General features: G+C 37.9%; 2 protein-coding genes across 3 annotated transcripts; both read right to left on the bottom strand.

Annotated features, from left to right (window-relative positions):
• Positions 1-12,137: 12,137 nt before the first annotated feature.
• Positions 12,138-29,816, bottom strand: LOC127806807 (rhomboid-like protein 19). The gene is made up of 8 exons (XM_052344330.1): positions 29,642-29,816; positions 29,335-29,459; positions 14,994-15,054; positions 14,661-14,827; positions 14,115-14,220; positions 13,784-13,986; positions 13,545-13,682; positions 12,138-12,500 (listed from the first exon to the last, which is right to left on the bottom strand). Exons 1-8 carry the CDS (start codon positions 29,663-29,665, stop codon positions 12,398-12,400), a joined length of 927 nt encoding a protein of 308 aa, XP_052200290.1. The 5' UTR covers positions 29,666-29,816; the 3' UTR covers positions 12,138-12,397.
• Positions 29,817-32,788: 2,972 nt separating this feature from the next.
• On the bottom strand, positions 32,789-121,432 carry LOC127806070 (uncharacterized). 2 transcript variants are annotated; one of them, XM_052343063.1, is made up of 16 exons: positions 120,959-121,432; positions 104,879-105,054; positions 104,577-104,748; positions 104,396-104,448; positions 103,639-103,782; positions 103,436-103,540; positions 103,226-103,351; positions 102,544-102,744; positions 92,578-92,660; positions 92,234-92,396; positions 91,975-92,040; positions 84,451-84,544; positions 57,020-57,132; positions 55,780-55,850; positions 34,837-34,987; positions 32,789-33,694 (listed from the first exon to the last, which is right to left on the bottom strand). In XM_052343063.1, exons 1-16 carry the CDS (start codon positions 121,287-121,289, stop codon positions 33,254-33,256), a joined length of 2,490 nt encoding a protein of 829 aa, XP_052199023.1. In that variant the 5' UTR covers positions 121,290-121,432; the 3' UTR covers positions 32,789-33,253. The 2 variants fall into 2 exon arrangements, with proteins under 2 accessions (XP_052199023.1, XP_052199022.1); XM_052343062.1 differs by having other exon boundaries at positions 92,554-92,660; positions 120,959-121,431.
• Between the last annotated feature and the right edge of the window lie 22,747 nt (positions 121,433-144,179).

The following is a 144,179-nucleotide window of genomic DNA, read 5'->3' as shown; positions in this document are numbered from 1 at the left end:
AAACATTTTCTTCTTTATTATTTGACTTATTTTTCTTTATTATTTGATTCAACAGAAAACTTGATTGGGATTCTTGTTCTTTATAATTGGAAGTTTCAAGTGGAAGAAAATATGCTCAAAATTCAGGTTTTATTGTTCTTTGTTAATTAGTTTTATTTTTTTTATTGTGTTGTGTTTATTATAAAAATTAAAAAATATTTCCTAAGAAACAACTTTCTGGAAATTTCAAGAGACAAAGAAAGAAAAAAGAAGAAGAAATTGCTCAAAGTTATCTTTGAATAAATATTTTGTTAAACAAACCAATACTTCACTTGAAAATTTAGATGAAGATTTACCAAATAAATGCGAACAACCAATTCAATTGGAAGAATTAGTAGAAAATGAGAATGAAAAGAATGAAGAAATTGGTAATCAAGATGAAAATGAAAATATTGATGAACATTTTCTTAAGGAAAATGAAAATATTGATGAACCTTGCCATGAAAATGAATGTCCCGAAACAAGATTTGATTTGAACATTTATGATCCACGAGTTTGGGATAATCTTGATGCAAAAATGAGAGATTTACTTGTAGAGAAAGGTCTCATAAGAGAAACTAATCTCAAATTCCCCATAGACGAACACAATAGACATTTTTCTTCAAACTATTATCTTCGTATGTTACCAAATGGGGAAACTAATGATCGAAAATGGCTAGTGTACTCAAAGGAGTTGGATAAAGTGTTTTGTTTCTGTTGTAAGTTGTTTAAAACAATGAATTCTATAAGTCAGTTAACTAGTAAATGAACTAGAGATTGGAAACATCTTGGTGAGAAGCTTAAACAATATGAAAGTAGTATTGAACACCTCACTAACTTGAGGTCTTGTATTGAATTGCAAATCAGATTGAAAACAAATCAAACAATTGATACAGAATTACAAAAGTTAATCAAGTAAGATACACTACACTGGAAAAATGTTATTGTCAGAATCATTGCTGTTGTAAAATGTCTTGCTATACATAATTTGGCTTTTCGTGGAACAAATGAAAAAATTTATGAAGATGGTAATGGTAACTTTTTATGCATACTTGAAATGATTGCAGAGTTTGATCTAGTAATGCAACACCATTTTCGACTCATTCAAGATAAGAAAATTCATTATCATTATCTTAGTCATAAAATTCAAAATGAGTTGATAGCTATTTTAGCATCAAATGTTAAACATGCAATCATTGAAAAAAATAAAAATGGCTAAATATTTTTCAGTCATTCTTGATTATACTCCTGATGCAAGTCACAAAGAACAAATGACTTTAATATTGAGGTGTGTCGATGTTTCAAGTACTCCAATAAATATAGAAGAGTACTTTCTAGAGTTTTTAAATGTGGAAGATACATCTGGATTAGGAATTTTTAATGAATTACAAAATGTAATTGAGTCTCTTACACTTAATATTGATGATGTGAGGGGACAATGTTATGATAATGGCTCTAATATGAAAGAAAAAAATTTAGGTGTACAAAAAAGATTACTTGATATAAATCCTAGAGCATTTTACATGCCATGTGGTTCTCATTGTCTCAACTTAATAGTTTGTAATATGACAAACTCATGTGTTAAAGCAAAATCTTTTTTTGGAGCATGTCAATGCATATATACGGTATTCTCTAATTCAACAAAGCGATGAAATGTGTTACTTGATTACATAGATGGTTTGACTTTGAAATCATTGTCAACTACACGTTGGGAAAGTCACATTGAAAGTGTCAAAACAATAAAATCTCAACTTTCCCAAATCAGAGAAGCTTTATTTAAATTAACAGAAATGAGTGAAGATGCCAAATTGAGTAGGGATGCTCAAAGTTTAGCATAAGGAGAGCTTTCAAGTTTTGAATTTATATTAAGTTTGGTTATTTGGCATGACATTTTACATAAGATTAACTCAGTTAGTAAAAAGTTACAATCTAAAGACATGCGTCTTGATGCTGTTGCAAGACAATTAGAAGGATTTGTTTTATTTTTTGAAAACTATAGAATAAATGGATTTATTTCTGCCATGATTAATGCTAAAGAAATTTCTCTTGATATGGGAATTGAGCCTGTATTTCCAAAGAAATGTCAAGTTTGTAGAAAAAGGCATTTTGATGAGGTTTCCAATAGTAATAGGGAACAACAATCAGCTGAAGAATCATTTAGAACTGATTATTTTCTTGTTATAGTGGATATTGCTTTTGGTGAATTGAAGAGTAGGTTTAAACAATTGCATTGTTTTGAATCTATTTTTGGGTTCTTATTTGATGCTGTAAAGTTGACTTTGTTTCATGATGGTGAATTGAAAAGTTTTTGTGTGAATCTTGAAAATGCTTTAAAACATGGTGATGTTTCTGATGTTGATGCAAGAGACTTATTTTCAGAATTACAGGTGTTGCAAGTGATGTTATCAAAAGAAGCATATAAAACAGATAAACCATGGACATCTATTAAAATTCTTGAGTTTGTAAAGAGTGTGGATATGTTTCCTAATGTAATGGTTGCTTATAGGGTATTATTAACTATACTTGTGACTGTGGTATCTGTTAAAAGAAGTTTTTCTAAATTAAAATTATTAAAATCTTACTTGCTGACCACCATGACTTAAGATAGACTAAATGGATTAGCGATATTATGCATTGAAAATGATATGTTAGAAAACATTAAATATGATAGTATAATTGATGATTTTGCATATAAAAGTGCAACAAGAAGACATTTTAAATAATGTTTTGTGGTTGAGATTCATTGTTATTTTTATTTTGTAGGTACATTTGATGATTGGTTTTGCTTCGTTTAATTGTGGAGGATGAAAGGAAGATTGATCAAATCAAGAAATGTTTATGGAGATTCAGGAGGAAGCATGTAGACTCAAATATGTAGTTTTCATTTTTTAATGCAATGTTTACAATGCAGGGTATTCTTTTTCCTTCGTTTGAGGTTTTGTTCGATTGAATTTTTCCCAAACAAAGTTTTAATGAAGCCCCAAAGTATTATTTCTTATCTTTTATAATTTTTTATAATTTTAATAAAATTAATTAATCAATAATTTTTATTTTTTTATTTAATTTATATAAAGGGGCACATTTGAGAAAATTTGCCTTGACCCTTAAAAAACCCAGGACTGGCTCTGCCCAGAAGAAGAATAGAAAAGAAAATTGTCCATTGAAGCTGAGACAAACAAAACACCTCCACTATTGCCCAAAAAAAAGAAAATACATTCACTGGTCAATATAAGTTGCGATGGGAATATATGAGTGTAACGACCCGCTCCCACTTACGGGCACCACCGATAAATAATCGACCGGATTACTCACCCGACAAACCACAACTGAAGGGTTGGACTATGTTTCAACAGGAAACGCCCTAGGTGGGAACTAGGCTTCGTCCTTCCCTTCGCTCCACTCAGGAATCGGTCCCAACTCAAATAAGAAAAATCCAGCGGACCAAGACCCGAAACCCGAGTGAGCTTCACCTCTCTTCAGCTCGCCCCATAGCAAGCCAAATGTGACCCAGGCATAAAGCTAGCATATAAACATTTCGCTGAATATTGGGGATTTATGAGAACATACCTCGCTGATCTTTACTCGATCCGAAACTTGGCTTTACCAAATACGCCGCGTACAACAAGCAATCTTACAATCATCTATCACACTATGATGATTACAACAATTTAAATACATTAAACGCTCAACAACACATACATTTACTCACAATGGTATACATACATGACACCACATGGCTACGTACAAGAGATAATAAAATACACAACTCAAGCAACACAGCTAGTTGCCACAACAGCCTCCCGGCGCCTTCCCTGCTTACATCTGGACTTGCATCATCTACACATGAGGTAAAACCTCATGAGTCATAAAGATTCAGTAAGGGTGTAATGCATGTAAATATGAATATAATCATGTTTATGTGTGCCAAATGCATGCAAATGAGGCTAGGCTCACACATCCTCACAACCCACTAAGGTTTGAGGCATCAACCTATCAGCCTCCACCACTAGTCCTCCTTATGGCCATAGGTCCACTAGAGCTTGCATCACACAAGATATAATCACTACATGCCAATGCAACATAAAAACATTATCAACACATTTACCAACTTGCAAAGCCACCTCCACATGGGGCCATCCCTTATCTGGCTCGAAGCCTCATCTCTGTCTCGGCGAGAACGCCAGCCTGAACTCCGAGCTCTTCTAGGGTTACCACCTTCCCGATCGAACCTAGAGGCAAACACACAAAAACCCAACCCATTAACATCCGGCATTAACCCAATACCCTCAATTTCGCCACACATAGCAAAATCACCATCAACACTATCTCCAAACAACCGACCACGGCATACATCAACCGTTTAATAATTTCCAAACAACCCCCACCCAGGGTTTAATCCAACAAATAACTATTTTACATTAACTCGCTTAATGCAAATAACTGGGGAAGAAAATATTAATTTACCTCGACTCATTTGGAGAGAGATTCGAAAAATGCCCATACCGACATTGCCTCCTGAGCTGCCATTTGCACCTAAAATCGCATTTTCAAGCTCCCGACAAGCACCTCAAGCCCCAAATTAATTTCCAAACTTTTCCCCCATTTTTCTGGAATTTTTTTTGGGATTTTCTCCTATTTTCCAGAATTTTCCATATTTCTTTTCTTTTCTTTTTTTTTTCTTTTTCTTTTCTCTTTATTTTCTTTCCTTCCCGCGCGCGCTACAGTCCTTCTTCTTCTTCACTGCGCGTGCGCAGGGCTGCCGCGCATGGACGCTGCCCACCGCCGCCTGGTCCGCCAGCAGTCGCTGCCGATCGTGTTGCTGCTGCCGGCTCCGCTTCCCCCGCCGTCGGCCGCCATAACCACGGCCAGCTTCATCGCGCGCCACCACCTGCACGCGGCCAGCCTCCACTGTAACCAGTGGCCATTGTTGGCCGCTGAAGCTTCCAATGTCGCGGTTGAAGCCTCTCGAAGTTGCTGGCACCGCCGATCCATGCTGCTGCTGCAACGCTGGCCTTCATCACGGCCATCGGCCTCTATCGCAAGGCCTTGACGCGAGCCTCCTGATTGCTGCTACCTCCCTCACGCGTCGGCCATGGTTGCACTCGATCGGCCATCTTCCAGCCGCTGGTCATCACTGCATCTCTCTCTCGCGATCACTCTCTTCCTCGCTCAGCCTCCCCTACTTTTAGCTCCTCCCTCTCAAGCTCTCTCTTCCTCTGGTTTGCTTCCTCTCGGCCATTTCAAAAATGGCAGAGGCGTACACAAGAAAGCTTCCTCACGCCTATATATATATACATATATATATAAACTAATTACATAATTAACCCACTAATTTCTCATAATTTCACTTAAAGAAACATTAATTGCACTTGAAAATTCTAATAATTACACTTCGAACCTCCAAGTTTTAATTATTTATCATCAAAGCCACAAAATAACTTGATTTTTCAAAAATTAATTGATGACATTTACTCGGGAATATCGATCTCATCCCTGCGCCTGCACAGGACCTTTATTCGACCTGAAAACGCTTAAGGGTTGCCTCATTCTCAAAATTGGACCACCCCTAGGGTCCCCTCAGCTTCACGGAGGTCCCCTGCAACCATTCGATACTGACACCCATTTGGGCTTATACCGAAATTATTTCGAAAATTATTCCCGGTTGGACCGCTTCCAGCATCATTAATCTCATCTCGAGACGCTCATCAATCTCTTGCCCTCTTTCCTAGACATCCAAGTCCCGAGGCACTCCCAGCCGCCAATTCGACAATTTTATTAATTAATTTCTCGATATTGACCCTTGGGCTTCTCGGACCACCCTAGGTCCTTTCAAAATAATCAAAAATTATTTATTTTCAACTCCATGTAATACCGGGTATTACAATGAGAAAGAGGGTTAAACACCACTACTTCTTTCAACCCACCTACAGTTTGTCCACAATTTCTCAACTAAATTCTATTCTTATGATTTTTTCATAGACATAACAACCCGCCCTCCCCTCTCCCCCTTCCGAATTAATATAAACCCCAACTTATCCCATGGAAGAGGGAAAAATGATACAACTATATATTACTTTAGCATTTAGAATCCCCTTTTTAACCAAATTCATCTTGGTGCCAATTTTATTATGGCCAGCCAATCATGTAAAATTTTTTGCTTTAAACAAAGCTCTTGGAGTGAGCCTAATACTTCAAACCAACCCTAGTCCTCGTTAAAAACAATATCCACTTCCAATTGAAGCATAAAAAGTGAATCTAAAAATCACAATTGTGTTGAGACTTGACACTTATTAGTACTACTATTTGTCATTATTATACCAATAACACTTTTATCATTTTGATGGTAATTCACATGTGGCACCAAATTTTAATAACACTTTCATGTCTAGTGATTAAAGGGTTAATTACACCAATAATAACTCAACTTTGTATTTTATTACTATTTGGTCACTGAACTTTGAAATATTACCTGTTAGTCACTGATATTTCAAAACGGTTACTATTTAGTCACTGAACTTTAAAATATTATTTGTTAGTCACTAATATTTCAAAACTGTTACTGCTTAATTACTGAACTTTAAAATGTTATCTATTAGTCACTGATATTTCAAAACTGTTATACTGAACTTTAAAATATTATCTGTTAGTCACTAATATTTCAAAACTGTTCCTCATTCATCGCTTGTGAACTTAAAGTTCAGTGACTATTGAGTGACGGGTGAAAAACGATTTTGAAATATCAATGACTAGCAGATAATATTTTAAAGTTCAATGACTAAGCAGTAACAGTTTTAAAATATTAGTGATTAATAGGTAACATTCTAAAGTTCAGTGACTAAGTAGTAACAATTTTGAAATATCAATGACTAATAAGTAACATTTCAAAATTCAGTTACTGAGCAGTAATCGTTTTGAAACATCAGTGACTAACAGGTAACATTTCTGTAACACCCCGCCTCGCACGGGCGCGTCACTATAAGGCAATTCCCAAGATTTTTTTTTTTTTCAAGTTCAACATATGCGGTGTGACAAGAACAATCTTCACATACAGATACAAACCCCGAGAACCCCAGTCCTGCCCGTTTAACTAACAAGATCAGTAATCTTAAACTAAACGAGACATAATACAACGCAACGGATACATTAACATCAAACACCGTGGTTCTTACATAGTATTTTCATAACAAAATACGTAATACAGATAACCAAATGATAACAATGTTATCATACAACTATTCATACACAAGCTGAAATACATACTAAAACCTCCAAAAAGTTACAAGGACTATCAATCTAAGCACCATTGACCTTCAACTGACCATGTCTTTGCCCTCGCCGCAATCCCTAGCTGGAACATTGAACGTTCCAGGGGCATAACCAAGGTTAGATGATAAAACATCTAAGTGATGACATGAAACAGTTTACATAATGCATGAAAGACATACAAGCATATCATATACAGACAAAACGACAACATGCAAACACGTCTAATTTGAGAAATCTCCATAACATACTCAACCTCCTGTGGAAACACCATTCCACACACCATTGGGGTTGACCTTGCCGCGACATACTTAATCCTCGAGTGCCTTACCGTGTCACTCGTTCACCTAGATTAACCTTGTCCCATTCTCAAGAAGACCCCATCTCGTCCCCTAAGGACATAACCACGACACGAAAAACCAATGCCCCGATGATATGAAAATCACACGCCATGCACCGACTCTTTTGCAAGTAAAAACAGTTGATGCAATATACCACATGTTCAATATGCATTCGATGCCAAAATTACATAAGTAAAACACATAAGCATAACATCCTGAGTTCTGGATGGTACAACCCCTACTCGAATTGGATCAATCACGTGTATCCTAAGCTCGAGAGGGTAAAACCGCTCACCTGAACCCATTACACACGTCTAACATACTTTCAAAATAAGGTAAGACTAGGATCAAACTACTCACCTCGAACGTGTTTGGATCGCCTCGATCTTCCCGCACTGCCTCGATTTGCGTGCCAAATCCCAAATACTTGAACTTATATTCAACCTCGAGCCAACATATTCCCTAAACACCATAATTAATTAAGGAAGCATTAAAGTCTATTTTCCTCAATTTTTTCATAATTTCCTCTATTTTCTCCCAATTTTCACCTCGATAATTCCAAAATAATTATTTCCTCAACCATTTTCCAAAATATTTCAACACAAGAAATCTTAAAATAATTAAAGGAAAATTCTGGAATCAAAATTACCAAAAAGCCCCTGCTCACGCGCCTTCACGTGTGGGTGAGAGTGGTGTGTGGTGCATGTAGCTCACGTGCCACCGTCTTCTCCAAAAATCCGGCTGACGACGGGTGCTTTGATGACCAAAATGAAGACACCCTCTTGAAGCCCACTTGAAGTCGATCACAACCCCACCGATTTCAGGCTAAAAGGCTACCAGAAAGTGCCTCGAAAGGTGAGTTGCAGGTCGGCGGTGGCGGTTTGCCTCCAACTCTTGGCCGAGCTTCAAATGGCCTTCAAACTTACACCAAAATGCTTCAAAACACTCTCAATCTCTTCTCCTTGATGCAAGGATCAAAAGCCCTTTATCAAAGCTCCCAAAATCGTACCAAAACACGACCAATTTCTATACTAAGTCTCGACCGAAAGCCTCGCTATTTATAAGCGATTTCCGGCCAATTTGCAACCAATCAGAGGCCATGGCTTGGCCCCCAAGCTTCCTAGCGCCGGATACCACCTCCCCAAAGCCACCCTTGGCCGTCCCATCGCCGGAGATGGCGGCCACGTGCTGTGGAAGGCGGCGACCGTTTTCTCCCTTGCGCGTTCACACCACCAAATTTCCTTATTTGCACTTTCACCTCTTGACTTCTTCAATTGCCACTTCTGCCCTTTTCAATGCACCCCTGAACTATCTAATACCACCATTAAGTCCTACAAGATTTTTACTTCTCATTTGATCCTCGAAACTCTCAAAAAATTACAGTTTTGACCTTCCTCGAGTAAATTTTGAAAATTGCACTTAGGCCCGACTGGTCAATTTGACCTTAAATCCATTTGTTTTAACCTGAAATCACTTAAGGGTTGTTCTATACATAAAATATTGGTCCTTAACATGCTCCGTTGACTTTCTAGACGTCTCCTACGTTGATTCGATTTTCTCAGCCCGGTCGACAGCTATATCGAAAACTGTTCCCGATTCAATTTCTTTCATCATTAAAAATCATAACTTGTATTACTCATCCTTACTATACCATTTTCCTTAATCATCTAGGGTCCGGGGTACTCCCTCCGACTGATTCGGTATCTTAAAGCTGCGTTAGTATACCCTATAGTCTCATTTTTTCGCAAATTCCATTTATGCCTTTCATTAAGTACTATTTATAACCTTAAACAATTCTTAGGTATTACAATTTTAAAGTTCAGTGACCAAACAGTAATAGAATGTAAAGTTGAGTTATTATTGATGTAATTAACCCAGTGATTGAACGCATTTTTAAAATGAGATTATATTAGATTTTATTGATAAACTTAAAAATAAAAATAAAACCTATTCCGATCTAAAGTTATTTACTTAAAATTTGTGAACTATATTCTTAAATTTTAGTAAATATGTCATTTGATTATTTTGACTCTACACTCATTAAAAAAGAAATATTAACATTTGACATTGTATTATTTTTGTGGGTTATTATTGTCTTAATTGTATAAATTGAGAGTTCCTCGTCAAAAGACAATTAAGACTCGACTTGAATCTTGTGTAGATAAACATATAGGCACACTCTCGTAAATAACTAATATACCAATTATATTGAATAATAATTGAAAAATCTCACTAAATTTTCATATAACTAAACTTTATTTGAATTTGAAAAGACCATCATTATGAGGTAATATTTATTGTAATGTGAGGTTAAGGTTAAACCTCAGGGGCAAAGGTAGTTTTTTATTTTATGAAATCAAGTAATTTAAGATTTCTTAGAAAAACGAGTCTCCAAACCAGTTTACTAAATTTATTTAATTTTAAAACTAAAAGTGAATTTTTAAAATCACAATGGAAGAGGCTCCATCTTGACAGAAAGCAACAACTATGGGCTTCCTTTAAAAAGAGGTTTTTATTTGTTACGTTGATTAGCCCAAAAAACTTACCTTTTATTATATTTTTAATCATGTTTAGATTTTTTAATTTATAATAAATATGTATTATTATAAGTCGACTGTTAAAAGAAATTATTAATTTGTTGACGTATTATTTTCAATTAAATTACGATTTATTTAAAAAAATAAAGAATATATTTTACTTATCACCCTTGGGATTTGCTTAAAGTATACCGAACACTCTTGTGTTTTTAAAAAATGACACAAACCTCTCTTAAGTTTTGTAGCTATAGATCACTCTTCTCCTGCCGTTAACTAATCTTCATTATTTTTTTTTTAAATTCACAAAATACATTTTCTCTCTTCATTATTAATAAAAAATAAATAAATAAAATTAAAGATGATGGTTAATGACCAACTACCATCATAGTTGGCAATTACGTTAGAGGAAGAAAAAGAATCATGTCTCACTTCAATTTATCATATCGTGTTTTTTTTTATTGTTTTTTTTTCTAATTTTGGGACTTTCTTTCATTTGTTATTTCTTTTCGACTAGCGTTGTGAAGCGATTATATAAAAAACACATAAAAAAAATAATAATCTTCAGAACCTAAACTAGTAAAGTTCAATTTATCATATCGTATTTTTTTTATTGTTTCTTTCTAATTTTGGCACTTTCTTTCATTTGTTATTTCTTTTCGACGGTTGTTGTGAAGCGATTGTATAAAAAACACATAAAAAAAAAATTTATCTTTAGAACCTAAACTAGTAAAGGGAGAGAGAGAGAGATTGTTCACCAAATTTAAGGGGTTTTGCCAGTTTTTGAAGAGAATGAACAAAAGAGATGATACAATTTACGAAAAAATTTATCAAAGAATATAAAGAAAAATATATGTCCGACAAAAAATAAGAAAAGAAAAAGAAAGAAGAAATTGTTTAAATATAAAAGAAAAATGCTCAATTTACATATTAGAAAACAGAAGGTCTATGTCATATTAAGAGACGCATATGCCATATTAGAAAACAGAAGGGTGGTTTTGTGCAATTTCAATAAACTTAAGGGTAGTTTGTGAAATTTATCCAAAAATAAATTAGTCAAAATAAGGTGGCATGAAATGCTGCATCTCTTCTTTCCAAATCTCCTATTTGTTAAACATAGTAGGTTGAATTAGATATTTTGGTGATTTTAATCAAGAGTTTGATATCTTCTGCAAAGTGAATATAAATATATATATATATATATATATATCATTCACAATTGTTATCTTTATTTTGAACCATATTATTAGTATCTTTTAGACTACACTTTGAACTACACAATGCATCACAAATGACAAAAATATCCCTCAAATCTCACTGCTTCGTGCTGCCTCACTACTTTGGGTAAGGAATATTTTAATCATGCGCTTCACCGCCTCATGCCGTCACACCTCACCACCTTGAGTTAGATATTTTAAATATTTTAACTACATTAACTATCCCAAAGCGTAGGCCATATGTACCAATAGTATTTTTTTGTTCTTTTTTATAAATTTCTTGTGTAATGTTGATGCTACGTAATCCAGTCTAAGATTGTTATAATTTTAACCAAATATTTTAATAAAAGATAAATGACAATATAAATTTAAAATAAATTAAAAATCTAGTCCTAATATTGAAAAAAAAAATTAATGCATAATTTAAATCACGGTAAAAGTGGGAATTTTCAAATAATTAACCACCCATTGACTATACCTATGGCTATGGTTTTATTTTTGAGACTTCAAACTTATATCACTTATTTTAACTTTTCATAATTCAAACCTAACACGAACAATTCATTGAGGCTAATGGGTCAACAGAGGTGGTCTTTTTAGAAAAAAGAAAACACATAAATCTTCTTAAACATTAAAAGTAAACTATTTATAAAGTCCACGTGAAAATTGTCCAAAACGCCAAAGGGATCAAAATGAAATTTACCCTAAAACATTTATCTTGCTTCCAAAAATCCCAATTCCCAAATGCAGATTCACCACATGAAGAAAACACGTTCAACATTACCTTCCATTTCTGTTGAGATTATATATATTATGATGGACAAAGGCATATGTGAAGAATTTCACCGTTGAAGTAACCACAAGAAAAGAAAGCTATATTCTGTACCAAGTGAATGATAGATGATCTAAGTTCTAAGGCAAACACATGACAAAACTTTCCACCAGAATCCAGAGAGCCTTCATCCCACAAACAGTGCACGAGAGATCTGTTTCAGATATTGAAAGTTAAAAGAGTTTTCAGGACCTAAACATTTTCTGGGCCGTCATGCGACAATTCTTCTGCATTCTTTGCAGCAGTCAAACTCTCTCCAGCTAATCTTTCTTCCAGTGCTCGAGCACCCCTTTCCCTGCAGTCATTAGTATATTCAACAACATATCAAACCTTAATCCAGTATGAGAGATCGGTTATTTGAATTTTAGCTCGCCAATCTTTTTTTCTATGCATGTCCCTTATTTTCAATAAAACTTTTATAGCTTATATCATAGGTAAGAGTTTCCCACCAAACTCAAGACTCATTACATATAGTCAAACAACATAATTTACCGCCTTTGAAAATTCAGATAAAGGTACAAGGGCATTCAAGACATCCTTCAGATTATTGTTATTACTTCTTTTAAGATCATCCTAGCACTTTCAGCAGATGAATCTGGCTCCTCTTTAGGTTAGAAAGAGAAAGAATGCAATATTTACCTTTCAATACCTGACATACTAAAATAACATTATTAATACCTTCATCATCATCTTGCTAAAATCACCTGGAGCAAGGCATAATAACACTACATCTTGCCATGAACTCTAGCTGATCAATCCCAACATGGCACGATGATGCATCTTGCCACGGACTGCGAACAATAATTGCAACCTGCTTCATAATTCTTCCAAGACAACCCTATCTTGTTTTGATTATGTGACTTTTTTTACTTATTTTTTGGGAAAGGCAAGTCTTTTCACAACATGTGGGGGCTGGCCATCTTTACTAGAATCTTTTTGCTCCTGTCCACTCTATCAAAGGCCATAATTTTGGTTAATATGTCATTTTTCTTTATTATCTTAACTGCAATATTGAACTTGTTATATTTCTCAAATAAGAGAATATTTGACATTAGAACCATAAGCTAACAGGTCAAATGTGGTGCACCTATTTGTCAAGGAAAAAATAAACCAAGAGAGGATGTTTATTCAGGAAAAAAGAAAACAAAAAAAAAAAAAAAAACAATGCAAAAAAAAAAAAAAAAAAAAGAGGTACGTAACGATTGTGTTTCAGCAAAACAACTAGTTGTCTGAGTAATTTTTTTTAAACACAATGACACAACAGCAACTAAAATTCTGCACTACTGCCACAAGCAAGACAAGATGTTTAGTATTACCAGATAACAATACTGAACATTACCTCCTCCTAGAAGCCTCAATGGAGTCAGAACCAGGCAATGGGGCACCACCCAAAGTATAACCCCTGGCCTCATTCGAAGTTTCAGATCTTCCACATAGCATCCGGTGAAATATTGAAGCCACAGGGTCAATTACTGGTCTGGCAAAATCCATCAAAACATATAGAGAATGAGAGAGTAATACGACAGAAGCTGCAAGGTGTCATTTTGCGAACAGATATAGCAGAATACACCAAAGTACCTTAAAAATTCAGGGAAGAATGTGGAAAATGCAAATTCATCGCTTGGATCACCCTTAAGTTTTGTTTCTGGTTTCCTCTGCAGATATCTTAGGTAAATCCAACTCATATATGTGCCAAATATTAGTGTTGGAAGATATGTAGATGAATCTCCCAAAGAGACACTTATAATAGCAGACACCAACAGTGTTAGAGAAGGTAGCCACTGCATAGACCCAGATATGAAGCCACAAGAGAAAGGGAAAGGGAGTTAGGGAATGTTCTCAACTGACCTTTCAATTTTATATCCTGAAGGTGCAAACCTTAACCAATAATTTATTAAATATATCATACCTTGGCTTTTAATCTCAATATGGACAACTCCTGATCAGGTATGATTTGCTTAATGCCAACTAAGAATCCTGCAAGGATCCCATGGAAGCCGGAAAGGGGCATGTAACTACCAAAAGAGCAACAAGAAGAGAATAAGAATTTACCTGTTAGGACCCAAAATACTCAAAATATTCACAAGAATCAATATGCCCTATATGCATTTCACGCCGGGAGGAAAAGACAGTGGCAGGGGATTACAGATTCAGAATAATAGGTGGTGATATTGTAGTATGCAAGTGTACTTCTGACTTTGTGGGTTAATTTTTCTTTCCAATTACTTCATCTTTTTTTTCTCACATATTATGTGTGTGCGCACGAGCGTATGTTCGTGCCTGTGCTCATGAAAGAGAATGTGTAAACATTTTCCTTTTTCAGGATGTTTCCACTTTACAATTGGAAAGCTAGTTGATTTTAGAAACAGGTATCAGAAAAGCAATAGTTCACAACAAAAAGGAAAAAGAATTCTAGAACCATCTTTCTGGAAAATCAAGGAATGATATAACTTACAGGTAACTTTCCTGTCTTGTTGTATAGTACAAGGAAATAACTGTAACAAAGACACATAGGGAAGTCAAGAAGTTAACTATAAAGATAAACTTCAGGAACTCCCTAGAACCCCAAATGGGTTCAAGCAGCTTTCCGATGAAAAGGAGACCGAGTGTGCTGATGATCACCTGGAAAACAATGCAACTTCCAAAACTGCTTTAGGAATAATATTTTTCTTATTTTTAACAAATACTAAGGAAATAAGATCATCTATAAGGATAAAAGAAAGGAAAAATTAGGCAATTGCATTTCTACAGGGACAAAAAAGTAATACAGCACACCAACAACACATACCCCATGTACAGATGGTTCAATGTACCCTGCTGTTATGAGGTTCCAAGCAAAGGGAATTGTCCTGCAAATAAAGATATGGAGGAGATTCTAAGTCATTCAGCAAATGGAATGTTTTGCTTGTAAGCATCATCTGTCTCTTCAATTGGCTGCAGCTATTTGGAGCTAGACAAGCTAATTTATGGCTTACGAAAAACTAAAAGACAAATCTATGTTTTCAAGTCATGCAGGAATTTGCAGTTCAAAGCCCACCAATTTACTTTATTAGAATGGCTGCCACATATTCAAGACAGCTTGGAAACTCAGGGCAGAAAATAGCCACAAAAGGTTTGAAACACCATGAGTTTCATCTTGGCAATGACTATTTCTTGCAGAAAATAAGAAAAATCATATAACTTCAACAATATGTGAAAGCTTGGAGAATTCCAAAGAGCAGGAGGTTTCTCTGGTTTTCTTGTTTATATACTAGCTCATTCCTTAACAAGGGTACTGAATTTTTTAAGAGCAGTTACTGGAAGAATATGAATCCATATAGATGATATTAACTCGTTTGTTATCCTCTATAAGGACCTCAAGAAACATAGGCTAACTAAAGAGGTTCCAAATAACAGGGAAGGCGTCATAGATTTTTAAAAGCAAAATGATTATGCTGAGAATGAAATAGGGCAAAAGAGTTATGGGAAATGTTTTCCGATTTTCTATAAAATTTCTAGTTTTCATTTTCAATAGAAAATTTTAAAAACGCATTCAAATATTAGGAGTGCAAAAAACTAATTTCTAATTGAGAAAATTAGAACATATGTAAGAAAAAGAGAGAAATGGAGAAGTTTTCTTTTGTGTAATTGTAACTTGTGTTAGAGAAGGAGAAGGAATGATCTGGGAAAAATTTTGTGGAAAGAGCATTTTACAAATGTCCAAATTAGTACGAAAAAATTGGAAAACCTATTTTAGAGGTTTTCCAAGTTCAAATCAATTTTGGAGAACTGTGTTTTTCCAAATCTCCATTTTCTATTTAGAAATATTTTGTATTTGAACAAGTTTTCTAATTTTTCATTTTTGTAAAGTAATTTTCTAGAAAACTGGAGTTTTTTTCTACAACTAAACAGCTCCTACATGGCTGCCACATCTGATTTCCAGATAAATAGTTATACGGGTTGCTACATGCATGGCCATTATCAAGAATGGTAATTTTCCTAGGTTAGTGTCACAAACTAATCCCACGTTACCAGTCTATTACGGGTGTTCTAGGTATCTTATTTGCTCCCATGAGCTCATAAGTCACCTTTAGCTAGGACTTTTGGCTGAGGACCCGTGGTGTTACAAGTGATATCAATACTAACCTAGGACCACTACCATGTGGGTGTAGGCTAGAAAAGTTTTTTTAATCTAACTTAGGTCAAATTGATCGATATGGGATTTCTAGCTTGGTGAGGGCGCTAGGTATTGAAGGAGAGGAGTTTGTCACGATCCAATCCAGATTGGTAGACTGAGGAGGTCTTGGGTATATTACTTGGTCCCATGTGCCCAAAAGTCACTTTCACCAAGCACTTTTGGGTGAGGACCCATGGTGTTACAGTTAGACAAGTGAAGCACATACAATATCATCTGCATAAAATTATTATAATACAAGAAATTTCAAGTGACCAGCTAATGCCACCATTGGAAGTTAAAAGCAATCTTATGTATATACACAACTCCAGTTGATCTGGAGGTCAAAAAAGCCAATTGAAGCTGAAAGATGCATATATTATCTCCCTACTTAGTCATGCAGCACCAGTTTCTAATATGCCCAGATATAGTTAAATACAAGGTTATATAAATAGTCAATTGTTGGTAGGATAACAAAAAAGGTGCCCCAATGCATGAGACTCACTTTGTGAGGGTTGTCTCTGTATGCTGCCTTACCCTTGCTTTGCAAGGAGGCCGTATTAAAGACAATAGTTTTCAAGATTTAACAATTAGAAGCATTTTCCAAATCAGTGTTTTTAAAGGCTCTAAGTGCACTCATGCACAAAGGCCTTCTAGAGCTTAAGTGGGAAGCAAGAAGCACAAAGTGCCCTTGCACTTTGAAACAGAGCATAAATGTTAGAAAAAATAGAGATAATATGCTAACTGAAATTAAATTACCAGATAATGCTGTCAAGAGAAAAGTTTATTTTAACTAAAGAGGACCCTAATATTTCCAATGAAACATTTCAAAACAAATGGAATCAATAGCTGGAAATTTTGAAAGTGACTTGTTTTGCAATATGAAGAGCACCATTTTTTAATCTATTTTTTTTACAACAAGAAAACATTTAAGAACAGAAAAAGAACTCAAAAAATATATATCATAAATTTGAGAAAAGTGTAAAGTAGAGGAAAGATATAAAATAAAAGATAAATTAGGGTATCATTTATTCTCATTATTTTTTATAACAAGTAGGCACCTTTTCCATAAAATATTATCATCAAAGTTTTTTCTTTCTTTTTTTTTTTTTTTCATCTTACTACTACTTACAACCTAGGATTCTGTCACGATTATTCCACACGTAATCAAGTGTAAGTTATGACTAACTTCTAGCATTCATTCTCCTTTGTTGAATTTTATTATAAACCTTGTTATATAGAAAAAGAGAAAAGAGCCCTGTTTCACAAAGTAAGTCTAAAACGTTGAAACATTGTATTATTTGTTTACAATTTATGATATAATTATTTTATTGTATCAGTCAACGTAAAACCTGGTCGGATCCAAAACATGAACTCTAGACAAATTATGAAAAACCGTTGGGGCGTAACCCTTTATAGCGAGGCGCTACACTGCCAGCATGTAGTGTTAAGTGAGCTAGGGCTGCTGCATCGGCGCCTAGATGTAGTGACAAATGAGCAAGGGTCCTCGCATTTGCTTGGACGGATGCAGGGTAAAGAAGCTAGTCCAAAATAAAAAACAAAATCAAAATTAAATTCAAAGTCAAAGCCAAAATCAAAATCATAGATTAAGGATTGGGTCATGGAACATAGGAATATTAACAGGCAAAGCTATGGAAGTGATGATTAGGAGAAATATTAATATTATGTGCTTTCAAGAGATGAGATGGGTAGGGAAAAAAACAAAAACTTTATCAGAAACTAGATATAAAATATGGTACACAGGAAATGATCGAGCGAAAAATGGAGTGAGGATTATTATGGAAAAAAACTTAGTAGATGAAGTAGTGGATATAAAGAGAATAGGGGATAGGATTATTATGGTGAAGGTTGGTCTAGGAAGAATGACTATGAATATCTTTAGTACATATGCACCATAAGCGGGATTAGGTGAGGAGATAAAAGCAAAATTCTAGGAGGACCTAGAAGGACTCATACAAATGATACCAAGAGGAGAGAAAGTGATTTTAGGAGGTGACTTAAATGGTCACGTGGGTAGAGACGGAAACGGCTATAGAGAGGTACATAGAGGGTATGGATTCGGGGAAATTAATAATGAGGGTAAGTTTATTCTAAATTTTGCTATGGCATATGAGCTCATCATAACCAATACTATGTTTAAAAAACAGGACGGACATTTAGTCACATTTAAAAATGTCACATCAAGCACTGAAATAGATTACTTCCTTACGAGACAAGAGGATCGGTTATGTTATAGGGATTGTAAGGTGATACCGAGTGAGTGTTTGACTACTCAACATAAACTTTTGGTACTTGACGTCCAAGTAAGAAATTGAAAAAGAAAAAATCACATAAAACAAAATTCAAGAATTAGGTAGTGGGATTTAAAAGGGGAGAAACAATTAATCTTCAAAGAAAAATTAAGGAATAGAACGGAATGGAATAGAGAAGGATAGACAAACCAAATGTGGAGGGAAATGGCTACTACCCTGAGAAGCATGACAAAGGTAGTCCTTGGAGAGACAAATGGTAGAGCCCCAAACCTTAAGGAGTCTTAGTGGTGGAATGAAGAGCTACAATTGAAAATTAGAAATAAGAAAACTTGCTATAAGGCTGTATATCAGTGCAACAATGAAGAAAACCTAAAAAATTATAAAAAAGTGAAAAATGCAGCAAAAAGAGCTGTTAGTGAAGCAAGGTCAAAAGCATATGAGAATCTATATAAACGATTTGATACAAAAGATGGAGAAAGGGATATATATAAATTAGCTAAAACAAGAGAAAAAAAAACAAGGGATCTAAACCAAGTGAAATGCATAAAAAATGAAAACCAAAATGTATTAGTGAATGAGAGAGCATTTAAGGAGAGATGGAATGAGTATTTCACAAAATTATTCAATGATGGTAGGGACACAAGAGTTAGGTTGTGACATCTTAGTAATTCCGAAAGGAACGTGAGCTATATATTTTATTGACACTAAATTCAAAAGAAATAAGGCAAGTGTTAAAAAAGATGAAAAATCATAAGGTGGTGGGACCGGATAATATACCAATAGAAGCATAGAAATGCATGGAAGAAAATGGGATTTCCTAGCTAACGAAATTATTTAACGCAACCCTTAAATAAAAAAAGATGCCAGATGAGTGGAGGAAGTACTTTGGTTCCTATATATAAGAACAAAGGAGATGTTCAAAACTGTGAAAATTACAGAGGAATTAAGTTAATGAGCCATACCATGAAACTCTGGGAGAGTAATAGAATAGAGGCTCAGAAAAAAAGCAGACATCTCAGAAAATCAGTTTGGTTTCATGCCTGGTAGATCAACAATAGAAGCTATATACCTATTGAGGCGCCTAATGGAAAGGTATCGGAATCATTAGAAGGACCTGCATATGGTGTTTATAGATCTAGAAAAGGTCTTTGATAGGGTCCCTGGAGAAGTAGTATGGTGGGTTTTAGAGAAGAAATGAGTCCGAATAGCCTATATACAAGCCCTTAAGGACATGTATCACAGTGAAGAGACAAGGATCAGAACATGCGGAGGGATACTAAACCGTTTAAAATTACAATGAGACTGCATCAAGGTTCTGTACTAAGTCCATACTTATTTGCTTTAGTAATTGATGAACTCACTAAACACATTCAGACAGATGTGCCATGGTGTATGCTATTTGCAGATGACATAGTATTGGTGGATAAAACAAAAAAAGGAGTAAACACTAAGCTTGAGTTGTGAAGAAACAATTTAGAATCTAAGGGATTTAAATTAAGTAGAAAGAAAACAAAATATATGGAATATAAATTTAGTAAGAATGCAAGAGTGGAGGATGTTATAATAAAATTGAAGACTAAATCATACAAAGAAAAGACCATTTTCGATATTTGGAATCAGTGATTCAAAAAGATGGAGAAATTCACGAGGATGTCACGCATAAAATTAAGGCAGGTTGGCTAAAATGGAGAAATGCATCGGGGGTGTTATGTGATGGTAAAATCCCATTAAAACTGAAAGGAAAATTCTATAGGACAGTTATAAGACCAGTTTTGTTGTATGGCTCAGAATGTTGGGCAGTCAAATACCAGCACGAGTAAAAGACAAGCGTAGCGGAGATGAGGATGCTAAGATGGATGTGCGGCCATACAAGAAAAGATAAAATTAGAAATGAGGTTAATCGTGATAAGGTAGGAGTAGTGCCAATAGAGGAGAAGATGAGAGAGACTAGACTAAGATGGTTTGATTATGTGAGAAGAAGACCAAGAAACGCTCATGTGAGGAGAGTTGATGAAATAGAATAATTAGTCAAAAAAAGATGTAGAGGCAGACCCAAAAAGACTTTGGGAGAGACATTAAAGTTTGATATGAAGTGTATGGGCCTAAATGAAAATATGAAAAAAGATAGAAATACATGGAAGTCTAGAATTCATGTAGTCGACCTCACATAGTGGGATAAAGGCTGGATATGTTGTTGTTATTTGTATCTATATTCTCTTGTATTATACACTTTTAATAGAATACACACATTATTTTATTCACATGGTATCAAAGCTGTTAGGCAAACCCTAACCCTAGATCCAGTCCCCGCATCTATATTTCTCAAAGAAAATATGCCTTGGATATGCTAGAGGAGACATGGTTGTAAGCCAATAGATACCCCTATGGATTCGAATATCAGACTGTTCGTTTATTTTCACCCTATTATGAATTTGTATTGTCCTTGTCTTCTGTTTCCATTCCTAAAACTATAGGTGAAGCTCTTTCCCATCTTGGGTGGTGTCAGGCAATGCTTAATGAAATGGTTGCTTCACACTCTAGTGGTACTTGGAACTAGTTCCACTACCGCCTGGGAAATCTATTGTTAGTTATTGCTAGATCTATATGGTTAAGGCAAGCCCCATTGGGTCAAATTGATCGCCTCAAAGCTCACTTGGTTGCTAAGGAGTATACCCAAATCTTTGGCCTTTATTATGGCGATGCTTTCTTGCCAGTGGCTAAGATTGCTTCTGTTCACCTCTTTCTCACCATGGTTGCCATTCACTACTAGCCTCTCCATCAATTGGATATTAAAAATACCTTCCTACATAGCGACTTACAAGAAGAGATTTATATGGAGCAACCTCCAAGTTTTGTAGCTCACAAGGAGTCTGGATTGGTATGTGGACTACGTAGATCTCTATGGATTAAAACAATCTCCACAAGTGTGGTTTGGTCGAATCATCTTTGTTTTACAATCGTTTGGCATTACTCACTATGAGGTCGATCACTAAGTATTTTATCACCACTCTTCGCCCAATCTCTACATTTATCTAGTGGTTCATTTGGATGATATTTAATGACCAAGAGGGCATCCAAAAGCTAAAGCAACACCTTGTTCATCACTTTTAGACCAAAGACTTGGGTAAACTTAAAGTACTTTTTGGGCATTGAGGTGGCCCAATCAAGTGCTAGTATTGCTATTTCACAAAGGAAGTATGACTTAAACATACTAGAAGAGACAAGCATGATGGACACTAAGGCTATTGATACTCCAATGGATCCAAACCTCAAACTCCTAATAGGACAAGAGAAGCCTTTAGTATACCTTGGTAGGTATCCCAAACTCATTGGGAAACTAAATTATCTCATGATAACCCAACTCCGCATTTCCTTTGCTATGAGTGTTGTTAGTTAGTTTATGGATTCCCCTTGTGATACTCATTAGAATGCTATGACTTGCATCTTGAAATACATCAAAAGTACATTGGGTACTTTTGTATGAAGATAAAGGGCAGACTGAGGTTGTTGGTTACTCAAATGCTGATTGGGAAGGATTGCCATTGGATACAGATACTCCAATTTTGGGTATTGTCATTGGTTGGAGGCAATCTAGCATCATGGAAAAGTAAGAAACAAAATGTGATTGCTAGGTCAAGTGTAGAGGTTGAATATCGAGTTATGGTTGTAGTAACATGTGAACTCATATGGTTGAAGCAATTGCACCAAGAACTAAATTTGGAGACATAAGGCAAATGAAGCTGATATGTGATAATAAGACAACTCTTCACATCTCCTCTAATCCAATTTTTCATGAAAGGACCAAAACAACGGAACTAGACTGTCACTTTGTTAGAGAAAAGGTTCTTTCAAAAGATATCAACACTGCATTTGTGAACTCTAATGATCAACTAGTTGATATAATCACTAAATCCCTCCAAAGGGTAACTTGCATATGTAACAATCTAGGTGCATATGACATTTATGCTTCAGTTTGAGAGGGAGTGTTGAATGATGTAATTATTGTATAGTTGACCTAGTTGATTTATAGGCTGATTTGATAGACTAATTTATAGCCTGCTGTATAGGCTGTATTTTAGCCTAATTCTTTGCTTAATTTTCGGCTGTAAATATGTTAAATATTACTATAAATATAGATTAAACTGAGACTTGCTCTCAGGCATTCAGCCAATTCTCTCCTCACACATGGATTAGATCAAGGAGTTTAATACCATGCAAAAAATTGGAACTCCTCCCTTTGATCTCTGGCATGTGAACAATTCTCCTGTGGTAGTGTTTGAATAATGGTATTCTAAAACCATTGCCAATTCACCTTTAATCCTGTTCTGGCCACAATTCTTCTGCAGCAGTGTTTGGGTAACAGTATTCTGAAACCATTAGCATTTCTCCTTTGCTCTTTGTTCTTTCAGATACCATTGAAAGTTGTTCCTTTGATTTAAGGCCCTGTTGGTAGTGTCTAGATCAAAGCCTCTTTTTTGATCTTCAATTTGGCCACTAAGCTCCTGTGGCAACACCTGGATCAACTTTATGTTGATTAATTTCCCTAATTTCTGGGTCAACTTTATTTTTCATCAAGTCCTAGTGTTGTCTCAACCTTCTGCCTTACTTAATCAAATACTCTACCCTCAAGATAATCAGAATTACCCACACACCCGAAAGAAATAAAAGAACAGAATATGAAAACAGAAAATTAGAAGAACATACACACACAAAGACTCGAGATTTATCCTGGTTCCCTTTTAGGAAACCTACATCCAGATTGCCTTTAGCATTTTCTTCACTATCTTGAATCACAGAAATGATTACATGTATTGAAACCAAACTATCTCTCTCACAACCCAATACCCAAGCTATACAGAGATTAGAACATATTACAAAGCTCTCAATTGCTTTCCTCTTACACAGAACATACTCGCACAAAATTCCCAAGATAGCACAATAAAACCTAATGATAACTAAAGGCCTCCGACCCCTTATTTATAGAACATAAGGGTGGACTACATAAGGCTTAATAAAATAACAGCTTGGGCTGATATAACCTAACCAACTAACAACTAAATGAAATACCGAATACATCCCTGACATTAACTACTCACCCGAGACAATCAACTAATCTAATACAAATGATTTAACAAATTCTCCACTCATTTGAGTTAGATTAGGCTTCCTTTGGACTGCAACCTGCACCCTCCCTCCTTATTGCAGTGTTTTTCCTTCTTGATTAGCATCTGGAATAACCTGCAGTATCTTCATGCAATGCTTTAACTTTGCAAGAGGTACAACTTTAGTAAACATGTCAACCGCATTCTCTTCACCTGGAACTTTGGTTAGAATAACATCTTGTTTTTCAATTATTTCCCTAATGAAGTGGTGCCTAACATCTATATGCTTAGTCCTTTCATGATGTGCTTGATTTTTAGACAAATGAATGGCACTTTGACTGTCACACATCAAAGTTGCCTTGACATCTATCCCTAGGAGCTCGCTAACTAGACCCTTAAGCCACATAGCTTCCTTGATAGCTTCTGATACAGCTATGTATTCAGCTTTGGTGGTGGATAACGCTACCACATGTTGGAGGCTAGACTTCCAACTAATTGTAGAGTTCCACAACTTAAACGTGATGTGGATCTCCTTCTATCTAAATCGACAGCATAATCTGCATCTGAGAACCCTAGGATACTAGCTTGATCTCCTATATTAGCTCCACCATAAGACAAAACATTCATAGATGATCCCTTTAGGTATATAAATACCCACTTCATTGCATTCCAATGGGATTTGCCATAAACTAACTTACTACACTCATTGCATGAGCTAAGTCGGGTTGAGTGCATACCATGCTATACATTAAACTACCCACAGCACTCGAGTATGGAATATTTTCCATTTCCTTTCTACTTTCCTCATCCTTTGGGGATTGATCTGAGGACAACTTAAAATAAGAGGCAAATGGCACATTTACTACCTTAGCATTTGTCATTCCAAACCTAGATAACAACTTTTCCAGATAGGATTTTTGTGATAGGTGAATTTTTCTTTTCTATTTACTTCTAGAGATTTCTATCCCTAGAATTTTCTTTGCTTCACCTAGTTCCTTCATCTCAAATTCAGATTTTAGTTTCATCTTTAGTTGTTGAATCTCTTGATCGGATTGACTTGCTAGAGCATGTCATCCGTAACAAGTAAATTGAGATGTTAGGTGAAATATGTTTAAAATAAACACATCATAGGAACTTCTAAGATATCCTTCCTTTAACATAACAGTATGAAATTTCCTATACCATTGTTTTGGAGATTGCTTAAACCCATAGAGGGATTTCTTAAGTAGACACACCTTCGCCACCTCTTCTCTAGACTCAAAGCCTTTAGATCCATTAAAATTCTCTCATCTAAGTCTCCATGAAGGAAAGTTATTGTGACATCCAATTGTTTTAATTTTAAGTTTAAATGAGCAGTGATGGCCAGCAACACTCTTATTGAGGTATGGCTCACTACAGGTGAGAAAACCTCATTGAAATCTATTCCCAGTATTTGGGTAAAACCCTTTGCCACTAACCTAGCCTTGTACCTAGGTTTAGGGTTGATTCCAGTGCCTTCCTTGATTTTATACAACCATTTACAGCCCACCATGCGCTATCCTTTAGATTTTTCAACCAGATCCCACGTATGTTCTTCCTAAGGGATGTTGTTTCTGACTTCATGGCTTCTATCCATTTTTTAGAGTCTCTAGAGGCCACTGCCTCTTCAAAGGTGAGGGGTTCTTCTCCTACACTTTTTGATGCACTAATAAGGGCATATGCTACTAAGTCTGAGTAGCCAAATCGTTGTAGAGGCCTTTGGGTCCTAGGTTGCCTATCCCTTGCTACACTATATCTAGAAGGGTTTGGTTGATCCCTTAGGCTGGAGTCTGCATCACTTCCTCTTTCACTCTCCTCATATTGAGTGGAGTTTTGGTCCTAATCTCCTTCTAGGACCTGTTCATTCAGGTCCTGATCATTTCCAGATAGTTCTATGGAATTTTCAGTCCCTATTCCAGGGATTTCCATGTCTATGGTGTCTATCTTTTCTTCTAAATCATGCTGGGTTTTCTTAGTTCCTTGTTTCATGGTAGAAGATTCATCAAATGTCACATCTTTGCTAACTATAGTTCTAGGCCCATCAGATTCAAGGTTCTATAGTTTATAGCCTTTTACACCAGTGGGATAACCAATAAACATGCATTTCTTGGCTCTAGGTTCAAGCTTGCCTTTCTTCACATGAGCATAGGCTAAGCACCCAAACACTCTAAGGTGGTTTAGACTTGTTTTATGACTTGTCCACCTTTCATAGGGAGTTTTAAAGTTAATGGCTGTTGATGGAGACCTATTTATCACATGGGCAACCGTTGAGACTGCCTCTCCCCAAGAGGATTTTGGAAGATTTGTATGAAACAACATGCACCTAACCCTTTCTAATAGGGTCCTATTCATTCTTTCGGCTAACCCATTTTGTTTAGGGTTTTCAGGGGCAGTTAAGTGTCTTATAATCCCACTGTCCTTACACATTTGGTTAAACTCCCTATTACAAAATTCGAGTCCATTATCAGTTCTTATTGCCTTAACAGATCTGCTTTTTTGGTTTTCTACCATTGTTTTCCATGTCCTAAAGGCTTCAAAGGTATTATCTTTAGATTTTAGGACATAAACCCACGACATTCTTGAGAAGTCATCAATAATTGACAGGAAGTATCGAGAGCCTCCATGGGTTAGGGTTTGGGCTGGCCCTCACAAATCTGAGTGTATATAATCTAGGGGTGATTTAGATGAGTGTATAGCTGTTTTATTAAACTTTATCTTGGCAACTTTTCCATAAATACAGGATTCACACTTACTTAATTCAGTGAGTTGTCCTCAACCCAAAATTCCTTGTTTGACAAGTTCTTTTAACCCTTGCTCACTTATATGTGACATTCTTAAATGCCACATCCTTACTTGATTTTGGATGCTGTTGCTTACTACTATAGCTTCACCACTTAAGGTGGTAGCTTGCAGAAGGTATATACCATTCTGCAACACAACCTTCATGCATACTAAAGATCCTTCGAATATTTTTAAGACTCCACCTCACCCTTAAATTTTAGGCCGTTCCTATCCAACTCACCAAGGGAAATCAAATTTCTCTTGAGTTTCGAAACATATCTAACTTCAGAAAATGTTCTATAAGATCCATCATGCAATTTTAACCTTACATCACCCACTCCTAGAATTTTACACTCATGGTCATTGCCTACCAAGACCTTTCCCCCATTTATTACTTGATAATTTTGTAGCCAATGCTTCTTAGGTGTCATATGGAATGAGCAGCCAGAATCCATGACCCATTCATTACTGTCTGCTCTTTCAGAAACTACCAGTGCATCAACACTGTCATACCCTAGTTCACATACATTTTACACCGTCGTCAGCCTTCTCCTTATCAAGAACATCTTTCTTTATATTGGGGCAATTTCTCTTAATGTCGCCTTCTTCATGATAGAGGTAACATCTTATAGGATTCTTTCCTATCCTAGGTTTTCCCTTACCTTTGGAGTCTCTCTTAAGGCTTCTAGATCTTACAGTTAAGGCATCCCAAGATGAGGATTTTCCATCCAATTTAAACCTCAATTCCTTTGAGTTGAGGGCACCAATAACGTCGTCTAAGGACAACTTATCCCTACCATGTTGCAGAATATCTACAAAAGTCTCATAAGACCTAGATAATGAGTGAAGTAAAACTAGGACCTTATCCTCATCATCGTATTTTACATCTATATTCTCAAGATCTAGGCATAGTTTATTAAATTCATCTATGTGATCTTGAAGTTTATGATGATCTTGCATTTTAAATGTAAAGAACCTGGCTTTAGGGTAGAGACGGTCGGACAGAGTCTTCTTTAGGTATAGGCTGTCTAATTTCTTCCATATTTCTTCTGTTGTCTTCATCTTGGATACTTCTCGGAGAACTTTATCACCAAGACTCAACATTAGAGTATTGAAGGCCTTCTTAGTGATCTCCTGCTTCTATTCTGTCATGAGGGTCTTTGACATTTCCTTCTCTCCCTTCGGTGCCTCCCGAGGCCAAGATTGCTGAGGAGAGCTTCCATCTTAATTTTCTAGAGAGAGAAGTCATTGTTACTGTCAAATTTCTCTATATCGTACCTTGATGATATTGACGCCATTTCTTTCTTTTGGGACTTGATTCCTCCTCTTGAGTTTCTTGATCAGTAGAGACGCCCAAGCTCTGATACCAAGTTATTGTCCCAACCTTCCGCCCACCTTAATCAAATACTCTACCCTCAAGATAATCAGAATTACCCACACACACGAAAGAAATAAGAGAACATAATATGAAAACAGAAAATTAGAAGAATAAACACACACAAAGACTCGAGATTTATTCTGGTTCAATTTCCCTTTTAGGAAACCTACATCTAGATGGCCTTTAGCGTTTTCTTCTCTATCTTGAATCACATAAACGATTACATGTACTGAAACCAAACTATCTCTCTCTCACAACCCAATACCCAAGCTATACAGAGATTAGAACATATTACAAAGCTCTCAGTTGCTTTCCTCTTACACAACACATACTCGCACGGAATTCCCAAGATAGCACAATAAAACCCGATGATAACTAAAGGCCTCTGACCCCTTATTTATAGAACATATGGGCGGACTACAGAAGGCTTAATAAAATAACAGCTTGGGCTGATATAACCTAACCAACTAACAACTAAATGAAATACCGAATACATCCTTGACATTAACTGCTCACCTGAGACAATCAACTAATCTAATACAAATGATTTAGCACCTAGTTTGTTTATTGAGTTTTGGATCAATTGTATGCTAATCAATTTCCCCTGAAATCTGGATCAACTTTATGTTGATCAAATCTCTAATTCTGGGATCACCTTTTTTTTGGTCAATTTTTTTGTTCTTTGAAAATTTGATAGTTGTTCTGGCCCTCTGACCAGTTGCTACTTCTTCCTCCAGCGATTATGTGGGCTCCCCCAGCTTCAATCTCAACCAGCAACGCGCCAGCATAGGTCCTCCTTTATTTCACTTGGTCAGACCTTATTGAAAAACTCAACTTGTTCTGTTCTCGTACCAATTTGAGTTTGAGAGGCAATGTTAAGATTGGGATGTTAAAATTAGAATAAGATCAAATTTGAATTAGATTAAAGTTATCTCCATTCTCGATATCCTTTAGAGTTTAAACCCTTGATTGGGTTGGTTAGGCTTATCTTTATCGTGTGTAAATTAGTTTACAAAGACTCTGTACATCAACTATATTATTCATTCAATATAATATTAATTTTATTGTTTTGGATCCCGTCATTCTTGTAACAACATTTTTGTTTCTCAGGTAACTGAGACAGCTCATCAAAACAATATTTCATTACTTGGAAATTGAACAAAGGATATGAACTCTCAATCAACATTTCCCTGCACAACGGATAGGATTATATCTTGCTTAAGAAACCTCCCCCTCCCTCCCCATTTGGCTATCCAACCGAGGCCACACTAGACAAATTGGGAATTTATACTTCTTTCACGTATAAATATACAGGAATAAGCAGAATAATTGGGCGTGTCTTCGTTGCCACAGAGAATGTGAACAACAGCACAAAGAGTACAAAACAAGGAGGCAAAATTCTTCAATATGAAGGAGAGAATCACCTGGCGGGGATGAGTGCGAGATAAGTAACAGCAGATGGAAGGATCTGAACGACAATGTGTCCACCAATAAGTACTACTGCTAGGCCTTTGCACAGCCGAGTAAATCCACCGAACGAACTCGTGCCCTGCCAATTCAACTCATGACTTACGACGAAGATAAATTCGCAGTAGTTCTCACCAATGACATTAGATAATCATTTGATAGAGAAATGTAGATGATATTCAGATCTAGAGGATCCTCAAAAGAGAATTGCAATTACAAGCTGTAGAAAAGTTGAGAGAGAGAGAGAGAGAGAGAGGAACGTACTCCAGAAATCGCCGGAGCGCTCATGGCGGGAGGCTGGGAACGGTGATCGGAGATTTCGATTTCTGATCTGATTTTGGTTTCCGAGCTGCGCCGGGTAGAACTGCAAATTAAGGGCGTGTCTGGAACTCAAGAGAGAAGAAAATAAAACTTCACTTCGATGCAATCCATCCGTCTTCGACAATTTTGTATTTTACTTTGGAAGAAATTGATTTTAAATAAAATGGAAATGGTGCTTCTTTATTAGGTTCCTTTCAATCTCTAATTTGTTTTCTTTCATATTTTTTAAATATAAATAATTTCAAATTAACTAGAATTATATTAATTGGACTTACAAAAATTATGAAGAATAAAATGAACACAAATATCTATAAGAAGAATTAGTATAAAATAAATAAAGACATAATTCGAGTAAAACACAAAAATAAAAGCATAAAATAAATAATACTATAAGAAGCAACTACGATAAAAAAATCATCATACGAATAAGTTAAAAAAATTATTTATTTTACAGATTCAGTCTGTTATTGCTTTTTATTTTGATGATTGTATTTATGTTAAGATCTCCATAGCCTTGTTTGGGGGCCTAAACTCAAAGAGCTCAAGCCCCTCAAAGGCCGCCTATCATGTTCACCACTGCTGGGGGAAAGGGAGGGGAATCTTGAAGATATGGATATCACTTGCAGGTTGCAGTGGGTAGGGCCGGCCAAGGCCCAATAGGCGCTAGACGATAATAAATTATTTTTAGGGGAGCGTGGCGTGGTGTATTTTTTGGAGGTCCTAAATTTTTTTTTCTTTTGAGAGGGGGGGGGGGGAAGATTTTTTTTTAGGGGTAGGGGAGCAATTTTTTTGAGGGTGCTTTGTTCTCTGCTTATTTTTCTTTGTGTATGTATATATGGGGGATATTATTTTTTGGGGTGCTTTGTTCTCTATTATTGAGGAGGGGGGTTTGGGGTTTAGGGTTTTGGCGGCCCCAAATTTTGGGGGGGCCTAGGCATAGGCCTTAGGACCGGCCCTGGCAGTGGGGTTAGAGAAGATGGCTAGTTAGGCATAGATTGCCCATATCACATAAGAAATGAGGAAAAAAAAAAAAGAAAGAAAATATGTGGCGAAAATTCTTTCCTTTACTCATTTTTTTTCCAAGGTTTGTTCTTTGAACTCTTTCATTGTTGGGGTTCAAACAAATAAATTAAGAGTTCTGAACTCTATCAAGAATTAAGGATGACAATGAGGGTGTTGGGAGAGAATCCCTCCCTTTGTCTTTATACATGTATCTCAATTCTTCTCTCCATTTTCGTAATGGATATTTTATTTAGCCTCTTTTTTTGTACTATACCTAATAAATTTTATTTAAAAAATATATTATTTAAAAATTTTCAATCAAGCAATTAATCTAATATAGAAAAATAAGATTACCTCTGTAAGTATCTTAACTTGTACAACTTAGTACAAATTACAAAAAAAATATTAGAAATACTAGATTGTGTGAGGTGCCAATTATAGGTCATAGACTTCTCCACTGTACAAGCATAAACAAATTAGCTAAACTTTATTTTATAATGAATTTTAATATTTAGAAAAATTGTTATATAATTCTTTAATTTGGTTGTTGACATCTCTAGAACAACTGTAATCTTGAGTTTTGTTGTTAGCAATTTTATTTTATTTTAAGAATTATAAATATATAAAATAAAAATCCTAATATCACATTATATAAATCAAGATATCTAAACTTATCTCATATAGGGAGAATTTAGCAATCCCATTAGGGAGAGTACACATTGCCATTTCATTACAAAAATTAGTGAGTTGTTGACTTCTTGTGCTCAATCTTGTTGGTGGTGGCCGTCTACTGATAGTGTGTGTGTTTTTAAAAAATTTAAAAGAAAAACGAGTTTAAAAAAATAAGAGTGAAATAGTTATTTTATCTCATTTTAATAGACATAAGAGGTCGTTGTAATCTCCCAAAATAGATGGGTAGATCACTTGAATTAAATCAAACCTAGGTATAGACAATATGATTTATTCCATTTATGAAAAAATAATATATTTTTATTATATAATTTATATATTTTAATATACTTTCCTTTTAGTATTTCCATCTTTCACTCATGGTGTCACTCATGGCTGGCTCCAACTCCAAATATGATTGAATTGATGACTCAAATTTCATCAACTAACAAGAAGAGGGTCTCTATTGTTTTCTTTTTTCAACCATGAAATTGGGACAGGCACGCACGCATTTGAACCTTTCTAGCCCAATTGTCCAAAATGCAAGCAACCTCTCCATTTCCAAAAGCTTTTGCCCACACTGAGATTAGGCATGGCAGTTCCTTGTGTCCCATTTTCTTATTTAATCCACTCTTTCTGTGCTAAGCAATGTCATATTTGACTAAAAAGCGTCGGCATTCACAATGAAACAAACATGCTTCCTTTTCTTCTTCTTCTTCTTCCTTCTCACCAAGGTGAAGTACTTATTTTGTCCCTCTATTGGTTTCTAAACCATCTAATTTCAAATTAAAATCATTATTCTTTAACAAGTAAGAAGGGTATGAAGGGACTTAAGGCCACATTAGCAATATTCAACTTGTCCCTCAGTGCACATGGTCATTGTTAATGCCCTCTTGAAGAGTATTCTTTATAATATTATTATTAGTTCTTTTAGCTTAAACTGAATAGATTTTTTAAATAGTAATTAGATTAGACATGAGCTGAGCTTACAACCTCATACTCGTAAAGTAGGGCACTGCTTCAAGTGGTTTTTCCTTCTATGGATATCTAGTGCTTTTCTCACTGATAAGAGATCAGAAAGGCAACACTATATACTTGTTTCCTCGTAATTTTTTTAATGCAAAACATGTTACTTAAATTATGCAAACGTGATAATGTCACAGTAACAACTTTATTACTCTATAGCAAAATCAATAAATAAACAACTTTATTCCTAGAAGCTACTTTATTAAGATTTTTCCTTTTTGGATGTACAAACATTAATAAAACGTATAAAATTTCTATTTGTAAATCATCACCCAACTAAGTAATGGTGCAAACTTGGTTATCAGCTGTACATTCTCAGCAATATAACATTGTTAATATATTAATCCATACCCAAAAACAATGAATGTATGTACTCTGTGAGTAGTAGTGCACTGTAAAAACACCAACATTTATGTACTCAGCAATACTCAAAAGCAACATAATGTACCGCGCTACCATACTGTTTCATACATTATAACATTGTTAGTTACTATGTTGAAATTCTGATATGCATGTACTTAGCAACTATATATTTATTACATGTAGCTACACATACAGTGACAATGTCATGCCTTTACATTGTGTACAAGAATCTCTAAGTGATCCATGTTAATATGCAGGTGCACAAAGGAGTGGCAATAGCAATTTTGGCTCGTATCATTATATGCACAGCCCTTTGATTCTAGCAGTAAAGATAGCACTAAGAGACAAATCTTCAAATCAGCCTTCTCAGGGAAAATACCAGCATTGGCTTCAGCATTCCAAGGTCAGTTTATGATAGATATGGCTCGAACGAATGAAGACTTGCCTGCATTTTTCTTTTCTCCAAAGCCGGCCGAATGCAAGGATGCTAGAAAACTAGCAAGTGACAGCAACTTTCTTTGATGGAAATGGTAGAGCGCTCAAGTAAGCTTCGGACAGGGAGATTAACATGCGATGGAAAGCCAAAGCAGAAGCTGTGACCAAAATTGCAAAGGATGACCATAGGAACCTCAACATCAGCACTGGGTTTTTCCTTGCGGAGTCCAGTATTTTTAACATAATCAATTTGAGGCGCCTGTCTCCAAGAATGTACTGATAGTCACGGATGGAAGTAGCTAATCTAGAAGACGAACTAAGCTCTTTTTTGTTAGGTTCACTTGCCAAAATTACTTGTGAATTATACTGAGTGATACTGGTGCTTTGTCCAAAAGCTTCACACATCCACAGGTATATTATATCTGCAACAACTGTGCAAAGCTGTTGGCGGAAGAAAGCTGCTTCTTTAGAAACCATTGTTCTGATCAAAGCAGCTCCATCCTGTTCATTGAAATGCACAGTAGAGTCAAGCAAGTTCCAGAAACAAGATATAAGGCGATTAATTTATCAACTCCACAACCCCCCCCCCCCCCCCACAAAAAAAAAAAAAAAAAAAAAAACTATTTTCATGAGGTACCTTCTCTATGAAATCAAGTTAATACCAAGGGGGATTTTGATTTCCCAACTATAAAATATTGACATAAAGATCCAATTTATTGTTCACCAAATAATACAAGTGTAGTTTTGAATGCATCAAATTTGCCAAATTCATCTCTGAAGCCAACTAACTGTTGCGCCTGAAAACCGACTTAAATCTAAGCCTTTTGTGTTTTAGAACACATCTCACAATATGGTATATTTCCATTCTGAAATGGTGAATTAAGTATCCAAAAAGATCTCAGCATCTTTTATATTTTTCTTCATATTTTCCTCTGTCCCCAAAATAGTCACATAATGATCAAGTTCTGAAATGAGAAATGAAAAATTAATGGGTCTTAATACTCATGATATGTGTTCATACACGATTAACTTGTAGTAATAGACCAGTTTACTGGAATCTAAATGTTTAAAAATATTGCACTCATATTTAGAAGTGCTTGAAGTTCTTATACACACAAACTTTAACTTATGGCACGGCATTTTAGGGCATATGGTGCACCATATCTCTTTTCCAATTTCTTGCAGAGAAATGATCAACACCGTACGTAACATACCCCCCCTCCTCACCCCCAAACACTCTCTGGCAAGCTTTAAAAAAAAAAGGTCTGTACACTATCATGAATGATTGATAGAGATAGAAGAAATGCTGGGCTCGTAGATAATTGGTTAAGGTATGAAAAGGATTTGGTGTAACATGCATGTCATTAGAATGTGGCTTGCACTTTAAGCATAATGGAGATTCAGATGATGGACCAATTGAGTAAGCCTTTAAATCAGTGAATTTGTCTGTTCACACACTAACAAGGGATCAAAGGTTAGAATATAACTATGTAAACAAGCATGACATTTTGGTGGCCAGAAACCTCTAGCACCCAAACATTCGAGGTTCAAAATTATTCAAAACCCAGGACCATAGGGACATGACATGAAAGAATCATTAACATTCATATTAGAAAAATAGCATCCATCTTAAAGGTACTTACTGCAGTCATTAGGAGTCTTCTCATCACAATACCATCTTTAGATATGAGGAATCTTAGGACCAGATTTGTGACATTGAACACCCCAATAGCTCCATTTGCTGAATCCTGTGAAATCTCACCATTTGATGCTACCAACTGATGCAATCCTTTCCTGAAGACAAGGATTAAAATGAAATCCTGCTTGCTCATACAACAGCATGGAACAATCACATGTATCAGAAAGTATGAAGACAAAGGGACAGTTAGGATTTGAGCTATGGCAGGCAGTTATTGTCCAAACCTACTTAAAGATATAGCATTTGCATTTCTCCAGAAACAAAGGTTTCCTGCATTTGGTGAAACTATCACATGTATAGCAACTAATTCTAGATATGAGATGACAAGCAATTGAGAGAGAGTAGGTGATTGCTAAGTTTTTTGGGACTGTTTTTAAGGTATTTGTTGGCTGCTTTTATGCCCTGATTATGGAGTTTTTGATAATATTATTTAAAGGAAGATTACCAGAACAGTAGCCTTCCCAAACTATTTACCAAAAGAGTAGTGGCCTTGCCACTCAGCATGCCATGCAAGCAGGGGTGCTCATGTGGCAGGCAGCCCCATTACTTACAGCTCAATGCTTATGACCACTACTTATAGGTAAATATCAGGGCACTTTATAAATGCTCTATCCATGAGCATTTATATCTCTGGACTGGCCCTTCGAAATATTTTAGAGTTGGAGATTGGCTGCCTCGCTTGAAATGACATCATATTTCCTGATCGTGGTTAAAAGGCTAAAATCCCTGAATTCTACTTATATGAAACCCTAATTAATCTAATCAAACTCTCAGCTAAAATCTCTCTCTCTCAACCAAACTCTCTCTCAGCCAATCTTACCATCAACCTGAATCAACAAAGCAAGGACATATCAAAGGGCTGGAAGCAAGGAAAAAGCTACCTTGAGCATTTGAATTGCAATCTCACTCTCATGCACAAGGTATAATTGTTGGAGAGTCCTGAGACTCTAAGGAGTCTTTCCGTGAGAGAGAGTATGAAACAAAAGAGGAGTCTAATGAAGATATGGGACTCGGTTATGAAGATATGGGCTGTTGCATCAAGATAGAGAAGAAGAACAAAAGGGATAAACCTCCTAAAATCAGGAGAAATTGTAGGAATAGGATTTTGTACATTATCTTGTAAATAACTTCAAATAATTGTGTATTCTATCTGCTAGATGATAGGAAGAGATAACATTATCAGCTAGAATTTAGGAGAACATAGTATAGTAATACTGTATATATTATTCCTTTCTCGGAAATTCCAGCAAGGAGTTTGATTTCCACAAACTCAATTGTTGGTTTCAGGTTCCAGTCCATAGGAACCGATTCTGTTCATGGTATTAGAGCGAGGCTCTGTCTAACCTAAAGATCCAAGGCAGATGGATCCTCAAGGCCATGGGAATGCAGCTCCAACAGAGGCGGAGACTTCCATCAGTTCGGCTTTTCAACAACCGGCAGTTCCAACGGCTGTAGCATCTAACAACATTCTTTCATTAGATAGCCACACTTTGCAGATCACTCAACATAGGTTGAACGACAGAAACTTTAGAGAATGGTTTCAATCCATAACCTTGGTGATCAAAGGCAAAGGGAAATATGGCTAATTAACTGGTGCAATTCCAACTCCACCAGAAAGTTCAGGAGATTATCAAAGATGGGAGGTAGAGAACTCAATCCTTATGGCTTGGATTATCAATTCAATGGAACCTAAGATAGGCCGACCCTATCTATTTTACAAGACAACAAAAGAAGTTTGGGATGCTGTCCAGGAGATTTATTCCAACCTAGAAAATAAAGCTCAATGCTTTGAAATTAGAACTGCAATTCGGACTACCAAGCAAGGTAGTTTTGGAGTAACAGAATACTACCACAACTTAATGGAGCTATGGCAAGAGATGGATCTATTTCATGATCCTAGCTGGAAGTGTGCAGAGGACAGCCAAAAATATAGCAAGGTGCTGGAAAAGGAGAGGATTTTTGACTTCCTCCAAGGACTCAATCCAGATTTGGATGAGGTAAGAGGAAGACTTTTAGGCACCAAGCCCTTACCATCTCTCCGAGAGGTATTTGCAGAGGTAAGGAGGGAGAAAGTCGAAAGAGAGTCATGCTGCCAACACCAACTGAACCTAATTCAGGATCGGCTCTCATTGCTGCAAAAAGGGAAGACAACCCAAGGGAGAAGCAATGGTGTGAACATTGCAACCGACCCTATCACACAAAGAGTACCTGCTGGAAATTACATGGGAAACCTCCAAACTGGAAGCCTAGACCTAAGAAGGAGAAAGAAATATCTACATATGCAGCAACAAGCGTTCCCACGAGTGAAACTGCTGCAAAAGGACAAGGTATGGGTTTAACTAATGATCAAATTGAGTTCCTACAGAAACTACTGCAAAGCTCTCATATTGCAAAAGAATTAGAGGATGTAGCACCAAGTTATTCAGCTTCTATGGCACAAAAAGGTAATCAGCCTTTTTCCTTGACTGCTAGGAGAATGAATAAAAATTATTAGGTGATAGATACCGGGGCATCCGATCATATGACCGGATCTACTACAACACTTGATAATTTTTAGATGGGAGATAAGGATCTAAATGTACTAATGGCTGATGGAACACAATCACTGGTAAAAGGAAAGGGGAGTGTGTGTGTGGCTGGTTTATTACTCAAATCAATGTTATATGTGCCAAACCTAAGTTATAGTTTGTTATCAATAAGCAAACTAACAAAGGGCTTGGATTGCATTGTGACTTTCTTTTCTTCCCATTGTGTTTTTCAGGATCGATCCTCAGGCAAGCCGATTGGCAGTGCTAAGGAGAATGATGGACTCTATTGGCTTTCCGATAACAAGAAATCCCTTAGTTAAGTACCACATAGGTTTTCTCTTACAGTTAGTTTGGATTCTGAAATTTTATTATGGCATAGACGTCTTGATCATCCTAATTTTTCATACTTGAAACACTTGTACCCGAACTTATTTATGAATAAAGAAAAGTTGGTACTTAAGTGTAATCATTGTATTCTTGACAAACAAACCCATAGTAATCATCAACCAAGCCCATATATCCCTTCTAAACCTTTTCATTTGATTCATAGCGATATATGGGGACCGGCTAGAGTACCTAACTTAAATGGTGCAAGATGGTTTATAACCTTCATTGACGACCACACAAGAGTGTGTTGGATATATCTAATGAAAGAAAAATCTGAAGCATGTACAATTTTTCAGAATTTCCATAAACTCATTTTAAATGTTTTTCAGTCCTCTATTTGCATCCTTAGGACTGACAATGGCCGAGAATACTTCTCTCATTCATTCACCCAATATCTTACAACCAATGGGATCTTCCATAAAAGTACTTGTCCCTATACTCCTCAACAAAATGGGATAGGTGAAAGAAAAAATCGCCACTTGCTTGAGGTGGCTAGATTCCTTATGTTCACTAGTTCTATTCCTAACAGATATTGGGGGGAGGCAGTCTTAACAGCCTCTTATCTAATCAGTAGGTTGCCTTCCAAAGTTCTAAAATACCAAAACCCTTTGTACAACCTAACATCCATCTTTCCCAATGTTCGGATTTTAAACACTCTTCCTCCCAAAGTATTTGGATGTGTGGTATATGTTTATCAAACCAGTCCAAATCGAAATAAACTTGAACCAAGGGCATCAAAGTGTATATTCATTGGGTATTCTCCTACCCAAAAAAGGTATAAATGTTTTTTCCCTACATCACTGTCATGTAGCTGGTATTTAATAAGGGTATTTAGGACCACCATATTTTGTAAATCACTAATGGGTGAGCCTCGGCATATTAGGAATCTGAGCGACCTTCTAGAATGGCCGCTAACAACCTATATATACGGACTGTACTGAAGCCCTTGGGCATGATTATTACAAAAGAATCTTGATCATTTCTCTCTCCTTTCTGTTATTCTTCCTCTCTATTCTCTCTCTCTCTCCTTGCTCACTCTTTCGTTTAGCCGGAATTCCCTTGAATTCTGTCTCACACCCTTGTCAGACCAATCGGTGCTGACAATTGGTATCAAAGACGACGGTCCAGAACTGTCAGGCTACAGTCAGCGAACATGGCGGAGGGTACCCACATGAAACAAATGGAAGCTCGCTTGGACGCTATAGAAGAAGGCGTACGACAAGGTCACGAGCTGGCGGAGGAAAGGTTGGAAACTGTGGAAGCAGGTATCAGAAACACTCACGAAGACATAAGTAGGATGCGATCGGATGTTATAGAAATGGAGCGGAATTTGAGAGATGACTTCGCTCATCTTAGAGTGGAGTTTACGGGACTGAGCCAGCAGCTGAATGCCGCGCTGGCTATTTTTTCCCGACAATCGAACGCAACCCTACCGGTGGACTTTCCACCTCGAATAGCTACTGCTCCTATTCTTCAAGGAGCAAGGGGTCGTTAGGAGAGAGACAAAAGGGTGGAGACAGCAATAGAGGCCACCATTCGAGGAGGCTTAGGGGCTACAGTGAACACTCCCATTCCTAAGGAGATACCAGTGTTTGAGAGGGAGAAGCCTCGTTGGTGGATAAGGAGGTGCGGACATTTCTTCTATCACTACCGAGTAGTGGAAGAAAACAAGGTTAACATGGTTGCGGCATACCTGAACGATGTAACAAACTCATGGTTCCAAAGCTAGAGTGCTAGGCGACATGAATGGAGATGGCCAGAGTTCGTAAAGGAATTTTGTGCTCGATTCGGTGAAAGTAGCTTGACTGATGTGGTGGAACAGTTTAATAAGCTAAAACAAAAAGGGACAGTGGAGGAGTACCAGGCCCAATTTGAGGAATTGAAATCTAGGTTAGGACACGCCCATCCCATGCTAGACGAGCAGTACTTTGTGTCCAGCTTCCTTAGTGGACTTGTTGAGATTTAGGACTGTTAAACCGAAGCCAACCAAAGAGAACTCCCTTGCGAATTCAAAGAAACTCGCAGAAAACAGAAAACCACACAAAACCAGCAACGAAACAGAATTAGAAAAGATAAAAACAACACCAGAAGAGACAAGATATACCCTAGTTCGGAATGCCTTTAGGCAAACCTACATCCAGCAATCAACACCCACTCCAAACCGCCTTTATTAGGATAACAAAGATCAGTACACCAAGCTTCTAAACACTCATCTAACTTCCTGAGTACAAGCACACATTCTCCCAAGAAATACACAAGACTAAACTGCCTCTCTCTTTCTCAAGAACGAAGCTCCTCACTCGAACATAGACAAAATAGAAGCTCTCTCCTAATCAGTCAATCGACAGCCTACATCGCCCTCCTATATATAGAAAATGGCGAGATTCCCGAAGTAACTAACTACTCTGGAAAATTACAATTAGGCCCTCAAATTTACAAAGAAATTACACTTATATTTAAAAGCCCTAATTGATCTAAAACTTCCAGCCGATAGACTTCAACAATATTGATCTTCTACCGCATCAAAACTCTAGGCAAACTTTAACAGGACTGAATGATGAGCTAAGGCTGATGGTGAAGATGTTACAACCAGTGACCGTCAGGCAAGTTGCAGAAAAGGCTCGCTTACACGAGTTATCCTTAGATGCCTTTGCTAAGAAGCATAGACTCTCACCAAGAGGGTCTAGAATTGGTTGGCAGGGCTTTATAGGCGGAGGTCAGAAGGCTGGCACTCCCCAAGTATCTAAGGGGAATTACCCGCCAAAGGCTCAGGGTGCAGCCAATCCCCTACGGGCTCTTACGTTAGATTAGAAATGACAGATGGGATTGTGTTTCAGATGTGGAGAGAAGTACACGACTGGGCACCAATGCTGAAGAGCACTAATGCAAATGGAAGGGGGATGATGATGAAGGTGAAGAAGGAATGCCTGATACGGAAACGGGGGATCAAGTGGACAAGAAGGAAGAAGGAGGGCAAATTTCAATCCATGCCCTAGACGGTCACACCTCGGAAAAAATGATCAAGATTAGAGGTAACGTAGGGAAGAGGGAACTCTTGATATTGATAGATAGTGGAAGCTCGCATAGTTTCCTAGATGAAAATAGACACATGTGACACAGGAGTAGGAGCAGTGTTGGCACAAGAAGGTAGGCTCATAGCTTTCCTTAGTCAGGCTTTAGCTCCCAAACATCTGGGGCTGAGCATCTATGACAAGGAATTAGTAGTTGTGCTCATGGTAGTAGACAAATGGAGGTGTTATCTGGAAGGAAACCCATTTGTTATCAAGACCGACCATGAAAGCCTCAAGTTCTTGGGGGAGCAAAGGTTGCACACGCAACTACAAAGGAAAGGGGTCACCAAGTTGCTAGGATTGGACTACACCATCCAATATTGTACAGGAAAAGAGAACATAGTGGCTGATGCATTGTCACAGAGGGAAAAACGGGGTGAATGCCAAGTAGTCTCTGCAGTTATTCCCAATTGGATTAGAGAGGTGACAAGTAGCTGTTACGCTAACTAGTGTTTGTAGAAGTCATAGTATAATTGCATTGATAGTATGTAAATAAAGCAGTGTGCTTAGCTGGAGAAACTGTTCCAGCATGCACAATCGCGTGAAGCAATTCAAGGCGCGCGTAGACTACTGTCCACTTGTAAGTGCACATGACCACTTGTGCAGTCACATGGGAGAACCAACGGCTTTTGGCGCCTAACTGATTTGATTAGTATATAATCTGATCAAGGCGCTTAGTTGGGATATGTTGAATGAAATCAGGAAATTAGTTTCCTCCTCACTTCTATTCCTTCTAAATTTCTCTCTATTCTCCCTCCCATCTATCTCGAGCCTCCTATTTCCTCTTCCTTCATTACTCTCGGCTAGCCGGTTAGATCTGGAATCTGACAAATTGGTATCAGAGCAAGTTCTGGGCCAGATTGTTGAAGGTGATCAAGTTAATGGCGGATGGTACAAGGATGCGTTAGATGGAGATACAGCTCCAACAGGTAACAACGACAGTAACAGAAATGCAAGGAGGAGTTGATACGGTGGAAGAAAGAATCGAATCAGTGATGGATAGGAAGCTGGAGACTCTGGCCGATCGACTCAGGGGGGATATGCGTTTGCAAATCCGAGAGGAATTGCAAGACGTTCGTGATCAAGGCAATTTGTTGCGAGATCAGCTGCAACAATTTATGTTGATGTTTGCAAATCAACCACAGGTAAGGATCTCCCCTGATTTTCCACCTAGAGAACGGACAGAACCAATTCTACAGGGAATTGGTATACCACACCGACAGGAAGGAATTACCGTGTCAGAAGAAGAGCCTACGATTGGTGAAGAACCAGTTGTGGACCAGAGGCAGGGATTTCCAATTCCTAAACTGGAACTCCCAACCTTCGAGGGGATTAAACCGCGATGGTGGTTAAGAAGGTGTGAGAAGTTGTTCGAGATTCACCAAGTACCAGAGAGTCAGAGGGTAGCCCTGGCAGTAGCATATCTTCACGATGAAGGAGATGTGTGGTTCCAAGGGTGGTCCAGGGTGAGAGCGAACTATAATTGGGAAGACTTCATTCAAGGCCTCAATGAAAGATTCGGAGAACGTGGACGGTTGGATATAGTATAAGAATTTAATCGCTTAAGACAAGAAGGAACCGTGATGGATTATCAAGTGAAGTTCGAAGAGCTCAAGTTTTTGATGCTCAATAGGAATCCCAACCTCACTGAAGATTATTTTGTATCCAGCTTTATAGGAGGACTTAATGAGGAGCTTCAATCTACAGTTCAAGTCCTTAGGCCCAGGATGGTCTCGGAGGCAGCAGAAGGGGCTTACCTACAGGAAATGACGTTTGATGCGTTGCTGAAGAAACAAAGGGGACAAATCAGAGGAAATCAGGGAGGAATGGTATATCAGGGTGGTAGACCACCAGGAAGAGAGGCAATTAGGACGGGCCTGCATACCAGGTATTCCGCAGTACCTGCCCCCCTTGTAAATATGTTGAGCAGAGACAAACTGCTGGAGCAAAGGAGGATAGCCGGACTGTGTTTTAAGTGTGGGGAAGAGTACACACCGGGACACCAATGTAGGAAACAATTATTGTTATTGGATGGTGAAGAGGAAGGAGATGACACAGAAGAATTGGCAGCAATAGAAGAAGGTGAGGACGAGGGCAGTAGCGCCATATCCTTACACGCTATAAAAGGAGTGGCTAACAGCAAAGTTATAAAAGTAGAAGGGAAGGTGCATGATAGTTCTCTCATGGTATTAATCGACAGTGGGAGTACCCACAGTTTCATTGATGAATCGACGGCTAAAAGAATGGGGTGGCCAACGGCGAGGACACAGCCATTATCAGTCACAGTAGCTAATGGAGATAAAGTCCTTAGCAAATCAGCTTGCATGGGGTTCTGTTGGGAGATGCAAGGGGAAGAATTTCAAACTGATCTTAGGCTACTCAAATTGGGGGGTTGTCATATTGTATTGGGGGTAGATTGGATGCGGGAAGTGAGTCCCATTAGCTTTGACTTTAATAACATGGAGGTGACGCTGGATAAAAAAGGAAAAAGAGTGGTGTTGCAGGGACACATGGAGGTAGGAACATGCAAATTGATAAGGGGCAAGAAGTTACAAAAGATGTTCAAAAAGAAGTGGCGCAGGTGGCTCATCTATTTTCCATTGAGGCCAGCGATCAGAGGCAAATTCAGACAGTGAGCTCAAAATCCTCGCAACAGGTACTTAAACTGACCCTTTTAGATTCATTGCTGAATGAATATCAAGATCTCTTCGTGGAACCCAAAACCTTACCTCCCAAACGTTCCTTAGACCACACTATACCTCTTATACCCTAGGCTGAACCGGTTAACATCCGATCTTATCGATACCCGCCTAAACTCAAATCTGAAATTGAGAAAATGGTCAGGGAAATGTTAGATCAATCCCTAGTTCGCCCAAGCCACAGCCCTTTTGCTTCTCCTGTTCTGTTAGTTAAAAAAAAGATGGAACTTGGCATTTTTGTGTTGACTATAGACAGCTTAACGCCATAACTGTTAAAGACAAGTTTCCTATTCCCATCATTGATGATCTACTTGATGAACTCAAACATGCAACCATATTTACTAAGCTAGACTTAAGGGCTGGATACCACCAAATTAGAGTCCATCCTGATGACATTTTCAAGACAGCTTTCCGAACACATCATGGGCATTTCGAGTTTACCGTAATGCCATTTGGCCTCACAAATGCTCCCGCTACATTCCAAGCCCTCATGAACCAGATTTTTGAACCCTACCTCAGAAAGTTTGTGCTGGTTTTTTTTGATGACATACTAATATACAGCCCATCCGTTGACCAACACCTTAACCACCTTAGGGCTACATTTGAGATCTTGAGATTCAATCAGCTATGTATCAAGTGGTCGAAATGTGCCTTTGCACAAACCCAAGTCGAGTATCTCGGGCACATTATATCAAGAGCTGGTGTGGGAACTGATCCCAAGAAGATTGAGGCAGTTATGGCTTGGCCCAAACCTGCTAATATACGGGCCTTAAGGGGTTTTCTAGGGCTTACTGGTTACTATCGAAAGTTTGTAAGGAACTATGGCTCTATAAGCAAACCACTGACAGAAATGTTAAAGAAAAATGGATTCCAATGGAGTACTAAGGCAGAAGAGGCCTTTGAGCAATTAAAAGCAGCCCTCAGTAGCGTGCCCACGCTTGAATTGCCGGATTTTGATAAACCCTTTTCGTTAGAAACTGATGCAAGCAACACGGGTATAGGAGCAATATTGACTCAAGAGGGAAGACCCTTGGCTTTTCTTAGCCAGGCCTTGGCCCCAAGACATCAGGGCCTTAGTATCTATGAGAAAGAACTGATGGCAGTGTTAATGGCAGTAGAAAGGTGGCGCCACTACTTGGAAGGAGGAAAGTTTATCATCAAAACGGATCATGAGAGTTTGAAATACATCTTACAACAAAGGTTGCACAATCAACTACAGAAAAAAAGGTATGTCTAAACTCATGGGCTTAGATTATGTGATCCAATACAGGAAGGGCAAAGAAAATGTTGCAGCGGATGCATTATCCTGCTGTCATGAAGAAGGAATGGCTGCAACCTTATGTACAGTGGTACCCGATTGGTTCCAAGAAATTACTGACAGCTACCACCAAGACGAACGGGCCAAGAATCTTCTGGAATAGCTAACCGTGAGCATCACCAGCAAACCAGGGTACTCGCTGACCAATGGAGTACTCAGGTACAAAGGCAAGATAATAATCGGTGATTGCAGGGAGTTGAAGGACAGAATAATTCATGCATTGCATGGATCTCCAATTGGAGGACACTCGGGTATCCAAAACACATATCATAAAGTCAGACAGTTCTTTTTCTGGCCACAGCTCAAGAAATGTGTGGGAGTATGTTTTGAGATGCGAGGTTTGTAAACGTTGCAAGCATGAGACAGTGGCTCACCCCGGCTTGCTTCAACCTTTAGAGATTCCTGATCGTGCTTGGACTAATGTTACTATGGATTTTATTGAAGGCCTACCAAAGTTGGAAGGAAAGGATTGTATCCTAGTAGTTGTTGACAGATTCACCAAATTTAGCCACTTCATCGGCTTAACCCATCCGTTCTCAGCTCAAGAGGTGGCTTGAATCTACTTGGATAATGTAGTCAAGCTACATGGTGTCCCTAGCTCAATTGTCTCTGATCGAGACAAAATCTTTACCAGCCTGTTTTGGAAGGAGCTGATGAAAAGCCTCGGAACCAAACTTCTAATGTCTACCGCATATCATCCGGAAACGAATGGCCAAACCGAACGCGTTAACCAATGCTTGGAAGGTTACCTGCGGTGCTTCAATTTTGCGTAGCCCAAAGGATGGCATAAGTAATTAGCAATGGCACAGTGGTGGTACAACACGAGTTTCCACAGCTCTCTTAAGATGACTCCTTTTGAGGCCCTTTATGGCTACAAACTAGATTTACTTCCTGCCCTAGGAGGTCACACAACAGTGGCTACTGTGGAAACCTATCTTCAGCAGAGGCAAGAGGCGTTGAGAATGATGAAAGAGGAATTGGCCAAGTCACGTAACCGAATGAAGCAACAAGCCGATCGGAAGCAGAGCGAACGAGAATTTGCTGTAGGAGATGAAGTCTACTTGAAGCTCAATCCGCAACACTACAAGGCATTGACTAAACAGCCCACTTCAAAGTTAAATCCTAAGTTTTATGGCCCTTTCAAAGTTTTGGAGAAAATTGGTGCTGTGGCCTACAGACTGGAACTACCAGCTGAAGCAAGAATACATCCTGTCTTTCATGTATCCTTGCTGAAGAAGTCAGCGGGTAGCCACAGCTCTACACCAAGCTTACCGCCTCTAGCACATGAGATTCCACTGGAGGCTATTCCCATGGCCATCATAGACCGACGGGTGACGCACCACAATGGCGCTCCTATGATTCAGGTGTTAGTTCAATGGACTTCTTTGCATCCCGACAACAATACTTGGGAATATTTACCAGACCTTCTCCAGCAATTTCCCAATGTGGCCAGCTTACTTCATATTTCTTGCAGACAAGAAACATCTTAAGGGGCCGGGAATGTTACGCTAACTAGTGTTGGTAGAAGTCATAGTATAATTGCATTGATAGTATGTAAATAAAGCAGTGTGCTTAGCTAGAGAAACTGTTCCAGCATGCACAATCGCGTGAAGCGATTCAAGGCGCGCGTAGACCACTGTCCACTTGTAAGTGCACATGGCCACTTGTGCAGTCACATGGGAGAACCAACGGCTTTTGGCGCCTAACTGATTTGATCAGTATATAATCTGATCAAGGCGCTTAGTTGGGATATGTTGAATGAAATCAGGAAATTAGTTTCCTCCTCACTTCTATTCCTTCTAAATTTTCTCTATTCTCCCTCCCATCTATCTCAAGCCTCCTATTTCCTCTTCCTTCATTACTCTCGGCTAGCCGATTAGATCTGGAATCTGACAATAGCTATGAGAAGACACCCTGGGCTCAAGAACTCGTGACGAGCTTAGCAGCAGGGGGAGGGGAGCAGAACGGGTACGCATTGAAGGCAGGGCTGCTAAGGTATAAAGGGCGGGTGGTGATTGGAGAAGACCGTCAACTTAGGACCCGAATCTTACAAACCTTGCATGCATCACCTATTGGGGGACACTTCGGCTTGAATGTCACTTACAACAAGGTAAGGCAACTGTTCTATTGGCTAGGAATGAAGAAGGAGGTGACCACTTATGTATTAGCGTGCTCTGTTTGCCAAAAATGCAAACACGAGCAGGTGTCGTACCCCGGATTACTTTAGCCATTGGAGATACCAGACCAGGCTTGGCAAAGAATTTCCATGGATTTTGTGGAAGGATTACCTAGGTCCGAAGGGAAGAACACTATCCTCGTGGTAGTGGATAGGCTAACTAAATTCGGGTATTTCCTCAGCCTAGCTCATCTGCTCATCCGTTTACAGCTTCGGATGTGGCTAGAGTGCTATTGGATTCAGTGGTGAAGGTTCATGGCTTGCCTTTGTCCATTACTTCAGATAGGGATAAAATATTTACCAGCAACTTTTGGAGAGAATTGTTCAAACAGTTGGGAGTTGGCTTGCACATGTCTACAGCATATCACCCAAAAACGGATGGACAAACTGAAAGGGTTAACCAATGTTTAGAAGCTTATTTGAGGTGTGTCTGTTTCACTAAACCCAAAAGTTGGAATCAATGGCTGCCCCTAGCTCAATGGTGCTACAATTCTAATTTCCACAGCTCACTCAAGAGATCACCCTTCGAAGCACTATTTGGCTACAAACCGCCACTCATTCTGGCGATGATGCACTACTCCAATGTTGAACAGGATGTAGATCACTACTTGAGGCAGAGATAAGAAGCCCTTCAATTAATTAAAAAAGAGTTGAATGGAAGATAAGAGGAGAACTGAAAGAAATTTCGAAGCAGGGGATTCAGTATACTTGAAAGTGAGAAGGTTCCAACGACGACTATTTACCGGCAAACCTCCCTCGAAGCTAGGGCCTGAGTACTACGGCCCCTTTCAAGTAATAGCTGAAGTGGGAAGGTCCGCCTATAGACTACAACTGCCAGACGGAGTAGGCATCCATCCAGTATTCCACGAGTCACTACTCAAGAAGTCGGTAGGGCCACATGAATTGGTAAGTGCAGCACTGCTAGCCTAGGAGGAGGAAATTCTAGGAGTATCGAAACCTCTAGCCATCCTTGACAGGAGGGTCACTTATCAAGGTTCCTTACCTCTGATTCAGGTGCAGGTGCAGTGGACAAATCGGCCTCCAGACAACACAACTTGGGAGTACCTCCCTGAGTTGCTCTGACAGTTTCCTCGGGTAGCTGGGCTCTTGTGATTTCTTGAGGACAAGAAATATCTTATGGAGGGGGGAATTGTCACGTAGCTGGTATGTAATAAGGGTATTTAGGACCATCCATATTTTGTAAATCACTAATGGGTGAGCCTCGACATATTAGGAATCTGAGCGACCTTCTAGAATGGCCGCTAACAACCTATATATACGGACTGTACTGAAGCCCGTTGGGCATGATTATTATAAAAGAATCTTAATTGTTTATCTCTCCTTTATGTTATTCTTCCTCTCTATTCTCTCTCTCTCCTTGCTCACTTTTCTGTTTAGCCGGAATTCCCTTGAATTCCGTCTCTCACCCTTGTCAGACCAATTGGAGCTGACAATCACAAAAATTCTTAATCTCTTGTGATGTAACATTTGTGGAGAATGAGTCCTATTACTCAAATATTCCATCACAAATGGAAGACAATTATTGGGATCCTACCGTGTCTATGCCCATTCCATTACCAATCCCTTATTCTATTTCTAATGATAATTCTATTCAAAAAGTTGCAGCTGATTATTCTCAGCCAACACTTGTTGAGCCTAATTATCCAAATTTATCATCCTTTCAAGAACCCCAAATTCCAGCAGAACCTATGGAAACTGACTTAGGGGAGGACTTGGGCTTGGAAAAAGCAAATGAAAGTTTACTCAAGGAGAGGTAAACATCCAGCTCCTCAACTCGGCCAATTGTTAGAACCAGAGGGAAAGTCTAGCAAATGAAGAAGGAAACAATGCAGTTGACAGTGATTTGAATCTTCCTATTGCTATTAGGAAAGGGGTAAGATCATGTGTGAAGCATCCAATATCAAATTACTTGACATATTCCAAGTTATCTCCTCAATTCAGGGCTTTCACCACTGCTTTAGATGAAACAGCTATACCTCGAAATATTCAAGAAGCATTGATCAATTCCAAGTGGAAGGAGGCGGTGATGGAGGAAATGAGGGCACTAAAAGACAATCACACATGGGAAGTGGTTGATATCTCGAAAAACAAGAAGATTATAGGATGCAAATGGGTATTCACAATCAAATACAAATTAGATGGGAGTGTGGACAGATATAAGGCAAGGTTGGTTGCCCAAAGTTTCACTCAAACCTATGGGATAGATTATGAGAAGACTTTTGCACTAGTTGCAAAACTAAATTTAATAGTACTGCTATCTATTGCTGTAAATATGGACTGGGAATTGTTCCAATTTGACATAAAAAATGAATTCCTAAATGGGGAGTTAGAAGAAGAGGTATATATGAGGGTTCCACCCGGATTTGAGAAAGAAGAGGGAAATGGAAAAGTGTGCAAACTACATAGATCTCTCTATGGATTAAAATAGTCTCCAAGGGCATAGTTCAAGAAATTCAACTCTACTCTCACTAAGTTTGGATATAAACAAGGTGAGGCTGATCATACCCTCTTTATTAAACACGCTACTAATGGAAAGAAATGTGTTTTGATTGTATATGTAGATGATATAATTATTACAGGAGATGATACTCTTGAGATTGCAGCCCTAAAACAGAAGTTGAAGGATGAATTTGAAGTCAAAGAATTTGGGAACAATGAAGTACTTCCTTGGAATGGAAGTGGCAAGGAGCAAACTAGGTATTGTGATCTCCCAACGAAAATATACTCTTGATCTTTTAAAGGAAATAGGAATGTTGGGTTGTAAATCGAGATATACACCTCTAGAAAGAAATTGGAAATATGTGAAAAAGGATGATGATTTATTAGTAGATAAAGAGAGGTATCAAAAGCTAGTTGGGAAGTTGATTTATCTCTCTCTAACCTGGCCAGATATAGCCTATGCAGTTAGCATTGTGAGCCAATTTATGCATGCTCCTACTCAACAACATATGGCAGCAATATACCACGTTTTGAGATATTTAAAAGGAACTCCTGGTAAGGGACTATTATTTCAAAAGAGTGATGAAAGAGGGGCTGATGATTCTCCGATGCAAATTGGGCTGGATCAGTTATGGATAGTCGGTCAACATCTGGGTTTTGTACTAAATTATGGGGAAATCTAATGAAGCAAAAACAATTAGTGGTGGCAAGAAGCAGTGCAGAAGAGAATTCAGGGCAATAGCCCAAGGTATATGCGAGCTTATTTGGTTGGTAAGGTTAATGGAGGACCTACAAATGCCTCTAACTCAACCAATAACGCTGTACAGTGATAGTAAATCAGCCATATGCATTGTTAATAACCCGGTACAACATGATAGAATGAAGCATGTCAGGATTGACCGGAATTTCATCCAAAGGGAAATCGGGAAAGGAGGTATAAAGCTGATTTATATTCCTACAGCAGAGCAGATGGAAAATATACTAACAAAAGCCATGTCAAGACCTGGTTTTGAGACTTTGATTAGCAAGCTAGGAATGAAAGATATCTATTCCTTAGCTTGAGAGGGGGTGTTGGAGAGTCCTAAGACTCTAAGGAGTCTTTCTGTATGAAACAAAAGAGGAGTCTAATGAAGATATGGGTTGTTGCATCAAGATAGAGAAGAAGAACAAAAGGGATAAACCTCCTAAAATCTGGACAAATTGTAGGAATAGGATTTTGTACATTATCTTGTAAATAACTTCAAATAATTGTGTATTCCATCTGCTAGATGATAGGAAGAGATAACATTATCAGCTAGAATTTAGGAGAAGATAGTATAGTAATGCTGTATATATTATTCCTTTCTCGAAAATTCAAGTAAGGAGTTTGATTTCCACAAACTCAATTGTTGGTTTCAGGTTCCATTCCATAGGAACCGATTATGTTCAATAATTATGTAGCTTTCACATGCTTTGAATGGCTTGGACATTCTTTGATTTTCAAGACAATGGGTGTTGTAGATGTATATAACAAATACTTGTGGTCTGTATATAACACACACATATATATTACATGCTTCAAATGGCTTAGGCAGGTCTAGGCATTCCTTGATTTTGTGTTCAAATCGTGTTAATAGTATATATAACATATAACTGTGGAATGTGTATATATATATATATATATTTGTTGATAGCTACAAATCTGGGATGACTGATTGATTGATAGCTGCAATCTTTAATTGATTGATTGATTGCTATATTGTGTGATGTAATTGATCCTGTGGTAACCTTTCCTATTCCAAATAATAGTATAAATATGGGGTATAGAGTGGGAGAAAAACAACCTACAACCTTTTCTTCATCATACTCTCCTCTATACTCTTTGTACTTATTTTCAACTTCGTATCAGAGCAACAGCCCTTTTTTTCTACCTTATCCATTTTTTGCCCCCAAAAAATGATGTCATGCTGATGCCAGCATGATGTCACCTTATTGACGGCAGCCATCTGACGACAAGAGCTGGGGCACCTCCTTCCAGCAACCTGGAAATCCTGAAGCCCCATCTTGATTTGATGAGGTTCGAATGTCTGATTGCTAGATTGAAATCTGCCATTACTGTTCATGCAGAAGGCAGATGAGGCCTTCTCTGTTTTGTTTCATTGCTCAATATCAAGCCTTTGAGTGTCTATTACTCATGATTAAGAGCCTCCTCACATCTGTTACATGCAAAGCTGCTGGTTGTTCAATTTCTCAGAACCCATGTGCAAAACCTAGGGCATCTTTCCTTTTTTGATCCAATCTGTGCTCCTTTGCAAGGTATGCCTCTTCTTTTGAGTCTTTCTGGATGTCCCTTTGAGCTTTCTGAATGTACATGAGTTGCATTCCTCTTTTTCTTTGATCCTAAATTGGCCATATAGTCTGGCTCATATTAGTTGCTGCAACATGCCCACCCTCACGTCTAATGAGAACTTGAGCACCACCAACACTGAAGGCGTGGATTCAGGCCTGGTAGTCCTGGAGGTATCCAAATCTCCAGATTAGCCTGTTCGAACAGTCTAAAACAAAACACTGCTATGAACCAGTTTGTTTTCACAGCTTCCAAGGAGCCAAAGATAATGTTTTAAATTAAAAGAAAATTTTGGGTGCTGGACAAGGAAGTTTAGTTTTTTTACCAAACTTGGTTTCAAATCAGTTTGGTTTTTGTAGAAAAAGATATGCCTATTTTAGTGTCATGTTCCTAGGGTTTACCTAGCGTTTGAATAGGAAAATTGAAAGGAAGCAGGAAGATAGAATCAAAACAGAGAGAATTGAAGGGAGAATTAGACTAAAAGAGAGGGAGATAACAGCAAGAATAGAGAGAAAGGCAGACAGAACAGAGAAAGAGAGAGAATCAGAGGGATAGGGAGAGAGAATCAGAAGTCAATTTTTAGTCAACTATGCCATTCTCTAACTAACTTGGCCCGTTTATAGGCTTTCCTATCCTTTCAATTACAATATAACTGAAATGTACAACTACTATAACAGCAAGTATAACAACCAAAAGAATTACATATAAAACATAATTACTACCCTATCTTTGGGGTCATGACAATTTCCCATTTTCTTGAGAGAGTTCTTGTCCCCAAGAACTTATAGCAACAACTTATTTCTTCATCCAATTCCTGCCTTTACTATCTGGTTCATTCGTATTCTCTTTTTCCTTTCTGTCGTTCTCCTTCTAAGCCTTCTCCTCTTTTCTCTTACGTTCCTTTCCATTTGCCTTTCCTGCAAATATAAAATGTATGCCTCAACGATCTCTATGTCCAGGCTCTCTTCTCTAATAATTCCAATAATTTCCCTGACCCTCGTTCATAAATTATGCCAGTGGGGTGTAACAATAAGCGTTCCGGCAGGAACCTTCTCTTCCATCATCTTTCAAACTTTAAGGCAATTCTTCTGTTCAGTCCACTTCAATTTTTCCTTCTTTGCCAAAACCGACACCATAAACTATTTGATGCTTGCTTTAACCAAAGCCCTGGACTCTACAGCTTTCTCCGGAACCAACGGCAAAGGAACAATATCCTTATGACCTTTTTTTCTCAAAACCTTTCCTCCCAACAGAAGTTCCAGCGAAAGAATGACTTTCCTCAACCTCCAGCTTCTTCCTTTGGTCGAAGTCCTCGTTGAATGACTGTCCACTCTCATCAGCCTTAAGATCAGTTTCCTTAGAGCCAAGATAGGTTTGTTCTAGTCCGGATTACTCCATCAAAACTTTTTTAACTGCATGTGGACCGTCACAAAACTTGATTGGTAGCCTTAGAAGTATCTCCAATCTGCTGACTGCTCATAGAATAACTTGTAGGCTGCAGCCCATGCTTTTTGAAAATGGCTTCCAACGCCAATTCTTGCAGCCTAGCCTTCTCAGCCACTTGTTTTATTGTGGCCAGATGCATCATTTTCATAGTAGGCTTTAGCTCATTGTTTAGACCATTAATGAATCTCGATACAAGGTAAGACTCATTTAAGGTTGGATGGGAAATGAGCATTAGTGCTTCAATTCCTCAAACCTGACCTAATAATTCGTAACAGAGCCTTCTTGTTTGAGTTTATTGAACTCTTCATTTTAACTCTCATCTCTGACCTGAGTTATATTCTCAACTGCAGTAGAAAAATTTCAAATAGGCAAACTGCCTTCCAAAACTTCTCTTTTTAAGGAATCAAAATATTCCAATAATTCGGATGGAATACTAACCTGAAACTTCTGTGAAAACAAAATAAAAAATTTGTCTAGTTTTTTATTGAGGATAGCGAATTGTTCCTTGATTCTAGTGTCCATTGTTCGCCTCAGAAACTGCTTACAAAGTCACCTAATCCTCAATTCAACAACCTTGAATCCGCCTCGACCACTGCTTCAAGGAAATCAATCTAATCAGAAACCTTTTTCCTGTGATATGATCTGATCTAATACTGAGATCAGAGATGATAGAATTTGTCATTGAACCACCTTCAATATGCAGCTAGGTTGCTCTGGATTAATTGCTAAGGATTGTTTAGATCAATCAGCAATCACCGATGGTCAACAATCGCTCAAGAAACCGTTTCTAGCAGTCACCTTCCTAATTCACCTAAATCCAATGTAATAGCTGAGATTGCCTTATTCAGATCTTGCTGAAATCGCATAGATTACAGAATCAATCCTTTGAAACAGTCTCCTGAAATTGATTGACTCTGATAGCACCTCCTGAATCTGCTTTGACTTCCTTGATCGACTGCTCAAAATTTCTGGAAGCACAACCGAGAATCAACCTGTAGGTATTGCCTTTGGATCACAGTCGAAAGTCACCTAACTCTGCTTCGCCTTCACAATTCGAACAAGAATTGCCAAAATCATAGTCGAGAATCGTTGGCTTAGATACCATTTGTCATGTTCCTAGGGTTTACCTAGGGTTTGAATAGGAAAATTGGAAGGAATCGGGAAGATAAAATCAGAACAGAGAGTATTGGAAGGAGAATTAGATTGAAAGAGAGGGAGATAACAACAAGAATAGAGGGAGAAATGCAGACAGAACTGAGAAAGAGAGAGAATCATAAGGGATTGGGTGAGAGATCAGAAATGTTGAGAGAGAAACAGAAGTTAATTATCATTCAACTATGCCATTATTTAACTAACCTGGCCTATTTATAGGCTTTCCTATCCCTTTAGTTACAATACAACTAAAATGTACAATTACTGTAATAGCAAGTATAACAACCAAAAGAATTACATATAATACATAATTACTACCTTATCCTTGGGGTTGTGACATTTAGTAACGATTGCGCAAAAGCAGTCGCAGTCAGACTAGCTGATTTTGAGTCAAGTTCAAGAAGATCAAACCTTAATAAAATCAAATGAATATTGAATATGTCATATCACATTGAATAAGCTTTCCAGCGGTGTATGGCTACTCGAAACAAAAGTGTGTCATAGCAGGAATGAAACTATGAATGGTAGACTTTATATAATTTTTCAAAGGGTTAAATGATGTCCTTTGAAGTTGATATTTTTAAATAAGGTTTGCTTATGAGTCTCTAGTTGTTGAAAACTTGCACAAATTACCATGAAGGTTCGGATATTTTAAGGATTTGACTTTGGCGTGAGATGTTGAGTAACAACCACATTAATGAAAGACTCTAGGAGTCTCTTCAGTCTAAGGGGTTCGATTAGATGGATTGAGACTCTAATTATCACCCTTAATCATGATTTTAGAATAAATGGTATATTTTCAAATGGATTACAGGTGAGACCCTCTAGCAATCAATGTGTGAACTTATTTAATCAAATGAAAATGGGTTAAGTGAATTCACTAGATGAGTCAAGGGGGACGGAATTAATTTAACAATGGAAGTTGAATTAATTATTTCTTTAAAAAGATTTTTTTTTTCCCAATTTTCAGTTTAAACATGCCCGAGAGAAGGGTGTCACAGCTGGACATGTCACGCGCCACCAGCTTGTCATCAAAATAACATTAGTTTAGTTGTTATTATAGTGGTTGAAATAATATTAGTTTGGTTACTGTTGATAAACGGATAGAGGTAGGAGCTTTATGATACACTATTAAATCTTGAAAGTGAGTTCCCCACACTGTTTAACCCTCTCTCTTGGCTTTTCTTAGGGAAAAAAAAAAAAGCCATGCTTAAATTTAACAAAAAAGAAAAATGGATTATAACAAGATTCTCAATCTTAAACAATAGAAGAAATATTAGCTCTACTGTAACAGTGTGAATCTGAGAGATACTATTTAATCTACCTGGTTGCTCCTATTCTTAAGAAAAGAGCAAGCCTTCGCCATTGAAATTCCTTCTGTCTATTTAGAACAACCTGAACAAGAATATAAAAAGTCAATAACAACCAGGAATTCCAATCAAATGATCGTAAAGTCTTCCTGACAATCTTAGTTGTTACCATCATAGATATCAGGTCTCCAGTATCTTAGAAAGTCATGAAATTAAACTTTAAGATATATCTAGAAAGCAAGCAGCAAAAGCAATTGGGTAGTTAATGATATATTAATCTGTGTTCAGATCTACTTCTCTTTGATTATTTTCTTTCTAAGTAAATGGATTAAACCCCAAGCATGCTTTATGATGGCCAAGCAAGGTTGTCCACAAGTCGATATCTTCAGTAAGAGTTGCGAGATAATCAAGTGAAGAAAATTTCAGATTCCATTCTCCAGCCATTAGTGTTTCAGTGATTACGCTAAAAAAACAACCCTAGTCCGCTAAAAGAAAAATTAACCATAAGAAAAGAAAGGGAAAGAAAGAACCTCTTGACCTCGTGTACATAAAAAGACATTTGTTAAAACTGGGAGCACTGGAACACTGATTTCAGATCCAATATAACACACACACACACACTTCTTGATATACGCTACAACCAGAATATAAAATAGAGACAGAATTGAAAAAGGAGATAGAACAATCAAACCACATGTACACAGAATTGAAAAAGGAGATAGAACAATTAAACCACATGTACACCAGTGAATTTATCCTGGTTCAGACTGCATGAATGGTCCTACATCCAGCCTTCAATCAGAGAGAGCAATCTACTAAAACTTAATGAAAACAGTACAAGATTATTACTCGCACAATCCCTCTTCCCTCACTGATATACAAGAACCCTCACTATGAGATTACAAGGATACTTTCTCTCACCTTCTCTCACAATACAGCTCTCGCTCACAAATCAATGAGAATGATCAGAATACCAGGTGCCGGCAGACTACCCTCACCCTCTTATTTATAGACAAAAGAAGGGCCTGAATTACAAAGGGGATATAACTGGGACATTTCCCTAACTACCCCTCACTTAATATAACATACAGTTAGCCTATAATACCTAACTGCTACTGCTGCACATATAACCTTAAATAAACATGTCAGAGTCCCTCTAATCTTCCAGCCACTCAATACAAAACTGAATAATAACACATGGCAAAGTCCAATAAATAATGGAGGCACACATGGTGTCCTCAAAACATTTCTTACCGATTGCAGAATTCGCCTTGAAGCAACTGAATTATCAGTAAGAAGTTTCCGAAAAACGTAGGGGTATGCAGCTTCAAATGTTCTAAAATTTGGATCTGCAGCTACTGCCAAGCCTGTGAGGAGTAACATGGAATAAAATCACATTGCACGGAAGATTCATTAGCTGAATCAGACATAACAGAAATTGTCAAAAACATAATGAATTAAGAGATAAAAATGAAGACTGATAAAACAAGAACTCTCCTTTGTTTATACCTACATTTTGTGGAATGCAGATCATTCTGGTATATACGTGGACTAGGAACAAGATTGTAGCATATGGCATGTTTTAAATATGGTATGATACGGGTAAACTTTTAGATATTATCATTCAGTGTTATTAAAGGCACGCCTATGGTATGATACGGGTAAACTTTTAGATATTATCATTCAGTGTCTCTTGATACCAGGCACAAGCTTGGCACCTAGAAACAAACTAGGCGGGTGAGATCTGCCTAGGTGCGCATGGGCGCACCCAGGCCCTCATGCGCAACCTTGCGCTCATAGATGTTAAAGGCGCCTAGGCGTGCCTCATGAAATTATCTGTCAAGCAACCCACTGCCCACCGAAACCAGCTGCCATTCTTTGTTCCAGCCTCCCCTCTTCTTGGTTCCAGCATGCATACATTACAATATATTTACATTTCTTTAGTTTAAATAAATGTCCACATTTTCTTTAATTTATATATTACCTTCCATTTACTTTAATACATAAATGTAAATAAGAAAGTACCCCTCATTTGGATTAAAAAAAAATATCTAAAAAATCAAAATCCATAACAATAAGAAAATAAAATTTTGGTTTTAGTACAAACTCGGAATTTAGTGATTTTACCACCCCCAAAATACATACTTACTATTTCTTGAAAAATTCATTAAAAATCATTTTAACAACAATGAATATTAGGTATCAAAATACCAGGAGATAGTTTTTCAAAATGAAAATATTTTCTTATATGTCTCCTTATAATGCGCTAATTTTCCAAACTTAGAAAAAAAGCATTTTTCAAAATAAAAACATTTTCTTGATTGTGGACTTGTAGTATTTATTGATTGTGGACTTATAGTGTTTATGTGTTTGTTTAAAACTTTGCATGATGATTGGTACTTGTTTGAATTTGAGTATTATCTCTTTGTTTTTCTTAAGATGGTCTTTAGACTGGTATTGTTGTTGACATGTTGTGAATCTTGTAAGAATAAAAAATTTAAAATGTCATCCAACACTATTGATCTTAATCTTGATAGTAGCTCTGCTGATAGAAGAAAAGATCCGGCATGGAAATATCATAGTTAGCATATGTTGAATTTTATATTTTTTTTATAACATGCTTGTTAAAATATTATTAGAAATTAGGACCTATTTTATACATTTTTCTTCAATTATGACATTTTTATTTTATATTTTTTTATTAACTTGCGCCTAGTTCCACTAGGCTCACGTCTCGTTTTGCGCCTCAGGCTCCAAGATGCTTGTGCCCCTTAGTGTGCCTTGGGCCTTTAATAACACTGTTATCATTAGAATTTGACATCTAAAATTATTGTTATTATTTTTTAACAATTTGAGATCCAATGTTCATAGAGTTGATTGGGTCAGAACCCATGGAGCCCACCCCAACTAGTGGGATTAGGCTTGGTGTAGTGTTGTTTAATTAGAGATCCAATGAAACACACAATCTAATACGTTGTTTATTTAAATTAGTTGCTCAAAACCTTCTTCCTCTAAACATGATGATAAACTTTTTACAGTGTCCAAGCAGAAACTAAAATATCAATAAAAATCTTTATAATAACATCACTTTCCTTCCTACAAAAACAATTAAGAGAATAAACAGAGACATTATATTTGGATCACTGGGATTGCTATATTAACTAATTTGAACAAAAGTGCACCATGTTTAGGAATGTATTGTGCAGACCAATTTGTAATATGCTAAGGCAATAGCATTTTCTGGTAATACAGATTTAGCATCTACAGTAAAGTAAAGGAAAAATAATAGATAACAATCCCTGCCATTCCAGATGGATTGGTGAAGCAAAATGGTCAACTGAAAGATAGCTATGATACCAATCGATGCAGAACCAAGAGACAGACAAGAACACACTTAAAAAACTACTCATCAATCCTCAAATTCAGTATCAATAATCAAGGCTACTTTCAGTTACAACCTAAACACTATAAATGCGCAACTAATAGATATAATCATAACTTAATTAGGATTTCAAGCAACATACTCCCAATCTAATTAGGATTATAATGGGACCTAATAACTAAAGGATTATCTAAAAGATAAACAAAAGAAAGTAGGAAACAAACAAACATAGGAAATAAACAAAATAAGAAAATGCTAATTATTATTTCTACTTTTCTTGATTGGCTCATCAACTGTCCTTCATGGTCAAACAAGAGGTCTAACAACTTTAGGAAAACTAGAACACTCAGAAAAGTGTTCTGTCTACTACAGCCATATAAGATAAAAAGAACTGCTCAGTTACTTGTACCATAGAAATATATTATGTTCTCAATAATAATTAAAAGCCAGGTAAAAAAATCAAAAAACAAATATGGAAGAAGGAGGTGCATGAAGTACACATTTCTTTTTTCTTCAGACAAGTAATGGCACATATTGAAGAGAACTGCCTTCAGGGGGCCAGCATACAAAGAGCACCTGGAAGCCCACTAACAAAGAAAGGTAAAAAATGAGACAGGAAAAGGCTCTGGGAGAAGATGAGGTCCTATCTCACCCACAAACAAAGTGAAACAAGAATGGCTCTCTTAGACAAAAAATTCTCTCTGTTCACTCAAACGATCTATTATTCCATTTCCTCCAGATGTGCCATATAATGTAAAATGGAGTAGTCTTCCAAGCACAAGCTATCTCCTACTTGGGCAGCTGAGCCCCATGAGTATAGAAAGTCCATCACCCATGCTGGGCATCACCACCAAAAATAGGAAGAACATGCTATATATCATGAGGCTGAGGTAAAAAGAAATTAACCTACCATCTCTCCTCCATTCCCACAAAGGAAGAGGAAGTGCCACTTAATTGGCATATGCCTTTGTTTTCTTATATTATCACAGGTCAAAATGCTCAAACAAAAAAGCCACTTAGGGAGGATTTTTAACTTCCATAAAATCTTCCAAAGAAAGCCTAGTTTAACTTTGTGACAAAAAGGTCCCAGAATGATACAAACTGGAAAAAGCTCCTTTTATCAGACTCCAGAACATGTGCCTTTCCCCAACCCTATCCTCAATTGAGTTTGAAGCTTGTCACTTGTCAGAGAAGATAACTATGATTCATGACTTCAATTTCCTGGAATTGAACGTTAAACTAGAATTGTAGGGGCTATACCACAATACCAGATAGAAAAGGAAAACTATAACATCCAGAAACCAACTAATCCCTTGCCAATTTGAAGAGGTCAAGAAACTCAGAAAAGCCTACTGGCAAACCAACTCTTAAGCCAAATCTCAGAGACCCACAGCCAACCTCAAAAGACTAATTTAAGAGTTCATCTCAAACTTACATTCTCCATATTCATAAGGTATAGTATATGTGTGGACCACCCATTCCAATGGAAGCCTAAATTTTCATATTCATGAGGTAGTATATGTGCGGACCACTCTCTCTCTCTCTCTCTAAATTTTCTATATTCATAAGGCAGTATATGTGTGGACCACTCTCTCTCTACCCCCCCCCCCCCCTCTCTCTCTCTCTCTCTCTCTCTCTCTCACACACACACACACACACACACACACATGCGCGCACACATAAATCTATTAAAACTAAAACTGTGACACCCATTCCCATGAGGACCCCTCAAGTTTTTAAAACTAAAATTGCAACACCCCATAAATTTATTAATAATATAAGCTAAGAGAAGAATAATTTCTATTTGACCATAAATGAATAACATGACTCCTCTCTTCTTATAGAGGGAGGATACAACAAATTAGGATATTCTAATTCTTATTCTAATTCTAAACTATAATCAATCAATTAAAAATTTAGGCCATCAATTAAGGGATTGGAGCCAATTCCCACTAATCAAGGGATTTGTCTCATTTCCATTTCAACACTCCCTCTCAAGTTGGGTTGAAGATATCTTCTGTCAAAAAGTCTTTATTTAAAATGTGAATTCCTTGATTAATTCTCCCTTGTGGGAGTAATATATATATAGAGAACTTCCTCTACTGATTAGGAAGTTTCTAATCCTAGAATAAGGAAAGAATAAAAACAGGAAATAATACAAATCTGTAAAATACAACAACTATGGAAAGAATAACGATAAAAGTGTTGGAAGATAAAGAGGAGATGGGCTCTAGATAAGGGCTATTAACAGCAATTATTTATCAAAACTAATCTATAAATTAGTATTTAAAAATTGTAAAATCTATTCCTAGAAAATAGGAGATACGTAGGAGTTATTCTTGGAGATTATTTAGGAGATTAATTGTATTTATATTTCCTTAAACTAGTGAAGCTATACACGATGGAATAAGTTATCATTCCATACGAATTTCAGCATGGTATCAGAGCCTAGTACCTGTGCCTTCTGAGCGCTGGAACTTTAGTTCATATCAGACGCTTCCAATCGCAACATGGTAGAAAATCTATCAGCCAGCACAACTTCGAATCTCCTTCCGGCCACAACGAAGACCACCTAAGTTCCAACCTACCCAATGGCAATTGAGCGTCACTCGCTTCAAATCACCCAACACAAATTGGATGGAACCAACTTTAGAGAGTAGTTCCAATCCGTGTTGTTGGTCATCCGCGGAAGGGGACACGAAGGCTACCTGATAGGGGATATCCCAAAGCCCAGCTCTGATGTAGCTAATTCTGGTGTGTGGGAGGTCGAGAATGCCATCATCATGGCATGGCTGATTAATTCCAAGGAGCCTAGCACCGAACGGACTTATTTGTTCTACAAATCAATAAGTGAGATATGGCAAGTAGTTCAGGAGACTTACTCTGACTTAGAGAACACCGCCCAAAGCTTCCAAATCCGATCAAATATTCGAACCACCAGGCAAGGTTCAAATTCGGTTACAACATACTTTAACATTCTAACAACCTTATGGAAGGAGATGGATCTCCTTTATGAGATTAAGTGGGAATGTTCAGAGGATGGTAGGAAGTATAGCAAGATGGTGGAGAAAGAGAAAATCTTCGATTTCCTTCATGGCTTGAATCTTGAATTGGACGAAGTAAGAGGAAGATTGCTCGGGACAAAGCCGTTTCCATCCCTGCATGAGGTCTTTGCTGAAGTAAGGTGTGAAGAAAGCAGGAGAAAGGTTATGTTATCAGCTTCTGTTCACTCAAACTATGAGGTCAATACTCAAAATTCTGCCCTAAACACTTATTGGATGAAACCTACAGCATCTAAGGGTGAACTTTAGAAAGATAGGCAGTGGTGTGACCACTGCAACAAGCCTTATCATACTAGGGAAACTTGCTAGAAAATTCATGGTAAGCCGACAGGATGGAAACCAAGGAATCAAAGGCAAGGAGGTCTAGCTGCATATGCAACTGAGTCTGAAAAAGGGACTCCAACAAATATCGCCCTAACTGAAAACCAAATTGAAGCCTTATAGCACCTGCTCAGTCAAACAAAAATATAGAAAGCAGAAAGTGAAAACCCCCAAGCTGTTTCCCTAGCAAAAACAGGTAACACAAGCTATTCCCTATTATCTCAAACGTCCAATTCAACCAGTTGGCTTGTAGATACTGGAGCAACATACCATATGACAGGTTCTCTTAAACTTTTGTCTAATTTTGAACCAAGTGGTCAAGGAATAGCTGTAATTATGGCTGATGGTACAACTTCTATGGCTAAGGGAAGAGGGATTGCATACATATCTGGATTAGTGTTACAATCAATTCTATATGTCCCAAATTTAACATGTAACCTGCTGTTTGTAAGTAAAATAACAAGAGAAAGAGGATGTGTACTAATCTTTTCTCAATCTTCTTGTGTTTTTCAGGACCTATCATCGGGGAAGATGATTGGCAATGCTAAGGAAAGCAGGGGGCTCTACCAGATCTCAAGTCCTGATCATTCTACTGGAACTAGGTCTTACTTTCAATCTTCTTTAGCTACTTTTTCAGATTCGGACATTGTGTTATGGTATCAAAGATTAGGTCATCCTAGTTTTGAGTATCTTCTTTTTTTGTACCCATCAGTTTCCAGCAATAAAATTCAGCATTTTTAGTGTGAGAATTGTATCCTTGCAAAACACACTAAGAGTTCTCATCCGAATCACCTTTATAAACCCTCAAAACCGTTTCACTTGATTCATAGCGATGTGTGTGGGGGCCAGCTAGGGTTCCTAATCTCACGAACACTAGATGGTTCATTATATTCATAGATGACCATACTAGGGTTAGCTTGGTATTTCTAATGAAGGACAAATCCGAAGCCTACTCTTTATTCAAAAGTTTTCACCAAATGGTCCAAAATGCCTTTCAATCAGCTATACACATCTTGTGGACTGATAATGGCCAAGAATACTTTTCTAATGACTTCAATCAATACCTCCTCAATTATGGTATTATTCACCAAAGCTCTTATCCATATAACCCTCAACAAAATGGGGTAGCAGAACGAAAGAACTGTCACCTCCTTGAGATAGCCAAGGCTTTGATGTTTACAAAATCAGTTCCCTATACTTATTGAGGAGAAGCAGGTTCTCACTGCAACCTACCTCATTAACCGACTTCCTTCCAAAGTTCTGAAATTTCAAACACCCTTTGAATGTCCTTCTTGAGAACTTTCCCCATCATACCAGAGTCTTGAACTCTCTTCCTCCTAAGATTTTTGGCTGCACTGTTTTCATACATCAAAATCAACCTTAGTCAAAATTGGATCCTAAAGCCCTCAAGTGCATCTTTATTGGATACTCTCCAACACAACAAGGATATAAATGTTATCATCCTCCAACAAGAAAATTCATTGTCACCTGTGATGTCTCATTTGTCGAGCATCAATCATATTTCCAAAATAACCCCAAAGAGGTTGACTATCATTGCAATCCAGCTAGTCTCATACCTGCTACTCTACCTAATCTTCTACCTAATACAGTTGATGGTTCTGGGTCTGATATCTCTACCCTACACCATCAAGGGGGAGAGAAAGAAAGCACTATAGTTCCAGTAGCAGATCAGCCACCATTAAAAGTGTATTCACGCAAACTGCGCGATCATCAACATACCAAACCATCTGAACCACCGGTGGTAAGTCCAAAAAACAAAAATTCAAGTGATGTTGAAGTCCCAAATAGAGTGGAGCATGAAGAAAATAATCCAGGTGATCTTGAACTTTCAATTGCCCTAAGGAAAGGTGTGAGATCCTACACACAGCACCCCATCTTTAATTTTTTGGGGTATTCAAAGTTGTCTCCAAAATTCAAATTGTTCACAACTAACCTGGATAATATAGCTATTCCAAGGGATATATATCATGCCTTACAGGATGATAGGTGGAATGCAACAATTCCGGAAGAAATGCGAGCTTTGAAAAAAAGATGGAACATGGGAAGTTGTGGACTTACCAGATGGCAAAAATACAGTGGGCAGCAAATGGATATTTAATGTAAAATACAAAACTAATGGAAGTATTGACAGATTCGAGGCCAGACTTGTAGCTCAAGGATTCACTCAAACTCAAGGATTGGACTATGAGGAAACGTTTGCACCTGTGGCCAAGCTAAATACTATCCGGGTATTGCTATCCTTGGCAGCCAACCTCGACTGGAAATTACATCAACTGGATGTAAAAAATGCATTCTTAAATGGTGAGCTAGAAGAAGAAAAATACTTGAGAATACCCCTGGGCTTCGAAGAAAATTATGCTAAAGGCAAGGTATGCAGGTTGAAAAAATCATTGTATGGCCTCAAACAATCTCCTAGGGCCTGGTTCAAAAGATTCAGTGATACCTTACATCAACTGGGATACCAGCAGGGACAAGCAAATCATACTCTCTTTACAAAGGTAGAAAGTGATAGCAGAAGAACAGTGTTGATAGTGTATGTTGATGACATTATCATCACTGGTGATAACCACCATGATATAGAGAAATTGAAGCAACAACTGAGAGAAGCATTTGAAGTAAAAGATTTGGGAGAATTGAGATATTTCTTGGGCTTGAAAGGGGCGAGAAGTAAGGAAGGTATATTTATAACTCAGAGAAAATACACCTTAGATCTTTTAAAGAAACAGACAAACTAGGGTGTAAACCTGCCAGCACTCCTCTAGAGCCAAATTGGAAGAATAAAGAAGGAAAAGAAGAGTATCCAGTTGATAAAGGAATGTACCAACGCTTAGTAGGGAAATTTATTTATTTATCTCATACAAGGCCAGACATTGCCTATGCTGTGAGTATTATCAGCCAATATATGCATCTTCCTACTAAGAGACATCTGGAAGCAGCTTATCACATCCTCAGGTATCTCAAAGGAACACCTAGAAAAGGGCTATTCTTTAAGAAAAATCAGAATAGAAGTATTTGTGGTTTTGCTGATTCTAATTGGGCAGAATGTATTGAGGATAGTAGATCAACGTCAGGGAATTGTACCAAGCTATGAGGGAACCTGGTAACTTGGAGAAGCAAGAAACAATAGGTAATTGCTCGAAGTAGTGCCGAGGCTGAATATCGTGCAATTGCTCAAAGTATTTGTGAGATAATATGGATAGAACGGTTAATGAAAGACTTATCTATGCCAGCATCATCTCCTAAATTTCTTTATAGTGATAGCAGATCGACCATCAGTATTGTGAATAATTCATTGCAACACAATCGAATGAAGCATGTTAGGACCAATAGACACTTTGTCAAGCAAGAAATCGAACAAGGAGACATAAGACTCACATATGTACCAACAGAGAATCAAGAAACTGCTATATTAACCAAAGCCATGCAAAAACAAGGATTTGAAATACTCAGAGGCAAGTTGAGAATGATTGATATCTATCCACTAGCTTGAGGGGGAGTGTTGGAAGATAAAGAGGAGATGGGCTCTAGATAAGGGTTATTAACAACAATTATTTATCAAAACTAATTTGTAAATTAGTATTTAAATATTGTAAAATCTATTTCTAGAAAATAGGAGATAAGTAGGAGTTATTCTTGGAGATTATTTAGGAGATTAATTGTATATATATTTCCTTGAACTAGTGAATCTATACACGGTGGAATAAGTTATCATTCCATACAAATTTCAGCAAAAAGATATACAACAGGAATATGAAATAAATCAAGAAATCATTGATTTATTTAGGAATCAATCATTGGCACCAGATCTGGAACATATCCGTTGACACTCCCCCTTAAACTTGAGAGTGGATATCATCCATTCCAAGTTTGTTGATAATTCTTTGGCATACAACTGTAGGTAGTCCTTTAGTTAGAATATCTGCTAGTTGATCACAAGAAAGTGTATACGGAGTACAAATTAAGCCGTTATCCAACTTTTCCTTGATGAAGTGCCTATCTACTTCAACATGTTTAGTTCTGTCATGTTGAACTAGATTGTAAGCAATATTTATAGCTGATTTATTGTCACAATAGAGTCTCATAGGATTTGTCACTTCAATTTTCAAATCATCTAGAAGAATTTTCAACCAAAGTAGTTCACAAACACCTAGAGCCATTGATCTAAACTCTGCCTCTGCACTAGATCGAGCTACAACATGTTTTTTGCTCCTCTAGGCCACAAAGTTGCCTCCTAGGAAAGTACAATAACCCGAAGTAGACCTCCGATCCACCAATGAGCTAGTATAATCTGCATCTGTATAGACCTCAATACTCATACCTTGACCTCTTTTAAACATAATTCCCCTCCACAGTGTTCCTTTCAAATAATGTAACATTCTATAAATAGCTCTTAAATGGGTCTCTTTAGGCTCATGCATGAATTGGCTTACTACTCCTACATAGGCAATATCTGACTGGGTATGGGCTAAATAAATCAACTTGCCTACCAGCCATTGGTAGGACCCCATGTCAACTACCTTCTCCTCTAGGAACTTGATAGGATACCAGATATAAATTCAACAGCAATCAAGTTTCAATAGCTTCCAGTAAGGAAATAAGAACAATTCAGGGCATTCGAGAGGCCCTTTGCTCTCCCAATTCTTCTATCAAAAACCAGCTATCTTCTCTCTCTTCTCCCCTCTTATTTATACCTCTCCTCACCACCTTTCTAACTGAATTCCCCTTGCACATGCTAATTATTCCCTCAGCATGTGGATTACAATTCTATCCCTCCCATGCACACATGCTGGTTGTTACACCTGCATATGCTAACCCCTTACTCTAATCTTCATGCCTTCTGCTGCTTGCGATGTCTTTGATAGGTCTGGTGCACAAGCAGCCTATCAGAACTCACCCAACTTGTGATTAGGCTCGATTGGAGTTCTAGCTGCCTTGCAACCTAACAACCCTGTCTCCTTTAGAAGATCCACAATATACTTTTGTTGGGAAATGAAGATACCTGCCCTAGAATGGGCAACTTCTATACCTAAGAAGTATTTTAACTGCCCCAACTCTTTGATGTCAAATTCATGAATCAAGCAGTCTCTGAGTTTTCTCCTTCCTTCCTCATCATTTCCTGTGACTACAATGTTATCAACATAAACAATTAGCACTATCACTCCCCTTGTGGCCGAGTGATGGATAAAAAGTGTATGGTCCCCTTGACTTGGTTTATATCCGAGATTTAACATAACCTGTGCAAACCGGCCAAACCAAGCCCTATGAGACTATTTAAGGCCATACAAAGCTTTGTTCAACTTGCATACCATATTCCCCCGAGTGTTTGGGCTATACCTTGATGGCAAATCCATGTACACCTCTTCTTCTAGATCCCCATGCAAAAAGGCATTTTTAACATCAAATTGGTGAAGTGACCAGCCTAAATTTGCAGCTAGGGACAGAAGCACTCTTATAGTATTGAACTTAGAAACCGGAGCAAATGTATCTAGATAATCACCCCATATACTTGAGTATAGCCCTTGCCCACAAGACGTGCTTTGTATCGATCAAGAGACCCATTTGATTTGTACTTTAAGGTGTAAACCCACTTATATCCAACCGGGTGTTTATCCTTGGGCAACGGAACTAAGTCCCAAGTATTGTTCTTTTCTAGGGCTGCCATCCTGACGTCCATAGCATTTCTCCAATTCTCATCCTTCAAAGCTTCGGAAAAATGTTTAGGAATGGGAATGTTGTGAAGGCTGGTTAAAAAGGCTTTATGTGGAAAAGATAACTTGGAATAGGACAAGAACAAGTGTAAAGGGTGTTTGGTACATGCTCTTATGCCTTTCCTAAGGGCAATGGGCTACTAAAGGTCATTTGGAGGTTCACAAACAGAATCCATAGGCTCAGGAATATAAGAGTTACCTGATGTGGGGTAGAAAGCTTGGCAATGTCATCATTTGTAATAGATTGAGGACTGACGGCAGGTGCAGTAGATGGATTAGATGTAGGAACCTGCATTGGGCAAGGAGTTGATGGCTGTCGTCTTGAGTAAATTTGCAATGGGTGAGGTGTCTTAGGGTCAGGCTCTTCCTAAGTCATGTTAGGAACATCTTTAGAATCAGCATGAGAAAAATTAGAAGAATTCTATTGAAGGTCGGGAATAAAAAGAAGCTGATCTTCATTTGTAGTGGATTGTTTTTGGATACCTTGATCATTGCTAAAATAAGATAAATTTTCAGCAAAAGTCACATCAACAGAAACAAATAATCGTTTAGTAGGAGAATGATAACATCTATACCTTTTTTGAGTAGAAGTATACCCAACAAAGATGCACTTTAGAGCCCCGAGGATCTAACTTACTCCAATGTGGACCATGAATATGAACAAATGCAACACAACCAAAGATTTTAGGTTTCCAGCCACTAAGAATATGAAGATTAGGAAAAAATCTTGTTAAGAGTTAAATTGGACTATGGAAATCAAGAATTTTAGAAGGCAACTGATTTATAAGAAATGTAGTTGTTAGGATAGCTTCTCCCCAATAATGCTTAGGGACATTGTGAAGGAAGAGAAGTGCTCTTATGATAGCTAGTAAGTGCCCATTTTTCCTTTCCACCACCCCATTTTATTGGGGGGTGTAGGGACAACAGGACTCATGAATGATTCCCTTTTTATGAAAGAAAGTTGTAAGGGATTGATTGAAGTAATCTTTAACATTATCAGACCTCATATCTTGATTTCTACTCCAAATTGAGTACTAATCATGTTGTAAAAGGAAGGAAAAATTCTACTCATTTCAGATTTATTTTTTATGAGAAAAAGCCAAACAATTCGAGTACAATCATCCGCAAACACAATAAACCATTGTGCCCCAGAAATATTGGGGATAGTTGCAAGGCCCCAAACTTCACTATGGATTAGAGAAAATGGAAGGGAAATCCTCTTATTTGATGAAGGATACGGTACCCTTTTATGTTTGGCTAATTCACAAATAGAACATTGGAAATCTTTAATATCAAGATCCCTAAATAAAGCTGGAAACATGACTCGAATAATAGAAAAAGAAGGATAACCAAATTGAGAGTGTTATAACAAAATCTGATCTTCATTGGACTGAACTAAACATGACACAGGGTGAACCTCCTCCTTTGTCTCCTACCCATTTGGTCCATCTAGATAGTATAAACCAGCCTTTGCCCTATAGCAAGCCCAATCATTCTCCTCGACTCCTGTCCCTAAATTTTACAGATATTAGAAGAAAAGTTAACACTGTAATTACTGTCCAGAATTAACTTTTGGATAGAAATCAACTTAGTGAACAGTTTTGAAACATGGAGAACATCTTTAAGAATAAGATGTTCATTGAGAATGATATGTCCTTGATCAGCAACAGTGGTCAAGGATCCATCTGCCATAGCTATCTTTTTTGAGCTTGGACATGGGCTGTAGGTGATGAATAGATTGGAAAAAAGGGTCATATGATTAGTTGCCCCGGAGTCTAGGATCCATTTATTAGGTTGAGAAATTCCTGAAGCATGTAAGGAGAGAGATTGAGATGAAATACCTGAAAGTGCAAGGGAACAAGTACCTTTTTCAATCCTTTTGTCAAGAGATTCCAACAAACCTCTTAGCCTTTCAATTCCAACCTTATTAAGTTCATCTTTTGGTTCTGGTTTCTTTTGCTCACTTTCCTAAGAACTGCTGGCCATATAGGCTTGACCATGTCCTTGGCCCCTTAGTTGTCCTCCTTTGGTAGTTGGTTTTCCATGCAATCTCCAACACTTGTCTATGGTGTGCCTTGGTTTTTTGCAAAAGGTACACCATAGAGTATTTATGTCTACCACCTTCTTGTCATCTCTAGGCCCTTTACTGGGAGTCTTTAGAGAGATTAGGGTACAATTTTCAAGTTGAGGAGTGTCTAACATTACTATTCTCCTTCCTTCTTTAGCATGAATTAGAGAAATTACCTCATTAAGGGAAGGTAAATCATCTTTTCAGTATTTGAACTCTTACCAGGTCAATTCCATGTTGAGGCCAACCAAAAAATCATATATCCTCTCCTTTTCTACAAATCTTCTTTGTAAAGCAGTATCTTTGTTGCATTTCATCTTTGAGACTTTGATAATGATCTAACTTCTGCCATAAGGTTTGCAGGATGTTAGCATACTCGATAATGGATTTCCCCCCTTGCTTGGTTGCTGCCACCTTGGTACTTATTTCGTATATCTGGGTAACATCCTTAACCTTCGAATAAGTGAGGTTAACAGCTTCCCAAATATCCTTGGTTGTGGGTAGAAACATCACGGTATCACTTATTTTAGGTACCATGGAGTTCCACAACCATGACATAACCAAGGAGTCTTCTTCATCCCAAGCCGAGAACATAGGATCTTCCTCCTTTGGACCGGTTCCCAACAAGTGGCTAAGTTTCCCTTTTCCCTTGAGAAATGTGCAGATGAGTTGGACCATTTTAGGTAATTTTTTCCATTCAACCTATAGGCTGTTTGGAGATTTTGCAATTCTCCTCCTGATCCTATACTTCCAGAACCAACAAATGGAGTATTTGTTGTGTTGCTAGTAGCAATTAGTTCTGGGGTTGTTGTCGGATTAGGAGTGGTTGATATATTGAAAAGAAGGTTATGAATGAAGCAACAACTTTTTGGAGATGGCAAGAAGGAAAAACTCAGCTATGGAGAGAACAAAAGGTAGCTGGAGATAGCAAGAGGAAAGAACAAGTTGATGAAGATGGAAAAATGGAAGGAAGGCACAAAAAATTGAAGCACTAGGTTGATCGCTTTGATACCATGTCAAAAAGTATTTATTGAAAATGTGAATTCCTTGATTAATTCTCCCTTGTGGGAGTAATATATATATATATACAGAACTTCCTCTACTGATTAGAAAGTTTCTAAATGCTAGCAAGATTCTAATCCTAGAATAAGGAAAGAATACAAATTTGTAAGATACAACAACTATGGAACGAATGACAATAAAAGATATACAATAGGAATAGGAAATAAATCAAGAAATCATTGATTGATTTAGGAATCGATCATTGGCACTAGATTTGGAACATAACGGTTGACATCTTCCATGACAAGCTTGCTCACTAGATTTTCAAACTGTTTCTTATGTAACCCCTTTGTGAGGACATCAACAACTTGATCAACTGTAGGAATATAAGGCATACAGATTACCTTCTTGTCAAATTTCTCCTTGATAAAATGCTTACCCACATCTACATGTTTCGTTTTGTCATGGAGAACCGGATTGTGAGCAATGGAGATTGCAGCTTTGTTGTCATAGTAAACCTTTGCCGGTAAGGAAATAGGAACCTTCAAGTCCTCTAGTAATCTTTTTAATCCACATAACCTCACAAATCTCACAAATCCCGCGAGCTATTGAATGCAATTCGGTTTCAACACTATTTTTGGTTATTACATTCTGTTTTTTGCTCCTTCAAGTAACCTATGTTGCACGGAAACGAAAACGGAAAACGTTTCGATAGGAAACGGAAATGTGGAAATGGACATTTTTCTAAAAAAATAGACATAAATAGAGTCCGAAACAAGAATAGAAAACGTTTCAGAAACGGGAAAATGGCACCTATAAGGTGTTTTCGTGCAACATAGCAAGTAACAATATTACCTACCATGAAGGTGCAATAACCCAAATTAGATCTTCTATTTGTAACGTTGCCTGCCCAATCTGCGTCGGTATAGGCCTCCTCTATGTGTAGGTGTCCTCATTTTTTGAAGAGCAATCCTTTCCCAGGTATTCCCTTTAGGTACCTTAGGATTTTGTAGGCAGCTTCAAAATGCTCTGAACTTGGTGAATGAATAAATTAACTTACAACACCTACTGCAAAAGCTAAATAAATAAATGAGTCTACCCACAAGTCTTTGGTTTCGATAGGTTGAAGCTTCAAGTTGGATTCTATGGGAGTTTCGACTATCTTGCATCCAAGCATCCATGTTTCATTAAGCAAATCCAAAACATACTCACGTTGATTGACGAAAATTCCCTCTTTTAATCTTGACAATTCCATCCCAAGGAAGTACTTTAGGCCCCCCAAATCCTTGATCTCAAATTCACAAGCTAGCTTTCTCTTAAGCTCTCCAATTTTTGCATTATTGTCACCAGCCATTATTATATCGTCCACATATACAATCAAAATAGCCTTTTTACCATCTCTAGGGTGCTTGAAGAACATTGTGTGGTCAACTTGACTCTGAATGTAACCATAGTTCTTCACTGCCTTTCCAAACCTTTCAAACCACGCTCTTGGTGACTATTTCAAACCATACAAGGATCTTTTCAATCCGCACACCTTGTTGGCACCAAGATTGTTCTCAAATCCAGGTAGAAGATCCATGAACACTTCTTCCTCCAAGTCTCCATTCAGAAAGGAGTTCTTTACATCAAGCTGGTGTAGAGGCCAATTGGAATTCATTGCTAGAGAAATGAGTACTCGAATTGAGTTTATCTTTGCAACCGAGCGAAGGGCTCTTGATAGTCAATACTATAAGTATGGGTGAACCCCTTGGCAACAAGTCTCTCTCTATGCTCCCATCTGTCTTACATTTTACAATGAATACCCATTTACAACCTACAGTTCTCTTGCCTTTTGGTAGTTCCACAATCTCCCAAGTTCCATTTTGAGGGATTGATAGTCGGATTTGAGAAATGACGGTCGGATTTGAAGAAAGACAGTCGTTGACCAATGACAGTTGCAGCGGAGACTGATGGTGATTTGCTGTCATTGAGCACTAGAGAACAGGAAGGTGAAGGGTCAAGGTTGCAGTGGCCATCTGTCGGGCGCACCACCTGAGTTTAGCCATTGTCGTCGCCATGGCTAAACCACTGCTTGCGACAGGTATGAAGTTGGAAGGTTGGTGGTCGACGTGCCTAGGGTTTGACAATGTAAGGGCTGTCTAGGATTGAACAATGGCTGCCAGTGTGCCTAGAGTTTGACAGCATAAGGGCTGCCTAGGGTTTGATGGTGTAAGGATGACTTCCTTGCTCTAATACCATATAAGCTAAGAGATGAATGATTTCTATTTCACCATAAATGAATAACATGACTCCTCTCTTCTTATAGAGGGAGGATACAACAAATTAGGATATTCTAATTCTAAACTATAATTAATCAATTAAAAATTTAGGCCATCAATCAAGGGATTGGAGCCAATCCCCACTAATCAAGGGATTTGTCTCCTTTCCATTTCAACAAATAAACATAGGAAGAGAGTCCCAACATGACACTTCAAAATATGAGGAGCTATTTGTAGAAAGTTGCTGGAACAAAATATGTAAGTTGGCAGCCAAGCAGGCAGAAAACCTTAGGCAGGCAGCTGAATTTAAAATCACTTTTTGGGGACTAAATTAAGAGATAAATATCTGAATTTTTACTATGTTATTAGGCATCAAAAGGAGGATTCCAATGATAAGGAAATTAGTAATTTTGGTTAAGAATTGAGGAAGTTATATTAAGGACTTAATTAAGAGGATTATGGTTAATTAAGCAAGAATTAGTGAAGTTCCAGCTACAAGGAATTTGAAGAAGGTTCAGACAGTGTTCTAAAAGGCGGCCCTAGGCATCGTCGAGGCGTTAGGCAGCCCCTGGCCGCCTGCGAATACAAGCAAATTGGCACCTTAGGCGCCTGACCCGATCAATTGGGCCCAATCGACGCCTAAGAAGTGCCTAGCAACTTGGGTTGCCTAATTTTTGAAGACTTGCAAACTTCCCTTGGCCTCGATTTCTGTAACATCCCGCATCGAGCGATAGGAAGGACCGAAACAACTTACCCTGATGGGCCTACGCGAACTTCCCAGAGGGTCACCCATCCTCAAGCTTTCCCAGCTCAAGCATGCTTAACTCGGGAGTTCTTTGCCTACATTCAACCCAAAAGGTATCCAGCTAGTGTTGTTTCCTTTCTTACTATTCTCGATATATATACTAACTTCTCTAGAGTTCCTTCTTGGACTTGACCTTGGGCTATTGGGGTATTACATTCTCCCCCATTAAGCACATGACTTCCTCGTCATGCGACCTTACAACTGATCCCAAATCTTCTCCCCTTTGGGGGCTGCCATCCTAAAAACTTGTCAGAAGCCGCTCCTTGTACAAGCCCTCGAGCCTCGGCACCACTCCCCGCCCTCATCGGACCGCCTTCACCAAGGGTCGACTTTGATACCACTTGTAACATCCCGCATCGAGCGATAGAAAGAATCGAAACAACTTATTCTGATGGATCTACGCAAACTTCCCAAGGGGTCACCCATCCTTGAACTTCTCTAGCTCAAACACGCTTAACCCAAGAGTTCTTTGTCTACATTCAGTCCAAAAGGTATCCAGCTGGTGTTAGTTCCTTCCTTACTATCCTCGATATATATACTAGCTTCTTGTCATGACCCCAAGGATATATTAGTAATACATGTCATATGTTTTCCTTATTAGTTGCATTTTATGTTGTTGTTGTTAGCATCTTCAATTGTAAGCCTATAAATAGGCTTGAGTAGTTAGAGAAAGGGCTCAATGAATGATTTGTGTTGAAGTTTGCCTTGAGTTTTGTCCAAGAAGATAGCAGAACCGGAAGGAGTATAAAAGAGTAGTTTTGGCTGAAGAAATTAGGCAGCTAGGGGTTAAGTGTAATTAGTACATTTTGTTGGGGTTAATATGTAATTTCCCTAAGTTAGTTAGTTGCCTAAGTGTGTCTGCCTCCTCTATAAATAAGAGGGTAAGGCAGCAGTCTAATAACTCCTCTCTCTTGTCAAGTTCTCTGTTTCTATTGTGAGTATTCTTTGTTTTAGAGAAAGTGAGGCATCGGTATTGTGTTCTTGAGTTTTCTTGGAGTGAACAAGGGTTGTACTTGAGCAATAGGGTTGAGAGAGGGCTTGGGCTTTGTACTGATCAGTTTCATCCTAATAAAAGGCTGCTCTTGGTGGGTGTTTGAAGGCTGGAAGTAGGATTGCCAAAGGCATTCCGAACCAGGATAAATCTGCGCCTAATGCTGTTTGGTTTGATCTTTTAAATTCAATTATTTTCTTTTCTGTTGTTCAGTTTTATGTTCTTACATTTACATTGCATCCGAGAGTGTTTAAGAGGGTTTATGTGAGCGTTTTCTCGCCTAAGGGTATAATCTAAGAGTCCTAAGGTTAACAATTTGAATCTCAATTCCCTCTCTCAATACTCTCCCACAGCTTTTCTCTCTCTCTCTCTCCCTCAATTCTGTTCTGTTCTTCCTTTCCCTCCCTTTCTGCTCTTCCTTCCTCTTAATTCTTATCCAAATTCCTTCCTAAACCCTAGCTCAACCCTAGGGTCATGACATTTGGTATCAGAGTCGTCGTTCCTCGGTTGTGATTTCAATCAATCAAGACGCTAGGCTGTAGAATCTACTCTAGGTTGCTTCGTGAGTCCCAATGACGAAACTAGGGTGAAGTGGAAGAGGAAATAACGATTGCTGAACATCAGAGTGCGGTTCAGTCTGGGGAAATTTTCGGCTGACTTGATTGAGTTAATCAAGTCCAAAATTGGAGGCGAAGCGGATCCAGATCTCGATGGATCTAAATGAAGCAGATTTCAGTGATTGTGAGCCAAGGCAGAGATAAGTGAAATTTCGGTGATCACGGATCCCGGTGATTGGCGAGTGGTTAAGGCACGGCGTGGAAGTAAGTCCAGCGGTCTTGAATTTGTAGTGATGACAAGAAGACGCAAGCGAGTTTGACAATCAGCAAAACCGTAGCGTTAGGTTCAGGAAATTGAAGGTTGTCTTGGCTACAGACGCAAAGCAGGAGGGCGACTGTGAGAAACAAGTTCTTGCAGGACTGTAGGCTCTAGATCGGCAATTCAATTGCGGATTAGAGGTACTGAATTTGGAAGAATAGGAAGCCGAGCCGCAACGAATTTGATACAGAACGGGAGGATCGGATCTACATGCGCGGCCATATGCAATTGATTTCAGTGACAAACTCAGACTTGATAGGAAGAGGAGTTACGCAGCGGAAGTTGCTTCAGAAGCGAGATAGTGGACGGTGATTGGGTGGCGATCAAGAATTACTTAAATCCAGTGAGTAGTGAAGGCGCCACAATCCTTGGCAGTAGGTTTGGGAGTTGAGCAGTGAATTCCGACGATATACAGTAAGTTTTTACAGAGATTGGCATCATTCTAGGACTCATTCCTGCTAGTCTTGTTCGACATTTTGTATCTCCATGCACGGTGGCCGAGCGATTCCAACTCCGTTGGGGCTAGTCTTAAATCAGTTTGATTTCAGCAAACCCACTGCATGTGATTGAGGTGAAAGGCAGGAGCAGTCGGGTTCGGAAATAGTAGGCGAAGCAGATTATTAGAAGGCAGAATTGTAGCAACTGATTCTTAGCTACTGCATCGTTACTCAAGCTTTGCAGCTTGGAATTGGGATGGTCAAACCACCGCAGGTGACGAAATGGATTGGGCAGTGATTCTTGAAATTCCGGCAAATTCAAGAAGTTGAACGAAGAAGAATCGGACCTGAAGATTGTTCTTGGTGGCGACTAAGATCAAGTGATTATCGAAAGCAGCAACAACAGCTGAATTTTGGAGGTTGGTCTGAATCAGAGAATAAGGAAGATTGTACAGAACAATAACTTATGGAAAATCAATATTATGAGGCTATTGATCATTTTAAGCGGTGGAATTCTAAAGCTAGGGAATATAAGGTCACGCAGAAGGCAATGACCCACAGCTGGGAGGATAATGTAGCCAGCAAAGCAAACATGCGTTGGGGACTAGCTGCCTCTCAAGAAAGAGTGCAGAGAGACTTGGAGAGGCATCAAAATATGATGGAGCAACATGTCCAGCGGATCAACAACATGTTCAACATGCTGTCACTAGATTTTCCTCCCCGGGCTGCTGATCCAAGTTTGCCCAAACATGGCACCCTTCCTATGACCTATGGCTTGCAAGAGGCAAGGTAACTACAGGCCTTGAAACCGAAATTCAAGTAAGATGTTCATCTTCCCACACTTCCAATCATACTCCAATGTCTAGGGAATGGGAGATTAGGTGGACTGATCTTACTGGAAATTTACATGGCCAATTTGGGATGAAGAAGAACATGATTAAGGTGACTGAGGAGTTCAACAAATTAAGTCAGGAGGGATCGGTAACAGATTATTGGGATAGATTTGAGGAGTTAAGGTCTCTATTGTGGAGTGATCAACCAGCTCTGACTGATCACTATTTTGTCTCAAGATTTGTTAGTGGCTTGAAGGACAAATTGAGGTCAATGGTCAGGATGATGATGCCGACAACTGTGAAAGAGGCAGCCGAGAGAGCAAGGCTACAGGAACTCGCCTTGGAAGCCATTTTTAGAAAGCAAGAGTTGCAGCCTAACAATTATATTAAGGGCAACCAACTGATTGAGGGAGCTTCTAAGACTGCAAATTATGACTAGCAAGAATCCGAGGAAAATTTGGAGCTGGACCGGCCAATTAAAACTGAAAACTCCAACAATAAAGAGAGATCGGACATGGATATTAGCAAAAATTACAGCTTATATTTGCAGGAAACTGATGGAGTAACTTCAGAATATGAGGATGATGCTGCTGATAGGTTCCATGCCAATGATGAAAGACAGCCACGCAACGAGGACTTGGACCAAAGGAAGAAGCAGGAGGTTGAGGACTTGCACAATCCTGCAGCTGCTGTGAGTGATAGTCTTGTTGTTACTTCAAAGGGTGCTTTAATTAAAGTTAATGGCCATTGGAGTACAATTCAAGGTTGGTTAGAGATTAACGGAGGCTGCTTGTGCTTGGAAGAAATTTCTGTTGAGGGGAACAAAATTCTTGTTGTTTTGTTTATTCCTCTTTCAGTTGGAGAGCTGCAACGCCGATTCAGATTTTGGCCTGCAACGAAGTTGGAATTCCTTTCTATGATTGGAAACAATATGGTTGTAGCTATAACGGATCAATTGGAAGCATTCTCAATGGAAATCAGGATGAGGGGGATGGCTGGACTTGCTGTTGTAGCAAGTCATAGTACTAATGTTTTTGAAGAAAAAGACACGAAAAAGCAAAAGAAAAAGAAGATACGAGATAAGCACAAGAAAAGGCGAAGAAGAAACCAGATTGCTAAGGCTGGAATCGGCTGAGGAATGGGGTCAACAACTATCAATTCTTGGGGACAAGAATTGTTTGAAGGGGTGGGGATTGTCATGACCCCAAGGATATATTACTAATACATGTCATGTGTTTTCCTTATTAGTTGCATTAGTTGCATTTTATGTTGTTGTTGTTAGCATCTTTAATTGTAAGCCTATAAATAGGCTTGAGTAGTTAGAGAAAAGGCTCAATGAATGATTTGAATCTCAATTCCCTCTCTCAATACTCTCCCACAGCTTTTCTCTCTCTCTCCCTCAATTCTGTTCTGTTCTTCCTTTCCCTCCCTTTCTGCTCTTCCTTCCTCTTAATTCTTATCCAAATTCCTTCCTAAACCCTAGCTAAACCCTAGGGTCATGACACTTCTCTAGAGTCCCTTGGGCTCTTGGGATATTACAATTTCTCTCTTGGCCTCGATTTGTGTGTTTGGTATTTTCCCTTGCCCCCAATTTCTCTCTCATCGCCACCGCTCCCGTAGCTGCCGCCAATTGTCCTTCGATTTCTCTCCCATGGCGACGAGTTTCTATAACTGCCCGGGTGGAGGTGACGACGGTCCGATTGGTGTTGGCAGTGTGATTGACGAACGTGAGTTTGAGAGAGAGTGAGTGAAAAGGTTGAAAATGGGGGCGTCTAAGTACCAGGGGAGAAGGGGAGAGAAAAAGTAAGAGAGAGAAAATGGTATTCAGAAAATAATTAAAAAAATAAAAAATAAACTAATATTTTTAGTAAACCCTTCTCTAAGCCATTCCCTACAAGTAGCATACTATGTGTTCTAAGCCATTCTATATAGTAACGTACTCCCAGGCATATTTCCTAGGCCCCAAGCTGGCACCCAACTAGCGCCTAGCGCGTTTTAGAACACTAGTTTTAGAAACATGGTGAGGGGGTTGAATTGCTAAAGCATACAAGTGAGCTGTCTTCCTATAAGAAAGGTTTGCGTCTAGGGTTAGGTGGCAACAAGAAAGACAAAAGGGTGGCAGCTACTTCAGTTGAAGCAGATGGGCCGAGCCTATATGACCTCTCAAGAAAACCTTTATCCTCAGTTGGATCAAATTAAGGGCCAAGCCTAAATTCTTCTTCTGTGTAGAGACACACATAAAAATCCGCTATATGCTTAGCCATTTAGGTACGGGCTTCATTAGTAATTTATTCCCCATTAACTGCGTTGAAATCCTGAATGATTTGAAGAGGATTTGGAGGAGATTGTGGTAAGAGATTGAGATTGAGGCCATAATGAGATCCAATATTTGGAATGTTTAGGCTGATTATTTGGGTTTAATTTTATGTTTCCATATTTGTTCTCTATATACATGTTAAATAAGGACCAAGTATGTAAAGGATTTTAAGACTAATTGAATAAAAGTTTGATTCAATTTCCAAATATTCATGGTGTTAGAGCCCAGGTCACTCTGGAAATCCTAGCAAGCCATGGCTGCTAGCCATGAGTTTACCCAGTCGGTAACTCAGGAGGGAGAATCAGAGATAATCCCCTCCATGGGTTCGACTGGCAGGTTTGAAAATTCTTCAATTTATCTTACCGTAGAGAAGCTGAATGAGAAGAATTACCGAGAATGGGCCCAATCCATCAAGCTGGTCATCGACGACAAAGGTAAACTGGGCTTCCTTACCAGCGAGATCAAACAACCATCTTCCAAGGAGGTAGTGGCCTTCCATAAATGGCGGTTTGAGAATTCCCTCATCACCTCCTACTTGATCAACTCCACGTGACCAGCAATCGACAAAACATACATGTTCCTGCTGACAACGAAAGACGTGTGGGAAGCTATTTCGCAAAACCTACTCCGACGTCGAGAATGCCTCTCAAATCTTCGAGATAAAGACTCGGTCGTGGCAGATGAAGCAGGGAGAAAGAGAGGTGACGGAATACTACACAAAGATGCTGGGTTTATGGCAGGAACTGGACCTCAATTGGGAAGAATCTTGGGAGTGCACGAGTGATAGTATGCAATTCAAGAAGAGGATGGAGAACGAGAGGGTGTACGAGTTTTTGGCTGGGCTCAACAAAGAGCTTGACAATGTGAGGTGCCGAGTCTTGGGTTGCTGACCATTACCTTCCATTCGGGAGGTATTCTTCGAAATTTCGGCATGAAGAAAGTAGGAGGAAGGTGATGTTGAAGGAGAAAATAGCATCTGGGCTTGAGGCTTCAGCCCTTGTAACCTGTGGGCCTCCCACAGGATCTGGGCTGAGACAAAACAAAAGGCCATTTTGTGACCATTGCAAAAAATCAGGCCATTCCAAAGATACATGCTGGGTTTTACATGGCAAGCCTGCTGATTGGAAACCCAGACAGCCTAATAAATCTCATGGGTACCAGGCCTTGATTGAACAACAAATAGAAACAGCCCATCATACTCAGTCGGCCTCTATTAGGGGTTTTAACCCCGAGCAACTTGAGAAGGTATATGCTCTTTTTTCGACCTTTCAAGCATCAGGTCAGTCTTCTATGCCTCCGCCATCGGGTTCCTTAGCCCACAAAGGTACTTTTTTTAACTGCTCTTAGTACTACTTCGCGCCGTACTCCATGGATAATTGATTCTGGCGCATCCAAACATATGACTGATACCCATCATTTATTTTTCACATATTGACCTTGTGCTGGTAACTTGAAAGTAAAAATTACAGATGGTACTTTATCCCCAATAGCCGGCAAAGGGAGTATCCGTATCTCTGAATTTATTACTTTGGAGTCCGTCCTTCATGTTCCTAATCTGTCTTGCAATTTGTTGTCTGTTAGTCAACTAACCAACCAATCTCATTGCTCAGCTACATTTTTGTCTTCCCATTGTGTCTTTCAGGTTCTATTATCAGGGAAGACGATTGGCAGTGCTAAGGAATACGAGGGACTCTACTACTTTGATGACACTCACATGAGTAAACAGTGTCATCCTCCTATTTGTAATTCTGCATCTAGTCCTAGGGATAGTGACCCTTTGTTATGGCATAAACGAATGGGTTATCCAAGTTTTCAATATTTCAAACGTTTGTTTCCTTCACTTTGTTCAAATAAAACTCCTTTGGATTTATAATGTGAAATCTGTGAACTTGCAAAACATCCTCGTACTACTTTTCCCTCATGTCCTTATAAACCATCATTGCCTTTTACTCTGATTCACAGTGACCTTTGGGGGCCTTTACGAGTTCCCAATAGAACCCACACAAAATGGTTTATTATCTTTATTGATGACCATTCTCGTCTCTATTGGGCGTATTTATTACATGATAAATCTGAGGTTAGTTCTGTCTTCATGAACTTCTACACTATGATTTACACCCAATTTCACACAAAAATCCAAATTCTTCGTACTGATAATGACACTGAGTACTTCAATCATTCTTTGGGCCCCTATCTTCAAGACAAAGGTATTGTTCACCAGAGTTCTTGTGTTCACACCCCCCAACAAAATGGGGTTGCTGAACGGAAAAACCGGCATATTCTTGAGGTAGCTCATGCCCTACTATTCACCTCACATGAAAAATAATTTTTGGGGTGATGCCATTCTGACATCTGTATTCCTCATCAATCGAATGCCTAGTCGAATTCTCTCATTTGCAACCCCTCTCCAAAAATTCCAGGAGATCTTCCCTCATTCTCGGCTTAGTTCATCTCTCCCGCTTCGTGTTTTTGGGTCCACCATGTTTGTCACATTCACGCCTCCCAACGTACTAAGTTGGATCCTAGAGCCCTCAAATGTTTCTTCCTTGGTTACTCCCCTACTTAGAAGGGTTACAAATGTTATAACCCTCTTTCACACAAATTATATGTTAGTCTGGATGTCACATTTTTTGAGTATACTCCCTACTACTCGCTTCAGGGGGAGTCCTTGAGTGAAGCTCGACCCTCAAACACCGACTTCGATGTTGCGATCTTTGAGTCTACCCCTTACAATACACCCTCTAGTGTAACCAACTCCTATAAATAAGAAGCTGATCATGAAGATGGGCATATGTGAAGATTAATACACAAGTCCTTTCCTCTCAATTCAATCTCCAATCTCTCTCTATATCCTCTTTCCTTCTCTATTTCCTTTCCCGCCAAGTTTTCCTTCCAAAAACTCGGAAGAACCCTTGGTCAGATCCAGAGGTCTGACACACCAGTAGCAAAGCTGAATGCTATACGAGTTCTCTTGTCCTTGGCAGCAAACCTGGACTGGCCACTCCATCAGTTTGACATCAAGAATGCCTTTCTGAATGGTGAGCTAGAGGAAGAAGTATTCATGACACTACCACCAGGATTTTATGAGGGAAAAGAAACCAGAGCATGTAGGTTGAAGAAATCTCTATATAGGCTCAAACAATCACTAAGAGCGTGGTTTGATAGATTTGCAAAGGTAATTAAGAATCAAGATATCAACAGGGACAGTCAGATCATACTATGTTCTTTAAACAATCCAATGATGGAAGGACCATTCTGATCGTGTATGTCGATGACATCATACTCATCGGAGATAACATAGGAGAGGTGGAGAGGTTGAAGAAAGTCTTAGCCACAGAGTTTGAGGTAAAAAACCTAGGTTAAATGCAATATTTTTTGGGAATGGAAGTTGCCAGATCAAAGAAGGGAATTAGTGTTTCTCAGAGAAAGTACGTTCTTAACCTTTTGACTGAGACTGGTATGCTTGGTTGCAAGCCAAGCAATACCCCGATCGAGGCAAGGAAAAGAATGGAAGATGTTGGAAAGCCTGTGGATAGAGAAAGATAGTAGATGTCTACCTATCTCACACTAGACCTGACATTGTTTTCGCTGTAAGTGTTGTCAGTCAGCATATGCATTCACCAAAGGAGAGTCACCTAGAAGCAGTGTATAAGATTCTCAGATATCTGAAAGGCTCACCAGGGCGAGGTCTATTCTTTAAGAAATGAGACAATAAGAAGATAGAGATCTATACAGATGCAGATTGGGCAGGCTCAGTAGAAGACAAAAGATCTACTACCGGCTACTGTACCTATGTTTGGGGAAATCTAGTAACATAGAGAAGTAAAAAGCAGAATGTGGTAGCCAGAAGTAGTGTTGAAGCTGAATTCAGAGCTGTTGCACAAGGGATGTGTGAAGGGCTATGGTTACAAAAGCTTTTGGAGGAACTACATATCACAGTAGAGTTCCCCATCAAACTTTACTGCGAAAACAAAGTTGCTATCAGTATTTCCCATAATCCTGTTCAGCACGACAAGACTAAACATATAGAAGTTGACAGACATTTTATAAAGGAGAAAATCGAGAAAGGGACAATCTGCATGACCTATATCCCTACTAGAGAACAATTGGCAAATATATTTACTAAGGGGATACAGAGGTCTAGCTTTGAAGAGTTTATTTACAAGTTGGACATGATCAACATCTATGATCCAACTTGAGGGGGAGTGTTGAAATCCTGAATGATTTGAAGAGGATTTGGAGGAGATTGTGGTAAGAGATTGAGATTGAGGCCATAATGAGATCTAATATTTGGAATGTTTAGGCTGATTATTTGGGGCTAATTATTTGGGTTTAATTTTATGTTTTCATATTTGTTCTCTATGCACATGTTAAATAGGGACCGAGTATGTAAAGGATTTTAAGACTAATTGAATAAAAGTTTGATTCAATTTCCAAATATTCTCATCGTCTTCAAACCCACAACTTACCTATGAATAAACGTTCTACAAGTAGTTGCTAGTGGGAGTAATTTCTTCTATGAGCATTCCAATGAAACAATTAACTGCATACAAATATGGTACTTTGCAAGGATCAAGAAATTGAATGTGTAAAAGATTTACCTTCCAAGGAAGCAAGAGATCGCAAGACAAGTGTATAATATGGTGGCATGCGAAAATGATACTTGAAGGCAACAGACCAGATTTTACCCAAGACCTTCAAAGCAATTATAATAGAAACATCAGTCAGGAAAACACCTTCAGAATATATCATAATAGGACAAATAAAAGAATTTTCTGCACATCACTAGAAAATAACACATTAAGAAAATTTTCAAAGAAGGAAAAACACCTTAGCCTAAGTTTCTCTGTAATGGACACAGTGATTTAAGAACTGATACATAATATTCACATATTTTCATATCAGAAATATATTATGTTACATTTTGGAGTTTATAATCTATTTAAAGAAAATTTACCTAGAACATCAATTAGCCACAACATAATAAGAAGAGAAAAGTAGCATGATTAATGAATTAAATTTGAAAAATGATTAAAAAGGCTTCCCTAGTGCACAAGGCTCCCTTCTTTATATGTAGCCTTTCCCTTTATTTATTTTTCTTGCAAATAGGTTATTTCCATAACTCAAACTTGTATAGCTATTAAATAGTGATACCATTTTGTATGAAAATTCAAAATAAAGTTTTGTATTAATAGTGTTGAATTGTTAATCACTATCTTATCTAAAAGCTTAAGTTGACAGATAGAGGGTTAATTTATCATTTTATATTATTATTTTTACTCTCAACATGCCCCTCATGTGTGGCTAGGCTTTAACACATAACTCGTAACATGAGCAACTATTCCAATATTGGATTAGCGGTGAAGTTTGAACTTAGGCCTTTACCTACTTTGATATCATGTTGAATTGTTAATCATTGTCTCATCCAAAAGCTTAAGTTGGTACATAAAGGGTTAACTTATCTTTTATATTATTATTTTTACTTTCAACAAAAAGCATTGTTCACTTAAATTATCTTAGCATCTAAGAAAAGAAAAAAATCATGTGGTTGTGACATAATGCTTTTTTAAAACACTTTTTACAATTAAAAAAGTTCAATTGTACTTGAAAATCATATGGAGAGGTAAAACAGGGGTGGTGGGCTAACTTTCCAGTCAAGCATTTGTCACGACGGTGCTGTGACACTTAGCAACTTCTTTGATTCAGTGTGAATCTAGGTAGCGAGCTAGAATAGGGAAGAAGAAGGGAGAGGGAAGTATAGAAGAGAAATGAAGGGAGAAAGAGAAATAAGAGAGAATAACAGAGTCTTTGATTGAATTCTTGAATGCCTTTTACAGAAGAGAGAATAAGCTTATATAGCTTGGCCCGTGGGTGCTGCCACAGCAGATCACACCCACCTCTAACCAACTATTTTGTCCTACTCTAGCATTTGGACACTTGGTAGATTCTGCCATAACAATCTACCTAGCTGGAAAGTAAACCATAATAAACTATCTAGCTAGAAAGTAAAACGCATGCAAGAGAATAAAAAATACTAAGGCAGTACATGTAGGTAATATTCAATTCTAGCACAAAATTTAACAGCAACAAATAGTTGGTTTCTGGTCTTGTGACAGTACCCCTCCCATCAACTATTTCTTGTCCTCAAGAAATACTCAGAAGGCTAGTTGTTCTTGGAAACTGCTGCATCAACGTAGGTAGGTACTCCTAGGTGTCCTCCTTGGACGATTTTCCTTGCCACCTGACCCTGACTTGAAAGAGGGGGGCCCCTTGATGGTAGATTACCCTCATTTCTATTATGGCCTTAGGTTCCCTCAGGCCTTCTTTCTCCTTAGGTAGAGGTGGTAGCTCTTGGCTAACTCTCTGGTTTCTCGTGGACTTTTTTAGCAAGGAGACGTGAAAGATTGGGTGGATCTTGGTCCTCTCTGGCAGCTGCAATTGGTAGGCTACCTTGCCTATCCGGGCTGTGATAGGAAATGGCCCAAAGTACTTAGGACTAAGTTTAGATACCTGCCCTTGAGTGATGGCCTTCAGATGTGGGTATCTTAGTCTCAAGTAAACTCTTTCCCCTACTCTAAATTCCCGGTCACTTCTCCTTTTATCCGCGTTTTGCTTCATTCTGTTTTGGGTTGCCGCCAACTCTTGTTTCAATTGTTCCAACACCTCTCTTCTCTGTTGTAGGTATTCTTCTATAGCGGTGGCTGTTGTTTGTCCTCCTATGGCTGGTAGGGAAGGGGGTTTATACCCATAGACAGCCTCAAACGGAGTCATTTTGGTAGAGGCATGATGGCAGGAGTTGTACCACCACTGTGCCATGGCCAGCCACCTATGCCAACTCTTAGGCTGTGTCATACACATGCATCTTAGATAGGTTTCTAAGCTTTGGTTCACCCTTCCAGTATGGCCGTCAGTTTATGGGTGGTAGGCTATTGATAAGCTAAGTTCAGTGCCCACATTTTCATCAATTCCCTCCAAAAATGGCTTGTAAACACTTATCCCTATCTGAAATAATGGTCTTGGGGACCCCGTGTAAAGCCACCACCTGATCCATAAACACCCTAGCCACCTCTTGGGCCGTGCAAGGATGAGACAATCCTGCAAAGTGTGTGAATTTAGTTAGCCGATCCACCACCACCAACACACAATCCTACCCTTCTGATCTTGGTAGGCCCTCTATGAAATCCATGGACAAACTCAGCCACAGTTGCTCTAAAATCTGCAAGGGCTGCAACAACCCCGGGTAGGCTACATTTTCATGCTTGCACTTCCTACATATGTCACATCCCAGCACATGTTCCTTCACAGTCCCCTTAAGTTGAGGCCAATCAAATAAGTGCTTAACTCTCAAATAGGTATTTTGGATACCAGAATGCCCCCCTAGAGGAGATTCGCGCAACAATTGCAAGATGCTTCTCTTAAGCTTAGCATTGTTGCCCACGACTATCTGGCCCTTATATCTCAACAATCCATCCTTCAAAACATATCCTTCCATTTCACTACCCCCCTATTGCTACTTTCTCTAGAATTTCCTTGATGTGTTCATCCCCGTCATAGTTGTTCACCACTTCACTGCACCACTCGGGGATCACCATAGTGATGGCAGCTGCTTCCCTTTCTTCGTGACACCTTGATAGGCATTTGCAACCAGATTCTCCTTGCTCTTCTTGTATTGTATAGAGTAGTCAAGTCCTATTAGCTTAGCCATTCCTCTCTTTGTAACTGAGTTTGCAGCTTCTGTTGCAACAAGAGTTTAAGAGACTCACGATCAGTCTTAATTACAAACCTTCTCATCTCCAAATAATGCCTCCATTTATCTACTGCCATGACAACAGCCAAAAACTCCTCGTAGATGCTTAGGTTCAGGTGCCTTGGGCTTAGAGCTTGGCTTAGGAATGCTAGGGGTCGGCCACCTTGCATCAATACCTATCCCGCTAGCATCCGTTTCTAGCACAAACGATTTGCTGAAGTCTGGCAGTCCCAGGGTTGGGACTCTACTCATTGCGACCTTCAATTTATTGAAGGCTGCATCAGCCTCAGGTCTCCAATTGAAATTTCCCTTCTTTAACAACTCCGTAAGGGGCTTACTTATGACTCCATAACTTTTCACAAACTTACGATAGTGTCCTGTCAATCCCAAGAATCCTCTGAGGGCTCTTAAGGTATTGGGTTTAGGCCAATTCAGCATGGCCTCCACTTTCTTTGGGTCGGTATTGACCCCCTTTCCAGAAATCAGGTGTCCCAAGTACTCCACTTGAGGCTGGGCGAATAATTGATTGCATCTTAGGACTTCGAAGGTGGCTTTTAGGTGGGCAATGCGTTGGTCTAAGGTAGGGCTATAAACTAGGATGTCATCGAAGAAGACTAGTATAAATTTTCTTAGGAAATGCTCAAATATTTGGTTCATTAAGGATTGGAAGGTTGTCAGGGCATTGGTGAGCCCAAATGGCATCACCAAGAACTCGAAATGGCCATGATGGGTTTGGAAGGCAGTTTTATGTATATCCTCGAGCTTCGTCCTGATTTGATGGTAGCCCGACCTTAGATCAAGCTTTGAAAAGAATTCAGCTTTGTGTAATTCGTCCATTAGGTCTTCTACAAGGGGTATTGGAAATTTATCCTTGATGGTCAGGGCGTTTAGTTGACGGTAGTCCACAAAAAAACGTTAAGAACCATCTTTCTTCTTTACCAAGAGGACTGGTGAGGCAAATGGACTATGGCTGGGTCTTATGAAGGATTGGTTCAACATTTTCCTCACCATTTTTTCAATTTCAGTCTTTTGGGCAGGTGCATAATGGTAGGCTCTCATGTTGATTGGTTCGGCATTAGATTTGAGGTTAATTGCATGGTTTAGGGTGCAGTTAGGAGGTAGGGTGTTTGGGTCTTCGAATAAGTCCCTAAATTCCATCAATAATTCATCAATAAGGGGTAGCGTGCTTACCGATTAGGATTCCCTAATTGGTGACTGATCGAGAGTTGCAACTCTCCATAATCTTCCCCTTCTTATCGCTCTTCCACTTCTATGATCGAGAACATCTGCGAAAGCTGACTCCATTTGCTTTACAGGACCCTCCTAAGCCTCTTTCCGATGATCATTTTGTAGGCAACAACCTCCTTCCCACTAGGGAGAGTCATCCTTCTTCCCTCTTTTTCAAATGACACTTCCATCCTGTTGAAATCGAAGCATATGGGACTCACCCCTTTCATTCAATCCACCCCCAAGACTACACAACCTCCTAGTTGTAGCAACCTGAGGTCTGCTTTGAATTTCTCTTCTTGCATTTCCCATATGAACCCCAGGCAGACCGAGTCACTCACTACTCGATTCCCATTCGCAACCGTCACACTCAAAGGTAGTGTACCTGTGAGTTGACACTTGAGCTTATTGGCAGTGTTATCATCGAGGAAGCTATGTGTGCTTCTACTGTCAATTAGGATGGACAAACTACCTTCCTTCACCTTCCCCTCAACCTTAATTATCTTGTTATTAGTGACTCCCTTGAGTGCATGGAGGGATATCTCTCCATTGTCCTCTACTACCTCTTCATCGGTTTCGTCCACTTCCTCTCCTTCTTCATCTTCTGCTTCTCCTTCTCCTCTGCCTTCTAATAACAGTAGCTGACGCTTACATTGGTGTCTTGGAAAGTACCTATCTCCACATCTGTAACATGCTCCTGGTTGCCTCTTAAGATCATTGGGTCTCCCACAAAGTTGGAATTAACAAAATTCCTCCCCCCTTACATTACCTATCACCATCTCCTTGTTGATCCCTCCTTGTTGCCAATTTCCCGAGTGTACAGTCCTTTGTTGCTGCACCCTTTGCTTCTTTAACAGGGCCTCCACAACCATCTCTTGTAACTTGGAGCTTTCAATTGCTCACTCCACCATTCTTGGCCTGATCATCTTCACCATAGGCCTTAAGTCTTTGCCCAGGCCACTAAGGAAGCTAGAGACAAAATTGTGACGACTCAACGGTGACAAATATACAACCTTCGAATTCGGTACGAATTAGAAGGTCAGAAGGGGGTCTTAGGGAGAGATACAACAACGAGAAAGAGAGATTCAAGAGAGAGAGAGAGAGAGAGAGGACAAAGAAGGAGAATAATATTCCTTAGCTTTTTCATACCCCTTACAGGCTGGTTCTAGAGGATATATAACCTCTAACCTCTAGCATGGGTGCCGCCTCAGCAGATTCCACCCCTCCTAACTAACTATTTTGTCTCTTCCCAGGCCCCTTTACACGTAGGATATTCCCTTAGACATCCTCTCAACATACAGTTGCCCTCACCCAACGAGTACAATAGCATTAAGTAAATGAAAACATAAAAGCATAACATAAATGCAAGGAACGTTAAAACAGAAAAATAGCCAATGTCGCATCATGGCCCATGTGTGTGACAAAAATATGCCTTTGTTAGGTGAGGATCATGGCTACTCATCAAGGATCTTAGCTCCTCAAACCTCCTTAAGTAGGTCCCCACATCACCCACCTATTTCAGTTTATTAAACTCCTCAATGGTGTCCAACATGCTCCTCTCCCCGAACCTCTTACACAACCTTTGAGAACTCCCTCCAGGTATAGTTCTCCTGTACTCGAGTCCAACCTTGAAACCATGCGTCCACCCCATCATCAAAGTAGGTTGCCGCTAAAGTAACCCTTCTTTCCATCGGTACATTGTACCATTCGAACAACCTCTCACACTTTCTAACCCACCACCTAGGATTAGTCTCTTCAAACATGGGTATCTCCATATGAGGCACGAGGAACCCCTGTTGTGGAGGAATAGTCCATTCCTCCCGTCCCCCACCTAACAATGTCTCAGTGTCATCACCTTGCTCGACAACAATCTCATGGGCTCTATTTTCTTAATTCACCCTCTCATTCTGTAAAATGGGGTCATTCCTATCTCTATGAGGAAAATCAGGAGACAACCTTACTTGATTTTGACGGGTGAACATCAACATAAACTATTGAAGTTGATTACCCATCTCCTCCCTTATCTGGTTGATATCTCGTCTCATTCGGTTAAGTCCTCCCTCCATCTTGCGATCAACTGTCATGATCGCATCATAGTTTTTTTGGTTGTTGACTTCTACTCGGTCCACCTGATCCTGGAATTCTCCCACTGCCAAGTTGAGTTGCTAGAGCTGTGACTCTATGTTCTTCATGAGCGTTCCTTCGGCCATCTCTCGCGCCGGTTGTGCCCCTTGTCGAAATCGTGCTCTGATACCAAATGTCATGGCGGTGCTGTGACACTCAGCAGCTTCCCTGATTCAACGTGAATCTAGGTAGCGAGCTAGAACAAGGAAGAAGGAGGGAGAGGAAAGTATAGAAGAGAAATGAAGGGAGAAAGAGAAATATGAGAGAATAACAGTCTTTGATTGAATTCTTGAATGCCTTTTACAAAAGAGAGAATAAGCTTATATAGCTTGGCCCGTGGGTGCTGCCACAGCAGATCACACCCACCTCTAACCAACTATTTTGTCCTACTCTAGCATTTGGACACCTGGCAGATTTTGCCATAACAATCTACCTAGCTGGAAAGTAAACCATAACAAACTACCTAGCTGGAAAGTAAATGCATGCAAGAGAATAAAAAATACTAAGGCTGTACATATAGGTAATATCCGATTCTAGCACAAAATTTAACAGCAACAAACACTCAGTTCCTGGTCTCGTGACAGCATTCTTCGCCACATGGTCACTTGTAGGCTGCAACTGCATTCATTGTTTTGTAGGCATTTCTCCCAAAAGAGTCTTCCATCGACTTTTATGGCAAGAAACAAAACTAGTTCTCAAGGAAATACATAATAATTGCTAAAGATGAGAACACACGTGATTACATTAATTCAATGAGGTAATCAAGCAAATGGTCAGCTAATGAGGCCAAGCCTTTTCCAAAAGGTATTTCATAATGGAACCCGAAAACATCGAGCCAGTATCAAAATGAAAAAAATAGAATCCAGCACCAGTTGATGCCTAAAAAAAACATCTCACAAAAAAGAATAAAGTACAAGGTTGCTCGCATGGAATTCACAAATGGTCTTTGGGTAAATTATAATATGGCCTTCAATGTCATAAGCAGAACAGGAATGAATGACAGGCATCATAGAGACATTGCTCTTACCCGACTAAACTTGATATCAGGGATTCCATCTTTAAATTCTACCTCTCCCAATGCATCTTCAAGGTCCTGAATATGAATTTTACTAACGAATCATTCTGTGATGGTGTTTTAGACATTCTAGTTCAAAAGAAAATAATATAAACTTTATTTTGGTGACCAGAGAGCAACAATTTATCATTCCCAAAATTCACTTCATTACAGAATGCAAGCAACAAAATTAATGACAACAGGAAGATGCAGTAACAGTAGACATGATTACCTTGGTAACACGCCATATATTAGTTCCTGGCCTTACAACGTCCATATTGGTTAGAGCATGAACAAGGGATGCCCAATCACCATTTACTATGTGCACTATGGATGCAAGCATGGCAAACTGATGCTTCTTTTGCATCTGGCACAGCAACCCAAAATCTAGAAATCTAGCACATTAATGACAGAATAAGTGATAAAAGAATAATTTCTTCAACAATTAGCAAATAACCCAGTAATGAATGACTGAACAATTCCATTAGAAGGGGAAAAAGGAAAATTCTTTTCCTTTAGAGGAATAGACAGACAATGAATGTCGTAAAGTACCCTATTTCTCCTGATGAGATGTACCGTATGTTCCCAGGATGCGGATCAGCATGTAATAAGCCAGTTTCAAGGAGTTGAATTAGTGATGCCTCTACTCCTTTGTTAACCTGGGACAAGTAATATAAAGGAACTAAAAATGCATATAAATAGCCTAGATAAAAACCAAATGCATTTGAATTGCCAATTCTGATAAAAAAATTCCAAATTGACTAATAATGTAAAAGAAATAGCCACTGCAACATTTATGGTTAGGTTAACTTCGCCTGCAGATTAAATAATCTCCTCAACACTTTTAATGTCAAAGGTATTATTCTTTATCGCAGTTGGTCCCCAAGTCCAAATGAGGGAGGGTTGAATTAGGTGGCCAACGGCCAACATAAAAATCATTAGATTTTTTAAACATGGATTCTAAATATAAGCATATATGAGTGAAAAAGGAGCTAGATATGCTGCATTGGAGCCCAAATGTAGTGCTAATTCACAAGGCCTCTGACATTTTCATAGACAAATGTGAATAAGAAAATTCGTCTAAGACTAGAGATCTAGAATTGGATCGTAGAATATCAAAATGCTAATAGACAAATATATGAAGGTGGTGGATGTGATGATTATAGGATAAGAATCAAAATTATGTCCACGAGATAAGATGGGTTGACAAGAAGGTGAATATACTTGCTGAGTAGGATATTAGCTTTGGTGCTCGGGGAAGGACTGAAGGAGTAATGAAGTGAAAATTAAGACGGATAAGACTTTCAAGGATGAGTAGTAGGTGTGAAGAGATTAGGAGATATGATTATTGCAATTAATGTTCTACTAGAAGAAGAGAAAATGAATGTTACTAATGCAAAGTTTTATTATGATTTAGAAGGGGTTGTTGCAAGGAATATTTAAGAGGAGAGAAGATCATTATAGGAGGTAATTTGAAAGGTCATTTGGGTAGGAAAGTGAATAGGTATGAAAAGGCGCATGAAGGTTGTGTCTTTGGAGGAAATATAATGAGGAAAACGTTATTTAAGATTTTGCCATAGCATATGATCTCATCATAGCTAATACCATTTCCAAAAAGTGAGAAACAAACATGTAATCACAAATAAAAGTAGCTCATTGATTATCCAAATAGATTTCTTCCTTATGAAGCAAAAATATTGCTTGTATTTCAAGGATTTAAAGTTATATTGTTAGTTCCTAATGACTCAACAGGCTTATGGTCCTTGACTTCCATATCAAAAATGAAAAAGGCATGATAATGAAGCTGGAGAATCAAAAGGTAGGTTTTAAAAGAAAAAAAATAAATTATTTTTAAAGAAAAAGTGTAAAACATGATAAAGACTGTTAAGAAAAAAAAAAAAGTACCAAACCAAAAAGAGTAGCATCAAGAGAGCTTTCTGTAGGACTTTGCATACATGCTCAAACAAGAAATTTAAAGCAAAGAAGACAGTCAATGAAGCAGGGTCAAAAGCTTATAAACATTTGTACCACCAATTTGGAATAAAGAATGAGAAAAGAGAAATATACAAGTTGGCCAAAAGCAAGAAAAAAGGATTTAAACTAATAAAAGTGCATAAAGAGAAAAACCAACAGGTGGTAATAAATTAGGAGACAATCAAGATGAAAGGATCATAGCTCCAAACTATTCAATGAATGTGGAATAATAAATATTATGCAGTATTATGCCAAGAATTCCAGAAAAGATAGGAATTACATGTTTTACAAGCGCATTTGCAAAAAAAAAATAATAACAATAAAACACACCATTAAAAAGAAAAAGAATAATATGACAGTGACCACAAAAAAGTCTCATAGAAGCAAAACATACATGATGAAAAAAGCAGTTTAGTGTTCATTATGTAAGAACAAACGAAATGTTCAAAGCTGTAAAAGTTACACGAGGAGATCAAGTTTAACTAGTCATATTATGAAACTTTAGAAGATATGATCAAGCAAAAATTAAGAAGAAAAACCAAGGGCCTACTCAATTGTAGAAAACATTTTCTATTTTTTCAACTTTAATTTTACAAGTAAACATGCCCTAACATTTTATGTTTCAAAAAGCAATAGCATTCATTCCAGAAAATTTAGCAAACATCCTTTTGATGTTTTTCAATTCATAGTATATAGTTGAAAAATTAGAAAATTGACTTTTCTGTTTCCTAATTGGAGATTCAATCATTCAATAGAATATTAGAGTTGGAAAATTAGAAAATGTTTTCCATAACTGAACATGCCCCAAGGTTTCTAAATATCAATCTAGTTTTATATCTAGTAGGTCAACAATGAAAGTTATATACTTAATGAGGCATCTAACAAAAAAGTCTAAAGATAAGCAAAAAGATTTATCTATGGTGCTTATAGAGTTGAAAAATGACTAACAAAGTTCACAGAAATCTTATGAAGAGAGAGAGCTATAATTTCTATTTACAAAACAAAAGAGATATTCAAAGTTGTGAAAATTACAAGGAGTCAAGCCATGCTATGGAACTTTAGGAAAGATTGACTCAAGATGTTAAGATTAGGAACTGATTCAAGACTTAGATTTGCCAATCTCTCTTCACTTCCTCACCCGGAAATCAAGATAACAATAGAATATAGATGAGAGAAATTGAAAACAGTAAGAAAATGAAAGATAAGAACAATCAAACCATCCAAGAAGCACAGAATTATCCCGGTTCAGACTGCTTGAAAGCAATCCTACATCCAGCCTTCTCTCCGAGAGATAAATCCACTAGAAACCAGTTGAAACAAGATACAAGAACCTCCTTTCTCTCCCTCACACAAGTTCACTGCTCTCTCAAGAGAATACAAGGACTGACTTTATCTCTAAGCCTTTCTTTCTCTCTCTCTCGGCAGTATCACTCACATACAAAGACTAACAGAATGATATGTGACGTTATGACCAACTGCAAGCCTCTCGCCTCCTATTTATAAACTAGGGAGGCGGCAATTACAAGGTTAGAACTTAGCCTATACAAAAGACTAGCATACCTCTTATAATAAAATAACTAAGTTAACTAATCTAACTTAGAATAAAATATATCTTCATTCTAACAAGTTCTTCTCTTCAACTTCTAGAGCTAATCTTCCATGCAAAAACCCAACACAAGAGTTAAAAAGAGAAACCAAAGTCTCCAAAATCAATTTAGTTTCATGCCTAGAAGAAGAAAAAAATATTATATACTTGTTGAGACATTTTATGGAAACGTTTAAAGATAAACAAAGGGGTTTATATATGGTATTTATAACTTGAAAAGCATGTGACAAGGTTCCCAAAAATGTCTTATGCAGTTTTTAGAAGAGAAAAAAGTTCAAGTTGCTTATGGATAGGTTACTAGAAACATGTACCATAGAGCATAATGTTAAAGAATCTATTCAATGTGATATTTAAATCAAAGTGAATGCCTGCCACATGGACAAAGAACAAGAGTGATGTTCAAAGTTACTAAAATTATACAGGAATAAAGCTAATTAACCACGGTATGAAACTTTAGAAGAGAGTGAGTGAGCAAAGGCTAAGAAGAGAAGCTGAGGTTTCCAGAAAACAATTTAGTTTTATGCCTAGTAGGTTCAATACAAGCTATATACTTGCTCAGGGTCAGATGAAAGGGTTTATTGAGATAAAACAAATATATATATATATATATTGGAGTTTATAGACATTAAAAAAGCCTATGAAGAAAATCTCCTAAAATGTCTTACAAAGGATTTTAAAAAGAAGTGAGTCTTAGCTACTTACATGTGGATTATTTAAGACATGTTTCATAAAGCAGAAATGTGCATTAAGACTCATGAAGGACATTACTAAGACTTTTCCCAATATAATTATATTACAGTAAAGATTTATATTAAGGACTTATCTCTTTGTTTTAGTGATTGATGAACTTAATAAGCACATTCAAGAGAGGTGCCTTGATATATGTCATTTGCACATCGTCTTGTTGGCTTAGACACAAGAAAAGAGTACACACTAAGCTTGAATTATAGAGGATGGCCTAATCAAAAACCTTCAAATTGAGCATGTCAAAAGTTGAATACACAGATGTTAAGTTTAGTAAAACTGTGTATCGTGTTATCATGATAATTAAAGATAAAATCATTTCATGAAAAAAAAAAAAAAAGTCAAATATCTTGTATCAATTATTCAAAGAAATGAAGAGATTATTGAAAATGTTACACATAATCAAGATAGAATATTTAAAGTGAATAAGTGTTTTAGCAGTTATATACAATTGTAAATTCCTATAAGAATGTTTTATTGGACAGCTACAAGAATAGATCTATTATATGACATGAAATATTAAACAGTTAAGCACCAAAATATGCAAAATATGAAGTTAACTAAGATATAGACGTTGTAGTGGATGCATGGCCATAAAACAAGATAGAATTAAAAATGAGATTATTCAAAAGAGATAGATTGACACCTATTAAAGATAAGATGTCTTATCTGAGAAACATTTGAAATGATTTATACATCAAAAAAGAAAACTAATAGAAGCACCTCTAAGAAGAGGGAATAATAGAATACGTTTGTAGTTAAAGAGGTAAAGGGAAGACCAATGAAAATTTGGTGAAAAAATTTTAGGCATAATATGAGATATAAAAGATATGTGTCACATTCCAAGGGTAGTATTTGTAATTTTTGTTTCTGTTTGAGATATTTTCCCTTAGCTATAGGTGGTTATAATTTCTAGTGAAGAGCACATGGGTGTTGTTTCTAGAATCTGCTTCCAGTTATAAATAGGCTACAGTGTGTAAAGAATGGGAGGAAATGAAATATTGAATTCAGGCTTCTTCCCTTACATTTCTCTCTTGTTCTCCCCTATTTTCCCTCTCTCTCTCTCTCTCTAGAATTCTTCTCAATTTCCTTTCTAAACCATAGCCCAACCCTAGGATGTGACAAGTGGTATTAGAGCTAGTGGTCCTCTAGCCATTAGAAGGTGATAGGGTGAGACGGAGGTGCCGATTCTGGCAAGAAAGAAGGGCGCAAAGTGGAAGTAGGTTTAGGGGCGGTCATTGAATCACAACGATCGCAAACAGAGTTCGGGCAATCTTGAATCCGTTGTGATCGCGAGCAGATAGTGATCAGTTGCAAGAGTTCTGGCGATTGGTTTGCAAGGGTTCTAACGATTGGTTCGGACTAGGGTGGGTCTCTTCACCTGCTGTTTCCTAGAGCTAATCGTAGATCAACAATTTTCGAAAAATTTAGCAAGCCAATGATTATCGAAAGTTGGTTTCAAAGTTGTGAAGTTGACCTACAGGGCGATTCTCTCAATTTCGACTTGACAAAGCCGCAAAGCGAAGCCAGGCAATCCCCAGCCCTTGATCTAGCTCAAGTCAACGATGAGCAGCAATTCTGAGCGATTGGCACTCATCACAAGTGGCGGTCAAAATTCGAATTTCAAAATTGGATCAAGTGAACTGTGACAGTTGATTGATCTAAGGCCTTGATTGGTGAACTAAGTGATGGCCGAAGGCACAAGAATGAAGTAGCTAGAAACTCGATTAGACGCATTGGACCTCAACTTTCGACAGCACCAGGAGCAACTTGAGGAGAGGTTTGAGACAATGAAACTTAGATTACATGGTGGCGGTCAAAATTCTCCTAGATTACATCCTATTATCTATAGTTTCTTATATCTAGGACTAGATTACAACACTATTTAAACTTACAACAAAGAGATAAAACAAAAGATAAAATAAAAGATAAAACAGATAAATAAAACACTAAACAAATAAAACACTAAACCCTAATTATCTAATTATCTCCAAGTCTTCTTGTCTTTAAAGACTTCTTTATTCTTCAACAGTAACAAATATTCCATGTTTGCTTCGAGCTATTTCCATACCAAGAAAATATTTAAGAGTTCCAAGATCCTAAACCTGAAATTCATTTTTCAAGTGAGTTTTCAATGCTGTAATTTCCTGATAATCATCACTTGTAATCACATTGTCATCCACATAAACAATTAAGATAGCTCTTTTCCCATTTGCTGATTGTCTTGTGAACAATGTGTGATCAGCTTGTCCCTAAATATGTCCAAAGTCCTTTAATGCAGTGCTGAATCTAGTAAACCATGCTCTGGGAGATTGTTTTAATCCATAGCGTGATTTCTTAAGTTTGCATACCTTGTTGTCTCCTTCTTCAAAACCAGGGGGCATCCTCATAAATACTTCTTCCTCTAGATTTCCATTTAGGAATGCATTCTTGATTTCCATTTGATAAAGTTACTAGTCTAGGTTAACAACAAGAAATAAAAGAACCTTGATTGAATTCATCTTGGCCATTGGTGAGAACGTTTCTTCATAATCTGTTCTCCCTATCAAGCTTGAACTTTATAGAGAATATCCATTTACAACCCACAATTTTCTTCCCTTGGGGAGAATCAACCACTTCCCACGTGTTATTTTCCAAAAGTGCTCTAATTTCTTCATCTACAATGGCTTTCCACTTAGGGTCGTGTGGAGCTTTCTAAATATCCTTTAGAATTTCCACACTATCTACTCTTACAACAAACACCCTATACTGATTAGACAATTTAGTGTAGGTTAAGTGATTTGATATAGGATATTGAGTGCATGACCATACTCCCTTCTTGAGAGCAATTGGGAGGTTTAAGTCCTCAACCGTCATATCCTTGTTTGTGGGTTCTAGACTTGGCCCCGGTTCAAATGGTCGTATAGCTTGGGGATCTTTCTGTCTCCTTGAATAAAACATGGTTGGTTTAATGATACTAGGTTCTCCCCCTCTAGGTAATACCAAATCATGTGCTAAAACTTTTGAATTTAGGCTATGACAAGGAAGAGAATTTTGGCAAGGAGAGAAGTGAGATGGAAGTGATATGGGTAGAGAGATGGAGGGATCCCAATGGTTATCACTATGGGGAAAAAAGGTTTGATTCTCAAAAAAGGTAAAATCATATGAAACATAGAATTTGTTTAAGGAAGAGTTATAGCACTTGTACACTTTTGTGGTTGGTGACTATCCCACAAACACATTTAATGGCCCTAGGATCAAATTTTCCCTTCTAAGGTTGTTGATTATGGGCATAGACAGTGCAACAGAAAATTCTTGGAGATAGGGAGTTGAGTAATCTGACTTGAGGGAAGGTATCAAGTAGCTAAGAGTATGGAGGTTAAGGGTTTTTGAGGGTAAGCAGTTGATGAGATAGGTTGTTGTGAGAACAGTTTCCCCCCAAAACAAATTAGGAACATGGCTAGCAAACATAAGGGATTGGACTACTTCTAGTAGGCGTCTATTTTTTCCTTTCAGCTATTCCATTTTGTTAGGGTGTTTAGGTGCAAGAACTTTGATGAAATATACCCTGATTAATAAAGTATTGGTTCAGGTCATTTGTAAAATATTCCCTACCATTGTTAGTTCGCAAAATTTGGATGTTAGCTTGAAAGACATTGGTAACACACTTATGAAACTATATGATAATGGTATTTGCCTTAGATTTTTCTTTCATACGGTACACCCAACATACACGAGTGTGGTCATCAATAAAAGTAATAAACCATTTAAAACCCATTAGAGAAGGAGAATGAGAAGGACCCCAAATGTTACTATGTATAAGATGAAAAGGTTTTGACATGAGATATGGATGAGAAGGATAAATACTCTTGGTTTGTTTAGCACAGATTCAATGTTCACACTAAAATAGAGAAGGATCTTTATTGCTAAGCAATTTTGGATACAATGATTTAAGATAAGCAAAACTAGGATGGCCAAGGCATTTATACCAAAGCATTATTTCTGAATGAGAAGAAAATGACAAGGAAGTTTTTTCAGGTGATTGATTAGAGGTAGAACCAACACCATTGAGAAATAGAGACCATTTTTCTCCTTAGCATTGCCAATCGCCCATCCCCAAGACGAGTCCTAAAGCACACAAAAAGAAGAGAAAAAGGTTACTGCACATTTCTGGTCCCTTGAGAGCTTGCTAATGGAAACAAGGTTGCAGTTTAACTTTGGAACATGAAGTACTGAGTTTAATCTTAGGCCTGATACATAAATAGAACCACAACCTACTACTTTTGAGATTGAGCCATTTGCCACTGTGATTTTAATATCATCATCACACTTTTCATAACTTGAAAAAAAAGTTCGGTCTCCAGTCATATGATCTAATGCAACAGTATCAACAATCCATCCGTCATTGATATAGTTATTTGTAAAACATGAAATTCTGGTATTACCTTTATGAGCAACGATGGCTATGGATGATGTAGCTTTTGTTTCCTTGAGTAGGTGTTGATTGCTCAATAAAGTCTATAAAACTTTGATATGTTCAGTAGATAAATTTAAGTTACCAAATTTCTCTTTGTCATTGGATGTTTCGGTTTGGCTCACGATTTGTCTCCCGCTGGTTGCATGATTTCCAATAAGTTGGTTTTCTAGGTAGTTTCCAGCATGTCTCCTTTTTATGGTCAGGCTTGTTACAATAACTGCACCATAGTTGTTCCTTTCCAGCCTTCTGATTGCGTTGCTATGGTGCCTGTGTTCTGTTATGATGTGTAGCGAAGGTAGATAAGGGAGGTACTCGACTCGGTGGTGGATGAACTAGTAAGCATTACCCTTCTCCTACTCTTTTCTCTTCTAACTTCGGCAAATACTTCACGAATACTAGGAAAGGGCTTAGTACATAGTAACCTCCCACGTACCTCATCCAATTCTTTGTTTAACCCCAGAAGGAAATCAAAGATCCATTGCATTTCAAGCATCTGAGTGAATTTGACACTATCTTCTGAACAGTGCCAATTTTGATTGTTAAATAGGTCCATCTCTTGCCATGATTCAGTCAATGAATTGTAGTATTTAATGACTGATTTGTGGCCTTGTTGAGTATCTCAAATTTTTTATCGAACTTCAAAACATTGTAATGTGTTTTCTAAATCTGAGTATATCTCCTATACAACCTCCCATATTTCTTTGGTTGTCTTGTAAAGTAAGTAAGTTCTCCCAATCTTAGGTTTTATGGAATTGATCAACCATGCTATCACAATGGAATTTTCTACATCCCAAGCACCATAAGTCGGGGCTGTTGAGACTAGCATCGAAATTGCACCGGTGACATACCCAGCTTTTCTTTTACCTTCAAGAACAAGAAAAATGGACTGGAACCATTCTTTGAAATTGGTTCCAATTAACTTGTGTTGAGTGATTTGAAGGGAATGGTTGTCAAGAGATGAGGGCTGGACAGGATTTGGAATAAAAAAAGTTGTACTCTCTAGAGAAGTGGATGAAGAGGAATTGGTAAGAGGATCAGTCTTGTCCATCGTTGACTCTGATACCATGAACAATTTCAATCAAGCTAACTACCAAGAAGATGTATTTGAGTACCTTAGACGAAGTACCTGAGAAGGATTAAAACAAGTAGGAAGAATACTAGATTGAAAGAGGACTGCTTTTCATTGATCTCTAGTACGGTATATATACATGCATACAACTGAAATATCTTCCTCAAATACAAGGATACATTTGAATTCTGATATGATAAGATAATCAAAACTTAAACTTAATTTCTGTTGGAATTATCTGCCAAGGACTATTAATCCCCTTTTTTCTTGGAGCCTTATCCTCTTATCTTGTGGCCTTCTCTAATCTCTTATCACTTTAACTTGAAAATATCCCAACAACCTTATCACCTGGTTTTCGGCTATCAAGATTTCAATTTTTCCAACAAGTATAATTAACAGAAACATATAAAATATATTGTTTGCCATGTCACGCCTATATCTATATATTTATTGTTTGCACATCCCTGCATTCAGTGTCCATATCCAATGTCTATATCCATAGTTATATCTTTTTCTTCTTCTTTTATTATTTCTGGTCCTATGCTTTTTCCCTTTCTAGAAGCCAATAGTACTATTTTACGAATTAACAAGATATCTGGTTATAATACCTTCAGGAATTGAGGTTCAAGCACCATTATATTTCATACATGGATCCTGGAAAAATTAAACAAGGCACTTTAACATAAATCATACCAAATCAAGTAGTCGCCTTTTAGCATCATTCTGCTGCCACTTTGAATAGCTAGAGCCATGATCTATAGACTCTGTAGTGGACATGTCAATTAAATCACGTGGACTCTCACCATCCATCCACTCCATAGTCAAAACTCTCTTTCTGCTTAAATGATGAAAAACTTTTGGAACACGAATAAATGAAAAGGGAGCATGAGCTTCCTGAGTGGACAGGGAAGAACAGTTAGTAGGGATCAACATCATTTAATCATGGAAAAACAACCAGGCAATAAGGAGCACATGCTCTTGGAATGCCAAAACAATAATGACATGATTTTGCCAAAAACTGATGAACATTAACATAAAAATTGTCCAAAATTATATATCTCAGAACCTTCCCCAGGAAAACAAAATCATTTTGTAATATTTTCTCAAGGAATTAGTTTTAGTAATTCGAGCACTTTAAAGCAACAATTGAGAGGGAAGACTCCATGTAAAAGGCACATGGCTTGCTCAATGTAGGTACTTCATTATAAATAGGCAAAATTGCAAAGCTCTTACGATGAATCAGTCATTCAAAATTTGTAGTTTCGTGATTTAAGTGTCAGCCTTTAGGAAATCATCATAGCAACCAATACACAAAGCCTTGATATGTAGTAGAATAATAAATGGCAACAAATCCAACTGGAAACAAAATGAGTACCATAAACTCCAAAGCATTTGTAGCCTCTAAAGTGTAGTCCAACTCCCCTACAAAACCTTTTCCAAGCTCATCAGCATACAGGCGAGGATCACTTTTTCTTTTTGCTATCTTTTGTAGAAGTCCCAGCTGAGAAAATTGTAGCCTAAACAAATTATTGAATTTATTGCTTCAATACATAAAACATTGGACAGCTAGAGATTTGACACAAACCCCGAGGCGGAGAATATAAATATCTCGAACAACCACGTGCTGTAAGTTAGGACGTTGAACTTTCACTGCAACATCAAGACCATCCACCGTACATCCCCTGTAGACCTGCATTGGAATATAAAGGAAATTCCATACTAGCGCCTTTCTTTCATTTGAATGAAAATGAAAAACAATAATTTTGCATAACCCAGGCACACAGCCACCTGGCCAAAAGAAGCTGCAGCCACAGGTTCCTCTGAGATGTGGCTAAAATATGTTTCTACAGGGGACCCTAGTTCATCCTCAATGATCTTCATTGCCGTAGTCCTGGGAAAAGGAGGGATTTGATCATGCAGCTCAGACAATGCCTGCAATCATAACTAAAACAAAAAAAAATGAAAAATAATGTACAACATACCACTAGTACTTGATTTTATATGGACCGTAAAAAACTTTAGAATGAAGAGTTGGATGAGAGACTCAAAACTTGAGTAAAAAGGTTCCGTGACACAAACTTTTTATCCATGTGATGTCTGTGAAACCTAATGAAATAGCTATTATCTACAAAATGAACAAACCTTAACCAAATAATGCACATTGCCAGAGTTCTCAAAAAGCAAAGTTAATTACTACCATAAAATTCTCTAAAAGTCAATTAAGTGTCTCACAGCCTACCAAACAACTTTGCACATCCTTACAACAAAAGACTAACATCAACATATGAAACCTTTATCTCACTATGGGGCTTACAACAAAAGACTAAAGCAGAATATTTTTCTAATTTACAACACTAATGCAGAATTTCATTTTCTAATTTACTCTTCCAGAAAGAAAAGCAATCAAAAAAAATTTCACAACCACGAGACTGATCTTGTAGTAGCAAAACATGCACCTTGAAATGTAAATGCACTTGGTAATCACTGACTCCAACATGAAAAGGGAACTTTAATACAAAATCAAAGAGAGTACTCCTTTGCACACCTTTGAAATTTCAGGACCAATGATATCCGGCCTTGTGGAGAGGGACTGACCAACTGCATAAGCCAGCAAAAGTATACATGAAACTAGAGCTTTATATCTTCCTATTGTAGTAAACAAAGGCAAGAATTAATTTTTTTTTGTGCCTGAGCTTGTTTACAAATTTCAATCAAGTTCCTTTCACCTTTGATAAAAGTCGGTCCCAGGTTTAGCATGGTTTCTTTTAGTACCATTCCAAAATTGTACTGTGCAACATCTCCACCAATATTATTTTCCATATTTGACCTGTATACCTTTCTGACACCTGACCCCAAGATCCGAATTCTGATTGCAGCAGCAGCAAATGAGAAGAACACCTGAAAATGAAATCCTAAATCCAATAAGATGTGTATACACAAATTAGCCAAATAACAACTTTTTCACATAGATGATGTAACAAACAATTATATATCATAATCTTTGAAAATATGGAATTACATTCACTACCTCAAGAAGTCTAAGGGCCAAAACATGTGGCCTGAGAGCAAAATAGCCAGCAACTTCTTCTGGATCATAGACCTCAGAAAGTGGTCTACTCCACGACCTAGACAGATGGTAAAAATAGCTAGCATATGCCTCCAAGGCTTTGACATCGGCCAAGAATAAATCCACACTGGACAGTTCTATTACAAAATGCCACATTCCAGAACAGTATCAACACGGGCAATGGAAGAATATGGGCTAAAGTATAATAATTTGGTCACACAGAAAATTTGTTGCAAAGATATTATAGCAAAAATGACAAAGGCAGAACCAAGAAGAAAGTAAAAAGTTCTCATTAACTAAGTTGCATAAACACTTTTTATGGAGGGTTGCATATGTCAGACATGTAGTTTGATAAACCAACCATATATACATACATTCAATAATTCATGGATGATCATATTTCGAAAATAAATTCCATTATTTCTGATATTTTGCCAGCACTTCTCAAACACCACCGAGACGGCTTATAATGACAAAAGCTGATCGCAACACAGCTACAAGTGAAGGATCAATAGGTGCTTTTCAATTTGAGAAGAACACAATGTGGCAATTAGAATGGACAAAGTGAACTTCTCAAGCTTCTTCCACCACAAAATAAAATTCTCAGTAAATAACTTCTTAATAATAACTAAAGCAATCTGAAGTAATAATAAAATTTCTATAACTTATGCATATTGTAATGACCAATTAGAGGGCTCAGTATTTATTCAGGAATTATTTAATTAATTATTGAAGTATTGATTAAGAAATTTTGCCAATTAATTATTTAATGTGACAATTTAGAGATTTTGAAGGAAAAGAATAGCATTTATTTCTTTTTAATGTTGGAGTTAAAGGAATTTGCCAAGGTGGCAATTTAGATTTTTCATTGAGAGAATAGTATTTAAATACCATTTAAATGGCATTTATTTTGTGAAAATTAAATGCAAGGGCATGAAGGTAATTTTGGAGTTTTATTTTTAATTGAGAGTGTTAATAATAATTTTTGTATTATTATTAATCAAGTGAGACTATGTATTTAAAGAAGAGTGAGAATCCATGTATGAGATGGAAATGGATTAAGAGTCTCCTAGTCCCAATAGGAGAAGGTTTTTAGAGTCTCCAAGTTCAATTGGGAGAGGGATTCCAAGTTATAAAAGGAAAGAGATCTAAGACTTTATGTCTATATATAGAGCCCATTAGTTTAGTTTTTCTTCACGCCGTGTAAAGAACAGAAAGGCCAAGAGATAGCAGAGGCTTGCTAGAGTCTTTAGGATCACTCCAGGGTTCGATCAAAGAGTTCTATCAGGCAAGTATTTTTTCTGTAATCCCTTCCATTACAGGTTCATATCAGTTTTGATTTCAAATTATTCCAGTTCTTCGTTATGGTTTTCAAATTTATATCAGTAAGCAGAGACGTATATATATATATGCGTATAACAGTGAAGTTATGAGCAAATTCTATTACTTTTTATCCATTTTGGATTGTAAGTTCTATTAATCCTGATCCATTTTGGATTGTAAGTTCGATTAATCCTCATCCATTTTGGATTACAAGTTCCATTAATCTTTATCCATTTTGGATTGCAAGTTCTATTAATCCTCTTCCATTTTGAATTGCAAGTTCTATTACTCTAAGTTCTAATATTCGAATACCTTGTATCGTATCCGGATGTATCTAAAGTTCTTCGAGTATGATATCCGGATGGTTTGTTTATACATCCGGAAAGGTCAAGATAATATCCGGATGTCTCGCCTGATATCCGGATGCCTCCCTCAAAAGTTGAATTTTTCATTCGAATAGTCTCCAGTTATATCCGAATGCATCAGTGAGATATCCGAATGACCAGAATCATATCAGGATGTCCTAGTTCATATCCGAATACTTCCCAGCATATCTGAATAGCTTCTGCTATGAATGTCAGTGTATCCGGATGAGCCTTCTTCCTATCCAGATGTCTTTCATCATATCCGGATATCCTTCCTGATATCCGGATGACTTTTCTAGAAATCCAATTTAGCTTCCAGTGAGTCCTAATTCAAGTTTAATTCAATTAATGTATTCAATACCTTCCAACATTGAATTCATAAGCCAGAACATGACAAGTTAATCATACACATACCCTGACTCATAGTTCATTGAATCTTTGTATTCTAATATATAGATGAAGATCATATCATGTTCAGCATTATTAAAACATGATCAGCATTACTTTGTGAGATTATATGCATACATTTTGGTATGAGTATTGAGCATGACTTTATATGGAGCACTACATATCGTGTGCCAGCATTTATGTGAGCATTGCATTACATTATGCGCGCCAGGCGGCTTAGTTCGCAGGGATTCCATCAGTTTCAGTTTTAACTCAGTTTATGAGTTGCTCTCCTGGTGGCAACCAGGGGGCTAGGGGCTTTGCCCACAATATGTGCTTACAGTTTTTATGTATGCAGATTTCATATCAGACAGGTATGTATTATCAGATTATGTGGGCCTATGAGCTAAAGTTGCATACCCACATTTAGTTTACAGTTTATGTGCATTACATTTTTATGAATGCAATCAGACAGTGATTATACAGTACAAGTTCAATCAGTTATTTATCAGTATCGATATTTTTCGATTCAGCTTCAGTATTCTTTTCAGCTTATTACTTGCTGAGCTTTTGTAGCTCACCTTATACTCTTCACCTCTCCAAGTTTTAGCAGGGGAGTATCAGATATGGGGCCTAGCAGCAGTGTTCAGTAGTATGTGTGTACGTGAAGCCGCTCAAGATAAAAGATGTCTGGGAGTCTGTTGAGTTTTATAGTGTTTTCTTAGTTTAGATCTATTTTATATTTCAGTTGAGGGATTGTCCCTTAAACAGAGTTTGTGCTTTTCAATCTGTATTGACTCAGGGTTTTTATGTCAGTTGATTGAGATGTTCAATTATAGTATCAGATTTCAATTTATCAGCCAGTTTATTTTATTTTTCCCAATAGCACCTCTTCTCAGTCAGTTCTAGGAGATGAGGTGTTACAATAATGGTATCAGAGCAGTGTTTTGAGGAGTTTCCCGTACACACATAGGATGTTGGGTAGAGTTAGGACTTGTGTTCGTCAGTTAGATAAGTTAGCCTAATTAGCAGTATTCTAACCCTAAGTGGTGATGCAGAAAGATGAGTACTAGAGGTGGATGACCCCGTACTTGCAATCAGACTGCTTCTATGCAAGACGATGGTCTAGTGTCCACACCAGGCTCACCAAAAGAGTCTAGTCGCAATTTACGACAGGGAATGGTCGAGATGCGAGGTATGTTAGCAGGATTGATGAGGGTGGTAGATACCTTGGTTACTAATCAGGTAAGGGAATCTCAAGTTCCCCAAGAAATAGGAGATAGTAGAGGTGATAAGCGTCGCTCCAACAACTCCCGTTGTGGAGATAGATACAGGGAGTCAGCTATTAAAGGTTTTCATGGCCTTCCGACCATCAGCATTCCATGGAGGCACAGATGCAGCAGCAGTTGAGAATTAGATGCTATCAACTGTATAGACAATCGCCGAGTGCAACTTAGCACATTTTTGTGCAGAGGTGATGCAGAGAAATGGTGGAAGACTGTCCGCCAGAGTTTGGTAATCAAGAACCCACATGGGTCGAGTTCCAACAAATATTCAACGACGTTTATTGCCCAACATGGGTCAAGGACCAGAAAGTTTTTGAGTTGGAATAAGGTACCAAGACAGTGGCCCAAGGTGAGGCTGAGTTTACAGTCTTGACTATATAGGCCTCAGAGTTGGTGTCCACTAAAACTAAAAAGGTTGTTAAATTTCAGAGAGGATTGCGTACTAATATTATCCACGCTTTTGGAAGAGCTCAGAGTGTGAATTATGCCACGGTAGTTTAGCAAGCATATGCTATCAAGAGAAATGTTTGAGAATTGTGAGATCGAGATACATGATAAGAAGTTATTTGGAGACTTAGAAATTCTTGATGTTAGGGATTTTAATTTGATCCTTGGCATGGATTGCTTGTCATGGCATTACGCAAGAGTTGACCATCAATGGACGATTATTGAATTTGACCTTCCATGGTAGCCGGTTCAAATATATAAAGAAGTCAAGCATATGTCTACGATTCCTATGATCTTAGTGATGAAAGTAGAGAAGCTGATGCGTGATGGATGTAAAGCTTACCTAACTTTTGTTACCTCAGATGAGGGAAGCGAGAGGAAGTTGTTTGAGGTGCTAGTAGTATGAGATGTCCCAAATATTTCCCCTAATGAGCTACCAGGATTACTTCCTCGGAGAGGAGCAGAGTTTACTATTGAGTTATTGCCTGGTACATAGCCTATTTCTAAGGCTCCGTATCGAATGGCACCTAATAAGCTAAAGGAGTTGAAGGCCCAGTTAGAAGAATTAATAGAAAAGGGTTTTATCTAACCTAGTTCATCCCTATGGGGCGCACCAGTATTGTTCGTGAGGAAGAAAGATGGATCTTTGAGGTTGTGCATAGAATATGGCTAATTAAATCAAGTGATAGTGAAGAACAAGTACCCCTTACCTCGAGTGGATGACTTATTAGACCAATTGCGAGGAGCTAAAGTGTTTCAAAGATAGACTTAAGATCAGGTTACCATTAGGTGCGAGTTAGAGATGATATTCAAAAGATTGCTTTCAGGACTCACTAAGGACACTATGAGTTTGTGGTAATGCCATTTGGGTTAATGAATGCTCCAGCTATTTTTATGGATTTGATGAATCAAGTTCTACGAGAGTACCGAGATTGCTTCATTATTGTTTTCATAGATGATATTTTAGTTACTCACCCAGTGTAAAGGAGCATATAGAGCATCTTACTTTGGTACTATAGAGGCTCAGAGAAGAGCAATTGTACGTCAAGTTCAGCAAGTGTGACTTTGGCTCACTCAGATTGGATTTCTAGGTCATGTGGTGTCTGGAGATGATATTTCAGTGGATCCAGACAAGACTAAAGTAGTTATGGATTGGCTGAGGCCGATGACAGTGAAAGAGATATGTAGTTTTCTAGGTCTTATAGGCTATTATAGGCGATTCATTGAGGGATTTGCTTGTTTATCCTCCCCTAAGACTAAGTTAACAAAAAAATGAGAGAAGTTTGAATGGAATGTCGCGAATAAACGTGATTCCCAAGAATTAAAGCAAAAGTTGACCACCGCATCAGTCTTAGCTATACCAAGAAGTGGAGAGAAATATTCCATTTATGGTAATGCTTCCCATTAGGATTGGGATGTGTATTGATGTAAGAGGGTTGAGTTAATGCTTATGCTTCCAGACAATTAAAGAAACACGAAGTGAACTACCCTACTCATGATTTTGAGTTGGCAGCGATAGTATTTGTATTGAAGATATGACGACACTATTTATATGATAAGAAAGTTAAGATTTATACAAATCATAAGAGTTTACATTATCTCTTATCCCAGAAAGAATTGAACATGAGGCAGAGACGTAGGGTCGAGTTATTTAAAAACTTCGACTGTGAGATTCTATACCATTCAGAAAAGGTTAATATAGTAGCCGATGCTTTGAGTAGGCAAGGAGCTTTTATGGCTACAATGATGGTTTAAGAATGGAAGTTATTGGAGCAATTGAGTGCTCTATCTATTTCAGCCCCAGAGGATAATTTAGTGATGAGTTATGCCTATATGAGAATATAACCCGAGTTATTTGATTTACTCAAGAACTAGCAATCAGAAGATTAAAAGTTGGCACAGATTTAAGCAAATATTGAGAAATTTTCTCCTTTGAGATATACTCTACGGAGTGATGATATACTCTTATTTCAGGAATGTATTTGTATACCCGATGATGGAAATCTTATGTAAGAGATTTTGGCACTTAAAAGTTGTTATACCATTTAGGTGTTGCAAAAATGCAACAGGACCTTAAGCGTCAGTATTGGTGGAGTGGTATGAAGAAAGATGTACCAAATTTGTTTCACAGTGTTTAGTATGTCAGCAAGTTAAAACGGAACATCAGAAATCTGTAGGTTTATTAGTTCCATTACCTATTCCAGAGTGGAACTGAGATAATATTGCTATGGATTTTTGTGATAGGTTTACCCAGAATGACTAGAGGCTATGATGCTATATGGGTGATTATCAATCGTTTGACTAAATCAGCCCATTTTCTTCCTATTAAGAAGACTTACCCATTGATTAGGTTTGCAAGAATTTATATTGAGGAGATCGTGAAGTGACACGATGTTCCAGCCAGCATTGTATCAAATCGAGATCCTCGTTTTACTTCTCATTTTTTGGGAGCTTTGCATGATGCATTTGGATCTCAGATGAAGTTTAGTATAGCATTTCATCCGCAGACAGATGGCCAGTCAAAAAGGACTATTAGGACTCTTGGAGACATGTTGAGAGCTTTTGTTTTAGACTTCCAAGGTAGTTGGGATGAGTATCTACCTTTGATAGAATTTGCCTACAATAATAGTTTCCATTCAAGTATTGGAATTTTTGTATGAGGCTTTGTATGGACGACCATATCGATCGCCGATATGTTGGGAAGAGATTGGAGATAGGGCTTTATTAGGTCCTGAAATTGTTGAGCAGACGTCAAAAAAGATTCGAATTATCAAATCTAAAATGAAAGCGGCACAAGACAGACAGAAGAGCTATGTAGATAAGTGACGACAAGACCTCAAGTTTAAGGTAGGCGACCATATTTGGTTAAGAGTCATGCCTATTAAAGGGTGTGCAGATTTGGCGTAACAGGGAAGCTTAGTCCCCGTTACATTGGTCCATCTGAGATTTTGAGATGGATTGGGACTTTGGCATATGAGTTAGCTTTGCCACCTCAGTTGTCCCATGTCCATAACGTGTTTCACGTTTCGATGTAGAGGAAGTATGTGTCAGATCCTCAGCTTGTGATTGATTTTCAAACTCTTGAAATTAGAGAAGATGTGTCTTATGAAGAGATGCCTATCAGTATTCTAGAGTGAAAAGAAATGATTTTGAGAAATCGATTAATTTCTCTTGTAAAAGTGCAATGGCAACGTCACTTGTTGGAAGAGGTGACGTGAGAATTAGAAGAAGAGATAAAGAGCTTTACCCCTCATTGTTTGAGTAACCAGGTACGAATTTGGAAGACCAAATTCTTTTAAGGAGGGGAGAAATTGTAGCGACCCATTAAAGGGCCCAGTATTTATTCAAGAATTATTTAATTAATTATTGAAGTATTGATTAAAAGATTTTGCCAATTAATTATTTAATGTGGCAATTTAGAGATTTTGAAGGAAAAGAATAACATTTATTTCTTTTTAATGTTGGAGTTAAAGGAATTTGGCAAGGTGACAATTTAGATTTTTCATTGAGAGAATAATATTTAAATACCATTTAAATGACATTTATTTTGTGAAAATTAAATGCAAGGGCATGAAGGTAATTTTGGAGTTTTATTTTTAATTGAGAGTGTTAATAATAATTTTTGTATTATTATTAATCAAGTGAGACTATATATTTAAAGAAGAGTGAGAATCCATGTATGAGATGGAAATGGATTAAGAGTCTCCTAGTCCCAATAGGAGAAGGTTTGAGAGTCTCAAAGTTCAATTGAGAGAGGGATTCCAAGTTATAAAAAGAAAGAGATCTAGGACTTTATGTCTATATATAGAGCCCATTAGCTTAACTTTTCTTCACGCCGTGTGAAAAACAGAAAGGCCAAGAGATAACAGAGGCTTGCTAGAGTCTTTAGGATCGCTCCAGGGTTCGATCAAAGAGTTCTATCAAGCAAGTATTCTTCCTGTAATCCCTTCCATTACAGGTTCATATCAGTTTTGATTTCAGATTATTTCAGTTCTTCGTTGTAGTTTTCAAATTTATATCAGTAAGCAGAGACGTATATATATATATACGCGTATAACAGTGAAGTTATGAGTAAGTTCTATTACTTTTTATCCATTTTGGATTGTAAGTTCTATTAATTTTTATCCATTTTGGATTGTAAGTTCTATTAATCCTCATCCATTTTGGATTGTAAGTTCTATTAATCCTCATCCATTTTGGATTACAAGTTCCATTAATCCTCATCCATTTTGGATTACAAGTTCCATTAATCCTCATCCATTTTGGATTACAAGTTCCATTAATCCTCATCCATTTTGAATTCCAAGTTCCATTAATCCTCATCCATTTTGGATTGCAAGTTCCATTAATCCTCATCCATTTTGGATTGCAAGTCCCATTAATCCTTATCCATTTTGGATTGCAAGTTCTATTACTCTAAGTTCTAATATCCGGATACCTTGTATCGTATCCGGATGTATCTAAAGTTCTTCGAGTATGATATCCGAATGGTTTGTTTATACATCCGGAAAGGTCAAGATAATATCCGGATGTCTCGCCTGATATCCGGATGCCTCCCTCAAAAGTTGAATTTTTCATTCGAATAGTCCCCAGTTATATCCGAATGCATCAGTGAGATATCCGAATGACTAGAATCATATCCGGATGTCCTAGTTCATATCCGAATACTTTCCAACATATCTGAATAGCTTCTGCTATGAATGTCAGTGTATCCAGATGAGCCTTCTGTTAGTGTAGGTGCTCTAGACCCAATCAGATTGGGCATGTTGTACACTGACAATTGTAATCATGTTATTATTTGAATAAGGAGTTATTCAAATTCACAAGAAGTCATTCTATTAGTTTCTTGTTATTATTGTAATAACCGAATGAAACTAGATAGAAGTCCATATGATGTATACTGTGAATAATCTATAAAGATATGAGATGATGCATCACAGTTTATAGACATCATTAAACGTCCCAAGTCGTAGCAATGTCAAGAATAGACATTGACAATTGCGGTAAGACTTGTATGTGCTATGTTTTTGCTATGTGATAGCAATGGGGGCCTCACACCCATAGGCATGGGAATGCCTAGACAAGTACATAGGTGACCAATGTTGGAGAACGTGTCACTGGACATGACTCGCCATGAGAATCCATTTTGGTTAAATGTTGATGGAATTCTCATACGAGATGGGTGTAACTAATCCTTGGACCTGAGGTTGTCACGGTCATCTCATAAGAAGACCGGTATGCTTTGACATCGTTTCGATGGGACTAGACAAAGGCTGCACGTGGGCGATCGTTGGGTATATCATGAGGCTTATGGAGATGGGTGCATAGCCAAGATGGGACTCGTCTATCTCTTGATAGAGGATGATGTATCTAAGGCGCATTCGGTGGATATTCACTTTAAATCTATGGCCATGGTGAAAGAGATCAATAAGGACTAATTGATTCACTTTCTATTAAGTGAAGATATCCGAAAGACCGAAGAAAACTCATGTGATCATTATCAAGCAACACATCGCCATACTTGAGATCACATAAGATGCATTGATGAGAGGATCGTATTACACGGTAACCATGCTCGTGAAAGGTTATTTGCGGATTATGAATCCTTCTGAATAATTGGGTAGGCATGACGCCTTGCTAGAGGCCAATCTTGTCTTATGTGTTCGTACCGACACATTGCCAACATATTCGGAAGCCTAATGAGTCATACGCAATAGGCACGGTCCCTGGCTTAAACCAGGAGAGTGGACGTATGGTTAAGTGGGACACTTCGGCAAGAAGTTGTGCCGTCGTAGGTTCTTACGGAAAAAGAACAGATAGACGTAATGACGTCGATATGACGAGGAGTCATCGTGATGGAAAGAGTTTCCTAAAAATGGCATTTGATTAAATTAGGAAGGAGTTTCTAATTTAATGATTTTCTATTTGTTGGAGTGGCAAATAGGAAATAAAATATTTTTGGGCTTAAGTTAATATTTGGACTAAATTAGATTTGGGCCAAATATTAAATTAAATATTATATTTGGACTAAATTGGATTTGGGCCAAATATTAAAATAAATATTATATTTGGACTAAATTAGATTTGGGCCAAATATTAAATATTATATTTGGACCAAATTAGATTTGGGCCAAATATTAAATAAAATATATTTGGGCTTGAATTAGATTTGGGCCATAATATTTTATTTAATCTATAAAAGGATTTGGCCATTTAATTATATTTCTAGTTGGACTAGAATAAGCCCACTTATAATTCTAATTAAATTAGAATTAATGGGCTAGCCCAATCCATTAGGGTTTTAGAAACCCTAGGATATTTCATTATAAATATCCTTTTATAAGTTGCCCATTTTAGTGGTGATTTTTGGTGTCGTTTTTCAAGAGTTGAAAAACGCATTGCCGTTCACTCTTCCCCGTTTCTTTTGGCATCGATTTGAAACGTGGGTGTTCTTTTACCGTCCATACACAAGCCGCGCAAAGGAGAAGGAGCTAGCACTCCTATTCCGCTCTCCTTGCCAACGGACGCGTGCCGCGTATCACGAGTTAGAGGCCGGACGCTTGGACGGCTCGAATCCGCGAACGACTCGATAATCTAAAGGTTAGATTTATTTATTTGTTTGTGAATGATTTGATTTCGACGTTGATCCAATCGCCGGGATCGGGGTAAGGTTCAAAATTTTTGAACTACGCTGCTTGCCCCGTAGCGATCTTGCTTTACTTTCACCTTCTTCGTATCCATATGTCTTTCATCATATTCGGATATCCTTTCTAATATCCGGATGACTTTTCTAGAAATCTAATTTAGCTTCCAGTGAGTCCTAATTCAAGTTTAATTCAATTAATGTATTCAATACCTTCCAACATTGAATTCATAAGCCAGAACATGACAAGTTAATCATACTCATACCCTAACTCATAGTTCATTGAATCTTTGTATTCTAATATATAGATGAAGATCATATCATGTTCAGCATTATTATAACATGATCAGCATTACTTTGTGAGATTATGTGCATACATTTTGGTATGAGTATTGAGCATGACTTTATATGGAGCACTACATATCGTGTGCCAGCATTTATGTAAGCATTACATTGCATTATGCGCGCCAGGCAGCTTAGTCCGCGGGGATCCCATCAGTTTCAGTTTTAGCTCAGTTTTATTACTTGCTGAGCTTTTGTAGCTCACCTTGTACTCTTCACCCCTCTAGGTTCTAGCAGGGGAGTATTAGATGTGGGGCCTAACAGTAATGTTCAGTAGTGTGTGTACGTGGAACCGCTTAAAATAAAAGATGTCTGGGAGTCTGTTGAGTTTTATAGTGTTTTCTCAGTTTAGATCTATTTTATATTTCAGTTGAGGGATTGTCCCTTAAACAAAGTTTGTGCTTTTCAATCTGTATTGACTCAGGGTTTTTATGTCAGTTGATTGAGATGTTCAGTTATGGTATCAGATTTCAGTTTATCAGCTAATTTTATTTTTATTTCCCATAGCACCTCTTCTCGGGCAGTTCTAGGAGAGGGGGTGTTACACATATAGTTGTGATTATGTCTTACAATCTGAGATTAGAATCCACAGGTATGTTGGACCCTTTTTCTCCTATCATTCCTGTTTTAGTTAGAAGGTCAAGAATGTACTTGCGCTATAATAGAAAGATTCCAGCTTTCAAGTAAGCCACCTCTATTCATAGAAAATATTTTAGCACCCCAAGGTCTTTGATCTCAAATTCCTTTGTTAATTTCCGAGCCGAAGTGGCTTTGCGTGGTTTTGCTTTTCAAATCCGAGTTTGCTCTACTTGGCTATGCCTTTCAAATCCAAGTTCAATTCCGAATTTAGTCGTTGCTTCTTCCCCGAGGATCGTTGCCTCCAATATTCAAGTTGAAATGGATTATGGAACCTGCTCCGCCTGCTATTTCTGACTTGCAACAACCGCGACCCTCTCAATCACCATCCACTTGTTGTGACCATGGCTTGGTTATAGACTTCACCTGAATTGCTTCACATAATCTCCAAGGAAAACGTCTGGTTCCAGCAGAAAAACTATCGACTCACCCCCAATCACCAACTGCAAACGCTCCTATGTTCGCATCGCCTCTATCTAAATCGCTGCTCACTCAACTGCTTGGCCTAGCCTTACGCCTATCTCAAGCCTGGATTGTCGAAAATCGCGGCTTCAAATCTCAACCTAACTGCCAAGGTTTGTTGGAATCACCGAAGTTGAATTCACCCTTTAATCTCGAGAATCAATTTCCGTCAAACAACAAACGTTAATTCGTCAGAAATTAATCAACAGAGAAAGCCGCCAAGGAACGGTGGCTCTGATAGCAATTGCCATGAATCTACGATTCCTGATAGGTTTAAAAGGTAATTAGAAGGAATTGGGGAAGTAGATAGGAAGAAATGGGAGAAAATTAGGGAATAGTAGAAGGGAAATTGAGAGAGATTAGAAGGAAATTGGAGGGAGATTGAGAGAATTCAAGAGAGGGAAATGAGAGAATTCATTTAACAATTCAAAAACATGATAACTCTCCTACTGTGATGGCTTATTTATAGCCTTGCTGCCATTGCACCCATGTGTAATACAATCACCCATGTGCAATACAATTGTAATACTAACAACTATTGTATTTCTATAACAATATTGCCCTTCTACTACTATTAGGGACATAACACAATGCCCCTAATTCTTCTAACCTCTCTTGATATTCAATCACTGATCCTTCCTACTTAAACTTGTTGAACTCCTCAATCACATCAATCATGTTCTTCTCCCCAAATTGGTCACACAGATCTTTAGCAAAGTCAGTCCACCTGACCTCCCCTTCCCTTGTTGCAGCACATAGTCCATCAAACATCTCCTTCATTTAATTCCTTGAAAATTCACTACTGTAACAACTTAGCTTCTAAGGATCTCTTCGGAAATTTATTCCAGTACTAAAATTCAGCAACCCAAGCCAATGCAATGGTTGCTTCCAATTTAGCAACCTTAATTCCTGTTGCCTAACAACCTCCAAATCATTTTTTTTTTTTTTTTGAAATCTGATAGCAACTGCAATGGCTCCAATTGCTCAGATTCACTTCTCACCACTTCTTGCTCAAGAATCAACGGAGATTACCAAACCGAGATTCATCCTTCTAAAATTAATAACTGAGAATCATTGGCTTGTTCTAATTCAACAACTGCCTTCCTGAATCGTCCCTAGCTCGCTTCTGAAACACTTATGCTGCGCAACTAACTCTTCTTAAACCTAATCGAGTTTGTTTAGCCTTCCAGTTCACTTACTCACAGCTTCCAACTTCACCAGAATTCCATCACTATAACCTCGCAAAGCAGCCTTGATCAACCCTATCCTGATTTGCTTAACTCACAAGTAGCAACCGAGATCTGAATTTTTGCTCCCAACCGTGTCTGCCAGAAGCCTCAACCACATACAGCAAGTTTGTCGAAATCAAAGTGATTCAAGGATCACCTCTGTCTCACCTAATCACAAACCTCTGCTTGAAATTCCCCTGAATTCTTGAATCGCCCACTGTCTCCGGAATTCTTGAAATTTGCTGTTCTTGATTTGCCTTCTAATTCCCCTCGATATCCTGTTGGAATTCTTTCGGCCTACATCGTCTTCACTCCCGGGCCGAAGTTGCTTTGCTTGGCTTCGCTTTTCAAATCCGAACTTGCTTTGCTCAACTACGCCTTCCAATCCGCGTTCAATTCTGCCTTGCAACTGGTCGCTGGGTTGGATTGCCTAGCCCGCTCAATTTCGATTCATCTCTTCTACCTTCAAGTCAACTTCTCCAAATTGACAACATGAGAATCTCCGCTAGCGAAAATCTGCTTCTGGACAGTTTTCGATCTCAATGGCCCAAGGCTTTGCTTCTCCTCGCGACTTCCTTCTCGTCGGATTCGGTGCCTTCTTCTCTCACCCAATCACCGTCCAAGACCTGGAGAACCACTAGCTTTGTTGCAATCTTCTTGGAGTCACTATCGCCACCCAATCACCAACCAAAGCTCCGTAACCACCAGAATTCCTTATCTCTGCTTTGGCTCAAAATCGCAGCACTCTGCTTCCAGATTACAGCTCTTGACTGAATCAAGTCAAAGATCACTTGGCCGCAATTCGCCGAAATTCCACCAACCTCCGTCCAGTCATAATTGATAGATTTGCCTCAAGCTCCACTACAAATGCCAACAATCTGCTATTATGAACTTAATCGCCACTTGCGGAAATCACACTGGACAGGATCGCTCACTATGAATCCACCAATTCTAGAAATTGCTTGGTCAGATACGATTTTGCTTCGCCTACAATTCGTCACCTGCTGGAGTTCAACAAACCTCAATTCCGAGCCGATTGTTTGATCTCAATCACTTGAAATTTGCCTTGGCTAACTGCTACAGCTTCTGGATCACAACCGAGAGCCGTCGAAATTACTTAAGAAAGAGAACCGCCGAGGAGTGGTGGCTCTGATACCAAATGATACGACCCTAGGGTTTAGCTAGGGTTTAGGAAGTAAATTGGTAAGAATTAGAGGAAGAAAGAGCAGAAAGGGAGGGAAAGAGAAAACATAACAGAAAGAATGGTGGGAGAAGAGAGAAAACTGAGAGAAAGCTAGGAGAATTGAGAGAGGGAAATGGAATTCAATTGTTATTCAAATCATGCATTTCTCTAACTATGTCAGCCTCTTTATAGACTTACAATTGAAGGAAATAACAGAAAATACAACTAACTAACTACTCTAACAGCCTTGCTAATTGTTTATACAAGAGTTAGTTATTCCCGCCTAACCTCGAAACTTTTACAATTAGCTCTACAACTTATACACCATGGATTTTTCCCCCAATTACAATCATATCCTCAGGGTCATGACATCACCTCGTCCACTTTCTTCTAACCTAACGATGAAGAAGACTTCACAAAGTGTTGGGATTGGCTCCCAACACTTCATGAAGTTTAATTTTATGATTTTTTACTTCGTGAAGTTTTTAGGACTTCACAGCGTTTTATAGGCTTACAATCATGGGATTCGGAATTGTTATTTTTTTTTATTGTTTGTGAGGATGAATGTTTGAACAATTTGATAATTTAATGGAGTTCATAGAATATAAATGGTGATTCAATTTGAGTGTTTTTCTGGAACATGAATTATATTGTGCAATCACTTAAGTTTCCATGTTTTTTTGGCTAAAGCTCTCTAGAATCTCCTCTTCAAATAAAGGAAGTTGGCCAACCTCTATCTCTCTTTGAAATGTCACAAATCACAAACTTAAAGAAGGTCTCCTGGCATTAGGTTGAAAACATCCAATGTCCAAGGCAATGTCCTGTATCTACAATGCAGTTAAGGCACCTAATAGCACTATCCATCTATGACAGAATTTCTTGTCTCCCACCCTAATAAAATCAATTGAGAATTCAGTCCCCATGCCACTGCCTTTAAGATCATTAGCTTCCTTTTAATCTTCTAGGGTGACCTATCCATGTTTTCACCATGAAAAGGAGAAAACCACCCTCTCTTCCCATCCCACATCTTGATCTTCTCTAGAAATTTAGCCATGAAGTCATCCACTATGAAATTAGAACACTCACAGCTCCATCTATTCACGTGCAACCTAGTACTTCATAGAAGATAAAAATGTTAATGAACCCATCCCCCCACCCCCCATACCTTCCCCAAAGTGGGAAACCTAGAAATTTTGTTAAGTGGGTCAAATAAATTTCTTAAATGTGGCAAAGCAAACTTTCTCATATTTTTAAATAAAATGCTAAAAACACCATGGGTCAAGAAGGAACGTCGGAACTATTGGGCTGCATCTCCCATCATTCCCAAGTTCCCCCAATTTTTGGGACAAATTTCCTATATTTTTCTTCAATCCCCCCCCCCCCCCCCCCCCCCCCCCCCGAGGGCCACAAACAACAGATTGGAAGCCATCCTCTTCCATTTTGAAGAGACCCAAATGGAAGAATTCTAGAGTCCCACGCATTCAAGATACCACCACTGTCCCTACACCCATCTCTCCCTTCCCGCCAAAACATAGAGACTTGGAGTCTGCACCATGGCCATAACTTCAACCTTCATCTCCTGTTAACAGACCAAGAACCTTGCAATGCCTTCAACAATTTGTCACCGACCAGTACATACACTGCTCAATTATCCAAATTTCCCTACTTCCCACAAACAAAACAACGCACGTTTATATGCTTTTCCTACTCATTCAGAGCGAGCGAGAAGGAAACTAACCTGGATAGTAAGGAGAAGGAGAAGGCCAAGAGAGAGGAGGAGAAGGCGGGGAATAACGACGATCTTCGAGGGGGCGGAGCCAGACCACGTCGTCTAGGGCTTTAGAGAGCTGAGGGACGCGGAAGGCTCCGTTCGCCCACTCCATAGCTTTACCGATTCCATTCTTTAAGAACTCCAAGTCCTTGCGAACCACATTGCCCAAGTGGCCGAAGTTGCCGATAACCCCGCCTTGCCTTTGCGCCGTGCTATTCTTCTTCCTCCTAGGAGACGGTCGACCGGAGCATCCGAGAAAGGGCATAGGCGCCACCGGTGACGATAGGCCGATTGGCATTTTTTACGGTGAGAAGTAGCTTCTCCGAGAGAGAGAGACCACTACTGCTACTAGTCGCCACTAGTGAGTCATGAGGAAAGTGTGGTTTCTCTTTACTCCACCGGTGAGAAGAGAGCGATCCGAACGTGACGGTGACGTGTGAGTGGTGGTACCACATTTACGATTAGGGAAATTATACTTGCAGCTAGGGCTCAAAATAAATCGAGCTACTTGTGAGTGGCTTGAGAGTTGACTTAATAATTGGTTCAATAAATTAACTACAAATAAGTTAAATTTGAGCCCAAATATTTGGCTTATTTAGTAAATGAGTTGAGTTTGAGTTACCATTAACTCAACTCATTTGACTCACAAGTCAGCTTGATATATTTATGTATATTAATTTTATAAGTTTATTAAATAAAAAAATACTTATTACTTAATAGTCAATAATATAAATATATACTTAATAATTTTATAAATATATTATTTAAATATATATATACATAAAAGTAATGTGATAGTCATTTTCGAGTTGAGTCGAACCATGCCAGCTCATAGTCATCATCGAGTCAAGCTCGAGCTAAAAAAATCAACTCATATCGAAATCGAGCCGAGCTATGAGCCAAGCTAAAATCAATCGAACTGAGCTCAAGCTAGGCTAGCTCGAGCTCAGCTTGGCTTATTGCCAGCCTTATTCAAATCCCACAAATTTGATCTTCACAGCTCACACCCCTACTAAATTCTTCAATAATTTTAAAATTTCTATTTTACCCTCACAACCCAATCTCTCCTTCGACCACCCTCGACCGCCAACCATCGCCTCGCATATCTCTTTCTCTCTTGCACCATATACACACAAACACATACATATATATATATATATACACGCCATTATTGTCGTGTTGCCGACCCCCCCCACTATATCTTTCTCTCTCTCTGTGGGATGGCCGCGAGGTGGGTCAGTGATGACAATCAACCCACACACACTCACTCTCTCTCTTTCTGCGCTATGGGCGCGAGATGGGTCGACGATGGTTGCCGACCCACACACAAACTCTCTCTGTTCGGGGACCCCCTGAATTGTGGGGTTTGGGGGTTCGAGAAAGCCCGAACCCCGGGGTTTAGCAGGTTCCCATCGACGACGATGGCGGCATTGCGACTACCGTCAGCCATAATGGTGGTAGCCACAATCGCACCAGGCACTACCCTGGTGCGATAATCGCAGGTGGGTTGGCCGCCATGGCAACCTATCTTGGCAATTCATATCACATCTCTCTGCGATGAAGGAGCATCCAAACAACAATGAAATATATCCTCGCTCACTAACTCAACAACGGACACAACAATGGCATATGTGTGTGTATATATATATGTATGTGTTTGTGTGTGTATATGGTGCGAGAGAGAAATAGAGAGGCGAGGCTGCGGCCGACGATAGTAGGTGGTAGGAGAAGAGAGTGGGTTGTGGGGGTAAAATAGGAATTTTAAAATTATTGAATGATTTGGTGGGGTGTGGGGTATGGAGAGCAAATTTGTGGGCTGTGAATAGAATTTTCCTTACGTTTATGATACCAAAGTGACAGGTAAGGTTAGAAATGAGTTGTATGGGGAGAAATTTTTAAATATATTATAATTCTTTTAAATTATTCAATAAAATATTACTCTTTTTAATATTTTAACAGAATATTACAATGTGTGAGACACTTTTTCACATTGGTAGAGAGACAAGCAAACATCGTTATTAAGAATAGCAAATTTTATTCCACCCAATATTTACACAACTAAATTGATTATACTATTGTCAGTACCAATTTAATAAGGAACTAACAATAGAAAGTAACGAGTTCAATTTAATTTCACTATTTCCAATATGGTGTTCTAGTAACAATGTATACAAATTTCTTAGTATAAATATCCAAAACAATCTAAACACCTAAGGGTGTGTATTCAGTTATAATCGAATCGAATCAAATTGTCTGATTTTAGTTAACCGAACCAAATCGAACTTAAGGATATAACTGAATCGAACACTTGATACACTAATTGAAATAACCGAAATTGAACTAATTGATTTGGACTTTGAACTAACCGAACTGAAAAAGTAGCCCAAAAATCGAACTGAACTAAACCAAATATATAAAAAAATCGATATAACCGAACTACACCTAGAGTATATACTTCACAGTGGCTAATCACACATCTACCAGCTAAAGCTAATCATATGTTTTAACCAAACTACACCTAGAGTATATACTTCTCAGTGGCTAATCACACATCTACTAGTTGAAGCTAATCACAAAGAAACAATTAATCCATCACCATTCACCACCCCTTCCAAACTCAAAACCAATATTATAATTTTAACATATCTTCAACAAAAACCAACACACATCTCCCAAGTATCAAAGACAGCGAAAATTGAAACAATTCATATTTTCATTTATTATAAAAATGATAGAAATGCCTTCAATCTAAGAGCACAAAGAACATCCATTAAACAATAACAACACAATTCATGCTTCCATTTTGTTCTTACCATTTTACCACAAGTGACGCATGAATTGTGCTTCCAGAAAAGCTAACCCAACAAAAGACCAAAATCATAGTTATAAGATGAGGATGTTGACACCATTTTCAATGAAGTAATAGTATCATGTTACATTACAATCAATAATATTAGAAAAGAGAATTTCTAGATTATGTAACTTGAAATCCATCTAAAATTTTAAATAGTTTTCCAAGGAAAACAATTTACCCATCAGGAAAGGAACTACCTAGATGCAATTGAATCCTACAAAACCTCTCATGAATCATGATATCATTTGAAGCTTGTCAAACTATATCATTTTATTTCAACTATTTAAAAAGATAAGAGAAGGGTAGATACATGGAATGTTTAAGCCTATGAACCAAATCATAAAACAAAAATAACGAATTCCCAGGTAGAGCTTAGTCAAAGCATCAAAAGATTCAACAAACAGTAAGGGAAACCAACCAAATCGGACATAAGTCACGTGATAAAACCACACAATGATTAAGTTATTGAAAGGCCTGAAACTGTATTAGTATTACCTTCTCAAATCGTTAACGGTGAAGCAACCAGATCATTAACAATGAGTTGAGGGCGAAATGGGTTAGGGTTTGCTATCGCCTTCGACAGGTAGGGGGTGACTCTCTAGCTATCGGGTGCAGAGGGGCTGGGTGTTAGATAGGGGAGAAACCGACAGCGATGTGAGGGTTAGCTAATGACCTAGGGTTCGATGCTTCGATAAGTAAAGGGTAACTCTCGTCTCTCGGGCTATTAAGTGTAGGGGGCTAGGTGTTGGGTAGGGGAGAAGTCGACGATGAAGGCATTTGGGTTTGATGGTGATGACGAGGTAAAGGTTGATCGGTGAACTAAGGTTTGATGCTTGGACGACATGTGGGAGGTGAGGCAGTCTCGGGCTATCAAGTGTGCAAGAAGAAGAAAGAACTTGGACTTGGGTTTGGGTAATGCCGGGGAGGGGGGTGATGCGGTCACGCAATCTTCGAGTCTTAGCCATCTTGGGTCGATCAGTTTGGTTTGATTTTGTAGTTAGTTTTGCCCAAATACTCGAACCGAACCAACTACCCAAAATTTTTGGGAAATGGTAACTGAAACTGAACTGAGATCAATGGATAATCGAACTGAACCGACTGATTTGGTTCTATTAAATCAGTTAAACCGATTTTATGCACACCCCTACAAACACCTGTATAAACATTATTTTCATAATTAATATACTTACCAACATCTAATCCATCACTACAAGGGTATTATGACATACACACAAAAAGGATCACAAGCATCTACTCGTATGATCTTTCTCTTCATGAGTATTTAAAGCCATACTTTTAGAGACATGAATTCCAAGTGTGACAAGCAGAAAACATTTTTTGAAATTCAGTATGCTAAATTGCTTTAACATTTTCTCTATGTACAAGTTCTGGGAAAAACTTATCAATTTTTTGACTCTATCTCTATAAAGTCAAATCCCTAAAATATAGATAACATTTTTCGAATTTTTCATGAAGAACACTTTGGACAACCGGGCTTTGGTAGACATCATCATGTCCACTTATAAGACCAGGAACATTCAATGCTCCCACTAGTCTTCTTATATACACATGGTTCATCCGAATTTTTCATGTAACCAAACTCTTTGATCTCATGATCAAAACAAATGTTCCAACTTCTTGAAACTTGATTCAGACCATAAATATATCTTTTTATCAAATATACCTAATGAGAATCAACGGACCCAAAACCATGAGGTTGTTCCATACAGATCTCTTATCCAAGTTATCCATTAAGGAACACAGTTTTGATATCCATCTATCAAATCTCATAATTATAGTATGCAACAATAGCTAGTATCATCTTGATGGAATTTAGTATAACAATTGGTGAAAAGGTCTTATCATAGTCAACTCCTTGACACTGATGGTATCATTTAGCTATCAATCAAGCCTTATATGTTTGAACCTGCCTATCAACACCGATCTTTCTCTTGAAGATCCATTTACAACCAATAGGAACAATTCTCTCAGGCGGATCAATCATGGTCTTAACTTGGTTAGAGTACATAAACTCCATTTCAAATTCCATAGCTATTTACCACTTCAAATAATCGATATCAAATATCGCCTCCTCATAGGTAGTAGGATCAACTAATTAATCACTATCCCCATACAAGAATAATTCCTGTATATTCTTCATTTTCAGTCAATACTAATGTTTTAGAGGATGGGATACTCTACTCGATCTACGAGAAATTTGTGGATCGATAACACAACTAGTCTCACCTTACTCAGTAATCTAATTAAGTATTTGTGGACTAAAAGACTCATCTTCTAAATCTATTTTCTTACTGTAACATCTAGTGTTTCTGGTATTAAGAGAATGGGAAAGGAAGTGAGAAACTTCTAAAAATGCCCTTGAGAAGGTGATGGATCTTGAGAATAATGGTGCTCTATGAGAGGGGCATTTTGGTAATTTGGATTGTGAAGTCCAATTAAAGGTAATTGGGTAAATTGAAAATAATTCCCTGGTGGAATTAAGTATGGAAGTGAATTAATTTCTCAATTTTTATATTTATGTGGAGATAAATAGGAATAATAATTAACAAGGGGTATTTTAGTAATTTGGAGTAAAATTTTACAAAGGAATTAAATTATGAAAAATGGAGAAATTGAGAATATTCAATTATGAGAGAAAATAATTGATTTTTCCCTAAAATAGTGGATTAATGTGGTGAAGCCACATGGAGGGTGGAGATTTAAGCTTGGAGGCTAAGGCTTGTGTTTTAGAGTGACACATGGCATGCTTTCCTCCAAGAGAAAGATTGAATAAATTAATTCCAAAAAAAAAAGGAAAATGGTCATGTCTGCATTAAATGGGAGACATGATTATGTAGAATTTAAATAAATCCAAAAGGAAAAGAAATTAGTCTCTCGTTAGTGTTGAAAATGTGAGATTTGAAATTAAAAGGGAATTGTGAGTGAAATTAGTTACTCACATGTGATGGTTGGAAAATGGTCAAATTAAATAAATAGAAAATAAATTCTATTTTTGGGACTTGAAGACAAGATCAAGGGTGGATGAATTGTCTTGAATATTTCAAGGGTTGAGATTAAAAGTTAAAGAGCACATGGATTGTGCTTTCTTGAATGGTGGGGATTTGGTCTTGAAAAAGAGAAAGAAATCTAATGGTGGAGATTTAAGAAGACCAAATGGCATGGATTGTGCTATTTTTAATGGATGATATTAGCTCTCTTAAAAAAAATCCAATGGCTAGTATTGGATCTTGAAGTTATTAGATATAAAAGAGAATTTCAAGAGAGTATGGGGCGAAGTTTTCCAATGGAGAGAAAGAGAGGAAGAAAAAAGAAGAAGAAGAAGAAGAAGGAAATGGAAGAAGTAAAGAGCCTAGAGGTAAGCTCTTTTGGTTTGCTATGAAGTAGAGCCTTCTTGCTTCTTTAATCTTCTAGTCTTCTAAAATAAAAGTTTTAAGATCAATGTTTAATATTTTTTTTAAGGGAATGGAAGCAAGGGAGGTCTTGAAGATTAAAGTTTATTGAAGATTTTGAGGAGTTAAGGTAAGGGATGGCCCCATGGGGAGGCGGCCTTGCAATGGGTTGTAAGTATGGTTTATAAATGTGTATGTTGCATTTTTCATGTTCTATTATGTTCATGAGACTTATGGCCATAGGGTAGATTGTGACATGGTGGGAATGGTGGGTTGATGCCTCTAATCTTGGTGGGTTGTGAGGGCAAAAAGACTTAGGTGCACTTGCATGCATTTGGAATCATATATTTTTGTTATGTCCATAATTATTTTGCATTGCACCCTTATTGAGCTTAATAGCTCATGACGTTTTTACCCTCACATATAGGTTGTCGAGACTCGGGGAAAGTCAAGATAAAGATGAAATGGCATGTGGATGCACCAGAATGAAGATCCAAGAGCATTGTATGGCTCTAGAAACCTATCTTTTTTTATTTGATTCATGTTGTAATGAGCCCCAAGAGTGGTGTAAGGAGTATTATTTTTGTTGTGTAAGCTTTTGTGGGAAAAATGGGTATTTTTTGTGTATGTATGATGTGTATGAAAGCTAGAAATTTTGGGCCAAAAAGGGGTCCAAGGAAAATTTTGGGCATGGTTGTGTAGTGGCAGCAGCCGGGGCTCGCAGGTGGCCACAGCAGGCAGCAGGTAAGGCCCAATGCGCTCACGTGCGCTGGCGGGGGTATGCGGGCGGGCCCGCAACCAGTGCACTGCAGGGCCCTGGGCGAACAAGCAGGCCTCGCCGACCAATTTTTTTAAATTTTTTTTAGAAAAAATAGGGATTTTGGGGCATTTCTTAATTGATTTTGGGCCCTAGAGGGATTTTCAAAATGAAGGTATTTTTTGGGCATTTTTGGGGAATAATGCCAAAATTTTTAGAAGATGAAAATTGTGAAATTTTCCTCAAATTTTGGGAAAACCAATGGATTGTTCAGAATTTCAAAATATATGGAGCTCGGTGGAATTCTTGGAAAGAAGAAGAATTAAAATAATAAAATGTTGATTGCGCAAACTTAATGGAAATTAATTCACCAAGTGTGGTATAGTTAAAGCCCAAGTCTACTAGTGATCCTGGGATTGAGGGAATGGATGGATGAAGCCTAATTCCCACCTAGGGCGTTTCGTGTCAAAACGCAATTCAGATAAATGTTCACGAGTGGCACCCGTAAGTGGGAATGGAATGTCACACTTACCCATACCACCTTTTTGGATGAATGCTTCTTCTAGGAAGATTATATGTTTAGCGATCACAACTCTTAGATCAATTAAAAAATAAATATAATACCCTAAACTATCTTTAGGATATCTTACAAAATGTCTTTTCTCATATCTTAGTTCCAACTTCTCTATTTTTGACATTTTAACATAATTTGGACAACCCCAAATCCTAACATGCTTAAGACTCGATGGTTTTCCAACTCATATCTCATATGGCATGGTCGCAATAAATTTAGTTGGTACCCAATTAAATAAATAAATGGATGTAAAAATGGTATAACCCCAAGACGAAGTTAGTAAATCCATGTAGCTAATCTTAGAATGCATTATGTCCAAAAGGTCAGATTTCTACGTCCAGCCACACCATTAAGTTGACCAGTATATGGAGGAGCTAACTGTGAAACATTACCACAAACCTTCAGATAATCAACAAACTCAATACTCAAGTATTCACCTCCTGGATTTGACCGAAGAATCTTGATATTTTTTTCCTATTTGGTTTTCTACTTCCGCCTTGAATTCTTTGAACTTTTCAAAGACTTTTGATTTGTACTTCATTAAGTGCATGTAACCATATCTAGACAAGTCATTGATAAAAGTTACAATGTAGACATAACCATCTTGAGCCATAACATTTATAAGCCCATATACATTAGTATGTACCAACCCGAGTAATTCAGTATCTTTTTCCCATTGTTTAACAAAAGGAGACTTATCATTTTTCTAAGAATACAAGACACAAGTCATCCCGGGTTCATAACCCAAATTGGAAATTAATCCACATTGAGTCAACTTTGTTAATCAACTCTCATTAACATGACCAAGTCGTAGGTGGCACAATTGTATAAGATTAACATGATTATCTTGAGAACGTTCTCATTTATCATGGTATTAACAACTATTTGCTGACTTTATTCATATTCATGTGTTTCCAAAAAATACAAACCATTTACAATTACAACTTTGCCCACATACTCATTATCATAATGAATGCAACAACAATTATTGGCAAAAGTGGATTCATGATTCTGTCGTATAAGCTTAGGAATATACATTACCTTTCTTATAGCTTTTAGTACATGTAAACAATCATATAAGTTTAATATATGTCTAGAAGGCCAAAGTACAAAAGTAGTTTCAATGGCCAATGCAACAACTGTTGCTCCATTTCCAACCTTTAGAACCACCTCACGCTTTCCAAGCGTCCTACTTAGATTAAGATCATGCACAGATAAGTAGATATGAGAAGTAGCACCATAATCAACAATCTAAGCAGTAGGGTACTGACCAATCGTAAGATTAGTCTCAATCACAAATAAGGAAGAAGAAATACCTTAACTTTTCTAACACTTAACCTTTAAGCTTCTGAGATAGTCAGGGCAATTTCTTTTCTAGTACCCTTCTTCTGGCAAATGTAATAATTATCCTTATCTCTTCTTTGATTTAGGTTTCCTTTGAGAAGAAGACTAGGAGACGTCAAGAACCCTTTCTTTGCCTTTGCCCTGCATCTATGATTGTGTTGTCGCTAACATATTTTTATCAACTTGTACAGGGAACACTCAATTTTATTTATATAAAAATAAGTGATAAAGGAAGAGAAAGAGCTCGACAACAATTGTAAAATTAGATTAATCCTCAAGTGAGGATCCATGGGGAAATCCAATACATCAAGCTGAGCAATCCGATTGATCATATTGATGACATGTTCTCCCACATCTGATCCTTTCATCATTTGAGCCAAGACACAGCTTCTTCAGTATCTCATATCGAGCTGTCTGACTATGCTCGCCATAGAGGTCCCTAAGATTTCAAATTATGCTCGTAGTATCAGGAAAATTCTCATGCTGTCGTTGCAAGTCATTGGACATTAAGATAAGAATGTAGTTATAAGCTCTCAAGTCATGATCTTTCAAACTCTCCAAAGTGAACCTCTCATCATTAGAAATGAGACGACTAAGGAACAAGACATCATCTATCTTTTCCATATTGAGCACAATTTTATGATTTTGAAACTAGTAAGAGAAATTAGGGCCAATAAGCCTATTAGTATCCAAAATATGGGTTAATGGATTCATATTGCCTGCCATTTTATCTGTAGAAAATAAATGGATATATTAGTAGATGTACTTTGTAAAACACCATTTAATTAAGGATTAAATGAGTACTCCCACTAAATTTTTCGAATTCTGCACTTTCCAAACAGAAGACGTGATCCATAAGGATCCAATAGCAGGTGATCAAATTCTCTTTCATATAATCCTTCTCATATTTTAGTTTTTGAAGTACTCACATGATTGAGTAGGTAACAATTTGCCACCACATCACATGTAGAGCTCGATTTTTGGCTTCTAACCCATCATAAATCTCACATTTTAGTTTTTGGCTTGATGGACTAGTTAAATCCCACCCACTATCTCGATTAAGTGAAATGGTTTGAACATCATCCTCCATCACATTTTAGTTTTTGGTTAGGTGAGAACTCTTGAACACCGCTCCATCATATAGTTAAAATAGGAGAATCAAACAATCTTTCATGAAATGCACCCTGTTATTGGATATGCTCAATCAAACTGATGAACCCCTACGACAATGGAAAGCTATGATGAATCTGATTCACCGCTTAAAAGTAATATTCTTTGCACATGGGAAGATTTTCGGAGCTTCTTTAAAATTATGGTCTCATCGAAACATCCATTAATTCCATCATAGATCATATGTACGATAAAATGAACAAGCATAGAAACATAATAAATAGAATGATCATGGGATTGAGCACAGTTTAAACCTAAGCCTAACAGGTTTAAGCCATGCCTATATCACATCACATGGATCTAGAAATCCTCTAGGCTTTGCTGCTTCTTGTCTTGAGAATCCATTAACTTTTGACATCTTTTCCATTAACACCTTGATACTAGTCTTGTTTTACAACATTTGTAATTAAAGACTAAAAGAAACTACTGAGACTTATGCCTCATTACATATCAAATGAACATATCGAATGAACGAACTATTACATATTAATCAAATTAATACGAAACCCCTGTAACATTCATTCATTCAGATTCAATCCCATGTTCATCCAGAACATACATAACAAACCATTTCGCTTCTATTAAATGATTTTGAAAACATCCATGTATTTGTCAAGAATTAACATTCAGGCATTCACAATCACACGCTTAACATCCATGTGTGATTGTGAATGCCTGAATGTTAAAGATTAACCATTTCAAATGTTTTCAAATGAACATATCGAATGAACGAACTATTACATATTAATCAAATTAATACGAAACCCCTATAACATTCATTCATTCACATTCAATCCCATGTTCATCCAGAACATACATAACAAACCATTTCGCTTCTATTAAATGATTTTGAAAACATCCATGTATTTGTCAAGAATTAACATTCAGGCATTCACAATCACACGCTTAACATCCATGTGTCGTAGTCCAATGTGAATACCACACAACCAACAAAATCAGGCATGTAAAAGTATGTTGTTTTGGAAGAATAAACGGAGGTAGTTAATTGTGACATGAAGGCAGTCGACTGGCTCTGTTCATTATAAAATAATCAACTATCGCATGAAGGCAGCCAACTGACTATAAGAGGCAACCGACTGACTGTAAGAGGCAGTTAACTATACTACACACACAGTAAAAAAATTTAACCATCTACAACAACCAAGTGCCCAAATATTGCAAACTTAACACAAGCATACTTGTATATGCATTAAATACCAAGCTAAGGCTCTGATACCACTCTTGGATTTAATGCATGGCGGTGTAGGTGAAATTTAAAAATTTTGCACATCAGACATGCACAACGGAAGTCATTTAATACACCTACCATACACAGCTTGGGCATTTAAACAACACGATATTTAATCAAATGAAATACAATAAATATCATACCTGTCATCTGATGTCAGGTGGGTGTAGAAATTGTTTCTACACAGAGACCGAATCCTCTTCAACGTATGGAGGGCTTAGTCCTTCCATACCTAGCATGCTATCTAATATCAAGTCGCGGTCCTCATCCTATGCTAGCCTAAGGACATTGAGTCACTCGCATCCGTCTATCTCCTTAGACAATTCGGAATTTACTTAGCGTAACAATTACGTTATTGTAATTTTACTAAAGTAGAAGTAGAAGAAAAATAAAGGAACAGGCCAAGGAAGCTCCTTGCAATTCATCTCCCAATTTCTATCTTTTGGAAGCCAAAATTACAACCTCCAATTTTCCACCCTTACACTCTAATTTTGTGCCAGGCGGCACTATGTGTAAGGTTCCTAAATTTTCCTCTCATTTTTTTTTTATAACTCTAGTGAAACTAATCACATATTTTCATTAAGTAGTTGAAGCTAATATAAACATTTATATCACCATTCATAGACATTCATTTTGGGGCCTAACTGACTATACATCTCAACATAAAGGGTAACAAAACTCTAAATACAAAAGTTAAACTATTTTCTTTTTCCCTAGAAACAAACCCCCAAGGACCTCTTGGTCGGGATTGCTCTGTACACATCATTTCCCATCAAGGATCTAGCTACATTAGCTCGCCCTCCATCAAGCATTCCTCTTACCTAGAATGATGCAAGATAAATATGAGCCACAAGGCCTAACAAGTAAAATATGAAAGAAATGTGAATTAGTAGGAACCATAGCCATAAAGCAATAAGCATCAAGGTAGAATAGGAAACTTGGAACATGTTATCTTTACTGGTAAGTTCTCATTTATTCTATTTAATAAAGATATAGAATATTCGGTATGGCCGATCCTTGGGAGATATAGAATATCGAGAGGCGTGACCTAGAAATGGTAAGAGATCACCGCACAAATCAGTAAGGAAATGTCGCACAAAATGACAAGGAAAGTCAGATATGGGAGATATTCGGCTCTGATATAAGGGGGGGAGAGAGAGAGAGCATTTTTGCAGTTGGCCGTCAACTAGAGGGAGAGATAAAAGAAAAAGTGAGTCTCCAAGGAAACAACATATATATATGGAGAGCTAGGGTAAGACAAAGTGGGTTGGGCTTCTCATTTCTTGAGTAAATGGGCTTGAGGCCCATTTCTCCTCCAAAGAAATGATTAATAGGCTTATGGTCTGATTTTTATATTGGACTGCCAATAAGTGGTGATATAGGTTATACATTAAACACGGGCCGAGGCTATGAAGATTAAACTCACTCGAAAAATCGTTACCTCCTTAAGTCTTATTCAAAAACACAACCTAATAAATCTACACCTTGTTTCCTAATAAGGCCAGCACAAACAAGCGACAAGAAAAGATGCACATGCAACAAATGCATAAGCAATCACATACCTTTATCAATATTTAGAAGAGCAAGGCAACTTCTAAATTTTGTAATAAAGAGTACCTTAGTTCCCATATTAGAGGGGTTATAATCTGAAAGCACCTTCTTAAGTGTAATAGCATCTTGAGATTCAATATCATGAATAAAGTGTAATCTAACATCAATGTATTTAGTGCGTTCATGAAACACAAATTTTTACACAAATGAATTGCTGATTGACTATTAGAGAAAACAGTCACAGTATCACTTAAAACACATAGTTCATTAAGCAATCCTTTAAACTACAGAGCTTCCTTAATAGCTTATGTAGCAATAATGTATTTTGATTCTATAGCAACAATGTTTCTTGAAGATGGCCTATTGCCTAAAATCATTTCAGCATCACAAAGTGGACTTACTCCTTGGATGTTTGTAGGGGACTTCTCCAAGCACAAGAGAATTAATCAGCTGGAAAAACATAATAGAGGTGGAAATTTGATCCTTTAACTTGACATGGATAAGGCTTATTGTAATACCCAAGAAATTCAGATTATTTGAAGATAAGAGTTTTATTAGAAAAATGGAATTTCGAGGAAGATTGGTATCTAAATAGCCCGAAAAATTAACTGAATCGACTGTAGGGAGTGCCCTGGAGCCGAGATGCCAAAGGAAAATAATATGGTCATGATGAGAATTTCGAAGCATGATTTATGGTATCGAAAAAAATGAGATCGGGAATAGTTTTCGGTACAGCTAAAATGCAACTGCCAATTAGGCTGTAATACCGAATTGTTATAAACGACTTCTGGGAAATCAATGGAACCCTAGGGGGGCTCTGGTTTTGCATAAGGAATAACCCTGAGGCAATTTCTGGATGAATCAATAGTCCGATGAGGACACTGGAGTGAAATCATCCATATCGAGTAAATTCGAAATTATTAATTGTGGATTTAAAGCATCGTAATGCAAATTAATTAGATGTTAAAGGGCGCATCTTGAAAATTTAAGTAATTTTCAAGTATAATTAAGATAAATTATGAGATTTACGGGTGAAATATTATATATATGTATATATGCCCATACGCAGGGAACAACATGATGAATTTGGCGCCAAAAGACTTCATTGGCACTTCCTTTGAGAGCCATTTCCACCGAAAGGATGCAGAGGGATTGACTGGATGGTCAGGTTGATTGGTTAAGGCTGTCAAGGTGGCTTGCCTATATAATATATATATATATATATATATGAGAGGATTGGGAGAGTGGCAGAGGGATAGAAGAAGATGGCCAAATTGGCCATAGTAGCAAGCTGGCCGAGAATGAGAGAGCATGTGAGGGAGAGAGAGATCGCAAGAGAGAGTGCTTAAGAAGGAGAGAGGCCGGCCTGAAATGGCATCCATGGAAGTCGCAAGTCCGAGCTTCTAGCAAGCTCGTGCGGCCATGGCCGCAAGCTTGGGCGAAGAAGGGACGACCAGCGAGCAGGGGCGGAGCTGGGCAGCGATAGCGGAGGCCGGTTGAGGTAGCACGGTGGCACGAGGAAGAGCCTGGAGGCAAAAGCGAGCTTCGATGCTCGGCCATGGCTGTCTCGCGAATTCGCAGCATTGAGCAGGCTGCGTAGAGGAGGTTGATGCGATGCGACGGAGGTTGTTATGGCAACTCGTGGTGACGGTTGCGGGATGACCGGCGAGGTTAGGGGGTGGCCGCAATGGCCGATGATGGATGGCGTGATGTGGCTGGGCCATGTGCGCATGGAGCTGGTTCACGCAGGATGCAGGGGAGAAGAAGATGAACAGGAAGAAGGGAAGAAATAAGAAAAGAAAGAAAGAAAAAGAAAAGAAAAAGAAATTAGGAAAAAAATGTGAAAAATGGAGAAAAAGCTAGCAAGATCCCCCCCCCCCAAAAAAAAGGAAATTGATATTTAATAATATTCTGGAGATTTTGGCGAGAAAAATGATTCGAGCACGTATTTCGAGCTCAGGCTCAAAAATTGAGACGATGCAAGAAAATTGAGACTGTGCACGAAAATTGTGGTGGTGCACGAGAATCAAGGTAGTGCATGAGAATCGAGGTGGTATGCGTGAATCGAGGTGGTGCGTAGGAATCAGTGCACAGGAATAGAGGATTACACGTATTTCGAGGTCAATGCACGCGTATCAAGAAGGCTTTAAAAGCTAAACCTAGGTAAGTCTTGGAATTTTTAATATTCTTAGATGATTATTTGATGAATTTCTATGATAAAATATTTGGTGAAATATTTAAGTAGATATTTATTTTAGAATATTAATGAGGAAAATGGGAGAAAAATGCGAAGATATTGAGGAAAAATAGGTTTTGATGATTTTTGGAATAAATATGATTTATAGAATCGTTATGTTCGAGATTAAGTGATTTGTGCGATTTTTCGAGATGTGGCACGCAAATCGAGGTAATGCGCATTTTTCGAGGTGATCTAAATTTTGGGCATCATGTGAGTGGTTTTCTCACAAGAACTTATATTCATGATATGATTGTTATATATGTATGCTACTCATGAATGCAATATTCATTTTATCATATTGCATTGAAAGTCATGATAATTGCATGACACGATATTATTGTTATATTAATATTTGTGCATGAGAATGGGATGTCGCCCTCAGAGTGTAGCCGTAATTCCCCAAGGGTAATTGATGGAACAACGTTAGGCTTATCCTGCAGAGGTTCGGGATTCTGCCTAAGGTTCCGTGCCGAACTGGGCCTAAGAAGTTACACTAGGGCAAGTGTTTGTTCATGTATTTGCATCTTGCATTCACGTATCATGTTTTTAAACCCTCACTAGGAGTTTCATCTTCTAATGGGTTATGCCCCTTGAACATTGCACGTTCTAGTTAGGACTTGCAGATATGACAGGGAGTGATTGAGACGTAACGGCACGTGATGATGTGGCCGATGAGTTTGGTGAGTTGTCCCTGTATTTACTTCCTCATGAGGAGTCAGGATATATTATTATATTGATGATCATGTATAATTGTTATGGTTTAATGTATTTATGAGGTATCTTTAGATTATATCAATTGAGGTACTTAGTTGTTATCTCTTGATGATGAGTCTCCATGTAATTAAGTATTTAAAGATGTAATGGTACGAATTCTTATTTTATGATTAAAGTGGATTACGATTCTGTACCATATCAGGTTTCGATTTTAGCTTCCGCAATTATGACGATTACTTGTCTTGGCTTATTGATTCCTATTTAGTATGCTGGGAAGGTAAAACGGGATTGTCGGGAAATGGTTTATATTAAAAAAAAAAGAAATTCTCAAAATTCCTAAGATTGACTGGTTTTCATCTTTTGAGCTTTCATTGTATTTGCTTGTATTTATTTTCATGTATTATGCTATTTTCTTAGTTTAATGCTCTCTTCTTAGTTTTCTTATTGGCTCTCTATTGAAACAGGTCACAAAAATGTCATTGAAGCCTTTAACATCAACCATGCATCCAAACTTGTTCCTAAAATGGAATGTGGATAGTAGAGTTGCAAATGAGGTAGAGAAGACTTGTTTTAGGTACTTTCTAAAACTAAAACAATACTTGACAGAGAATGATATTAGGCATGATTGACATCTTTTTACAGCCATGATAAGGACAAGCAAGATAGTGAAGGGGGGTTTAGTATTCAATTTTGGAAAGAAACGGGTAGTCTTCACTCTATAAGACATGTTCTTCATTATTGGGCTCCAAATTGATGGCCACCAAGTGTCAGGCTTTGAGAGTAGCAAAAATGTTAAAGTATGCATGGATCATTTGGGGTTGGATGTAGAGGCGGCAAAAAAATTAGTTAATAAGAATGGAAAATTTTCTCTTGCTCAGCTTAAAGAGGAGTTTGAAGTTGTCCCAAAGGAAGTGGACAACATAGATTTCTACTTGAAGAGATATTTGCTATTTTTGATAGGATGTATGCAAATAACCTCAAAATCAAGAGACACAGTGTCAGATGCCTTTCTTCCTTTCCTTAGTTTGGATAAGGTAAATTCCTATGCATGGGGTGCCACTGCATTTTCACACCTCCAGAGCTCCATAGCAGAAAAAGAGAGTTCTCAACATTTCTTAAAGGATTTTCATACACTCTATTGGTAAGTTTCACAATTATAGTTTACTAAGATTTATTATATGCTATTCTAAATTTTACTGTCCTTATTTCTATTGATTGTATTATTTTTCTACATGATTGCAACTTGCTTTTCCTTGATATTCTCAACATTTTTTTCTTCTTTTATAGGTATTCGCACTAGAGCGTATAAAACCTTTTAAAAAAGAAATACTAGAGAAAATAGAAAATTCCTTACCACATGACTGTTTTCCCTTCTTTTTGCCATGGATTAAGATGGCAAATAAATCTTTCAAGAACACTACAGGAAGGAGATCCATTGAGGAATACATTACTTTCCTTGGTTCTTTAAAGGCAAAGGATGTAAGTTATCTTTGTGTTTAGTTATGGCAATTTCTACTATCTTCAGAATGAAACTGATTTTTTTTTTCTTTTTTCACAGATAATAATGAGGCCATATGACAGAGTTAAAAATTTGATAGATGATGGAAAAAAAAAGGGTTATGGGTGGCATTTTCTCGAGTGCCATGCATATGTTTTGGTAGTATATTTTATAATAGGCTTGATCTAGGCTTACAACAATTTGAAGAGAGAGATTTAAATGAAGATTTGAAGCGACTAGATAAGTCCTTCAAACTAATAAAAAAGAGGGCCCACAAAGACAAAAATTGGAGAAATTTTAAGCCCCAATACTCAAAAGCCAATTCTTTACTAGTAGGTTCTCATTTATTCTATTTAATAAGCTTTTTCTTTTTTAGGGAAAAAATACTCACTAGTTTCCTTTTTCTGTTAAGGTGTTACAATCAACACAAAATTTCTCAATGATGACCTAGTGGAGCTTCGGGATAATGATGGCAATATTATAGATGACATTGAGCAAGGGGATGAAGATGTTGATGTAGAGATCACTTCTACTCTCAATCCCACTCTTGGACCAAGTCCTAATCTTGTAGTCCTCCAAAAAACCCTTTGGTCTACACTACGACAAGGAAAGAAGATCATGGAGGAAAAATTCCTTTGGTCTACTCTAGGAGGAAAAAACCCCTTTTGGTATACTCTAGGAGGAAAAACTTGACACAAGATCATGGAGAGGACCCTCCTAATCCTCCTGGGAATGTAGAAGTGGGCAAAAGATGGAGAAGAGATTGGGATGCCATCATGCTCCCTAAAAAAAAAATGTCAAAAGATTAACGAATTAATGCATCTAAGACCAAAAAGCTTGTTGAGACCACCAAACAAATATACCCCGACTTTGGAGAAGGTGAAGCAGTGTCTTTTGTTTCTTTGTGTGTTAGGTTGCAGCAATTTATAACACTGTCTTTTGTTTGGACATCATTGTCTTTAGTTCCTTCATGTTTCTAACACGCAATGCCTTTACTTTTTTTTTTTTTCAGGGTAAGGTTAAAGTTATACTTGGGGTGTCCAAGAAAAAAGATGAAGAAGACCAAGGGCACAAAAGGTATGAATGATAGATTTCAAATACTAATTTAAAATTCTTATTTACAAATACTAATTTATTTTTTTCTTCTCAACTCATGAAGTATAGGGATGGTCCTCAAGTAGAAATTTCTAAGGCGGACTTGGACTGTTTAGCTCCCAAGTCATTCTTGACATCAAATATAATGGACTTTTACATAATGTAAGTGAATATAGGAATCGGATTAAATTTTTGTTATCATTGTCAGACTTTGCATGTTCAATAATCAAGTTGTTGTGTTGCTTTGTGTAGGTATCTAGAGAATCAAGCATCTTCAATGGGTGCAGCAAGGCTCAATTGTCATTATTTCAACATGTTTTTTTACTCAAAGTTGCTACAGGAAATCTAGAAACATGTATTACTCCTCATTGTGATTCTCTATTTTAATGTGCAATTTCCTATGGAGTCTTGCATAAACTGTTTATCTTTCAATAATGCAGAAAGTGTGGGAAGATCGAGTTACACAGCTTAGAAGATGGTGGAAAGACATCAATATATTTGAGAAAGCATATATTTTTGTACCCATTTGCAAAAAGGACGTTGTGTGGTTAATGCCAAAGCAAATGAAGGTTAGAATTTAAATACTCTTAAGAATGAAGTTTGTGCTGCTTATTAAGGTGAAAAGTGACAAACTCTCAGGTTTCTAAATTTCAATCTCTGTTCAAGATTTTGTATTTTTCAATTATGATGATGTGATGATGAAGCCAATCCCCCTGGAAATGTAGACGAACTCTCAGATTTCTGAGCTAGCACTGATGTTCATTTCTGCTTTGTCTCTTTTTTGCAGTTCTCACTGGAGTTTGGTTATAATATGCATGCCAGATAAAGAAGATAAATCAGGAGTGATTTTACTTCATATGGATTCTTTAGAACTTCACTTCAGCAAATCATTGTTTCACAATATAAAGAGGTCTATTGAACTCTGTTTGCTGTTTGTTGTTTACAGCTTATTGTGTTTTGGCACGGCAACCTTTTTTCATTGTTTTGTACGCATTAGTTTCTTAAGCTATTTATCAGTTTTTCAAAAGTTGGCCTCTTACAATGGAAGTACAGTTGATACAGTCCAACAATATGTACAGATTTCCAGTATTATTAGAATTAGACTTTATAATTATGGTGCAGTTAGGTTATTATAAAGAACCAACCGATAATTGGTTTTCTGTCTTTTGAATATGGGGCTGGGATGCACTTTCTTCATGGCATGGCACCGAATTTGAGCAAAAGCCGTTTGATTATATGGCACAGCCATTTGGTTTGACTATAAAATTGTGGAGTTTTTATCTATAAGGCAATATGCTTTTATTGATCGTATCATCAAACTAGATCACTTTCTTGCACCTTGGCAATTGGAGTGCTTGCTGCTTAACATTTTGTCTTGCATCCTCTAAATAAGGCCTAATTCACAGAATATAGTCCTCAGAAATGCACCTTCCAACCAATTTCTCTTGTAAACTGTCAGTGTAATTGTTTTATATGAGTCATTTTTATGATCTTATTGTTGATTCATGAAATATGTCAATCAATTTGCAGCGTTTTGATAGAAGAGTGGAAATTTTTTAGGAAAAAAAACCCTCAGCCCCCAGTTTTGATTGGAGACGAAATATGGAAGAAGCTTCCTCAGGCAATACAGCAGATAGTAGCTATAGTACACCAGTGCTCTTTAGCTTTCAGTGAGCTTGCGTGAAAATTTTTCATTAATTCATGCTTGGGACATAGCAAAATTAGTTCTTGCTCAAAAGGGTGTTATGATTTCAATATTCCTTTTGGTATCCTTATTTAACTACATAATTTCATTAGCTTGTGATTCCAACATTTGTTGCATCTAGTGTGTTTATACTTTTGTCACATAATTTAATGCTTTCATTCTCTTATTAACATGGCCATAGGTACCCCAACAAGAAAATGAGTATGATTGTGGTCTCTTTGTTCTGTACTTTATTGAACGCTTCCTTGAAGATGCCCCTCCAAGGTTGAAGAAGACAGATATAGAAAATGTACTTAATTTTTTCCATTTCTTCTTTTCTATTCCTGCTGCTAAATGGTAGTATACATAGTATACATGTTTGGATAAGCTAAACAAAACTACTTTCTTGTAAAGTACTAGATCAATACTTTCTCACGCAATGTTTTTTGGGGATATGTTATTGTATGATCAGTTTGGCAGAAAATGGTTCAAACCAGAGGAGGCTTCTAGTCTAAGGCAAAAAATCAAGAATTTAATGGAAGAGCTTGGGAATGTTTAGTTGAGTAATGTCTTATTCAATTCTCAGCTATGGTGAACTAGTTTCTTGTAGTTGATGTGAAAACATAATTGTTGTTTCGAGCACAGATTTGTAACTGTTGTATTTAGAATTACTGAACAAGGGAACAAAAGAGTGAATATTTATTATATTGGAAAACGATTGAATCATTGCAGGAGTAATTTGATGATCAAGTTGAACATTGAACCTCGTATTAAACTTAAAATGAACCCTTATCTTCGTTTTAGTTGGCTTAATTTCTATTTTGAAATAAATTTATCAGATAGTGCTTTAGATTAAATACAACCATTAAAGAAAAGGTAAAAGGGGCAAGTAGCACAAGGTAAAAGGGGGGCCAACCCAACTGTTAGTGGGCAGCTTGACTAGCATAAAAAGTATAATGCTACACGGATGAACAAGTTGACGCACGGATTGACAAACTGTTTTAAATTACAAGTTTAACCCTCAACCAAAATTACAAGTTAGCCCTCAGCTCTCACTCTCTCTTTTACTCCCAGCTCTCACTTTCACTTTCTCTCTCTCCCCTGCGAGTTGCAGTCTCCCTCCCTCCTCTCTCAAACCCATTATATCTCTGTTCTATTCTCTCTCTCAAATCCCTGTGGGTTGTAGTGTCTCCCTCCCTCTCTCAAACCCACTCTATCTCTCCCCAATTCTCTCTCAAACCCCTGTGGATTATAGTGTCTCCCCCCCACCCTCTCTCAAACCCACTCTATGTCTCCCCCATTGTTTCTCTCAAACCCCTGCGGGTTGTAGTGTCCCCTCTTCCCCAACACACCGCTCTAGCACCGCCGTCGCCCAAGGATGGCCCCACCATCGTCGCCCGCCGTTGATCCCCCCGTGTCGCTTGGATCGCCACCGTTAAGCGCCATCGCGGCTGTAAAAGACAACGTTTATACATACATTTATATATATTTATATATTTTTTTCTGCTATTGTTTTTTTGCTTATGTTGTTTTTTTGTGGTGATTTAGCTATTGAAATGAAAATTAAAAAATATAATTTATTTTGAATTATGAAAGAACATAATTTATTTTGATTGTATATTTGACAATTGAGTAAAAAATATTGCTTGTGTTATTTTCGCTTATTTCATGCTCTAATATTAATTTTTCTTCAATTTGAGGGTATTAATTAAATTACTTAATTTAAATTATTTACTTAAAAAATTATAACATTTGTGTAAAATAAGATTAATATTTTACTTAAATCAGATTGGAGTAAAATTACTTGGTAAAATTGGAGTAGTGTAAAATAAGATTGGAGTAAAATTATAACTTGGTAAAATTACTTAAATCAGTGTAAAATAAGATTGGAGTAAAATTAATATTTTAAGATCAAATTTAATATAATTAGATATATTTTTTATTATTTTACTATTAAATATAACAACAATTTTTTTCTTATTATTTTACAATCAGATTTAACAACAACAATCTTGATAGTTGTCATTAAAAATGTTAATATTAATATACATACATATATATATATAATAAGATCACACAAGTAATTAAATAATTGTTTTTCTCATTTAAGATCACTTTAAATACTAACTTATTGCAATAACATCAATTATATCTTAAAATCATCTCTTATTTTGTATTAAAATTACATTTCTTAAATAAAAAAAAAACATAATAGAGAGTAGGTGAAGTTTTGGCGGTTCAAGCGGCCCGGGGGGGGGGGGGGGGGTGACGGCGGGTAGGGGTGAGGCAGTGTGAGAGGCGGTGTGGGGGGTGGGTGATGGTGGTCGGTGGGGGGTGACGGTGATGACGATGGCGATGGCGATGGCAGGCGGTGTTTGCAATGTTGGCAGGGGAGACGACTATACGAGCAGGGGGATGATAGCGGGCGATGTTAGCAAGGAAGACGGCGGTGGAGCCATCTTTGGGCGAGGGGATGTGGGGGGCGGGCGATGGTGGTCAATGGTCAGTGGGAGGTGATGGCAACGGAGATGGCGATGGCGGGCGGTGTTTGCAGTGTTGGCAGGGGAGACGGCTATGCGAGCAGGGGGGTGATGGCGGGCGGTGTTGGCAAGGGAGACGGCGATGGAGTCATGTTTGGGCCACGACGGTGCGAGCAGCGGTGGCGGGGTTGACGGCGACGGAGGTGCGAGAGCGGTGTGGGGTTGACGACGACGGAGGTGCGAGAGTGGTGTGGGGGGTAGACGCTGCACTCGCGAGGGTGGGTTTGAGAGAGATTGGGTTTGAGGGGGGGTGGTTTTGAGAGAGAAAGAGTGGGGGAGAGATACAGTGAGAGGATGGTTTTGAGAGAGAAGAGAGAGAGAGAGAGTGGGTTTGAAAATGGGCGGGCAAATATAAAATTAACTCAAAATTGAAACCAGGTTATCGCGAGATTTTGACACTTAAATCTCGGGATAACTTGGGTTCGTCAATCCGTGCGTCAACTTGTTCGTCCGTGTAGCATTATCCGCATAAAATTTAGCAATTTTCTTTTTTTTCTTTCTTTTTCAAG

This window comes from Diospyros lotus, chromosome 7, assembly GCF_014633365.1.
Source record: "Diospyros lotus cultivar Yz01 chromosome 7, ASM1463336v1, whole genome shotgun sequence".
Classification (NCBI taxonomy): Eukaryota; Viridiplantae; Streptophyta; class Magnoliopsida; order Ericales; family Ebenaceae; genus Diospyros; species Diospyros lotus.
This window is presented reverse-complemented; position numbering and strand designations above follow the sequence as displayed.

Bases quoted from the DNA above. Each gene is read 5' to 3' on its own strand.
- LOC127806070 (XM_052343062.1), bottom strand. From the start codon at position 121,289: ATGCCAATCGGCCTATCGTCACCGGTGGCGCCTATGCCCTTTCTCGGA. The intron at 103,541-103,638 runs GTGGCTGTGTGC...ATTCCAATGCAG, and splicing joins CTGCAGCTTCTTTTGGCCAG to GTCTACAGGGGATGTACGGT. The intron at 92,041-92,233 runs GTAATCATGTCT...ATTCATATTCAG, and splicing joins ATATATGGCGTGTTACCAAG to GACCTTGAAGATGCATTGGG.
- LOC127806807 (XM_052344330.1), bottom strand. From the start codon at position 29,665: ATGAGCGCTCCGGCGATTTCTGGA. The intron at 13,987-14,114 runs GTATGATATATT...GGGTCTATGCAG, and splicing joins TATTGAGATTAAAAGCCAAG to TGGCTACCTTCTCTAACACT. The intron at 13,683-13,783 runs GTACTTTGGTGT...GGATTTTGCCAG, and splicing joins TTCTTCCCTGAATTTTTAAG to ACCAGTAATTGACCCTGTGG.